Here is a 144179-nt window from a genome sequence, read left to right as displayed (position 1 = left end):
TCTACATATTCTTTAATCTTTATTGTTAGAAGTTCCTCTGTTCATTGTATGTCATTATTTAAGTTGCTATTTAATTTTTTTAATATTGTCTGTTTTAGCATTTGCATTTTATGTAAGTTCTGCACTTTTGCACAGTTCAAAAGAAATTAAAATAGTTAACTTGTTCAGTTAATTCATTGTCTGCTGGTTTATTTGAAGACTTTCCAGCACAGTAGTACGTCATGGCAATGGTATGGTAACGATGGGAGGTGGGTTGTGGGCGGGGGGGGGTGTCAAATTCTGCTTAGGACCCCATAAAGCAGCGGTCGGGAACCTATGGCTCGCGAGCCATATATGGCTCTTCCGGTGACGGCATATGGCTCCCAGACAATTTTGAGTTGAAAATTTTTTTTTTTCAAAAAAATCAGTTTGGAACTGATTTTAAAATACTTGTGATATTTCTTAATAATACTGTGTCATTTTAAAGTAAACAGAAATTAGTTTTGAAGATAAATTTCACGGGTCACGGGTCACCCGTGGGTCGGGTCGGGAACCAATGGCTCGCGAGCATGTCCGGGTCATTGTAAAGGTGAAGAAATCAATTTTATCAGATAGCCAACTAGTTTATCCGCTTCAACCCTTGTAACGGAAAAGATGGCGAAAAGAAAAAAAGACGATGATTACCGTGCATTCCAGGCTGCGTGGACAGAGGAATTTGCATTTGTGGAGAGAGCAGGATCTGCGGTATGTCTAATATGCAATGATAAAATTGCATCGATGAAACGGTCAAATATAAAGCGGCACTTCGATACGCACCATGCTTCATTTGCATCGAAATATCCAGCGGGGGACAGCAGGAAAAGGGCATGCGAGGAGCTACAGCGGAGAGTGCAGACGAGTCAGCAGCAACTACGTGTGTGGACCAAGCAAGGTGACGGGAATTCCGCTAGCTTTGCGGGGGCTTTGGCAATAGTAAGGAATGGAAAGTCATTCACAGATGGCGAGTATGCCAAAACATTCATGCTTGATGTGGCCAATGAACTGTTTGATGACTTCCCAAATAAAGACAAGATAATCAAACGAATAAAAGACATGCCCCTGTCAGCAAGAACTGTGCACGATCGTAGCATCATGATGGCAAATCAAGTCGAGGAAACACAAATTAAGGACATAAACGCCGGGACATACTTTTCTCTCGCGTTAGATGAGTCAACAGACGTTAGCCATCTATCTCAGTGCAGTATCATTGCCAGGTATGCTGCAGGTGACACACTGCGTGAGGAAAGCTTGGCTGTTTTGCCAATGAAAGGGACAACAAGAGGAGAGGATTTATTCATGTCTTTCATGGAGTTTGCTAAAGAAAAAAAACTACCGATGGATAAACTTATTTCTGTCTGTACTGATGGTGCACCCTGTATGTTGGGGAAGAACAAAGGATTTGTAGCGCTTCTCCGTGAACATGAAAAGAGAGCCATCCTAAGTTTTCATTGCATCCTGCACCAGGAGGCGCTTTGCGCTCAGACGTGTGGCCAGGAGCTTGGCGAGGTGATGTCTCTGGTCATTCGAGTGGTCAACTTTATTGTTGCCCGAGCTTTAAATGATCGCCAGTTTAAAGCTCTGTTAGAAGAAGTTGGGAATCATTATCCCGGTCTGCTTTTACACAGCAACGTGCGTTGGTTGTCAAGGGGGAAGGTGCTCAGCCGTTTTGCAGCTTGCCTGAGTGAAATCCGGACTTTTCTTGAAATGAAAGGCGTCAAGCATCCTGAGCTAGACAACACTGACTGGCTCCTGCAGTTTCACTATCTCGTGGACATAACTGGCCATCTGAACCAGCTCAATGTGAAAATGCAAGGTATTGGAAATACAATCTCATCCCTTCAACAAGCAGTGTTTGCATTTGAAAGCAAGCTGGAAGTCTTTCTCAGGGACATTGAAACAGGTCGTCTTCTGCACTTTGAAAGACTGCAACAATTTAGAGATGCATGCTTAGCAAGTGACTCCACTCAACATCTGGATCTCCAGCAGCTAGCTGGCTTTACGTTCAATCTCCTGCAGTCATTCAAAGCACGTTTTGGAGAATTTCGTGCGCGCACTGGTCTTTTCAAGTTCATCACTCATCCACATGAGTGTGCAGTGGACAAAATCGACCTGACATGCATCCCCGGGGTCTCTATCGGAGACTTTGAGCTGGAAGTTGCTGACCTGAAGGCATCAGACATGTGGATGAGTAAGTTCAAGTCACTTAATGGAGAGTTGGAAAGTCTTGCGCGACAGCGAGCAGAGCTGGCGAGGGAACACAAGTGGACAGAAATTAAAAATCTTCAACCTGAAGACCAGCTGATTCTTAAAACTTGGAACGAGCTTCCTGTGACATACCACACAATGCAGCGTGTGAGTATTACCGTATTGACCATGTTTGGCTCTACATATGCATGTGAACAGTCTTTCTCGCATATGAGGAACATTAAGACCAACCTACGCTCACGTTTAACTGATGGAAGCCTCAACGCCTGCATGAAGCTCAACCTCACCACGTATGAACCAGACTACAAGGCCATCAGCAAAACCATGCAGCAACAGAAGTCGCATTAAAAGTAAGACATATTTAATTTATTATACGTTAAAAATACTATATGGCTCTCAATGAAATATATTTAGAAATATTTGGCTTTTATGGCTCTCCCAGTCAAAAAGGTTCCCGACCCCTGCCATAAAGCCTTGGGCTGGCTCTGACTATCCTTGTTTTTTAAGTATTCAGTAATCCACTTAATTTTAAATGAATTATTAAGAGCTAAAATCTAGAACTTCCAGACCTCCACAGTCTTTGGTGTTACAAAGCACTTCTTTTTTTTAAATAATGAGACTTATTCCGCCAAATAAAATTGTAAAGCACCTTGTCCAAGTCCTTAATAACATTCTGTGCAACATCAGGTGACAAAGCAATATATACCGATCTGGATATTCCTTCTACTTTGAGTAATAGTACCCGACCATATAAAGACAAGTCTCTCACTAACCTGTGATTAAATTTATTCTTAATTTTTTTGACAATTGGTTTAAAATTCAAATTACTCTTTTGTTGTTCATCTTTTCATATTATTACTCCTAGTTATGTTACCATATCTTCGATTGGAATCCCATGTATATTTGTCATATCACATTCCTTACGTGAAAATAAGACAGATCTACTAATATTCATTTTTAAACCCGAGACCACACTAAATCTTCAATACATACCACTGCTTTTTGATCTCATTTTTATCTAAGAATAATGTACTGTCATCAGCGAGTTGACTTTATTTTAATTCTTCCCTAACACCGAAATGCCCAAAAATGTATTCTTCTTAATGCCATTACTTGTGTTACTAACAAAGGTGAGATCGGGCATCCTTGTCTAATACCTCGACCAATGTTAAATCTTTGAGAGGTTCCATGAGATAGCTTCACTGAGCTGTTACATCCAGTATATAAAGTCTGCATTAGGAAAAAGTTGCCGAAACAAAAAAAGCAAATAACTTCAAAAATAAAGGCATGTTCGACTGTATCGAAAGCTTTGTAGAAATCAACAAATAAAATGAAACTGTCATCAGGGGTAAGGGAACTATAATCAATCAAATCTAGCACTAATCTGACATTATTGCTGATATGTCTCCCCTGCATGAATCCAGATTGTTCTTCATCAATTGTCTTGTGTTGCCCGTTTTCAGTCTTTTTGTGAAGATTAATACAAACACTTGGGCATCATTATTTAATAAACTAATTGGTCTCCAGTTATCTAAATATAATTTATCTTTATTGGGTTTTGGAATAAGTGTAATTACTCCTTTTTTTAATGATGCTGGGAGTTCACCAATTTCAATTTATTCTTAAAACATAGCAAGCAGAAAAGGAGCTAGCTCTTTACTGAATGTTTTATAAAACTCACCCATGAACCCGTCATTGCCTGGTGATTTGTTATCTTTTAAGGTTTTTTTTTTTACACAATCCGTTATTTCAAATAAGCTTAACTTATCATCACATGTCTCCATGAATTCCTTGTCAACTTTCCTGACATTATGTTGTAATTTCTCTAAGAAATTATCTATATTGGGTTCTTTATTAGCTGATGAATATAGGTTTTGATAGAACTGGGCTACATAAGATAATTCTGATGGGTTGTCACTGGGAATATTGTTTATCATTAATTTACATACTGTTGATGTCTCGCTGTTTCGCTTTTCAAATTAAAGAAATACTTAGAATTTTTTCCCCTTCAATCCATTTACGTCTTGATCTAACAAATGCTACCCTGGCCTTTTCCTCATAAATGCTATCTAATTGATTTTGTAGAGCTGATAATCAAAGTAAATCCTGATTAGACAAACCTCAGTTTTCTTTTGTTGTCAGATTAATAATTTCCGTAATAACACTGGTTTCTTTTTCCTGTTTGATTTTGGGATTTAGTTTACCAATTTTAATTGCTACTTTCCTAATTTCAAATTTCATTAAATCCCAATAGTTTCTATATTTATTCATAATATATGGCTGAGTCCGGTACTTTCCAATTATTTGTCTAATTTCTGTTATAAGTGATTGATTTTCAAGTAATTTCTTATTCAGTTTCCAGTAGCCCCAAGACACTTTTCTGGAGCCAATTCCATTAATATTAACCTTTATATACATACCCTTATGGTCTATCAAGATAGACGGTTCAATCCTAATGGAATCAATTTTGTCTTGCATTTCCTCAGACAACAACCAAAAATCTATTCGTGAATGTAGAGATTTATCTTTATTGCTCCATGTATACGTGCATAAATCTGGGTTTTTATGTCTCCAAATGTCTAAGTTTCCCAATCATAAACACATTTTTTTAACTCACATTCTACAACCTTGTCTTTTGGAGGACATCTATCTATTATCTCATTTAAAGTTGTATTAAAATCACCCCCCCCCCCAAATAATTTTAGCAGAAGGATATTTAGATAAGAGCGTTGAAGTGCCACTTGAGATTGTCTTATCTAAATATCCTTCTGCGTCCAGAAACCATGCACGCATCACCTTGGAACGGTCATGGCATCACCAGTGAGGCTCAGTTTGCCCAGTTCACATGATGCGTGGACATCCACAAGCAGGTAAACGGGGAAAATCTTTTTTTTTTTTAATGATTAAATCATGGTATTAACAGTAGTATTTTCGTTATTTCAGTGTTTTGCATCACGTTACATGGGGTCATATGTCAAAAATCACAGCATATGCGTTCAAATTAATTTAGTGGAACAGTGGGCTGCTCAGTTAGTATAGCTAGCATAGCTAGAAACTGTTATGGTGTAGTACCATTAACATTAGCTAATGTGGTCATGTATCAAAATCACAGCATATGCGTTCAAATTAATTGTTATTGGAACAGTGGGTTTCTCAGTTAGCATAGCTAGTAACTGTTATGGCTTGGTACCATTAACATTAGCTAAAGCTAGCTTCTACTGTATCCAGTCCTGTTGCAGTTTAAAATAAATAAAACCGTTTTAAGCATGTTGTGACAGTATAAAAACCTATTTACTCGCTATAAATCATGCCTGCAAAAAAAGAATGTTAATGCATACATTTAACAATGTTATATGCAACTCTGTGGTTTACTGTGGGTGCGTACCCTTGACCCTCATATCTCTGATCTGGGTCCAAACTGTTACGGCTCGCTCACCCCGCGCCGTGGCCCGCCCACCCCGCGCCAGCAGCCAATCGGCTCGTCAGGGCCGGGCTTAGTCATCAGGGCTGGGCTTAAGTTTGGTGGCCTCCCACGTGCCCGTTGTCAGTTCGTGTTGTAACCTCCCCGCACCCGCAGTAGCTGCTACTCTCCTCCCACGGTCCTTTTCTCTACGAACTCATCCCAGCCCTTGGTTCATGTTTTTCCCTTGCAAAGTTTCCCCGTGGAAGTATCCTGCCGTGTTCCCGTTTGGATTACCCGCGAGTTTTTTTCCCCCTTGGACTTTCCGTTTTTTCCTTGTCCCTCATTGCCTTCCGATGTTTGACTATTTGTACGCGTAAGGAATAAAGTACACCAGTTTTCGGCTAACCCCATCTCTGTCTGGTGTCGTGCGCTTGGGGTCTTCCACAAACCCTAACACAAACTTTCCATTCAATTATATATGTCAGTAAGTTTGAGTTACAGGCAGATCTCAGATGTAACTGACACCTTTTATTTTTTTGTTTGACTACAATGTCAAGTGGAATAAGAACAAACTAGAAGCTGTTCTTCTGCTCAGGGATGCATTGAAGAGATACAGGCAAGTGTGTCTGACATTCTTGTGTTGGAAGTCGGGTTGTTGTGAAGTGTCTAGTGTGTTGGTGTAGTGTTCTGTGCCTGTCACATCTCACTCTCAGCCTTCACCGCTGTCTAGCAGAAATGTGAACAGGAGAGTCGGGCACGTTAAGTCTCCCTGCCAGTACATATGTAGCCTCTCCAACAGCAAGCCCTATGTAGTGCCTCCTCGTGGCAACACACGGTAACTGGGTACACCTTGGACCCTGGCTGAACTACAAGGGACTTGGAGGAGGTCTGACCCCTAGACGTGCGGTATGCAGGCCCACCAGTGTGTGGATATTCCCTGATGCCCACGAACCAGCCCCCAGCTATGGGTTAAATAGTGCCACTGCCTAGTGGATACCTCGGGAGAGGAATAGGCCACGGGAGTAAACCCCTACAGAAAATCCTCTACAGTGCTGTTGTTTTTTGTTTTTCTTGGCCTTTTGTATCTGTTTAAGTCGGAGAGTACTGCTGGCATCGTATGTAGCGGCCGCTTCTCCTTCTCGTAGCCCCCCCCTTTCCATCCACCCCTATATGTCTGTGTTATGTTTATCTGTTGTCTTGTTTCACCGCCGTTTATTGTAAAGCGACTTTTGAGTGTGAGAAAAGCACTATGTAAGTTTGGTTTATTATTATTGTTATTAAGTTTCATTCTCATTGTACTCAAAAGTGTATTTAATTTAACACCAGGTAGTTATGCCTATTTTTCACCCATCTACATTTCATTACATGACATATCCAAAAAGAAACATGACATGGAGTCACAAACGTAGAATTCTGAAGTCACAGGACGATCTCAAGTGACGTGGTGGAAGAGGGACTGTGATGGGCAGCGTGTGACCACCAGCAAACGGAGGAAAACGGGTTCATCTGCTGGTTAATCTACATCTCATGAAATGAATGTCAAGAACTATTAATGGCGAATGATGATGTGTGATTTGGAGTAGGTTCTGGTTTGATAGTGCTGTTGGTACTCAATATTTCAATATAGGCCTACTTGGAAATACAGTAGGGTCCAAAAGTCTGAGAAAACTGTAGCCATTATCAGGGGACTGAGGGCAAAAAACAATAAACTAATGTAATCATACAGACAACGACTTTTAATAGAGACATTTATTCAATCAATCAATCAATCAATCAATCAATCAATCAAGTGTCCACCAACAATAGAATAAATTAAAGGAAAATAATCAAGTAAGTAAATTAAATAACGACAGTTTATCACGTAGTTTTGTGATTGTATCAGAGGATTTGTGATTTTAAGAGAAAAAAACAAGGTGGGGCGCTATAAAAAAGGGATTAAAATCTTTCTAATGCTTAAAATAAAGATATCAGATTACTACCCGACTTCAACCCTTATCAAAGGCAGCAGATGTGATTCAAGCCTACTTTCGATGACGCGTCGAAGCCGCATTACTGCTGATGCTGCAACTATCCATCTGTCAATCTCCCATTTCATCCTACCCTCACTCGTGAACAAGACCCCGAGATACTTGAACTTCTTCACTTGAGGCAACAACTCATCCCCAACCCGGAGGAAGCAATCCACCATTTTATGGTAGAGAACCATATGAACAAAGAACTAACTCACATAAATGTACCATCCAAATTGACTGAGATATTAATTTAAGTTTTTAAGTTCATTCCTGCCATGTAACTATGCTGCCATTTAGTGACCATGAGTAGTTATGTCTTTCTGCTCAAACTATATTCTGTTAACTGTATTTTTTTTATTTTGTTTTGTTATTATTTTTTCATTTTATTTTATTGATATTCTGCAGTAAGCTCTTATATAATATTTTTATCATATATGGTTTGTGGGTTAACTTTTGTTCATCTACTAGTAGTATAGGAACTCATCTCACTAGTTAGTTAATTAGGAATATCATTTTGGATGAGTATTTAATATGATAGGATGATTACTGTTTAATAATATGTTCTTTTGGTGTTTTATGCAATACATTGTAATATACTTTCCAGGTCTAAAACCACTACTGATTGGCCATGGTTTTAGCCGGGCATATGGAATTTGCGCATATAGTCTAAATTAAATAATCATCTCTCCTAAAATCACAGAATGAAGAGGCGGATCTGGACCCCACCTTTGAAGTGCCCTGGTCAGATAGACAGAGGCAAGTCGGCCTTTGTTCTCAGGTTCACACGTTGTTCTTCTTCAAAGTTCATGCGCGTTCATACGTTTGTTCTTCAGTTAGAGTTCACACTGTTCAAATCTTTTGACTCTTTTGTTCATGGCTCTTACGACTCTTAAGACTCTTGACCTTTTCTTGCGCGTTTCTCAAGTCTTCTCCTTTCTAAACAGCCTTTTTTTTAATCTTAAGTCTTTTCTCTTTCAAGTATTTTCTTATTAACGTTTTCTAATTTTCTTTCTCTTATACCTAGTATTTTTGCATTTTTCCCTCACCAAGGTGCACGCATGTCAATTTTATTTTCGAAACAAATCTCAGTCTTGTATCTCTTTGCAGTTGAGTAAGCCAAGCTTTGATACATTTTCTATCACAAGGAAAGCCTCACGTGTGATGGTTTTTGGACGTTTTTATCATCCGGCCAACGAAATGATTTTCAGACTACTTCAATCAGTGTAGTAGATTACTATCCAACTGAGAATGGACTGGTGACCAGACAGACCAATGTAGCAAAGATCCAATCACCCACCAACATCTGACTGTTTGCTAAGAATCAAGGCAGTCTTGCCCAGGAATTTGCAGAGACTTCATTGACTTCCAGCATCCCACTTTTGCCAAGGATAGCCCAAGGCAGTTCCTGCCCAGGTAACACAACACGGAGCGAGATATCAACGAAGGACTGGCCGCAGATGAGGCCGTTTGCCTGGTAACCTTGACTCCCCTGTGGGTCAACTCTCACGTGGGAGTCGGAAGTAAGCCTTCACGGTCCATCACTCAGCCACTAGCTGAGCCGAACATTTCTGGTACCCAGACCGTTGTGGTGAAGAGAGAGCTGAGCCAGAAGGCAAAGCTCTCAATTTACCAGTCAATCTTCGCTCCAACCCTCACCTATGGTCATGAGCTTTGTGTAGTGACCGAAAGGGTGAGATCGCAGATGCAAGCGGCTGAAATAGGTTTCCTCCATAGGGTGTCTGGGCTCAACCTTAGAGATAGGGGTGAGGAGCTCGGACATCTACAGGGAGCTCGGAGTAGAGCTGCTGCTCCTTTGCGTCAAAAGGAGCCAGTTGAGGTGGTTCAGGCATTTGATCAGGATGCCTCCTGGGCGCCTTCGTTTGGAGGTTTTCCGGGCACGTCCAGCTGGGAGGAGACCACAGAGTAGACACAGAACTTGCTGGAGGGACTACATGTCCATTCTGGCCTGGGTACACCTTGGGATCCCCCAGGAGGAGCTGGAGGGCATTGCTGGGGAGAGGGACGTTCTACTTAGCTTGGTACCATTGCAACCCGACCCTAGAGAAACGGCTGATGGTGAGAGATATTGAGATGAGATGAGTTCTTTGTTCATGAAATAGTTTGCTGAGTAACATTGTCTGGATGGCTAAATGGTTAAATCACATTAATTCAGACATGCACTGAGAAGAGTTCCAGTTTATGAATGAGGATAAGTTATCAGCATTTGGCCCATTATAGCGAAGTGTGTATGTGTGTGTGTGAGAGAGAGATAATTTTTGAATTTTAAACAACTCTTTATTTTACATAAAACAAAAACTCAACAATGACATATCCATTTCACAACATCAACATAAGTAACTCATTTACATTAAAACATCCAAAAACGTCTTTTTTTTTAACAGTGGTTCAAGTCACATACTCCCAAAGGGTAAAAAAAAATGCAAAAATAGAATCAAATACCAATTGCCCCTCATTGACTGAGGAAATGACTTTAGTGATACACCACCACGAAATAAATTCATCTAAGTTTTCATCAAGGTAAGAAACTGAAATCCACTCGGACTCTCGCCTTCACCCTTGCAATGAACAAAATAAATAAATCTTCCTCTGAACCATTATTAATTCGACTTTTCCTACTTCTATAAATCGAAAACTTAGCTTGTTCCACTACAAAATTTAAAAGTTGCCACTTTTCCGCATCCTTTTTCTTGTACCCAGCACCAAAGATAAAAACAGTTTCATTCCATTTTTCACTACAGTGAGAGAATATGATTCTTAAAGCTTCAAAAAGCACCTTAAGTCTTTCACATTCCACGAAACAATGAAAAATTGTCTCTGGCGACTGACAGAAGGGACACTTAACAGAAACAGTTGGATTGATCTTAGAAATGAAACTATTAACTGCCAGGGCTCCCTGTAGGATCCTCCACTGCAAGTCACCTGACCTTTTGTTCAGTTGGGATTTATATAGCACCCTCCACACTGGCTTACAATCATTTGCCACTTTTAGCTTTGTTCTCCATACAGTGTCCTTTCTCTCATTCAGTATTTTCTTGTTCATGGCTACAACAGAACATTTGTACAAGACCTTTCCATCTAACATGTAAAGGTCCATTTTAGTAGCCAAATTTGGGACCAGCAAAGGTCCCGTTAGTCCAGTCTGGTCCATTTGGAGGCTCAATTCGGGGAAAGGATCTACATTATCAGGAGTCTCGGTCCCAATCGCATAGTCATGCAGCATGTCCAGTTCCTCCCTGCTGAGTCTTTTAAGCCATGCATTCAGACTATCTCTAGTATGTCTGCTTGACCTCAAGCCCAGCAGTGAAGCCATTGCCTCTGTGTCAAGAGGCTTCGTTCGGACCTGCAGCATCCACAATGTGTTTCAACTTAACAGCTCCAGCTGAGCATGGCCTCCGGTTAAGACCTGGTTTGCTGTCATCCTGAACGTCCAGCCTGGCCCCATGGATTAAAGGTTCTTCCAGAAGCCAAAACAGAGATGCTGTAGGCTCCAGTCTGCACAACTTAAATAGAGTCCAAGCTTAAAACAATCCTTGATAAAAAGGTGGCAGGTCATGCACACTCTTAAAAACACAGTCTGTTAAAAACAAAGAAGCTTGTAAACCCAAACCTTGTACCTTCTTTAAAATAATGCTCATGAGAGGTCTCCACAGCACATCATCAGTCCCTGTGAGGTAACACTGTATGACTTGTAGTCTAAAAGCTGCTACTCTGCTCTCTAGATGCACCAACCCCTGCCCTCCCACCTCTTTTGGTAGGTATAGTACATTCTGTGGTACCCAGTGCAGTTTATTCCAGAAAAAGTTCACAAGAATAGACTGTATTTTTTTTAGCAATCTGGCAGGGGGTTCCAAAAAGGTTAGCTTGTGCCAGAGGGTGGAGGCTGCCAAATTATTAACAATTAAAACCCTCCCTCTGTAAGACATTTGTGGTAACAGCCATCTCCACTTTTGTAATCCCCCCCCCCCACACTCATAGGTATTTGAAACCTCCCCTCTTCCAATTTAGCCCTCTTGGTAGCTGAGGGAGACCTGCAGACCACTTTCCAACCGATAAGGCTTCACTTTTTGCCCAGTTTACTTTAGTGGTTGAAAGATTCCCAAAACTTTTCACAATTTTCTCAATCAAATTACATCATCTTGACTTTTTATAATGGTAACTATATCGTCTGCATACACAGATAAAACAAAATCAGGCAAACACAGACCACCAATATAAAAGCGAAAATTGTGCAATAAGGGCTCAGTTGAAGGCGTATAAAGCGTGCCCGACATTGGGCAGTCTTGTCTTATACCTCTACATGCTTTGAAAGGTTTACACAAAACACCATTAATTTTTAGTACCCTCTCAGTATCTTTGTTCAAAACCTTAATCTTGGCAACAAGTCCAGGGCTGAGGCCAAACCTTTCTAACACTTTCCAAAGGTATTGGTGCTCAACTTGGTCAAAAGCCTTTTCCTGATCCAATGAAACCAGACCAGCATCAAATTAGTGACACATTGTCAGCAATGGACCTGCTGGGCACACAGTAGGTCTGGGTCTGATGGATGACCTGATCTATCACCTTCTTCAGTCTGTTGGACAGGACCCTGAAAAGCAGCTTGTAATCCGCACACAGAAGAAAGACTGGATGCCAGTTCTTTATATCTTGTAGGTCGCATTTTTCGGCAACAATGTCAGAACAAGCTCTCCGGCCTGCAGCTCTTAGGCAAAAACGAGTCATTAAAACATTCAGTGAAGACCTCAGTGATGTCGTCACACAGTTCAGTCCAAAAAGCTTTGTAGAACTCCAGTGGGAGTCCATCAATCCCAGCCCCCCCCCCCTCATGCTCTGCAGTGCTGTAGACAGCTCATCTGTAGTCAGAGGACCCTCCAAGTCCTTGTTAGTCTCCTCTGAGATTCTGGGCAGCCCACTGCAGAAGGAATCAAATTCCCCTTCATTCTCGGTGTACTCACTGCTGTACAGAAAAGAGTAAAAATCCCCAGCTCTCTTCTGGATTGCACTGGTTGTAATCATTTAGGTGTCCTGTTGTTGATTTTAGAGCATGGATGAACCTGCTTTGTCCATTCTTCATTTCTAGGCTGAAGAAAAACTTTGAAGGCGAGTCCATCAGGGCGACACTCTGAAAGTGAGACTGGACCAGTGCCTCCTGTGTCTTAATGCCCAGCAAGTCAGCCAGCAAGGCTTTTTTGGACTTGAGGTCTTCAACACAACCTCGGTTTCCTTTAGACCATGCAGAATTCTGCAGTGCCACTATTTCAATCTCTAGATCCCTCATAGATTTGGTAATGTCATGAGAGACATTGAGAGTGTACTGTTGACAAAGCTGCTTAATCTGCACTTTCCCATAATCCCACCACTGTTTCAATGACGTAAACTCCCTTTTCCTAGTTTTGAAAATATTCCAAAAAAAAAAAAGAATTTTCTTCAAAATGTGCATCTAGTAACAGAGCAGTGTTAAAATGCCAATAAGCAGACTTTTGTTTTACTTTTGCAATAAAAACATTGCATGTCACCATTGAGTGATCTGAAAAACCTACGGGCATAATCCTGCATTCTTTAAAAATACAAAAATTATGCCTAAAAGAATAAAAACGACCTAATTGTGCCATAGTAAAATATGTTTCTCTACTATGAACCCAGGTGTACTGCCTAACATCCTCATGCATCTCTCTTCACACATCAACCAAACTACGAGTTATGATCAACTGCTTGATTGCACGTCTGGAGGCAGCATTAGGTTCAATATGATTTCTGTCCATATTATCATTTTCTGTGCAGTTAAAATCCTCTCCCAGAAATAAAAACTCTTCAGATCCACACTGATTTAAAACCACACTGAGGTCAGTTAAAAACCGAACTCTGTCAGGCCCTGCATTTGGAGCATATACATTTACAAACACTGAAGTAAAAGATTCATATTTTGCTCTACCATCAATCTACCTCTCACTATTTCCTCTACCACATAAGATTGTGGTAAAATGTTTTTAGAAAAGAGGAGCGCCACTCCTCCACTAGATTTACTCAAATGACTTAAGACAACATCACCATCCCACTCCTTCTCCCAGTCAGTGTCGTTCATAATATCACTATGTGTTTCCTGGACAAACTTGATGTCAATGAGTTTTAGTTTTACAAATTCAAAAAGACTTGCTCTCTTTCTCACATCTCTTGCTCCATTTAGATTAAGTGTGGAGACTTTGGAGTTGGCCATCAAGACTGATGTGAGAAGAAACACATGATAAAAGAACAACATTAACCAGAACGGGAAATTATACTACACCTGACTCTTCATGCTGTAATTCTTGTTTGATGTTCAGAACCATTTTCCTTAACCTGTACATCTCTTGATCAGTGTAGCCCCTTTCTTCTTTTTTTTCGCATCTGAGATTTAACAGAGTACATAAACAATTTTTTGTCTGCAAAAAATTCCTCAATTTTGACATTTCTCAAATTTTTTGTCTGTTGCAAGAATTTCCTAATTTGGCATGCATCATAGCACTCTTGCTTTGTTGCCCCTGACAACTGGGAGGAAGTGTGAGTCTGGCTGTCTACACCACCATCCTCCTCCTTAAACTCATCTTCAGACATTTGTACCTCTTGCTGCTTTTTCCTAAATACAGGCACCTGGCTGTCTATACCATAGTCCCCTTCCTCCTCCTCTTCCTCCATACTCAATCAACCTCAGACAGTTTTTCCTCGTACTGCCTGCTTCTCTCCCTTGTTATTGCTCTTCTTTTTTTTTACTTGAGAGCCACTCATTTTAGCTGCCTGCTTTCTCTTTACCACAGGAACAGACTTTTTCTCCCTCCATCAAATCCTCATCGCTGCTCAACACTACGCCTTCTGCAGCTCTACCTATTTCATGCCACTGCCTGTTCACTTTGTGCCTCTTTTTCATCATTTATGTTTTTCTTTTTAGACTTTTCACTCTGTTTGGGGGATTCAGTTTTGTCAGTGTAATCTGAACTCTGTCCCTTTTCTGTTGTCTCTTCGCTGTTCTGCCTGGTTTTACTCTGTTTGTTTCCTCTCGCTTATTCACTCTGTGTTTTGTCATCAGAGAAGTGTTTCTCAGGACATGCCTGAACCAAATGACCCTCTGCCCCACAGCCAAAACACTTCAAGGTCCCAGAGTTTACAAAAAACACAATCAAAATCATCTACCTTCACCCTACAAGCTACATCCAAGTCTTTGTCTTTTTTATTCAAGATCATTTGAACCTGATGTCTGTGTGAAACAACATGTCGCACCAGCGGCAATTTGCAGCCAGACGACGGTTTCTTGATCGATGAAACTACTTTTCCATATCTCGACAGCTCTCTAGTCAAAAAAATCTTTGGAAATAAACAGTGGAATGTTTGAAATGGTGACTCTTGTCGACGGTGTGGTGAGCGGCGATACCGACACGAAACCTTCATTAATAACAACGCCTGCTTCAACCACTTTGTTTGCTTTGGCTTCAGTGTCGACAAAAATCACCACAGCGGCGTTCATTCTAGCAGCAGATTTAACGCTGCTGTGACACACAACCTCTCCGACTGCCAAAGCACAGTCCTCCACCCAACAAGGAAAACTAGGCGACACTTTAAAACCATGTTCTCTGGTGAGTTTGGTAAACTCCATACAGGCGTTTAGCACGCCGACCAGCAAATACTGGTCGACCGCAAACACGCACACACATAAAACCCCTTAAAACCTCATTATATACACACACCAAACCAGTAACCCTACAAAACACACTATGTACAATATTTACAAGAAAGAATAAAGAAAAAGACCGAAAACGCACACAACCGCTCTCATACGTCCGCTCAGAATGCTCACTCGCACTTCTGCTCAGAGAGAGAGAAAGAGAGAGAGAGAGAGAGAGAGAGAGAGAGAGAGAGAGAGAGAGAGAGAGAGAGAGGGAGGGAGAGCGGGGACAAAGAGACAAAAGGGAGAGGGTTTGAGATATAAATTGACCCACTCAATTCATTGTCCTGTCTCACCAGATGGTGATGGTGAGTTTCTCTCTTACTGTGGGTATGAGATTAAATCTTCCTGTTATCAACGGTGATGATAACCTAGAAAGGTTGTCAGGTGGTCCCAGGTCTTGCTGTGCATCTGGTACCCATATCAAAAGCAGGGTGGTTTCTGGTGAGTTTCCATTTGCGATAGCTCGGGAAGGTCATTCAGTAGTCTCTGTTTCCTGTGGTGGGCTGCTGATCATGACAAATACAGGGAGCCTTTGGTCTGGTTGATGTCCGTTTGGCACTCCAGTGTGAGAGAGCAAGAGAGCGAGAGAGAGATGGAGTCCTTGCTATGGGGGATAAAGACTACTTGACAAAACCATAGAATACCACCCTATTACTGAATGGAATTGGAGCTCTGATTCATCAGCGGTAATACACTAGGGTTCCATTTTAAGTGTGCTGTTGTCTAGATACTGTTTCCTGGGTGAATAACACAATTTCATATGCCCACCAATATCAATTTGGGACGCATATTAGAATTGCTTATCTTTGAAGTCAAATAAAATGGGAAAATATAGTATATATATATATATATGTATACACACACACACACACACACACACACACAAAAGTATTGGGATACACCTCTTAATCATTTAATTCAGGTGTTTCATTCAGACCCATTGCCACAGGTGTATAAAATCCAGCAGCTAGCCATGCAGTCTGCATTTACAAACATTTGTGAAAGAATGGGTTGTTCTGAAGAGCTCAGTAACTTCAAGCATGGTACTGTCATATTATGCCACCTTTGCAATAAATCAGTTCGTGAAATTTTTTCCCTGCTAGATATTCCACGTTCAACTGTAACTAAGTGGTATTTAGTGGTACTAAGTGGTATTTATTTATAGGAACAACAGCAACTCAGCCACGAAGTGGCAGACCATGTAAAGTCTCACAGCGGAGTCAAGGAGTGCTGAGGTGCATAGTGCGTAAAAGTCGCCAACGCTCTGTTGACTCAATAACTGCAGAGTTCCAAGCTTGCTCTGGCATTAACATCAGCACAAAAACTGTGCGCCGGTAGCTTCATGGAATGAGTTTCCATGGCCGAGCAGCTGCCTGCAAGCCTTACATCACTAAGCACAATGCCAAGCGTCGGATGGAGTGGTGTAAAACACGCTGCCACTGGACTCTGGAGCAGTGGAAGAGCGTTCTGTGGAGTGATGAATCATGCTTCTCTGTCTGGCAGTCTGATGGATGAGTCTGGGTTTGGCGGATGCCAGAGAACGTTACCTGCCTGACTGCATTGTGCCAACTGTAGAATTTGGTGGAAGAGGGATAATGGTATGGGGTTGTTTTTCAGGGGTTGGGCTAGGCCCCTTAGTTACAGTGAAGGGAAATCTTAATGCTTCAGTTTACCAAGACATTTTGGACAATTCTATGCTTCCAACTTTGTGGGAACAGTTTGGGGAGGGCCCTTTTTTGTTCCAGCATGGCTGTGCCCCAGTGCATAAAGCAAGGTCCATTAAGACATGGTTCGGGTGAGTCTGGTTGTGGAAGAACTTGACTGGCTTGCACAGAGCCCTTACCTCAACCCCACTGAACACCTTTGGGATGAACTAGAACGGAGATTGCGAGCCAGGTCTTCTCGTCCAACATCAGTGACTGACCTCACAAATGCTTTTCTGGATGAATAGGCAAACATTCCCACAAACAAACTCCGGAATCTTGTCGAAAGCCTTCCCAGAAGAGTGGAAGCTGTTATAGCTACAAAGGGGGGGGGGGGGCAACTCCATATTAATGCCCATGGATTTAGAATGGAATGTCATAAAAGCACCTGTAGGTGTAATGGCCAGGTGTCCTAATACTTTTGTGTGTATATACACTACCGTTCAAAAGTTTGGGATCACCCAAACAATTTTGTGTTTTCCATGAAAAGTCACACTTATTCACCACCATATGTTGTGAAATGAATAGAAAATAGAGTCAAGACATTGACAAGGTTAGAAATAATGATTTGTATTTGAAATAAGATTTTTTTTACATCAAACTTTGCTTTCGTCAAAGAATCCTCCATTTGCAGCAATTACAGCATTGCAGACCTTTGGCATTCTAGCTGTTAATTTGTTGAGGTAATCTGGAGAAATTGCACCCCACGCTTCCAGAAGCAGCTCCCACAAGTTGGATTGGTTGGATGGGCACTTCTTTGAGCAGATTGAGTTTCTGGAGCATCACATTTGTGGGGTCAATTAAACGCTCAAAATGGCCAGAAAAAGAGAACTTTCATCTGAAACTCGACAGTCTATTCTTGTTCTTAGAAATGAAGGCTATTCCATGCGAGAAATTGCTAAGAAATTGAAGATTTCCTACACCGGTGTGTACTACTCCCTTCAGAGGACAGCACAAACAGGCTCTAACAGGTACTATTTAATGAAGATGCCAGTTGGGGACCTGTGAGGCGTCTGTTTCTCAAACTAGAGACTCTAATGTACTTATCTTCTTGCTCAGTTGTGCAACGCGGCCTCCCACTTCTTTTTCTACTCTGGTTAGAGCCTGTTTGTGCTGTCCTCTGAAGGGAGTAGTACACACCGGTGTAGGAAATCTTCAATTTCTTAGCAATTTCTCGCATGGAATAGCCTTCATTTCTAAGAACAAGAATAGACTGTCGAGTTTCAGATGAAAGTTCTCTTTTTCTGGCCATTTTGAGCGTTTAATTGACCCCACAAATGTGATGCTCCAGAAACTCAATCTGCTCAAAGAAGTGCCCATCCAACCAATCCAACTTGTGGGAGCTGCTTCTGGAAGCGTGGGGTGCAATTTCTCCAGATTACCTCAACAAATTAACAGCTAGAATGCCAAAGGTCTGCAATGCTGTAATTGCTGCAAATGGAGGATTCTTTGACGAAAGCAAAGTTTGATGTAAAAAAAATCTTATTTCAAATACAAATCATTATTTCTAACCTTGTCAATGTCTTGACTCTATTTTCTATTCATTTCACAACATATGGTGGTGAATAAGTGTGACTTTTCATGGAAAACACAAAATTGTTTGGGTGATCCCAAACTTTTGAACGGTAGTGTATATATATATATATATATATATATATATATATATATATATATATAAGTGCGAGACGCATGAAACAGGCCTGTACTGCTATGCATTAAAACTTTTATTCCTGAATCTGTATTGATATTCCGCTCCTCATTAGTTGAGCACTTATAACGCCATTGACACACAATACCCCATAATTAGAAAGTGAAAAAGGTGTTGTAGAAATCTATTAAAAATAAAAAACTAAAATATTGCATGTACATAAGTATTCACACCCTTGCTAAGACACTCAAAATTGAGCTCAGGTTCATCCCGTTTCCACTGATCATCCTTGAGATGTTTCTACGTCTTGATTGGAGTCCACCTGTAGTAAATTCAATGGATTGGACAGGATTTGGAAAGGCACACACCTGTCTATATAAGGTCCCACTGTTGACAGTGCATGTCAGAGCAGAAACCAAGCCATGAAGTCAAAGGAATTGTCTGTGGACCTCCGAGACAGGATTGTATCGAGGCACAGATCTGGGGAAGGGTACAAAAAAATCTCTACAGCTTTGAAGGTCCCGAAGAGCACAGTGGTCTCCATCATTCGTAAATGGAAGAAGTTTGGATCCACCAGGACTCTTCCTAGAGCTGGCCGCCCAACCAAACTGAGCAATCGGGGGAGAAGGACCTTGGTCAGGCAGGTGACCAAGAACCCGATGGTCACTCTGACAGAGCTCCAGCGTTCCTCTGTGGAGATGGGAGAACCTTCCAGAAGGACAACCATCTCTGCAGCACTCCACCAATCAGGCCTTTATGGTAGAGTGGCCAGACAGAAGCTTCTGCTCAGTAAAAGGCACATGACAGCCCGCTTGGAGTTTGCCAGAAAGCACCTAAAGGACTCTTAGACCATGAGAAACAAGATTCTCTGGTCTGATGAAACCAAGATTGAACTCTTTGGCCTGAATGCCAAACGTCACGTCTGGAGGAAACCAGGCACCTCTCATCACCTTGCTAATACCATCTGTAGCATTAGACATTTCTCTGTCTTAATGTGGCTCATTCCCGGGAGAAAAATGACACACCAGCATCGTCTCTTTTGGTCTAGGAACTCACACCGACCGTTTTATTTTCTGCGCATGCTCACAAAAGCATCCTAACATGTACGCGCATAATAATGACATCACTGTACATAACATATGCTATTTAACATGACTTTGCTCCTGCACATATTATCAAATATGCTTAACACTCCCACTCAAAGGCATGTTCATAGCTCTCTACAGTGGTATACAAAAAAAATAATAATAATACAGAGCTCAAAATTTTTTTTGGCATGCTGGCAGTGTTAAGAACATTTACATCTGCCAATTCAATTTATTCTCCAAACAAATATCCTTTGAACCTCTCAAACTTGGTCTTTGTCACTGGCTTGGTAAGGACATCAGCTACCATGTCTGCAGTGGGACAATATTCTATAGATATTTTCCCTTCTGCGTATGCAGACCGTACAAAGTGATACTTTATATCAACATGTTTGCTTCTCTGTCTACACACCGAGTTCTTAGTCAAAGCTATCGCTCCGTGGTTGTCCTCATATATCTTCACTGGTACATGCTTGTTACCAATATCTATTCCCTTTAGAAACTGTACAAGGTACATACTCTCCTGAGTTGTGGCTGCTAGTGCCATATACTCAGCCTTGCAGGTCGATAGTGCCACGGTCGGCTGTTTTCTGCTCTTCCATGATATAGCTGGACCATTCTCAGTTAGGCTGAAGCAGTATCCAGTTGTGCTCCTCCTATCACTTTGGTCAGCTGCCTAATCAGCATCACTGTATCCCTCAAGCTGTGGGTTTTTCTCACATTTTTGGAAGTGTAGTTCTTGGTTTACAGTACCTTTTAAATACCTCAGTAGGTGTTTTGCTGCAGTCCAATGTTGTTGCTTTGGTTCTGCTAGGTACTGTGACAGTTTACTTACCACCCAGCTCAGGTCAGGTCTTGTACGTGTCAATGTATATCAGGCTACCTACTATTTCTCTGTATCCTGTTGAGTTAATAACTTCACCCTCACTGTCAAAATTTAACTTTTGCTCACATGGGGTGGATCTCGGTTTGCATTCAGACATTCCAAATTTCTCTAGCATCTTCTCTATTTGTCTCTTTTGGGTCATTTTGATCTCTCCTTCACTCCGTGTAAAATCGATACCCAGGAAGTGTTTAAGTGGACCCATATCTTTCATCTTAAACCTTCTCTTCAACATTTATTTTACATCACTAAGTGAGGCGGTGCTACTGGATGTTATAAGGTCATCTACCCAGACTAACAGAATCACTTTCTCGTTCTCAGATTCTCTGCTGTAGACACAGTGATCAGCATCATTTTGTACAAAACCATTCTCTGTAAGGTGATCATGCAGTAACATGTTCCAGTTACACCCGGACTGATTTAAACCATACAATGACTTGTTTAGTTTACACACTAAGTGTTCTCCTGTTTTTGACTTGACCTCGAAACCTTCCGGTTGCTCCATATATACCTCACAGTCCATCAGAGCATGGAGGTAAGCAGTGTTCACATCTATTTGATGTAGGGTAAGACCCTCCTGTACAGCCACCTGCATCAATGCTCTGACAGAGGTCATGTTAGCTGTCGGTGAAAAAGTTTCTTTATAGTCAATCCCTTCTACTTGAGCATAGCCCTTTGCAACATATCTGGCTTTACAAGTCTCAGATCCATTTGGGCTCTCTTTCACTGCGTATACCCAGTGACCTCCCACTGCTTGTTTGCCTCTTGGCAGTGTGGTAAGGGTGAAAGTCTCATTCTCAGTCAAAGAGTTCATCTCCTCCTTCATTGCGTCGGCCCACATTTTTGACTTCTTACGAGTCCATAGCTTCTGTGAATGTTTTAGGTACACCATAAGTCACTCTATAGAAATAATCTACATTTTCACTCTCATCATTGTTACACTCAGCTTTACACTGGTACTCTTTTAAGTAGTCTGGAGCTTTTCTTTCTCTAGTGGGATACCTCCGTTCTCTTTCTCCCTGTTCTCTTTGAGTATTATCTGTCTGGATCGGACTTGCCTCAGCAGTCTCCTCAACACTGGACTCTTTACCCTCCTTAGGCTGTCCCTGACCCTGGTTGACTATTTTAGTCTTTGGTGGTGTGTATATTCATAACTCTCACTGTCATCCACCATGTCACGATCTTTCTGAGTCTGGCTATCTGTGCTACCCTTGGTGATGAATTTCACTAGCCTATGTTTCAAGACTTTGCCTGTCTCAGGATAATACACATTATAGGCTGGACTATATTTATCATAGCCTACAAAGATCCCCTTTGTACACCTAGAATCCAATTTCTTTTTATCCTGCTTGTAGACGTAGCATTCAGAGCCAAATATTTTCATGATAGATAGGTTAGGAGTTTTGCCTGTGAAAACACAGTAAGGTGTCTGCTCTAGCCGCTTACTGTAACACCTGTTGCGGATCTGAGCCGCTGTCTGTACCGCATATGTCCATAATTGCTTTGGGAGGTTACTCTCTAACAGCATACATCTTGACATTTCAAATAAGGTTCTCCAACCTCTCTCGGCAGTTCCGTTCTGGTGAGGCGAGTAGGGTGCCCTTGTCTCGTGCCTTATCCCTTTACTCCTAAGTAAAGCCTGGAACTCCTGCCCGGTAAATTCAGTGCCGTTATCGGATCTTATACACTTTATCTTTCCATATGGAGCTACGTCTGCTATGAATTTCTCAGTAGCTTTTGTGATGTCACTCTTTGCTTTGATAAAGTATGAAAAAATCATCCCACTATGATCATCAGTAAATGCTATTGCATACTTATATCCATCTTTATCAGCTGGTTCTATTGGACTGCATAAGTCTGTATTTACTAGTTCTAGTACTGTCTTAGCTTTAGCATCTGTCTGTCTGTTTCTGCTCTGCGTAAACTTGCCCTGTGTGCATATTTCACAGTTTTGATTAGACTTGTCATGTTTTCCTTTTATCGACATTCCTTCAACCACCTTTTCTAACTTTGCCACATCATCAAAATTACAATGGCCAAGTATCCTATGCCACGTTTGGATGTCATGGCAACCTTTCACTTCATCAACATTTTCATCTTCTACTGCACTAAGGTAATACAGCCTACCATACACATCTATTTTGAACTTGGTACCATCCTTGTTGATCAGCCAGTCCTCACCGTCCCTGAAGTGGACCTCAGCTCCGTTGGCTGTGGCTGCTTTGACTGAGAAGATGTCTTGTGGAAACGATGGGATGTAGAGTGCTTGCTTGAGCCTCATTTTCACTTGTCATCGCTCGCTGTCCAGCAAGTAGACCTCAGCTTCACCTCTCATCTCTGCCATCCCGGTAACTTTGGTCCCGTCGGCAAGCTCGATCACGTGATCTCCCGGTCTGAAGCTCTTGTCAACTGTCTCAAACTTGGAGGAGTCATTGATCATGTGCGTTGTGGCACCGCAGTCAACCATAAGACCTTTCTTATTTCCTCTTTGTGTTGGACAGTCACTCATCTTGAAAAAGCAGAATGATGTAGGCTCTGCCTCCGTTTCTCCATCAGCTTTCTTTACCTGGTCGCGGCCGCTTCCTCGACCGCGCTCTTTCCTCGTTGTGGTATGTCCCACTTTCGTTCCTCTCTTCTCCGCTGGTATTCATCTGGACATGACCTAGCCATGTGTCCTTTCTTACCGCACGTATAACACTTGACATCAGCTAGGTCCATTTTCTTTCCTCTTCCTCGTCCGCACGCTCTCGTTGTCCCGCTGGTCTTCATCACGTTGTCTTCCTCTATATTCACATCACTCTTTCCATATTTTTCAGTGCTGTCATACCTGCGTAGTTTACTTTTAAACTCAATGAAAGTTAAAGTTATTGTATTTTTAAATCACTTCAGGACACAGCGCTGTCGCTTGACACAACCTCTCCGTGGCATTCTTTATTTAGACTGACACAGCATCAAAGGCAGACCCGATCAAACAACCCAGAGCCCGCAGGCATCACCAATCGATCCCAGCACAATAGAACAGCACCAAATCAAATGCAGCACTGTCGATGTGTGCAGACATAACATTCCCCCCCCCCCCCGGCAGGATTTCAAACATGAAAGGTTGACACAAAGTCCTCTAGGTGGCCAGGGCGTAAACGTGTGCGAACAGGTCGCGGGGCGGCCTGAGGCTGGGCAGGCCGAGGTGGGGAGGGAGAAGGCAGGGGAAGCTGAGGCCCAGAAATGTCTGGGGCCCGTGTAGGAGCTGCATGAAGCCCCGGGGCGTCTCGCCATGCTGAGGGAATGGCTATGGTTGTGTCACCAGCTGTGTGTGGCGGAGCTGACACCTTCCGTAGACGACTGGAGTGCCACCGAGTGCCATCGCTGAGGAGGTAAGTGGCTGGGCCCAGCTGACGGGTGACTTGGAGAGGAGAGGACCAGTATGAAGCCATTTTATTGTCCCTGTGGGGCCTGCGGACCCTGACCCAGTCTGACACATTGATGTCTGGCACCCTGGTTCGTTTTGACTGGTCAAACCGTTGCTTCATCCGCGTCTGCTGACGAGTGACTGAGGCTCTGACCCCAGAGGGAGGTGCCTGAGGTGTGGAGGGGCGGAGCCTGTCAAGGGGCATGCACAGTTCCCGGCCTAGCATGAGAGAGGCTGGGGAGACGCCTGTGGTCGAGTGCTGTGTGGCCCGATAGTGCAGCAGAGTGTGACGGATGGCCTGCGTGAAAGAGCACCCTTGGGCCATGTGTGCTCTGAGGCCGTTCTTCAGTGACTGGTGAAAACGTTCAACGCCGCCATTGGCCTCGGGGTGGTAGTACGCAGTGCATATATGACGGATGCCCTTGCTTTCGAGATAAGCAGTGAACTCAGCAGAGACCAGCTGAGGGCCGTTGTCGGTGGTGATGGTCTTTGGGAGGCCCCAGCGAGAGAAAAGAGAGTCCAGGAAGTCGATGATGATCTGGGAGGTCACAGTGCCGGAAGTGGTGAGTTCAGGCCATTTTGAGTGTAGATCGTAGGCGACCGCCATGAAGCGTTGGTGGTGGGGAACTCCATGGATCTCACCACAAATGTCCAACTGCAGGTGTTCCCAGGGCTGAGAGGGCCAGGCGAGAGGTTGCAGGGGTGGGGGAGCCTGGTGGCCAGTCTTGCCACTCACAAGGCAGGCAGAACAGTCCTTCACCAGAGCCTCAATATCTCTGTCTATCCCCGGCCACCACACCAGGTCTCGGCAGCGCTGTTTCAGTTTCACAATGCCCAGGTGGCCTTCATGCGCCGTATTCAAAACACGTGCACGGAGAACAGCTGGGACCACTGTGCAAAACCCACGTGCCACGCAGGTGTCGTTCCAGCAGGAGAGCTCCTGTCTGACTCAGGCGAACGCAGCCAGCTCCTCTGGGACTTTGTGAGGCCAGCCGTTCTGGATGTAGGTGCGGAGCTGGGAGAGGACAGGGTCCTGTTCGGAGGCTGCCCTCAGCTCCTGCAGAGAGACAGTGGCCTGGAGGGGTGTGTGTAGCATTTGGACAATGTCGTTTTCCACACAGTCAGTGTCCGTCTGTGGAGCTGGGGTGGAGACAGAGCGAGAGAGCAGGTCGGCGACAACATTGTCTCTGCCTGGGGTGAACTGCAGGCTGAAGTTGTACTGGCGGAGGCAGTCAGACCAGCGGTGCAGCCTCAGGGGTTTGTGGCCTGTCCCAGATGTGGACAGCAGCGCTGTCAGGGCCTGGTGATCTGTCCTGAGGGTGAAGGAGCGGCCATAGAGGTAGAGGTGCCACCTTTCACAAGCCCAGATACAGGCTAACGCCTCACGCTCACCCACGGAGTACCGCTGCTCGGTCAGGTTGAGGGCACGGGAGGCGAAGGCAATGGGCTTCTCCACACCGTTCTGGGTTTGAGACAGCACAGCCCCTATCGCTGTGGCTGATGCGTCACAGGTCACAAAGGTGGAGCTGGAGATGTCGAAGTGAGCCAACACTGGTGGTGAAGTCAGTTGAGTCTTGAGATCACGCACAGCGTCACTGCATGCCTTTGACCACACCCATGGCTCGTCCTTACGCAGCAGCTGGCGCAGGGGGGCTGTGGTCGCAGAGTACTGGGGAAGAAACCTCAGGTAGTAACTTGTCATACCCAGGAAGGAGGCGACCTGGGTGGCCGAGCTGGGCTCAGGGATGGCCTGAATGGCGTCCACGTTGGATTGTAGTTGAGTTACACCGCTCGCTGACAGCCGGAACCCCACGAAGTCGATGGCTGGCACAGAGAGGACACATTTCTCAGCATTGAGAGTTAGCTTGTGCTTGGACAGGGCTGCGAAGACCATGTTGAGGTGCTTGTCGTGGATTTCACTGGTGGGCCCGTGTACCACTATATCGTCCAGATAAATGGCCACGCCCAGTATGCCAGCCAGCACGGAGACCATGATTTTCTGGAAGCAGCTAGGGGCGGAGCTGAGACCGAAAGGCATCCTGGTGTAGTGAAACACTCCTGCATGTGTCACAAAGGCTGTGAGGTTTCGGCTGCTGGGGTGGAGGGGCACCTGTAAGTACCCCTGTCTGAGGTCGAGCTTGGAGAACACCTCAGAGCCATAGAACTGAGCAGTGAGTTCTTCTGAGGTGGGCAGTGGATACTTATCAGGGACCACTGCCTTATTTACTGCACGTAGATCGACGCAGACACGCAGGCCCCCCGACTTCTTCTTAGCCACCACGAGGTTTGAGACCCAAGGTGACGCGTCCACCGGTTCAATGATGCCAGCTTCCAGCAGTTGTTGCAGCTCGGCAGAGACCCCATCACGGAGAGCCAACGGGATGCGGCGCAGTGGTTGGATGACAGATTTCACAGCAGGGTTGAGGAGAGGTTGATGGGTGAAGGCGGAGAGGCAGCCCAGCCCCATAAACAGCGATGGCCACTTCTGCTGCCAAGGTGTGGCAACAGTCAGGATTGCTGCCCCCCTTGTGTCTAAGAGGGAGAACCCCAGAGCGGAGAACAGGTCCAGGCCCATCAGGTTGGCCCCACGGCGTGCCACATGAAAAACTGCATTGGGCACCAGCTTGGTTCCATAGCGGACAGTCACTTGGAGAGAGCCAACCAGATCGATTTTGGAGTCACCATACCCACAGAGGACAGCTGAGGGTGCGGACAGTGGCAGTGAACCGAAAAATTGACTGTAGGTATCAACATTCAGGAGAGACACACTTGCACCGGTGTCCAACAGCAGGGGGATGCACACATCATTAATGTTGACTATGCATGATTTGAATGACACTGGCCCAGAGCTCACCTTGTGAATGACGGCGGTTGAAGACTGGGGGGTGTGGCCCTCTGACCCAGCCGGGGAAGATCGACAGACGTTGGCAAAGTGATTGTGCTTACCGCAGCTACGGCATGTCTGGCCACGGGCAGGGCAGTTCTGAGCCCTTGAAACATGAGACCGAGACCCACAGTTACCACAGGACTGTTGAGGGCGGGACCGAGAACGCCGTCGTTGCAGTTGCAAGACGTCCCCAGTGGAGTCGGCGCCCGCCTCGCTCTGGTTGGGTTGCGTCCCGAGGGGCAGCCGTGAGTAGAGGGTGGAGTCGTTGGCAGCTTGACTGGAGGTGGCCACTTGCTGTGTATTTAGCATAGCAGCACACTCAGCTAATCCCTCAACCTGTAGTGCGATTGTAATTGCTCTGGACAGCAGCAGATCGTCTTTTTCCAGCAGGAGAGTCTCACGCACCTTTGCGTTGTTGGTGTGTTCGATTAGCTGGTCGCGAACCATCTCGTCCTGAAGCGCGCCAAACTTGCATGAGCTAGCTAGCCCTCGCAAATTAGCTACGTACTGCCGCACAGACTCACCAGGCAGTTGGTGTCGCTGACGGAATATAAATCGCCGAAGGAGGGCACTCTGTGGAGCAGCGAATGGGTGCTCATAAGTCCCACAGCGTCGTCAAAGCTTGTGACGTTCCCCAGAGTCCCGAGCACACGATGACCCTCTGCTCCCAAGCAGTGTAGCAACAGAGCCGTCTTCCTAGCCTGGCTCACGTCGTCGAGCCCTGAGGCGATGATGTAATTTTCAAAACTATGTAGCCAGCGAGTCCATGGTACCGGAGGCTCGCCAGGTAATGCCAGGAAGGGGGCAGGTGGTGGGAGAGAGATATCAGCCATCCTCGTCGCCAATATTGTATTTTTAAATCACTTCAGGACACAGCGCTGTCGCTCGACACAACCTCTCCGTGGCATTCTTTATTTAGACTGACACAGCATCAAAGGCAGACCCGATCAAACAACCCAGAGCCCGCAGGCATCACCAATCGATCCCAGCACAATAGAACAGCACCAAATCAAATGCAGCACTGTCGATGTGTGCAGACATAACAAAAGTGTCATTTGTCTGGGTGATATGCATGACGAACGGATTGAAAGAGTCCGGTAGCCCCTTTACTACCACGGCTATTTGGAGCCCATCACTGATATGTTCGTCTGCTCTTCTCAATGACGTGAATATAGTTTCTGCTCGAATAATGTAGTCGGTGACTGTTTCATTGCTAGCTTTGTGGAGCGAGGAAAGTTCACAGTACAAATTCACCACACGGGGTTTGTCCTTGCCTGCATAGTGCTTGCGCAAAATTTCAAGTGCTTTTCTTCCGTCTCGTTTAGCGTCCCTTATTACCAACGATAAACTTTTGTTGTCTAGACATTGCACTAACTCGGCATATGCTTCTCCATTCTTTGCTTCATCTTCTGCGAGCGCTGCTTCGTCTTCCTCATCTATATCTGGGACTCCCACAATCACTTCTCTGAGGCCGCGCAGCTCCATGTGCGCCAGAAACCGCATTTCCCAGAGTTCGTAATTTTTCTCATTACCGTCGAATAATAATCTGAACCACTTTTGGCCTGCATGACTCGGCCCCGTAACCTGTAGCATTAGACATTTCTCTGTCTTAATGTGGTTCATTCCCGGAAGAAAAATGACAAACCGGCATCGTCTCTTTTGGTCTGGGAACTCACGCCGACCGTTTTATTTTCTGTGCATGCTCACAAAAGCATCCTAACATGTACGCGCATAGTAATGACATCACTGTACATAACATAGGCTAATTAGTTTGCCATGAAACCAGTCGATTTTGTCAACAACAAAAACACTTTGACAAATTTGACTGATCAGCGTTTTGCAGAGTAGCTTGTTACCAACTTCTTGTTAAGATTCTGTAAGATTTGATGATTAGTAACATAGCTAGGATAGCTAGGCTAATGATAATGCTTTCTGTTTTACAGATAGTTAACCAGTTTTTACGGAAACCCTCAGTCCCAGTCCCTTGAAAAATAAAAACAACGGCTCTATTAAGAGCCAACCTCTCTCTCTCTTTTTCTCTCTCTCTCTCTAGCTGTGTGTGTGTGTGTGTGTGTGTGTGTGTGAGAGCGCGTGCGTGCGTGCGGGGGGGGGGCGTGTGTCTGTTGACTAGCTCCAGGGGTGTCAAACTCCAGGCCTCAAGGGCCGCAGTGTCTGCAGGTATTTGTTGCAACCATGCACTACACCACCTGATTTCACTAATTAGCTCACCTCCTGGATCAAGGAGGGAAAGGAACTAGTTTAATCAGGTGGTGTAGTGCATGGTTGCAACAAATACCTGCAGACACTGCGGTCCTCGAGGCCTGGAGTTTGACGCCCCTGAGCTAGGCAGTCATCCCAAAGTCATCCCTTGCTCAGACATCCTCTGGTAAGTATTAGTGTGCACTATGCATAACATGCTGAACATGTTCAAAAGTTATGTTAATGACCAGTATAGTTAATGTTCCAGCTGTAATGATGTGTTTGAGTGCATTATTGGAGGGCAGTTAGCCCATCTATTAACGCCCATATTTTCGGAATGTGTGTGTGTGTGGTGTTAGTGTGTGTGTGTGTTAGTTAGTGTAGATAGCGGGACCGAAAACTAAAGCATTTATGATCCTAATTCTTTTTGGAGGTGGTAGGTATTGTCTCAGAGAGTAAGGGAAAAATCCCAGAAAATTAAAATTATGCATAATAATGCATAAATATGCAAAATATGCATTTTTCTAAAAATGGCTAAAAACCATTTTTCTCGGCATTTCAGATGATTCTGAGCATCTTTGATTTTTTCACCTATATAAAAAAAATTTTCTGGTACTTAGAAATGTTTTGGCATTATGCAAAATATGCATTTTTGCAAAAATGCACTTATGATCCTAATTTTTTTGGAGGTGGTAGGTATTGTTCCAGAGAGGACCAGAAAAATAGCAGAAAATTAAAATAATTATGCATAATTATGCAAAATATTAATTTTTTAAAAAATGGCTAAAAACCGATTTTCTCGGCATTTCAGATGATTCTGAGCATTTGGGGGGAGGGAGTTGGAGTGGGGCGTTTAGGGGCAGGGGGAAGGCGGTTAGCTGACAGGATGAAGAGGAGGGAGATTTAGACGGGTGGATAACCAAACCGCTACATTGTAGCGGGGTTCTTCTAGTTCATTTCATAATCTGCTTTCCCGTGTCCCAGATTAATGTAATCACACTGGAAGCAAAGAATTATCTTCCAAAAATTGCATTTACTGGTATGTTTATAGGTGAAGTATTTAACAAGGGCCGGGTTGCTCACAAAAACTTTGTTTTTCACTCTCTGCATGTTCGCCTCTCTCTCCCTGTTGCCTTGACTGCTGGAGCACAGTTGCTGTGTTACAATAACAGTTTTTTGTCTCTTTTAATCTATTTTGAATCTGAAATTAGTCAGGTACACACTCATTAGCATATTGTTTCACTGTCATGATAAAAACTCAGGTAGCCTGGAAGGAGGAACACTAGAGAGGGAGCTACACGCACGCACGCACGTGCGCGCGCACACACACACACACACACACATGCGGCATGTACACTGTCTCACAAGGGGTTGACTGTTAAGAAATAAGATGAATTCTGAGACCAGAGAAGTTACCATTCTGAGAGTGAGTGATTTTATCCACTTAGTCATTTATGCCAGTGAAGTGATGAAGCAAGAGGACATGGTATTTTGTATACCCAACACATGATGCCGGGAAAGGTTAAGGTCAAGTAAAGATTTGTTCACGTATTGAAGGAACACAACATAATTTTCAACTTTACCTATGCCTTGGAACCTGACTCAGTCTCAATACAGAAACGTATTGTTCTCACCAAGATTACGCCATATATTATCAGTACAGAGCAAAGGACTGGCTAGGAAATATATATCATTCTACAGTGCATGGGACAAGAGAAAGGGAACTTTTGACTCTATACACCCTCATGGGCAAGTCACAAATACTAACCAATCACAGACTTAATCACTACATATCAACCTCCATAGTGGTAACCAATGAAGTGAAGCCACAAAGCAGAGAAAAATGAGTGTTTAGACTTCAAGAACTCTATTTATGTTACAGATTTTTCTGTAAGATTATTCCACAACAAACTTCAGTAGTCTTCAGGTTCTTCACTGTAGAGGGTGCTCTGGTGGGGCTTTAACATCTTTTATTTTTGTTGTTTAGGTACTATGGCAGCTTGATGAGATGTTCAGAAAAGCGAGAGACCTGGTCATGGATCTCAACCCAGCACTGGTAATGTAACAATTTTAATATCCTGCTCCATACATCGGATCAAACAATATGATGCATACCAACATACTGTTTACTATATCTAAGAAGACGCGCTAATAACTCTGAAATGTTGCATTCAATCTGTAATGTTATGACGACTAGAATAGTGTAATGTTAGCAAGCTTGGTCTGCCCTGTTTGCCACTCCTCCCGAGAAAATAAAAATGAAAACAGTGTAGTTCCTCATCATTAAGTATGTTTGACAACATTTTGCTGTGGTCAGTTGGTATTTTTTGTGATTTTAAAAAAGGTATTTGTGCAGGAAGTCTATAAGGTTTTACCCACAGTGCATGGATTATGTTGTGCTTCTTGGATGGAAAAAAAGAAGAAAAACTAAAGCATCAAATACGTGTCGTTGGGGACTACGGGATGGATTAAGTCCCCTTCTTCAAACTCACGTGGTTAGCTTTTGCATAGTCTACAAAGTATTTGCTGTTGCAGTAAGATCAGTAAATATTGACAGCTCATGAATGTTATGAAATGTTGCCCAACAAGCAAGGTAGGCCATTATTGAGCAAATCATGTTGTACTTGGGCTTGGTGTGAAATATTTCAGTGATCAGGGACCGTGCACAATAATGCATTGTACATTTCCCTTCAGCCATTCACAAGTGTGTTTTAAAGTACTGTACTATACTATCGGTCTCTGTGTCGTATTCTACATTTGACATCTTTTAACTGAAAACGCCATCTGGCCAAATTTGGTAGACCCAATGATATGTAGGTGTAATGGCTTGAATTACTTGGAACAAAAAACAATAAACATACAAGCCACGAGGAGGCTGAAACCGGCTAGAACTTACTAATTGACGCTTCCGTGTTGAAGTAGGCCAATTGTCAGATCAATGATTGAATTTCCACAAGGTCCGTTGCAATAATACTCCACAAGTGTATTTATTTACACCAAAAAATATCCGATGCACAATTGCATGAAAGATCTAAACGGTACTACCTTGACAAGTGCACAATAAACGACATGACGAGACGGTCAAAAACTTGTTTGCCCTCGCCGGTAACAAACACACCTGCATGTCATCAGGACCATCAACTCCCATATTTTCGTAATGTGTGTGTGTGTGGTGTTAGTGTGTGTGTGTGTCAGTTAGTTAGTTAGTGTAGATAGCGGGACCGAAAACTAAAGCACTTATGATCCTAATTCTTTTAGGAGGTGGTAGGTATTGTCCCAGAGAGTACGGGAAAAATCCCAGAAAATTAAAATTATGCATAATTATGCAAAATATGCATTTTTCTAAAAATGGCTAAAACCACTTTTCTCGGCATTTCAGGTGATTCTGAGCATCTTTGATTTTTTCACCTATATAAAAAAAATTTCTGGGACTTAGAAATGTTTTGGCATTATGCAAAATACGCATTTTTGCAAAAATGCACTTATGATCCTAATTTTTTTGGAGGTGGTAGGTATTGTTCCAGAGAGGACCAGAAAAATAGCAGAAAATTAAAATAATTATGCATAATTATGCAAAATATTAATTTTTTTAAAAATGGCTAAAAACCGATTTTCTCGGCATTTCAGATGATTCTGAGCATTTGGGGGAGGGAGTTGAGTGGGGGGGGGTTTAGGGGCAGGGGGAAGGCGGTTAGCTGGCAGGATGAAGAGGAGGGAGATTTAGACGGGTGGATACCCAAACTGCTACATTGTCGCGGGGTTCTTCTAGTACACATTATATAGACAGGTAACGCATTTCCGCTCTGACAGGTAGAGTCACCTACTGGGCAATAAAGGGAACTGCCATCAAGAACCCAGTTTCATACAGAGGCATAATGCATAGAATGATACATATTGCATAACAATAGAGAAATGCAAGCAAAATAAATGAAATATGAAATATGGCACAAACCAGCAAATTGACTCTAACAGTAGGGTTGGGTATCGAAAACGGTGCCCATATGGCACCGACCGAAATATCTCAGTCCTACCGAGTATCAAACTCTTTGGAAAAAAATGGTGCCAAATTTTGATACTTTACGGTAGACGACATGAACGCTATCGCAGCCAGCCAATCACTACCAGCGTTGTTGTACACGGGCGACTGACTGACAAATCAGCATGAAGCTATTTGGTGCGCGTGTGCATCTCGTGACTGCGTTGGAGTTGAAAACTGGCGGGCAAGATTCAGTGAGCTACTTTGTGTTCCAAAGCGTGGCTACACTTTGTAAAAATAGACAGAAAACCTGACACAGTGAAATGCAACCGCTGCAAAGCGATCATCAAATGCAAGTCTGGGTGTTAAGTGTTGTTATTTGATGGTGCCCTTACTCATTGTATTACGGTACCAGCGGTATTATTATTCTGTCTAAGGCTTTACGGTACATTCAAATGTGACGTCGCCACGTTGTCTGTGTGCGACAGCGTGTTGTAGGCTTGTTGTAAGAGTCGGTACTCGGTAGTAGAGAGCCAAGAGACCTGCTGTATTTGCCTAAATAAATATGCCTAACGTTAAAGGCTAAAGAGAAAACCGTGTCAAGCTTTGCTTATCCTCCATATACGCAAGAAGATTGCGCATTCCAGCTCAACTTGGAAAAAAAAGGTGCCAAATTTTGATACTTTACGGTAGATGACGTGAACGCTATCGCAGCCAGCCAATCTCAGTATGTGAGAAAAAATGACCATGTATGCTGTGTTCGCACAACCTTTGTCCCTGAGTCCTACGACAATTCAAAGACCCCCCTCCCCGAGTATTTTGCCATCTGACATAAGGAACAAATTTCAGCTACTGCACAAAGACTTTGATGAGGTGTTTGACCCACATTTCAAGGGGTACAATGGTGCCATTGGTCCGTTCCATGCAAAAGTGAATATGGGTCCTGTTCAACCACCACAGTGCAAGGCCAGAGTTCCCCAGTACTCAAGAGGCCAGTTGCAGGAGCTCCAGGCCCAGTTTGACACATTGGAAAAAATGGGCGTCTTTAAGCGGCCTGAGGATGCTGATGTATGTGTGGAGTATGTCAACCCATCGTTCCTTGTAAAAAAAAAAAGGAAAAAAAAGAAAACAAATGGGGGTGTTATAGAGCAACTGAGGTGTTGCACCACAGATAGCGTAATTTACGCACATATTACGAGACTAACTTGCCAGTTGAACACTCCGTCCATTTATTATTAGTGTCCATTAAACTCGAATGTATTTCCCAAGACAAACAAACAGTAATATCCAGAACCACAAGTAATGACTGCAGCAACAAGCTGCCTCAGCATGTGTCTCTGGGTGTGTGTGGTCAAAAACTGTTAACCTTCGGGACAGAACATCTAACCAGACAAAGATTGGTTCCTATTTATACAATTGAGCACTAATTGGCTCCTACAGGGGGTTTTCGCCTTGTCACTGCTTTTGCAGACGTGGGCAGGTATAGTAAGCCCCAGCTTTCTCTCATGCCGAACATCAACTCCACCCTTAGGATGATAGCCCAATGGAAATACATTGTTGCAACTGACCTCACCAAGGCGTTCTACCAGATACCATTATCCAAAGACTCAATGAAATACTGCAGGGTGGTAACACCTGGCTCAGAGACTGCCCTGGAGAAGCTAACATGCCAGGTCTTTGGTGAACTCCTGGAACAGGGTAAAGTGGCCAAGGTCGCAGATAATTTGTACTGCGGGGCAAATACGCTTGAAGATCTGCTTGTGTCTGGAAGGGAGTGTTGTCAGCACTGCGATATTGTGGACTCAACTTATCGGCTGCAAAGACAGTTGTTGCCCCTCAACAAACAAACATCCTGGGCTGGTTGTGGCGTCATGGGACCATCCAGGGCAGTCCCCACCATGTTGCTGCATTAGCTGCATGCTCCCCTCCTAAGAACATGGCTGGCCTTCAATCATTCATTGGTGCATACAAGCTCCTTTGCTTGCCCGTGTGATTAAGGGCTGTGCATCCATCCTGGCCCCACTGGATGATGTCATTACTGGCCGTGAGTCAAACGGTGTGATAACGTGGTGAGATGAACTTCTGTTTGCCTCCAACAATGCACGGAAAGCCCTTGCCACCAACCACTCAATCACATAGCCTCAACCAGAGGACCAGCTCTGGATCATCACTGATGGCGCAGTCAGGGAGCCTGGTCTAGGAGCCACAGTTTATATCACTCGTCAAGATTCAGTGAAAGTTGCAGGCTACTTTAGTGCTTAACTCTGCAAGAACCGGTCGATTTGGCTACCATGCGAGGTCGAGGCCCTTATCTATTGCTGCTGCACTGAAGCACTTTAGCCTGTACATAATCCAGTCCTCAAAGAAAGCCTGTGTGTTAACAGACAGCAAGCCTTGCGTACAAGCCTTTGAAAAGCTATGTAGAGGAGAGTTCTCAGCTAGCCCCTATGTAACTACCTTTCTGTCTACAGCCAGTAGGTTTCAAGTCTCCATTCTGCATGTGGCTGTTGCAGCGATACTGCCTTCTGATTTTGCCAGTCACAATGCTCCCGACTGTGACAATACCACCTGCCAGATCTGCACTTTTGTTCGCACCTCTGTAGAGTCTGTTGTACGCCAGGTTACGGCTGAGGGCATTTTTCAGGGGTCCCAAAACCCCTTTACCAATAGATCAGCATGGCTGGCCATACAGGCTGAGTGCTCTGACCTCCGAAGGCCATTTGCTCACCTCCGCCAAGTTACCCGCCCCACAAAGAAGCTAACTAAAATACTTGATGTTAAACGTTACCTGAATGTAGCCACATTATCCAATGATGGTCTTTTGGTGGTGTGTTGCGATACCCCCCTTACTTCCTCAGCTGACTATCATAATTCCAAGGTTGGTCCTGGATGGCCTCCTTATGTCTTTGCGAGTGTCCTCACCTTATACTGGCGCAACACCTCGGTGTTAGTCATGGTGTGTCTGAAACGGGGGCTGTACCCAGACATGTCGAAAATAATACCTGAAAAACAGAATGGAAAACACATATTGTTAATCTAACAAATGTAACAAGGCCTATAAAACATGAAATGTAAAAAAAGAACTGAATGTCGCAAAGGAACAACAATGAACAACACACATGACATGACACGCACAATGGCACACAAATTACGCGCAGTGATTTTGACCACTCATGGTCGTTTTAGGTAGATCTTATTGTAACCCCCTATCATATTACAATAATTCATTTACATTTATGGGTACTTATGCCTAATTCATTACTGTCACTTTAAGAGACCATGATTCTATATCAGACTTGCTGGGCAGTACTCTTCTGCATTACATTCTATGCGAGCTGGCAGATCACCAGTCGTTACCATGACTGCAAGCCTGAACATTTTTATTTCTTATATTAGGTAAGCATATGCAAACCTATCAGTACCATTGTGTAACATATTTCGTGTTGAATATCTTAAATACCCTGAAAAGTAAAAGTTTAAATGTCGTTGTTCATAAATATATTTGCAACGTTGATGTGACTAGCCTATGGTTACTAGCCTTCACCACACTACGTGTAGCTAGCATTAGCTACGAAATGTGAATGTAATTCTTCGCTATACTACTACTACTACTACTACTACTTTCGGCTGCTCCCGTTAATGGTCGCCACAGCGGATCATCCGTTTCCATTTCATCCTGTCTTCCTCTGTCACACCAGCCACCTGCCTGTCCTCCCTCACCACATCCATAAACCTCCTCTTTGGCCTTCCTCTTTTCCTCTTTCCTGGCAGCTCCATATTTAGCATCCTTCTCCCAATATACCCAGCATCTCTCCTCCACACATGTGCAAGCCATCTCAATCTTGCCTCTCTTGCTTTGTCCCCAAACCGTCCAACCAGAGCTGTCCCTCTAATATAATCATTCCTAATCCTGTCCTTCTTCGTCACTCCCAATGAAAATCTTAGCATCTTCAACTCTGCCACCTCCAGCTCCGCCTCCTGTCTTTTGTCAGTGCCACTGTCTCCAAACCATATAACATAGCTGGTCTCACAACCATCTTGTAAACCTTCCCTTTAACTCTTGCTGGTACCCTTCTGTCGCAAACTCCTGACACTCTTCTCCACCCACTCCACCCTGCCTGCACTCTCTTCTTCACCTCTCTACTGCACTCCCCGTTACTTTGGACAGTTGACCCCAAGTATTTAAACTCTTTGCTGTACTGTGGTTTTAATATCTTCTAGAGGTTGATGTATTTCGGAAATGTTTACAAATGTTCACATTAGGTTTGTTTTGTTTTGTTCTGTGAGTAGAAAATATTGTAGGTGGTAATTTCCTTAATGTTAATTACATCGTAGTATGTATTTTGCAATAGCATTTAAACTCGTACGCGCAGTGATTTTGACCGCTCATGGTGGTTTTAGGTAGATCTTATTGTAACCCCCTATCATATTACAATAATTCATTTACATTTATGGGTACTTATGCCTAATTCGGTACTGTCACTTTAAGAGACCATGATTCTACATCAGACTTGCTGGGCGGTACTCTTCTGCATTATATTCTATGCGAGCTGGCAGATCACCAGTCGTTACCATGACTGCAAGCCTGAACATTTTTATTTCTTATATTAGCGAACTGGTGTTTGGACACGGCCCACAGTCTAGCCATTAAGGTTGCGTCTTCCCGCCATTCTACTTTGGGACCGGATGTGTTCAGCAGATTCGTCCTTCCTAAATCGTCCATCATTGGCTGCGTAGCGCCTCCTGTTGGTGAACTTGATGAACTGTGGGCCAGGAAACACTTCACGGATTTATTCGAGTAAGACTGTTCCAGCAGCCATTCACTTCATGGATTTATTCAAGTAAAACTTCCAGTTAAGGGCCCCAAGGAGATATCTCCTTTTGTTTATTATTTTGATTATTTGGGTGTTGTGCACAACAGGGGTATTGCAACGCTGCAACTTATCAGTGTGTAATTCATACTTGTATTTTGCATATATATTGTATTTGCGAACCATCATATGAATATTGGTACATACTGTTATTGCCTATCTACATCTATCTAAAGTATGCAATTCTACTTACCTTGTGCCTCATCCAGATTATTCACACACGGTCAATCATACTATACCTGACCTTGGGGTAAAATTCTATCCTTATTAAAGAATGGTTACGTTATCATAACTTTTTTGTGTGCAATTGAGCTAAAACGAACTTTAATGCAAATATATGTAGTTTTAGGAGCATTCAGGGAGCGGCAGGTCTATTCCCCCCCCCCCCACAAAGTTATTAAACTTTGAAAATCCAAAACGGTCAACATGATCGCCATGGTCATTCTAGTAGTTTTTAAAGTTCTGGTCGTTGTTGGGGACTGTTTCAATGGTTATTTTCAGTTAATTTTTTACATTTCACATTTTATAGGCCTTGTTACGGTTGTTGGATTAGCAGTATGTGTTTTCTGTTTTGTTTTTCAGGTAGTATTTTCACTTTTTCAATTTTGCTATTCAAGTTCAACCATGTCTCTCTGAAGTTTAAATTGTTTAAAATAGTATTATAGTTGTTAAAATGTTCATTTTGGTGTCAGTAATTTCCCAACAGACATACTAACAAATGCAATGCATTAATATCGCAACTGGATATTTATCTTGACAGAATATAGAGTATAAAGACCAGTGGTCATTTTGATCGCCTATGGTCATTTTAGGTAGATCTTTTCGTAACTTTTTTTGTGCAATTGGTCTAAAACTCATTTTAATACAAATATATGCAATTTTAGGAGTATTCGGGGAGCGGCAGGTCTGTATCTTTTTTTTTACAAAGTTTGTAAACTTTGAGAGTTCAAAACGGTCATAATGACTGTCTTGGTTGTTCTAGTGTTTTAAATCTGATGTCACAGTTACCGCAGAGTTACAAGAACCTGCCAGTTCTGTAGCTGATGGTCCCTCTTGTTTTGCAAACACAGATGCAGAATGTCACATTGCTTCAGATGGAGATAGTGGTGCCAATACTGTTGAAAAATCTTTTGCACATTCCAGCTATTGATGAATTACTTCAGGAACTGCACTATTTATTAAGCTCAGCATCTGTTCCAGTGACCTGTAACAGTCTTTCTGACATTCTTAGAAATTAGAGCCTCGCGGCTTGGTCGGGCGTCCCTACAGACACAATTGTCTGTGTCTATGGGTGGTAAGCCGGATGTAAAGAGTAGGGTAATTGGCCAAGTACAATTGGGGAGAAAAAGGGAAAAAAGTAATAATTGCTGGTAAAAAAAAAAAGATAAATTAGAGCCTCCAAATTGATGAGTCAGTCATTAAAGAGCTTGCTGAAGTAGTTTGCAAGTCAAATCCCTTGGGCAAAGCCATAGGCAAAGATGGTCCCCTTGCTACAGCTTTTAAGCGTAAGCAGTACTACAAGGAACATTTCAGTGTGGTAGAACCCATTGAGTTCATTCTTGATCCTAAGACAAATAGGACCTTTCAATATATTCCTATTTTGCATTCTCTGCCGCATCTGTTTAATTGCAGCGACATTTTAGAGAGTGCTATTGATAATCACAAGACACAACAGTATACTCAAGGAGTAGGGAATGACCAGTATAGTTCAATTAGAGACAGTCTTTATTTCAAGGAAAGCAGTTTTTTCTCCGGAGAGGACTTGAAAGTAGCTCTGTCCTTGTACATTGACGATTTTGAGGTCTGCAACCCCATAGGCACTTAACGAAAGAAACACAAACTTTGTGGGGTCTACTTGATTTTGAATAACTTGCCACCTCGGTCTCATTCAGCACTTTCATCTGTCTATTTATCAGTATTATGCACAAATTATGATGTGAAGGCATATAGCTTTTAGCTTTTATAGGTTGAGGTTGTAACCATTGTGGAACAGCTGATGTTAAAACAGTTTGACTAATATTCTAGTCGTTGATTCCGGATTCCTTACAATACACACTTTCTGAACGCTGGCTCTTTATATATAAAAAACGTCACATGTGACGCACGCTGATCTTTCAACCAATCATGATGCCCTGTTTGTGTCAGTTGTTCTGCGCATGTTCGAGCAAACAAGAAAGGCTTTCGGTCCTGTAAAGCATAAAAAAAATCTCCTTTTAGAAAGGTAAGGTGTCTAAATCAAATTAACTGTCTCGTGTTTATAAAACGCCCCAAAGTCGCATTAATTAATCCTTTATTATGTGAAATAGATGTTACTGCTTGCTCTGTCCTATCCGATTTATTGTTGTGCTCACCGGTATAACAAGCTAGGCTAGCTGACCAAGCGTTGTCAAATAGGTAAGGTTAATTTGGCTTGGTGCTGACGTTAGCTCGACACTTTAAAGTGTGAGTAGTTGTGAACACTAAATCGCTGGACATTAAAGCGAACGATGTGGGGCACACGGAATCGAGGTGTTTTAAGATAACATTGAAATTCAAATACTACACACCAGACATAATTGAAAGCTGACCATCACCATAATCTAAGCGCGGGTGCGCGTAAAATATATTTATGTACCGGTCCCTAGTGAATATCCTTTAACCTAACCTGCGTTGCAAGGGCATGTTTACTTAGGATTACTCGGTACCAAAGTAAAACGGTCTGTCTTCTCAGCATTAAACGTAAATGGATTCTTCCCCGAGATAGGCTCCAGCATCCCCGCGACCCTGAGAAGGATAAGCGGTTTGGATTCTTCTCTGTCCTAATGACAAGATGAGGCGAAGTACCAACATAGACTGGTGTGTTGTTGATGACTTAATAGGTGGCTATTTTTAAGGGAACATGTTTGAACGAATCCCGCACCGATGACCACATCTATTATTTAAACTACCTGTGCTCTATCGGGCAGCACCTTAGTCTCGGTAACTTAGTTTTTTTCCCCGGGAGATGTTTATTAAAGTGCTAATTTGTGTAACCAGCCTGCTACTGCAACAGGAACCCAGCACTGGGACTCAACCGATGCTTGTTATATACTCCGGCCGTAAAGGTAAACACGCTAGCGCCATCACACTCTAGACTTCAACGTAATGCTAATAACTCGAGATTGTTAGTGTTTGGTCTTGAAAAGCTGAAAAAGTGAAGGCTTGTCAATCCCCCAAATCTCGGACTCTGCTACATGGCCCAGCACAGTGCACAGACAAGGAATTGCATTAATATTAAATGTGTAAATCTTAAGTTTTCAAACTAGAACTTCCATTAATATACCAATAACTCGCTGAACACATGCATCCTAACATTCTTCTTCCAACCTCTTTCTTGGAGCACCTGATTTTGGGATATACTATACGTTTAGGTGTTGCTTTTTTTTCTTTTTCTTTTTTTTTGCAGAAGGGAGGAAAACAAGTATTCAAGGAAATGTAAATAAACTCATAACGGGGATTCTTTCTATTACTCACTGGAAGTCAACGACCAGTAGAAAGCATTTTATTTAGAACAGTATGCTACCAAGATATCAGTTACAAAACTGACCCAATGCTTTGACAGAGACTGCGCTAACTGCAGTGAGGAAATGAATGAATTGCAGGCCAACAAATTATAATTGGAAATTTTATTGAAATGTGTAGTTTGCCCATAAACTATGTTAAGTTAGCCAGCCAAATTTGGGCATTATTTGATGTGAATTTCTATTTCATGCAGAGAAAGAGACTACTTGGCTTAAATTTCTTCTAACCATCTAATCTGTAGTCTCTGCCCCTGGTACCTACTGTCATCACTGTGTACAAGCTTAATTCCAGTTACTAATTTTATTTAGTAGAGAAACAAGTACCTGTTCACACTGTTTCTTGTGTTCTGTGCCCTAGCTCTTAGGAGCTCACCACCACCAGTAAAGCTGTATAAGCACCGGATTGACGGGTCCGACGGAAGCGGCGCATCGTACGGGGAGCTGCGCACTGACATCAACATGAGTTATAAACCCATAGCCCCCGCGCCATCGGGCTCCAATCACACCCCTCCAGGTTCTCTTACAAACTGCCTTAATATTGTTCCTCATATTCATGCAATTAGTTGTCTGGACATAATTTCTACACTTGCATCCTACCGGTTAATAGCTCATCATTCTCACATTATTGAATGTTTAGGAAGGTGACGCACATATGAAAGAGGCTTGGATTGTGTAACAAACATGCAGATACAACTGACTGCAGTTGTGCTTTGGTGTGTATCTGATCTATTCCTCTCCTCTGCCCAGGCTCCAGCGTGCCCTCTCCGTCATTGCCCTCCTCTTCCAACTTCAGGCCAGCTTTCAGTGACTTTGGCCCTCCTTCTATGGGCTTTGTGCAGGTATGCCAAGGAAATACTGATCCCTCTTTTCCTCTGGTTCTTCAGATACATTAGTTGGTGTTTTTTCCAGTGGACTAGTATTGTATGAACAGTAGCTTGTCACTCACAGAGTCAGCTTTTAAAACATCATAGCCCTTCAAGAAATTTGAAAGAAAGTGATCCCTAAATACAATTTTTAATCCTATTGGCCTTTGTCTACCACGTTTACAAAATTTGTCAGTTTTTCCTTTTTTTATTATTCCATTAGTGTCACATGCAAAATAAGTTTTTTATAATTGATATGCTTTTTGTTGTAACCAATGGTGTGCACACACAGCCGGTGAAAGTGTCTCAGGGGTCCACCTACAGTGAACTGCTCTCTGTTATTGAGGAGATGAGCCGTGAGATCCGACCCACATATGCCGGGAGCAAGAGTGCAATGGAGAGGCTAAAGAGAGGTACAATTCTGGCTGGCATAAGCTGCAAGCTTAAGTCATGTAAATGAATAAACTCTGTGGCTCATGTTTAAGCATTAACATTATCCTGTATATGTACTTAATACTATAATACACTGATCACATTAGTTTCCTCAAGATTGTTAAAATTTCACAATACAACACTGAATAGAATTTTTGGCAGTTTTATCCAATAATGGGAGAGTATATATATATATATATATATATATATATGTGTGTGTGTGTGTGTGTGTGTGTGTGTGTGTGTGTGTGTGTGTGGCACAGTGGCGCAGTGGTTAGCGCGGACGCCTCACAGCAAAAAGGTCCTGGGTTCGAGCCCTGGGGTAGTCCAACCTTGGTGGGTCGTCCCGGGTCCTCCTCTGTGTGAAGTTTGCATGTTCTCCCTGTGTCTGCATGGGTTTCCTCCGGGCGCTCCGGTTTCCTCCCACAGTCCAAAGACATGTAAGTCAGCTGAATAGGCCATACTGAATTGTCCCTAGGTATGAATACGTGTGTGTGTGTGTGTCGGGGTGGGCCCTGTGATGGCCTCGCGGCCTGTCCAGGGTGTCTCCCCGCCTGCCGCCCAGTGACTACTGGGATAGGCTCCAGCATCCCCACGACCCTGAGAGCAGGATAAGCGGTTCAGATAATGGATGGCGATATATATATATATATATATATATATATATAGCGGGTTTTTTTTCCGAAACCGTCAATGGTGTTGTTATAAGTGCTCAACTAATGAGGAGCAGAATATCAGTACAGATGCAGGAAAAAAACGTTTTAATACATTGCAGTACAGGCCTATTTCGCGTGTCGCACACTCGTCAGCTGCTAAAGAAAACACACAGTACTGTGTTTTTTACTGTGTTTTCTTTGTTGAATCACATTAGCAGCTGATGAGTGCGCAACGGAAACAAGCTTGTACTGCTATGTATTAAGGTTTGTTTTTTTCCCTACATATATATATATATATATATATATATACACACAGTGCATCCGTAAAGTATTCACACCCCTTCACTTTCCCCACATTTTGTTATGTTACAGCCTTATTCCAAAATGGATTAAATTCCTTTTTTTTCTCATCAATCTACATACAATACCCCATAATGACAAAGCGAAAAAGGTTTTGTAGAAATTTTTGCAAATTTATTAAAAATAAAAAACTGAAATATTGCATGTACATAAGTATTCACACCCTTTACTCAGTACTTGGTTGAGGCACCCTTGGCAGCGATTACAGCCTCAAGTCTTCTTGGGTATGAAGCTACAAGCTTGGCACACCTATATTTGGGGTATTTCTCCCATTCTTCTCTGCAGATCCTCTCGAGCTCTGTAAGGTTAGATGGGGAGCGTCGCTGCACAGCTATTTTCAGGTCTTTCCAGAGATGTTCAATGGGGTTCAAGTCTGAGCTCTGGCTGGGCCACTCAAGGACATTCACAGACTTGTCCCGAAGCCACTCCTTCGTTGTCCTGGCTGTGTGCTTAGGGTCGTTGTCATGTTGAAAGGTAAACCTTTGCCCCAGTCTGAGGTCCTGAGCGCTCTGGAGCAGGTTTACATCAAGGATCTCTCTGTACTTTGCTCCATTCATCTTTCCCTCGATCCTGACTAGTCTCCCAGTTCCTGCCGCTGAAAAACATCCCCACAGCATGATGCTGCCACCACCATGCTTCACTGTAGGGATGGTATTAGCAAAGTGATGAGAGGTGCCTGGTTTCCTCCAGACGTGACGTTTGGCATTCAGGCCAAAGAGTTCAATCTTGGTTTCATCAGACCAGAGAATCTTGTTTCTCAAGATCTGAGAGTCCTTTAGGTGCTTTCTGGCAAACTCCAAGAGGGCTGTCATGTGCCTTTTACTGAGCAGAGGCTTCCGTCTGGCCACTCTACCATGAAGGCCTGATTGGTGGAGTGCTGCAGAGATGGTTGTCCTTCTGGAAGGTTCTCCCATCTCCACAGAGGAACGCTGGAGCTCTGTCAGAGTGACCATCGGGTTCTTGGTCACCTCCCTGACCAAGGCCCTTCTCCCCCGATTGCTCAGTTTGGTTGGGCGGCCAGCTCTAGGAAGAGTCCTGGTGGATCCAAACTTCTTCCATTTACGAATGATGGAGACCACTGTGCTCTTCGGGACCTTCAAAGCTGTAGAGATTTTTTTGTACCCTTCCCCAGATCTGTGCCTCGATACAATCCTGTCTCGGAGGTCCACAGACAATTCCTTTGACTTCATGGCTTGGTTTCTGCTCTGACATGCACTGTCAACAGTGGGACCTTATATAGACAGGTGTGTGCCTTTCCAAATCATGTCCGATCAATTGAATTTTCTACAGGTGGACTCCAATCAAGATGTATAAACATCTCAAGGATGATCAGTGGAAACAGGATGAACCTGAGCTCAATTTTGAGTGTCATAGCAAAGGGTGTGAATACTTATGTACATGCAATATTTTAGTTTTTTATTTTTAATACATTTGCAAAAAATTCTACAAAACCTTTTTCACTTTGTAATTATGGGGTATTGTGTGTAGATTGATGAGAAAAAAAAGTAATTTAATCCATTTTGGAATAAGGCTGTAACATAAAGTGTGGGGAAAGTGAAGGGGTGTGAATACTTTCTGGATGCACTGTGTATGTATATATATATATATATATATATATATACACACACACACACACATTTTTTTTCCAATGTCTTTTTTCCCCTTCAGGCATCATTCATGCTCGTGCACTGGTCAGAGAGTGTTTGGCAGAGACTGAAAGAAGCGCCCGCACATAGCCTTGTGGAAAGAGTCCCTCATTCCTCAGCCTTTCATTTTGGAGGCCCATCACAGGAATCCCATCATGTGATTTTCAACCACTCTATCCTTCCCTTTATTTCTTATACACTTTTTAAGTTTGTCAGTTACATTTGATAGGCTGCATTGTGTCATCTTCTTTGCTCCCACTTCCCTGTAATTCTGCATTTGTGTACCTAAAGGGTATACACAATATTTGATGCAATTAATATATTTTAATGCAAACTCACGCCTAAAAAAGACTATGGAGCACCTTTTTTCTGGTTAAGTTATATTCCCAAGTTTGTTTAGCGGAATAGTTTACTCATGTTAGTTTGACTTTTGACATTTGCCTAGGAGTTATTTAATGAATGAGGTCATATACACCAAGTCTCAGGCTGCTATACTGAACAACCCTTTGCAACCAAGGGATCAGTTCAATATATTTCCAGATGTGCAAAATTAATTGATTATCTTGAATAATATACCCTATTAGCTACCATAGCTTCCTTCTTTGCTTCCATAGCATTTTGTTGCAACTTACACACACAATGTGGTGACAGTTTGTCTATCCCGAACTATGTACATCTCAAGTCATTTTGTTAGGACAATTTTGTAAACCAGATTTTTGCAGTTGTGTATTAATTAAATAAAAAAAATGTAAAACAGACGATTGAATTTATATGGGGTACGTAATTGCTATGCTTTGGGGACTATTGCACAACCGAAGTCTATTGAGAGGACAGGCATATACATTTAACATTAAAGTCTATAAGAAATGTTAGATTACATTTTATTAGTGTGCAAAGGAGAAAGGTTTGGATTGAGATGGTGCATTTAATGTTGGGTAACTTCTCAACATTGAAGTATTTATTTATATTTTACTGCCACAAGGGACCGCCATTAGGAAATGTACAAGTGAGGTTCTAATGCACTCTTGGTGGCAGACTATTGATCTCGTTTCTGGAGCCTTTATGGTAACCTCTTAAACCAGACCAGTCTTGCTAATTGATCAATGTGATCAATCCAAAAGATTAGTCTGGTTTACAAGGCAAGTTTTATTTGGACAAATGCATGATAAAAATCTCAATTTCACTTATCTACCTTTTCATTTCTGTTGGAAGTTCAGGAACTTTATGTGAAGCAAAGGTATTAACATATTTATTATCAGTTACAGTCAGTCACAATTCGTTTACACATCACCTCAATCAGTGTGGCCTTATAACTGCTTATGTAGGGTAATGAGCAAGTTTTCGGTCAAAAGGCCATGCTAAGTTTTCTCACTGAATAACTTTTTTAAAAATGCAATGGTATGGAGTTATATAATATAGGTTGTCAATGAATATTTCATATGTAAATCACATAGTATACAAGATATGTAAATCACATAGTATACAAGAAATAAGACAAAGATATTGAGAATAATAGATTACGCTACGATTGTCACAACATTTTCCCAGTCCCAACTGGAAAAGATATAGTCTCCTTCTCATGAAATTGCCTCTGCTGGGTGAACAAAGATGTAAAGTGGGCTAAACAGTACAACATAAAGGTGTGTGTATCTGTCTATGAGGCAATTTGTGGGTTAATGTAGATCGCACGTGATTATCCAGTGGAGTATGGCTCAGCAAGGGCACAAAAAAAGTCCCAGCTGCACATACTTTGATTATAAAGTAATAATACACTTATAAGCAGTTGCCACACGATTCATAACGTTTGCAGCATCACCATGCTACATTTAAGAGAATCAACAGCAGCAATTGTGAATTCTGATGTTTCCAGCTGTGAAACAAAATTGTATCTTGTTTTTTAGCCAATTAGATAATTAACACATTAACAAATGTAAAAATAACACGTTTTGAAGTTCCATTGTTTAACACCACAGCACACTGAAATATTCTACCGGCCCGTAAAGATTGGGGGGGCTCCAGACTCCAAAAGCCTCAGGTGCATTTAAAAATAAGGAAATGACCAAATTAGGTGTCTGGAAATCAGGTCCCCATCAGAGATAACGTTATATTCAAAGTAAGGGGTGATCAAAACCATGAGTTGGTAACTTCCTCACAAGCATTACTGTGGCAAATTGCACCCTGGCACCATCAGTGCAGGCTGGGGTTAGGTGTATGTCTTAAGTCATGACTGTGCAAATGTTTATGCATGTGGCATGGATAACAATGTGGCAAAGGGAAACGTGAATGCGGTGCATGGATAAAACGAAAGCAATGTCAGATGTTTCTCCATCTTGAAATTCACAGTCGAGCATCTCTTATTCCAACTCAAAGATTCAACCCTGTGAAAAGGAGCAATACTATTTTAAGAAAAAACAAAACAAAAACATTAAAAAGAAGTCAAATCCAAAAAAGACTGACCGTGGTGGCAGTGGCTGGTTGTGTGTTGCTTCTGAATATGCCTTTAAAGCGGTCTTTTTCCTCTAGTTTCTTAGCATGGATCTTCTCCTCCATCGACCGCAGCTCTTTGGCCACACTGGGCCCAAGCGTGGGGTCCAGCTGTACCACCTTTGCAAAGTCTGCTCGTGCCTCAGTTTCATTCCACACTGCTGCATGGGCTTTAGCGCGCTTGTAAAAGGCTTTCACATTGTCTGTAGGAAAAAGAACAAGAAGAAAAGGATACATAAAAGCTTTCACTTAATCCCCTTTATGAGGTATACAAAATGGTATACCTAATTTCATGTGATCCAGTATCAGATGCCAAAGACAGTTAAAAGCACCTTCTACAATATCCATCTCAAATGTTCAAATAAATTAAAATCACTAAACCGAGCCCTGGTTTAAAAAAAAGATAAGGTGTTTGACATTAAAGGCATGTACGAACCAGACAACTATTGTCACCACCCAGGCACTACTCTATACACACTAGATGATGTGGTCGTCTTGGATACAGGTCTCACTGTTGTCGCATAGTTCACACTACTTTTTTTGTGGGTCAAACACCCACACACAAAAAAGAAACAATTTTCTTTACAATGCAGTTGTGGTAGTCTGTGTCAAAAGACATTTGTTCTCCCTCCACAAATCCACAAGCCTTGCATTCAAATCCTGGGTCCAGTGATACACCTTTTTTTTTCTAAGTTGAAAAACTGCAAATCAACATCTGTGTTTGCAGCAAAACAAAGCTTGTTTGTATTTGCACTGCAAAACTTCTGCGGCCAGCGCTGTTTCCCCTTTCACGTTCCCTCCAGCTCTCATTGACTAGATGTGCTAGAACGGGTTGCTGGATTTCAAAAATGTTTGAAAACAATTGTGGGGCTTGGAACTCCAAATTTCTTGAGTCGCTGCCTGGATCCATGCTACTTTACTCACTCACAGGAGTGTGCAAAAATTCAACAGCAACTGAAAGCGTTTCATCAGCAACAAGGCACCAACTGCAATAGTCGCCTAGTCTGAACCTACCTTAAGACTGACAGTTTTACTCCAAGATGGACAAAACCATACCATCATATTTGAAGAGCAGGGAGGAACAGTGCTCGATGACTTCATAGTATTGACCCTGGAGTAACTGGCACTGGCAGTAGTTGAGGAGCAGGGGCGTGATCATTTGATCTAGCTTGATCCATTCATTATCACCAGGATGTTCCTTATGGCAAGGAAAGACGCAAAGGGTTAAAAGCCACATACAAGGAGTCTGTTCTGTGCAGTAGACTAGATTAAAAGGTGTGGTTCTATTAAGAGCTACAGTGCTTGCAGAAAAAGAAGTACAAATATTTCTTTTTGGTCTTTGGTTTATGAATTCTAATTAGAAGGAAAGGAAAAAGTGTTTACTCACCTTCATCTGTAGATTTTTGAGGCAGGCAATGCCGTTGTAGTACTTCTCTGCAGCCTGTTTAATCTGACCCTGTTTAAAGAGGGTGTTGCCCTCCTCATGGATCACAGGCACCACCTTAAGTTTTTCTGCATCTGACATAGCCCAGATGTCCAGCTGGAATGATCCCGGTTGCAGAACCTGAGAGAGTTTGTATTGGTAAAAGCAATTGAGAGCACAGAATTAAGAAAGTTGCCGTCTTTGCAATTGTCCTTTGCAGGCATTTCGCACTTATTGATTTATTTTACCTCCTTTAGCACTGGGGTATTCTGCAACAATGAATAAATGGTTTGTGAAACATTGATTCATGTAGTGTCATGTCTAATGTTAACTGATTTCATTCCCCTAGTGCTGACCTGCAGTAACTCAATGGTGAAGCTGAGAGGCTGCGGACTGGCCTGGAGGTGATCCAAGTCATTGTGTCCCAGAGAGTGGTGGGAGTGGATCTGGGCAATGCCACAACAGTGCCTCTGGCCCTCCAAGGGGTCCTTCCCTGCATTGATATTCCGCAGAGACTGGGACACCAGAGGGTACAGTGCTGTATGCTTAATGTTGAAAAGAGAGTTCCATAAATTAGGGGGATTGAGTTTTTACTGAAGAAACAGTGACGGAATTAAGTACAAAACCAGTACAATTTGAACTCTTTGAGCTTACTAACCTTTGTGTCACAGGTAAACTCTGCAACTTCCCCTTCCCTCATGGTGATGACTACCCTTTCCCAGACAGCAAGCTTGAATTTCTTCCCTAAAATGAGCTCCATGGGTTTGCAACGCCCCCCCATTGTTCTGGAGTCATCCAGAACTGTCCCATCGCACAGACAGGTGCGGTAATGAAATATCACCTAGTAAGGGAGTACATTGGAGACATTTATGTTTCAAGCCTTACAAATTTATAATGAAATTATTGGTTTTTAAGAGATAGCTTGTTAACCAGAGGAATTCGCCAGGAAAGCTCGGAGAGCCTTTTGACCAACCGCAACTACAAAAAGCATATTGACGGGACACGTAAGCCAATCATAGCTCATAAAAACGTTCCATCCTGTCCCACCGCCCTCTCTTGCGATCGGATGAAAAGTGGGGTAGCTAACTGCTAAATAAACAAACTAGCCATGTATAACATCACAAACACCGGTAGTTAGGACTACAAAAGCAGCAAGGTCGCTATGCTAGTAAGCCCTGGCCATGTATGAGCAAATAGGTTGAGTTTGCGTTTATCAACTCACTGAAAGCTACGAAGTAACGTTAGCCTGCTTATACGACGACAACATTAATGTTAGCTAGCTAACGCTACTTAGCTATGCTATTGAGCACAAATCGTTATCAGACCCTGTCTATTTTACTTTGACGATAGTATTTACCTTTGTTCCATCGGGGAATGTTGGTAACGCTCCTTTACCAGGACTAATCAGTTTTTTTCGTATCCCCTCTTCGAGTAGATTGCGTGCCTGCTCCTCCATAATTCTTTGCGTAAAACAGCGAGGATGCCGAGCCGATTGCTGAATGCTTATCGGACCACCGGAGTCTGACGGCCTCTGGATGTCGCTGCAATGCTTTTGCTTTTGTGTGTGGATACACGGATGAGCCGAAACATTACGACCACTCGCAGGCGCACCGAATTAACGTTGATCGTCTTCAAAAAAAAGGGTGCATGTCAAGGTCTGGGTTGATTAGATGACTAGCAAACAATCAGTTCTCGTAGTCAATGTGTTAGATGCAGGAGTAACGACCTGAGCGACTTTAACAAGGGTGAAATTGTTATGGCCAGGCGACTGGATCACTGCACCTCTGAAACGGCAAGGCTTGTGGGGTGCTCCTGGTCGCCCCGGTCAGCAGTTGAGCACCTACTGAGTGGTCCGAGGAGGGGCAAACCACAACCGGCGACAGGGTGTTGGGCGCCCAAGACTCATCGATGCGCGAGGGCAACAAAGGCTATCCCGTCTGGTCCGAACCGACAGAAGGTTTACTGTGGCACAAGTTACAGAAATGTTTAACGATAGATACGGGAGGAACGTCACAACCCACAATGCATCGCGTGGGTTTACGTAGCCGCAGACCGGTCAGAGTGCCCAGTAGCGGCTCCTGCAAAATCTCAGCGGTGGGGGGGGGGGCGCAATTGTTGCGATGATGACAAAGGTGACCCGTTCAATGGGTAAATCAACCTTATTCGGCTAGCTAACCTGACATTGTCACACTGCATTGTATTTTTTTTTCTGGTCCTCTCACGTAACAATACCACCAATAACCACTAGATGGCAACATAAAATAGGGATCGTTCCTACATACTACACAGTATTTGTGAACAGCTACACCCAGGAGTTAATTGTAAATGTCTTTAATAAATTATTTTGGCTCTACGATGAATGAACAATCCACCGTGGTCATCAACAGATAAAGTGTCATTTATCAGTTTGCCCTCCCAAATACCTTCTGAATGTGAGGAGAGAGACCTGCTTTGCCATTAATCGAATAAAATTGAGTATGGTCTTCAATCTCAATCTCACTCAGTCTTCAAGCAAGGCTAACTCGAACACGCCACAAAACTTCACACAGTCGATAAGATGGGCTAGAATGTGGAAGCTCTTCCTCACCTCATCATTGTGACAACGCACAGCTATCCTGTAGCTCTTGTACAAAATATGTGGCAATGTTGGCCTTTCCGAAAGCCAAAAGTTCAGGCAACTGTCCATATGCATCTTCAATGTTTCTCATGCTTTGCAAAATCTCAGCCTCGGAGTTTGTACATCTGTATGCATGCATGCATATATGTGTGTGTGTGTGTGTGTGTGTGTGTGTGTGTGTGTGTGTGTGTGTGTGTGTGTGTGTGTGTGTGTGTGAGGGGAATTTCTGAAACCTAACAGGTATTTTAAAAGTAATATACAAAAGGTTTATTATTTTTCACAGTCAATATTCACACATCACATTACAAACACAGGCAAAGTAACCCTCCCTCTCTTCCACACACAAACACAGAGGATCTTTGTAGTGGAAACATAATCAAGCAGTGAGTGTTTGAGTTAGTAGTGGTCATAATGACAGGATATAAACATTTAAAAACATCCATCTTTGGAAAATTCATTTAAAGTAACAAATTCATAATTAATGATATTGGTAGCAAAAAGACACGAGATATGTAGACATGATGTAGTGTAACATGAAATGTCATTTTTCAAAATAGGGAAGGTAGAAGAACTTGAAGCCTCTTCTCCCATGGACAGCACAACTGATGTATATCACATGGTATACTGGTGAAAATACAGTAGAGAACATTTATCATTGTGTTTACAATGACAAGTAGGCATTAAGTCGGCACTGCCCTGTGCTAAGTTGAAAATATTGTTATCAGTTAAAGCAAAATCGCAAGGTAGAAAAACAAAATGCTTCAAGTTACCTCCAGGAATGAAGAGGAGAAAACCAGGTACAAAGAAAATTGCACTCGAAACACCTGTGGGGACACGTAAATGCGTCATCAGCTGTGACCCACTGCATCTAAACAAGCACTAGCACCACATCAAATCTGTAGTAATGCAAGTTTATTGCTAATGTTGATACTTGTTCTTTGAAATCATGTATGGTTCTGACAGCCAAACTATATTATTGCCCTTTTAACCCCATGTGAACTCCAACACAGCTTTGGAGATACTCAGAAAAACAGTCAAGGTAAAAATCTCTTGCGTTTGATTCTCAAATACCTTCCCACACAGACTACTAACTGATTTAAACTAGCTTTCTAAAACACATTTTAATAAACAAGATTTTTGAACCCGTGCCATGGGCTGTTATTTTTGGTGCTGTTTGTCTTTCAATCAGTCATTCGACATCTCAACAGAAAAACCAACGAAGCAATTGACAGGAAATTTCAAGAAAGTTGAGCAGTGGTCCCTAGAAGACCTGATTAAATTTGTGGGCAAACGAGCAGTCTTACTACCATAACTAATACTACGCAATCCTTTCCTTTCAAATGGTGTCCCTTGGGTTTTGTCTATCTAGGTATTTTTATTACCTCATCATTTAATTAGATGTATAATTCCAATTTTGTTCCATTATTTAGTATAATAAGACAAAGAGCACTGGAATTTTGCTTCCTGTTTCTTGGTTAGGGCATAAAATGAATGTGCTACCCAAACTGCTTTATCTCATCCAAATGATTCCTATATTGTTTTCGAATAGGGCCCTAAAAGATGTGAATAGTTGGCTAAGCTGCTTTTCATATGGAGTAAATGTAGACCTGGACTGAACATGGCAGTATTGGGGTTACCAGGTTCTCAGGGACAGCTTAGATTTGCCAAATATGAAATGAAAGCCACATCACTTTACATTGTATTCTTACAATGAATTGTATTCCATCCCATCCATCCATTACCCAAGCCACTTATCCGAATTCGGGTCGCGGGGTGCTGGAGTCTATCCCAGCAGTCCCTGGGCGGGGAGACACCCTGGACAGGCTGCCAGTCCATCACAGGGCCCGCACGCACGCCCGCCCGCATGCACGCACACACGCACACACGCACACACACACACACACACACACACACTCCTGACCTACATGTCTTTGGACTGTGGGAGGAAACCCACACAGACACGGGGAGAACATGCAAACTCCACACAGAAGGGACTTGGGATGGCCTGGGGTTTGAACCCAGGCCCTTCTTCCTGCGAAGCAACAGTGCTAACCACAGGGCCACCGTGCTGCCCACTGTCAAAGTATACCAGCTATGTGCTCACTTGAGCTATATATCTGAATGGGTAAAGAACAACACTTCCTCTATTTGGCTGGGCACTGAATCATTATCGAAATGTAGATTACAAGATTTACTATTTTTTTAAGAATTTTAAGAACATAAGAGATAATTGTACCAATCCGATAACAATCAATACTCTCACGGCATGGAGATCAGTCCGTCTGGAGAGGAGGTTCAATTTAACTTCCACATTTACCCCAATAATTATCAATCCTAAATTTTTTGCAAGGAATGTTGGATACTGGGTTCCAGCAATGATATAGCCAAATCGGGAGACTTATTTTCAAATGATAGTTTGTCATTTGAACAACTGACACTATAATACCAGCTCCCAAAACAAGATTTTTTTTTTATTTCTTACAAATAAGGCACGATACATATTACTAGGAGTACAACCCTTATCGATCACCTGGAAATATCTGCTATTGAGAAAATGCTGTTTCAAAAATCAGGGAAGGTATCTCCAAGTTTGTCCTCTGATGTAATGTGTGTCATGTCTCCTACTAATTCACAGAGGGTTAAAGGTGTATGGGAGAAGAAACTGTCAGTGACTATTGATGAGGAGACATGGGAGACATGCCTATTGCCATGTCGTAAATTACACAAGTATTGGTCTGAAATATTGTGTGAATTGAAAATATATTTGACAAAGTTTTTTTTTTATTCCTCCCCCACCCCCTGATTGTACTTGGCCAATTACCCCACTCTTACAAGCTGATCCCCTCTGCCGATCTGGGGAGGGCAGCAGACTACCACATGCCTCCTCCGATACATGTGGAGTCGCCAGCCACTTCTTTTCACCTGACAGTGAGGAGTTTCACCAGGGGGACGTAGCGCATGGGAGGATCACACTATTCCCCCCCAGTCCCCCCCCCCCAACAGGCGCCCCGACGAACCAGAGGAGGTGCTAGTGCAGTGCAGCGACCAGGACACATACCTACATCCGGCTTCCCACCCGCAAACACGGCAAATTGTGTCTGTAGGTACGCCCGACCAAGCCGGAGGTAACACAGGGATTTGAACCGGTGATCCCTGTGTTGGTGGGCGACAGAATAGACTGCTACGCCACCAAGACACCGACAAAGATTTGGAAATGGATCCGATGTCATTGATTTTGGGCCTCCCAAGTGGAAATATTAACTACTGTAGCTAGCAAAAGGTTATATAACATTCTTACTTTTGCTGCTAGAAAAAATATATTATTGGTGGACTAATGATAAGAGCCCTTTAGTTAAGGGCTGGTGTAAAGTTGTAATTGAGCTGGTTCTTCTGGAATATTTCACAAATTTTCTACACACCAAAACAGATCAGCTCTACAAAGTCTGACAGCCCTATCTGAATTATCTTGGACCTGATTTTTCTTCCATTATTTTATAAGGGGTCTCCTGAACCTTAACTCTTGTAACCTGTGATGTACCTGCAATATAGGCAATTTCCTGTAACCTCCTGTACATGTTAGCTGATCTGAGCCGTTTCTGTTGTTTTATTGCATATATGTTGTCTTATTATTGTTGTTTTTGTGAAAAAATAAGAAATTCTAATGAATATATTGTTTAAAAAATTGGGGGGGAATGGGTAAAAGTCACAGATTAAGGTCAAAATTGCTTTGCAGCTGTAATTTTGTCACAAATGGTTTGATTTCCTCCAAATTGACATCAAATGGGGTTTCTTTTCCAAAGATGTAATCATATCCATTGCTTTGGTGAGAAATGGATTGTTTTGAAGACCAGCGGTGGTCAAAGTTCAGCGGAGGAGTTTGTTGTGCTTGGCATTGGTTGTTAATTTTGCAACTATTTGCTGTCTCCTTTGCTTTAATCCAACATAGGATTTCTTTCCTAACTATATCATTGCTTTTTAAATTGTTTTTTTAGTTTATTTTCAGCAAACTGTTTCACACTTTGTAATTTTGCTCTTGAACAGTACACTGGAAATGAATATATACATTGCCTGCTTGGATTATTACTTGAATGATGAAGCATCTTTTTCAGTTCCTTAACTTGCAAAATCCTTACCTGCATTTTGGTTCAACTGGATGATGATTCCAGTGAAAATAAGAGCTGAGGAAACCAAACGTAAAGAAAGTGAAATACAATAACCGCTACATAAATACTGTATAACAAATAACTACAGTTTGTAGGGGAAGAAAGGAAAACATGATAGACATCAAAACTGTTTCCCCTTAACTTTTCTCACTTCTGGCAAAAAGGTATCGGTAATAAGATGGATAAATATGGGGATGAAGTTCACAGTATAAAAAGCTTGTGGTATCACACTGAGCAAAACCAATTTGAAAGCATAAGAAACAAATTCGTGCAACTTTCAAATAATAATGCTATGGATATTGGAGACTGTTTTGTTTTAACACTAAAGCTAGCTGGTGTGGACCTGGGTTACCAAATGTATTTCCGGTTGCAAGCCAAGATATAGAACAAATGCTAAACATAGGTACTTTAAAAGTTGACATGATTCCAGTTTAGGGTACAAGGACAACTTTTCCCTTCCTCTATCTACAGTGTTTCCCCCTATATTTGTGCGCTGCTGCTGAAGTATGAGCACCATTGCTAAAATTTCACACAATCTTTAACATAAATGGGCTACTAATTATTTTCACGTGCATACTCTGCAAGCATGATAACACCCTAACGTTTTTGTTTAATCGTTTTGAGTCATTGACTAGTGCATCAAATCCCAGAATCCTCCTGCTCCTCATTCTTCAAAGGACATCTATGATCATCTACTGTTTTAAGAGTAGTGTAGCTCCTGTAAGGAATAGGGTAGTGTGTAACGTGTGTGTGTGTGTGGCGTGGGTGTAGTTGAGCGAGTGTGAGAGAGCGAGCGGCAGAAAAGTGACATTGAATGTGAGCAGAGCAGAGGAAAAGGTTAGCCAGGATTTTCCCTACCATTATAAGGCTTAGGTGCAGCACCCAAGCCATTTTGGGCAACACCTAAGCAATGTGGAAATCATCAAAACTAACTAAATTACTTTTCCCAGATCTAACGGTTGTAGTTGGTCCCCAGTGGACTTCTATTTTTGGACCCCCCCCCCCTTTTCTCTCCGATGGTATCTGCCCAGTTACCCTACTCTTCCGAGCCGTCCCGGTCATTGCTCCACCCCCTCTGCCAAGCCGGGGAGGGCTGCAGACTATCACATGCCTCCTCCGATACATGTAGATTTACCAGCCTCTTTTCACCTGAGGAGTGAGGAGTTTCACCAGGGGGACATAGTGCGTGGGAGGATCACGCTATCCCCCCAGTTCTCCCTGTCCCCCGAACAGGCACCCCGACCAACCAGAGTAGGCACTAGTGCAGCAACCAGGACACATACCCACATCTGGCTTCCCACCTGCAGACACAGCCAATTATGTCTGTAGGGATGCCCGACCAAGCCGGAGATAACATGGGGATTCGAATAGGCGATCCCCGTGTTGGTAGGCAACGGAACAGACCGCTATGCTACCCAGACACCATCTCAGTGGACTTCTTTAGCAAGTTTCTGTCTTTAAGCTTTTTGTGTATTGTTTATTTATTATCTGCTCTAGCTTTTCCAACTTGCTGTATACCAATATGTTAATAATAATGGTCAAATGATGTGAAATTGTATATTCTTTATTGAAAAATATAAACCCCCCCACCAAATACATCCACCTAAGTCTGCCACAAATGCTGAAATTTTAAGCCATTCCAACGGGCGTGAATACTGGCCGGCGCTGTATGCTTGTGGACACACGGCATGCACAATGGTGCCGCTGCAGAAAAAAATTCAAGGGGAAACACTGCTCTCTATCTCTGTAAATATAGATGCATTTACTTTTTCAGTCACTACTGACTTTGAAAATGTTCTTCGCCCACTTTCTAAGAGGCGTGTATATCATGATGCTTGAAAAGAAGAAAGGAGGTAAGCCAAAGTCATGCTTGAAAGTTCATGGATGTCAGTCTTATATGGTATACCTTATTTGGTTAATTAATTAATTAATTAATTGCATATATTGTATCAATGAATAAAAGAAATTTCCTTATAAGAAAACTTCTTGGCAAGACCTCTTTGTTGGACTAGACTTACCAACTCCAGTGATAAGGAGAAGAAATGAAGCAAGAACCACCCTTCTATTCTTCTTTACCAGGGGATGAGACATCCACCTAAGCAACATATGTATACATTTTTTTTCCATTTTAAAAAGCTTTGTTTGTTGTGTGTGTGTACTTACTTATTTGTGGGAGTGTTTGAGCATGTCTCAGCTTACCCGCAGCAGTGCGCAGACAGCTGTGTGACAGAACTCAATGTGCTGAAAGACCACTGTGAGCTGCAGTAAGACAGAGTTGCAGGATCGCTGTAAGAAAAAGCAAATGCAAAATGACTAACCTTCATCAAACAGAACCCATCAATCATCACACAGTAGTTTAATGTACAAAGAAAAAGAGGTGGGGTGGGTGGGGGTGCACGAACACCCTTAGGACACTGAACCTGATTTTGAAGAAGTTATTGAAGGACGAATTGCCACTGTTGCCCAGAATGTCTTCATTTTCCAGATTCTAAAGACGCACGAATAGCAGTTTGAGTAGAGGATTAGCCAATACCCAATGGTACACTCGAATCAATCGGTGTGTGTGTGTGTGTGTGTTTGTTTAGGATTTCAAATTACCTGATACTTAAGATTGCTATGGTCTGGGTTACCTCCTGCAGCAGGCAATGGATGACTCTGAGGTTTGGTGAAAGACAGAGGACCAAATGTGATCTCTCCTACTTCCCTGTCTTTATCTCTGCACTTCCATCTTTCTGTCTCTGCATCGGATACAGCTCCATCCTCCTCACCCTCTAGCGCAAAGGCATCATCGATACTAAACTGCGTTGCCATTATGATAGCTTCAGAGCCTGGACTCCTGTGGGTTGAAGTACACTGCGTTGGGAGAACAAAATATCACTCAGAGATAAGCTGGGATTTAATAACTTGATGACATGCACTGTGTTACGTCCCAATAGTATAATGTATTGTCTGCAGTACTCATTTCTTTGTGCGACACATGCACTACCCCCAACACCACCACCACATACATGCATTCACACACGCACTCGGAATTAATCAAGTCGGCAGATATCGTCCACCCGGCAAAACTAACAACCAAGAGGACAGACTCTCATCCCGCAACTGAGATTAAAGCAGATGGTTTCATCGATCAGACTCCTGTATATTTCCGAGCGAAGCCCCGTTTGCTCAGCTTTCTGCCATTGTTTGCCCGTCTTTCCGCTACCCGATCAGATGATCCTTAGTAAACTTACTGTCTCAGAGGACTGTTTTCAGCAAAGATACCCAACTTCCACGTCGAAATGTGGACGGTCACAAATCTGCTCGACCCATGGTGAGTTCATGAACACCCTCTACGACTGTTATCCTGTTTTACTCAAATGCTAATAAAAACAAAACAAAAAACTTTTTTCCCCTCAAAACTTTTGACCAGCCGCTTATCGTAACGCTCAGCACTCGATTGCACTTGGCTGATTACGCCCAGGGCCCAGCCTGCCTTTGAATCGAGCATCGAGATGTCGTTCGACCCTTGTGTCAGCGATCACTTACGTAAAGGATGACAAGTCTGTATTGCGTCCAAGTGCCCTGTTCTCAAATCAAATGATTAAAAACTGTTCCGATGAAAAACGTATACGTCTTTAGCAAATATCTTTCTTGTCAGAAATATCAACGATCATAAAACCACATTTCAGTTAAAGTTAAATGAAAACAAAAGCCTTTTGTCTTACCCAGTATCGATTATGTTTGCTCGTAATATGTACGCTGAGACTGACGTTGATCATAATTGAAAGGTTGAGATTTAATGTTGAGATAAAAAAAAGAGTTAAAAATAAATTCCACTGGTAGCCAGTAACTGCTGCCAACATGTGAAATCATGTGATTTCCAGCAAGTCGGACGACCTGCGAAGGGCAAGCAAACATTTCGAGACAAACAGTGATTGATTAGTTAATGCTGGTGGCAGTCAGGTAAAAGAAGTATCAGCAGTGGCTTGATGGTGGAACAGCTCTGAGACATTGAGACGTTACAGTTCATTGGTAGAAGTGCCTCTGAATTTGGATGCCTTTGAAATTCTAGCAGCTGTAGCGGTGGGTGTTTCTTTTTCTTTTATTATTTTCTCTCTCTCTGTGATATGACCTATTCCATGAAACATACACTATTTTGCTTGCCAATGGCAAAAACGTATGGCTTGGGTTGCTGAATATGACACATGAGCAGAAACAGAAGGGGTGAATTAGGTGTTAATATAATTATCCTGTGCCATTGTGTACTTTGAGGATTTTTCCCCCTCTAAAAATGTCAACTGCGTTACCTCTCCCCCCTTTTTCATGACGTCCTGCAGATGCATCACCTGGCTCTCCTTTGCCTCCTGCTCCAGCTCGGTTTCGAGGTAAACACATCTCATTTAAACAATAGAATCAGAATCATGTTTATTGGTCATGTAGGTTTGCACATACATGGCATTTGACTCCAGTTTCGTGGCTCTCTCAGTGTACTTAACAGAAGAACGACACTGCGGCAAAACAATCTTTAGCTCTATACAAAAGGATTGACTTATACAGACGAAATAAGAGGTGATAAAGTGCATTGGTACAAGTTTAAATACAAGTTTTGAGGGGGAAAGTACCTCTGGACGACCAGCGGGCAGAGACAATGCTTCTGTAATAGTTTATGTTGCAAAGAATTTGATTGTCAGATCTTTCTCACTGTTAAACAATCTCTTGGATTTTCTTTAACATAACATTTTCATAAAGCAAATTGTAGCTTGATACATCACATGAATGCTTGATTGGACGTGTCTACCCAAACATAAAAATTCAGCCTTAGTGATGTTACGGCTGAACTAAGTTACGGCCACGGGTGTGTCTGTATAGTTGTTTTGTGTTCCCTTCTGTATCTAACCCTCACTCTCATTCGACATTCAGGTTCTTATGGTACAGCTCTTGCAGCACTTTTTTGATCTTTTGGTCTTAGTTCAGCCGTAACATAATAACCTGAATGTAGGATGAGAGTGAGGGTTAGATACAGAAGGGATCACAAAACAACTATACGGACACACCCGTAGCCGTAACAGTGAAAATCTTTTGTCAGCAGACTTGCTACGATTCAGCTTTTTTTTTTTTTAAATATTCAGCTTTCCACATCATCGATTCTTCGGGTTGTACCTGGTTCCTCTTTGACGCTTCCTTGTTTCCCTTCTCAAACACACTTCATTGGCGGGGCTGTCACCTGGAATTACAATGGTCTTGTTGGATTTCAGTTGTTATTACAACCAATTCATATATCATTTGCTGTACATACACATTTCAAAAGAATTAACATGCAAGTAATGTAAGACATGCATGCCACTTAAAGTTACATTTTAATCCAGTGTAGATTTAAATAGAGATTTGATTTGTTGGTTTGAAATTTTCCTGTCAGGAGGAGACATAAGTGAATTTCCTGCTGAGCAGTCTGACCCCGGTGCAGTCATTATCAAAGATAAATCACTGAATATAATCCATGTAACTCCTGCTAACATGGGATTGTATGAGTGTGTTGTAAAGGAACACAATATTGAGTGGAAGAAGAAATACACCATTGAAGTTGATGGTGAGGAATATAAATTAATACATCTTTATGATACTAACACTTTGTATTTTGTCTACATGGTTGCAAATGATATGTTGGATTTTGATAGATAAACAAAAATGAGGTATCTATGACATGCAATAAGAAAGCTCAAAATTCGGGAAGACTTGCAAAATTGCTGAATAGTGCATTTGTTTCTCTCCTTGATCCAGTGTCAAGTGACTATATCATCAAAATGAACCAAGGCAGTATGGTTTACCTCCCCTGCCATCGCCCATCATTTAGCCAAGCAAACACCTATGCACACTGGTTCAAAGAAACTGGGGGAGGTGAGAGGAGGGAGTTGACTCCTGTAGAGGTTTCAAAGACTGGCGAGAGACTCGAATGGTTTTACTCAGATCCATCAAGCAATGATCAGACTATCACACTGAAAGAGCTAGGCGAGATGGATGCTGGAATATACTATTGTGAATCTGCCAAAGGGGAGAGGTTCAACACAATCACCCTTATTGTTGATGGTAGGTTTGACCATCTTCTCTGAAGGATCACTCCATAACTCAAACATGATCACTCATTACATGTTGAAACATTATTCATTTATATGCCAGACCAACAACATCCACATATGTATTCAAAAAAAGAAATATTCATGTGAATCCAAAAGCATAATATGGGCAATACTTGTACACAAAAAGAATGAATATCAGGATGGTTCTTAAATGTCTTTCAGTTGCCCCTACTGCTCCTCCTCATTCATGCAGTGGGTTCACCACGGCATGGGAACCCTGCCAGGAAGAAACCAGTAGCATATCGGCGTCCATTTTGAAGGAATCCATGACAGAGTTTTCCATGAAGCTTTACTCCCACATCAGCCAACTGAAGTCCTCTGCCAACCTACTCTTTTCACCAATCAGCATCAGTGGGATCTTCTCGAATCTGTTGCTAGGTAGGGAAATTAAAGCAAGTTCCTGCTGCACCTTCCCCTTGAAATTAATTGTGTAATGTACTGAAGAATTAGCAGACCAGCAAGATGCAAACTGGTCCCATATTTGAGCTGCTCTCACTGCGGTAACTGGGTAGCTTAACCAAATAGGCACCTGGCACATACCATGTTGGCACAGGCCTGATTACTTTGGCCTAGTTAGCGATGGTGGAATCCAGTTCAGGACCTTTGCTCTCTCTCTCTCTCTCTCTCTCTCTCTCTCTCTCTCTCTCTCTCTCTCTCTCTCTCTCTCTCTCTCTCTCTCTCTCTCTCTCTCTCTCTCTCTCTCTCTCTCTCTCTTTTATTCAAATATTTTCTCAATTTTTCATCCCAATGTGGCATGTCCAATACCCAGTTCTCCCAAGGCCCCACCATTGCACAACTCCTACGGTGGCAGGGTGGGGGGGTATAAACTTCCATGGATGTGCTCTGATATATAAAACATGCGAAATATGAAACATGTGGAGGCCCAAGCTATTTCCCTGAGAGCCATCTGCAGCTGTATGGGCACCCCAAAGCTTGTAGAAGTTACTAATTACAATGGTGGGAAACTTTATCCCCACCAGCTCCCCATGCAGGAGCTCAGCTGATTGTGCTGATTGTGAAGCGTAGAGTTGGGGTGTTATAGTATTAGTCTGCTGCCCCACTCAACTCTTTCTCTCGCTTATCTATCTTGCCTATTTCTACTCTCCTGAAAACATGCTGAAATTGGAAAAAATTATCTCTAAAAATTCGAATTTTAAGACTGTTTATACGGACATCCAGGTAAAGTAGCAGTCGATTCCGTTACCTACCAACACGGGGATCACCAGTTCGAATCCCTGTGTTAGCTCTGGGTTGGTCGGGCGTCCCTACAGACACAATTGGCCATGTCTGCGGGTGGGAAGCCGGATGTGGGTATGTGTCCTAGTTGCTGCACTAGCGCCTCCTCTGGTCGGTCGGGGCGCCTGTTCAGGGTGGAGGGGGAATTGGGGGGGTAGCGTGGATCTCCCACGCGCTACTTCCCCCTGGTGAAACTCCTCACTGTCAGGTAAAAAGAAGTGGCTGCAGACTACCACATGTACCGGAAGCGGCATGTGGTAGTCTGCAGCCCTCCCCAGATCGGCAGAGGGGGGGAAGCAGCGACCGGGACGGCTTGGAAGAGTGGGGTAATTGGCTGGATACAATTGGGGAGGAAAAGGGTGGGGGATAAAAAAAAAGATTGTTTATATGTAAAAACTGCTATCTCCAAATTAAATACATATTTGTGGTGTTTTTGTGCAATTTATACACAAGGAAAGTCAAATCTGCACGACTTTGAAATGTGCAAGTGAATTTTACTGTTTTGCTGTGTTTGATCTTAGCCCAACTAAGTGTCTGACACACGGAAACCTTCCTTTTAAATCATTCTGAATTTAATTCCCTCTCCCTCAGGTGCGCGGGGTGATACCAGAAGAGTCATTGAAGCAGCCCTCTGTTTGCCTCATGACTTCCACTGTGTTCACTCCCAGATGAAAAGGCTGAAAGAGAATCTGCTCGCCTCACTAAAGATCGCATCTCAGATATACTACAACCCATGTACGATTATCACTGAATGCCACATAATGGCTGCTCTATTAATGCAGCTACAGACAAAGATTTCAGTGCAGATAAAGGCAAAAAATGTTCAGTCTTGGCGAGAATCTCAAGACTTACTCTGTACTCTTTGCCATCGCAAAACATGTTACATTTTTTCCATCACATCTTCCCCTCAGACATGAATCTGAGTAAGTCCTTCACCAACCAGTCGGTGGAGTTTTATAATGCTGAGGCTGTCATGCTGCAGAACAGTAGTGAGGAGAATACAGAAATGATCAACAGCTGGGTGGCAAAGCACACCAACAATAAAATCACACATCTGGTTGATTCTGTACCGTCCGAAACTCAGCTGATCCTGCTGAATGCCGTCTACTTCAATGGTCAGTTGAACGTGTGTGTGTGTGTGTGTGTGTGTGTGTGTGTGTGTGTGTGTGTGTGTGTGTGTGTGTTTTATGGGTACCTTTTTAGAGCTTCTTGTATTTTTGTCTGTACGCAAGCATGTCAAGTTTTGGAAACTAATACACTACATGTTTGTGTGGGTTTCTGTGTTCCAGGTCAGTGGAAGACCAGATTTGATAGCCATGTCAAGCGCTCCCAGTTCACGAAACTAAATGGGGACCTACAAACGGTGCCTATCCTCTACAGCTCAAAATACTTGGTTTCTATGCAGTATGTCCCTGAACTTAAGGCACAGGTAAAAGAGAGACACACACACACACACAGAAACAGACACACACACACACACACACACACACAAACAACAACAACAATCTCTCAGTTTGTTTGGCAATTCAGTAAGCTATCTGAAAGCTAGCACACTCATATTCTACCCACTAATTATCCTGTATTCTCCACACTTTATTGACACATAACTACTTCCTGCATACTTTCACCCTAGAAACTTCATTCAAACGTAAAATTTTTCAACTTGTTTAGGAGAGGTGTGCAACATGCCTTCGAATTGATATCTCTTAAAATTCTTGTGAAATGTAATTTATTTCAGGTTTCCCCATAATTGAAATTAATGATGTAATGTCCATCTGTGGCGGAATTGAAATGTTTTCAAACACACACACACACACACACACACACACACACACACACACACACACACACACACACACACACATTATAAATCAGAATATTTGGCTGCTGGCTGTTTCTCACAATCTAAACATTTAATTAATGTGCTTTGTAGGTTTTGAGTTATGAGTGCTTGTGTCAAACACATGTTCCCACTGCCTTATCCGCCTTCAGCTGAACCTTTCAGCCAGTGAACTTCAGCTCATCTCATCATCAGCCGCTTCTCCAGGGTCGGGTTGCAGTGGCAACAAGCTAAGTAGGGTACTCCAGACGTCCCTCTCCCCAGCAACGCCCACCAGCTCCTCCTGGGGGATCCCAAGGCGTTCTCAGGCCATATTGGACATGTAATCCCTCCAGCGAGTTCTGGGTCTACCCCGGGGTCTCCTCCCAGTTGGAGGTGCCCGGAAAACCTCCAAAGGAAGGTGTCCAGGAGGCATCCTAATCAGATGCCTGAACCACCTCACCTGGCTCCTTTCGACGCGAACGAGCAGCGGCACTAATCTGAGCTCTCTCCGGATGTCCGAGCTTCTCACCCTATCTGTAAGGTTCAGCCCAGTCACCCTACGGAGGAGACTCATTTCAGCCACTTGTATCCACGATCTCACCCTTTCGGTCACTACCCAAAGCTGATGACCATAGGTGAGGGTTGGAGTGAAGATTGACTGGCAAATTAAGAGCTTTGCCATCCAGCTCAGCTTCCTCTTCACCACAACTGTCCGGTACAACATCCATATTACTGCTGATGCTGTACCAATCCGCCTATCAATCTACCGCTTCATCCTACCCTCACTCGTGAACAAGACCCCAAGATACTTGAACTCCTTCGGCTTGAGGCAACAACTCATCCCCAACCCAGAGGAAGCGATCCACTATTTTCTGGTAGTGAACCATGGCCTCAGATTTTGAGGTGCTGACTCTTATCCTGGCCATTTCACACTCCGCTGCAAACTGCTCCAGTGAGCGCTGGAGGTTGCGTTCTGATGAAGCCAACAAAATCACATCATCTGCGAAGAGAAGAGATTCACTTCTGAGATTCCCAAAATGGACATACTCCTCAACTTGGCTGCGCCTTGAGATCCTGTCCATGAATATCACAAACAGAATTGGAGACAAGGGACAACGTTGGTGGAGTCTGACACCCACAGAAAACGTGTTTGACTTTATGTCAAGAATATGGACACAGCTCTCACTTTGGCTATACAAGGACCGGATGGCTTGTAGCAACTGCCCCAGTACCCCATACTCCCGCAGTACCTCCCAAAGAGTGTCCTGGGGTACACGGCCGTAAGCCTTCTCCAAGTCTACAAAACACATGTAGACTGGCTGGTCAAACTCCCATGCTTCCCTGAGCACTTCTGCAAGGGTAAAGAGTTGGTCCATTGTTCCACGGCCAGGACGGAATCCGCATTGTTCCTCTTGGATCCGAGGTTTGACAGTCAGTTAGAGCCTCCTTTCCAGCACCCTAGAGTAGACTTTCCCAGGGAGGCTGAGCAGTGTGATGCCCCAATAATTGGGGCACACCCTCCGGTACCCTTTTTTAAATATGGGAACCATCACCCCAGTCTGCCACGCCACAGGTAATGTCCCCGACATCCATGCAACACTGAAGAGGCGTGTCAGCCAAGAGAGCCCAACAATGTCCAGAGCCTTCAGCATCTCAGGGTGAATCTCATCCAACCCGATGCCTTGCCACCGAGGAGCTTCTTAACTACCTCAGAGACCTCTGCCAGGGATATGGGTGGGGCTTCCCCCAAGTCGTCAGATTCTACCCACTCCACTGAGGATGTGTCAGCCAGGTTCAGGAGCTCCTCAAAGTGTTCTTTCCACTGACCGACAACATCCCCAGTCCTGGTCAGCAGTTCCCCTCCCCGGCTGAAAACAGCTTTAGTCAAGCCCTGCTTCCCCTTGCTGAGTCACCGGATAGTTTGCCAGAACTTCATTGAGGCCAATCGAAAGTCCTCCCTCATAGCCTCAATGAATTTCTCCCACACCTGAGTTTTTGCTTCCGTGACCACCGAAGCCACAGCCCTTCTGGCCTCCTGGTATCTGTCTGCTGCTTCAGGAGACCCCTGGGCCAACCAAGCCTGAAAGGACTCCTTCTTCAGCCTGAGAGCTTTCCTCACCACTGGTGTCCACCAGCGGGTTCTTAGGTTGCCACCTCGACAGACACCGATGACCATATGACCACAGCTTCTACTTGCCGCATCTGTAATAGAGGCTTTGAACATGGCCCCCTCAGACTCTATATCCCCAGCCTCCCTCAGGATACAGGATAACTTCTTCCTGAGGTGAAAGTTGAAGACCTCATAGACAGGGACCTCTGCCATACGTTCCCAGTTCACCTCACTACATGTTTGGGTTTGCCAGTTCTGTCCGGCAGCCTTCCCCGCCATCTGATCCAACTCATCACCAGGTGGTGATCAGTTGACAGCTCTGCTCCTCTCTTCACCCGAGTGTCCAAAACATACGGCCACAGATCTGATGATATGACCAAAAAGTCTATCATCGATCTTGGGCCTAAGGTGTTCTGGTACCAAGGACACTTATGAACTACCTTATGTTCGAACATGGTGTTTGTTATGGCCAATCCATGACTCGCACAGAAGTCCAATAACAAGGCACCGCTCGGGTTCTGATTGGGGAGGCCGTTCCTCCCCATCACGCCCCTCCAGTCCCCAGGCAGAACCCTATCCAGGGCACCACCCAGAGACTCCAAGAAGGCCGGATACTCCAAACTGCTATGTGGTGCAAAAGCACACACAACAGTCAGAGCCTTCCCCTCAATGACTGGCAGTCATATAGAGGTGACCCTCTCATTCCCCGGGGAGAACTCCAACACAGCGACACTCAATCGGAGACGTGTGAGTATCCCTACACCTGCCTGGCACCTGTCACCTTGGCCAACTCAAGAAAAGTAAAGAGTCCAGCCCCTCTCTGGGAATTTGGTACCAGAGCCCATGCTATGTGTGAGGTGAGTCCAACTATATCTAGTTGGCACCGCTCCACCTCCCGCACCAGCTCAGGCTCCTTCCCTGCCAGAGAGATGACATTCCACATCCCGAGGCCCAATCTGCGATGCCGGAAGTCAGCACGTCCCGGTCCCCACCTTTGCCTGCTGTGAGGCCTACATTGCACCCTACCCCAATGCTCATCCCCACAGGTGTTGGGTCCATGGGGTGGCCAATCAACTTTTGACATGCAAATTAGCAGCAGCGCTCCTCCCTGCTCTTACCTGCTGTTTCAGCTCCTGCAGCTTTAGCAGTCATGTTTTATACTACATGCATAGGTGGATTATGAGACAATCGGCCCCTGGTCACTTTTACAGCCCGGCAGGGCAGGTACACTGACTTACAGCCAGCAGTGCAATAACTAAATTCACCTGTACCTCAAAAGGATCTACAGCACAAATACACACAATGCCAACAACACATTAACTAAGACATGCATTCACCTGCAGTTTCCTTTGGTTTTTCAGTAGGACTATTGGGGTTCTGTTATTGACATGAATGACTAAGCCCTTTGACTGTGACAACAAATGCAAAGTTAATAACAATGACTTCACGCAGAGGCTCTAGATTAGGGGCCCCCTGAGCTGTTGGGCCCCTGAGCTGTTGGGCCTAGTTGATGTACATATTATCTGTACATAAAAATGTTTGATAGACATAACAATATAACTATCTAAGTGATGCCATTTATATACGTATGTGTTTTGAGTTGGTACCGTTTGTTTGAAACCAGTAGTTTTAGCAGTTATTCTATATGACTAAAGCAGCTTCACTGGCTTACACTGACTTTTCTCCTTTCTACATTTCCCACATGCTTTTCTCCTTTATACTCATTAATACTCCACACTCACGGCCGCTCTGATGACCGAGCAGAATAAACCGCCGTTCTTGCAATCCACTCGTCATGTGGCTGGGAGGTTCGTATCCCAGACTCGCCGTAACCGGTCACGGCCAGAGCGTCCACGGGGTAAGGCATTCATTAGGCCAGTGTTTCTCAACCCAGTCCTCAAGGAACCCCTATCCTGCAGATTTTCTTTGCAACCCTGAATAGGTACCTGTTTGTAGTAATTCAGCAGTGAATGTCAGAGTTTGCACACCTTGTATAATTAAGTGCTGTGAGATAATTGGTTGAGTAAGTACAAGCAGAGCTACCTATCCAGGGTTACAATGAAATCTGCAGGATAGGGGTTCCTTGAGGACTGGGTTGAGAAACACTGCATTAGGCCACCCTTACCCGGTGTAGTGTTCGGGGACTCGTCGTTCTTCAGCGACCCCTCTGGCCCATCCGGGCGCCTGCAGCCAAGCAACCGAAAGCATTCTCCCTACGTCTCCTTCGCGGCCTGAGGGTAATGCATTCCATGCGTGGCTTCAGCGTGTAAAATAGCGAGAGCAGCCGACACGAGTTTGAAGGAAACTGGTGTTACGAATATCTCCTTACTGTGGAAACGTGAGCCAGGGAGTTATTCGACAAGCATTCCAGCCATATGCCATTGGGTTAATAGGGTGGGATAAGGGGAAAAACTAGAAATACGTTTATAGAAAATTTAAAAAAGAAAAAATAAGAAATCAATGAATACTCCACTCACACTCTTTTATGCGGCCTTCGTGCTTTATACTGCTTTCATACTTCACACTTTCTTTCACACTTCTTTTTTTCTCAACATTTCACACTATTCTTCCCCTTCATACTCCATGCTGTTTTGAAAACTGTTGTACCAATTGACTTCATCCGAGCTTCATTATGTTTACTTGCTTTAACACTGTATCTCACTGGTCTGGTTGGCTTCACCTCCTGCAGCCTTTACAATCGCCCTGTCTATGTCTAGCTGCTTCACAGACTTAGGCTGGTTTTATTCTTTCAACATTTCACACTTTTCTCCTTTCTAGTCTTTTATAAATTATTATACTCGTTTCTTTTAACCTGCAATCAACTTCATCTAGATGTAATAATGGTGGATTACTTTAGCTGTTTATCTCCAGCAGCATTAGCAGCCATTCTATTCTCCTCCGCCCCGGTTATTTTCTCTCAACATGTCATACTATTTTTACTTCTTTGTCCTCCTTTATACCGTTTTAATTTGTCGACTTAACACCTCGCAATCAGGGTCCGAAATTAACACTCGCCACCCGCCAAAGACGAATAGATTTTCTCATTGGCGAGTAAATCTCAGAAGCCTACCCGCCAAATGGTGAATAACAAAAAAAGTGAAATCCAAACACTTAACCCCCCCATCTCTCTCGTTTTCTCTCCCTCTCTCTCTCCTTAGCAACAGCAATAGCATAGCAACAACAATAATAGAAATTAACCAACCAAAGTGCATTAGAACAATAACATAGTGTAACGTGCATGGATAAGTAGACACGTTGGTCCTTGACTAAGGGGTCGGACCCTTTAGTTGACTGGTTAACGTTGTCGCTTGCGGAGTGGGAGACACGGGTTCGCGTCCCGGCTGTGGCGACGGTTCCCGGGCTGCCCCCCCCCCCCACCCGAGCTCGCCGCAACAGCAATAACAGAAATTAACCAATCAAAGCGCATTAGAATGTTGCTAGACGCTACTGGCGGGTAACATTACGCGCACACACACGAGAGGAACAACGACAGCAGCACCCGTCAAATTCGGTACTAGCCTACTCTATTCTTTTAACTAACGTTAGCGAGCAACACCAGTTACGTGGCGATATTTAGAAGGCGCAAAACCATCATCAAAAAGACAACCATGCCCCGAAGAGGAGGAAGAAGCCACCATCACCACCAAACCGAAAAAAAAGAAAGTTTAGTGAAAAGTGGAGGTATGACGATAAAGGAGCTGCTAGAGGCTGGTGGAGTATAACGCACAGACCGTGATAATGAGTTGCTCCGTCTGTCGCCAGTATGCCAAAAACCGTAGCAGTTCATTTATCATCGGTAACAAGATAATGAAGGTAGAAAACAATCAAGGAACATGAGACCTGCAGATGTCCCATTACCTGTATGAATGCCTCTCGGGCTCAGTCGGAGCCTGTCCTGGCAACATCCTCCGTAAAGGCGCTAATAGCCATGTCCGAGCAGACCAGCATGAAAATCTCTCCGACTTCGAATGGATGTGCGAGTAAGTGAATTTAGTTGTCATCTCAAAATATCCTTATACAGCGTAAACAAAGTGCTGGCTGTAGCTAACGTTAGCCAGCTAGCACTAGTATTTGACACCTAGCTTGCACTAACGTTAGCTGTGTGCTAGCTTCAACACCATGAAACAGGTTAAAACTGACTGGCGGCCGAAGTGTCCGCGGTGGTGTAGCGGTCAAATCATCGGCTTTGTGTCGATGCAGTTGCCCACTGGGGACTCGGTCTCGTCAGATCCGACTATGGCCGGGCTCGATGAAGCAGCAATAATTGGCAACGCTGTCTTCGGCAGGGGGGCGAGGGGTTTGTGTTCGTCATATGAATGCGTCTCTGGGTGTGTCAGAAAAAGCAGTGGTTCGGCCTGGATTCGCCTTGTCACGAAAGTGGCGAGGTGTCTCCTTCGAGACCGCCGGCCGGAGAGATGCAGTTGGCGAACGCATGCAGTACGAGGGTGGATGTCTGAACTAAAATAGGGATCGATTGACCACTAAATTGGGAGGAAAAAAAGGGAAAAATCAGAAATAAAAATGATTAAAAAAAACCCAACTCAGTCACACTCTCGGATCTAATGATGGTGCAGCTGTCATCTCCCGAGATCAGGGAGTATGACCCAATCAGTGCTGTTGATCTGTGGCACCAAGACTGTCAGGAGCAGGAGGCCAGACTTCATGGACGGTGCGAAGAGAGTGGCTGCTGCAGAGTGAGAAGTAGCCTGGGACTAGGGACGGGCATGTGGAGCACTCGAGTAGTTACAATAATACTGCAAATAAAACATGAAATCATACTTGTAACATTTTATCATTTAACTATTGACTGATTTTACATAAAAATATTTTTGCTTCAAATCTGCACATTTTTAAAAGCTCTTATTCAACACCATACCTTAGTCTCTCATTGATATGTACTGACAACGTTTGTATGGCACAAAAAAGGCTACTAATTATTTTGGCCGATAAAAAATATGCTTGGCAGGTAGATTTTTTTTCATCTACCAGTCTCCTTGGCCGGTAAGCCAAAAAAGTTAATTTCGGACCCTGCTCGCAATACTTTCATCTTGAAACGTCGTTCTTACTTTGACGTGTTCTGCTGCTTTTGTTGTGGATCTCATTGGTCTGACTGGCGACTGCTGCTCTCTTGCAGTCCAGCACCTTAAATAAATTGCATTGGCTTTAGCTTCAGTCAACAGTTTGCACTATTTTACTCTCTAAGTTGTATTTAGGTAAAAAATAAATAAAAGAAGCAAGGGGCGTCCGGGTGGCGTAGCGGTCCATTCAGTTGCCTACCAACATGGAGATCGGTGGTTTGAATCCCCGTGTTACCTCCGGCTTGCCGTGTCTGCGGGTAGGAAGCCGGATGTGACTTTGTGTCCTGATTGCTACACTAGCGCCTCCTCTGATCGGTCGGGGCGCCTGTTGTGGGGGACGGGGGGATAGCGTGATCCTCCCACGCGCTACGTCCCCCTGGTGAAACTCCTCACTGCCAGGTGAAAAGAAGCGGCTGGCAACTCCACGTGTATCGGAGGAGGCATGTGGTAGTCTGCAGCCCTCCCCGGATCGGCAGAGGGGGTGGAGCAACGAGTAGGGTAATTGGTTGGTTACAATTGGGGAGAAAAGGGGGGTGGGCATTTAAACAGCATCTTTTCAGCTGCTTTCGGCCAGCCAGCCCACAGTTTCCTCAAAAACTGCACTTTTCTAGTTAATTGTGGTCTTTCCTTATGCTCTTTACTTTACAGCTGCAGCGTCACACTGACACCATTTTCTTTGTGCAAACAGGTGGCAAGGTTCCCCCTCACAGGTGAAACCAGCCTATATATTTTGCTGCCACGCACCCATTTACTGCCTGACTTACAAATGACAGAGATGCACATGACGGATGCAACCATTCTTCAAATGGTTAAACTCCTAAAAAGTGCATATACTCAGCGTGTTGAAGTCACCTTACCCCGCCTCAAACTGGACGTCCAGACAGACATGAAAACCCTTCTCAAGAAACTAGGTTTGACTCTTCTTTTTTGACACGCTATTCTGTCTGTCAAAATTCTGATTCTTATAAATGATGGCACGTATTGTCCTCTAGATAGACTTGAATATTGAATATTATGTTGTGACAATCATGTGTGTGTATATCGATGCTGCATCAGTCTGCCTCATGGACAGTCTCACTTCTCAGTCTTCAAAGCAGTTTCTTTGCAAAATACTCATTCTTTCCTCCCCCCCCCCCCCGCTCTTTCATCCCCTTTATTACTAACCTTTCTCTGTTTATCCTAATTCTTGTCGAACCAGACCTTTCATCACTCTTTGAAGATGCCAATCTTTGTGGACTCTACGCAGAAGACAAGGTAATTTTGAATGATGCCCGGCACAAAGCTTTCCTCAGATTGACCGAAGATGGAGTGGAGGCCAGCGCCGCCACCTCGATTTCTTTGTATCGCACCTTCAATTCCTTCTCTGCCCTGCGGCCTTTCGTCTTGCTGATCTGGAGCGACCAGGCCGATGTGCCTCTCTTCATGGGCAGAGTGACCGAACCGTGAGCGAGAGAGCGAGAGAAGAAAGGTGTTTGGGGAGACGGCGGGAGCAGCGTGCAAAATCATGCAAAGACCAGATTTATGTGAGTCTAACAATATAAAATGTAGTGGAAAAATATGGTAGAAAAAAATAAGATGCAAGCACTTTCACTTTGAAATTGTGCTAATTACGAAATTATATCTCACACCTTTTCAAGACTAAGTGTAGGGTTGATATATAATGCAATCGTTGTATAATGGCATCGGTATATAATAGCTAAGCTGCTGAGCATCAAATATTGTATTTTAGAGTGTGCTGAATGTAATAGCCTAACTTGCATACATGGTGGGTCAAAAGTTATTGACTTTGTGAATCCATGACGAGAATGATCTTTCAAAACATTAAAAAAGGTACACGTCTGCATGATGTGTATGTTGTCAGAGTTTTACATGTCTAAACAAAACTGCTGACAGACGACCGTTGAAACAACTTCAGTTTATTTCGTGAAGGTAGTTACACAAACCAACCACACAATGGCAGCCACACTGCATGATCCACGTTGACAGTGAATTATACACAGGGACGCAAATAATGAAGCCCCCTGTCTCATTCACCCCAGCCTCTCTTCCTCCACCCCGCCAAGTCTGACCAGAAAGACCACACAAGTCCTCAATATCAATCATAGTAAAGGTTTTTAAAACAATAGTTCACTTTGTAAAGCACATCAGCTGAGCAAAATTATCTTCAATCATATATATATATATATATATATATATATATATATATATATATATATATATACACACACATACAAACTGAGAAAATGTGCAGTAGCGATGGTGACAGGCTGAACGGGGGACATGAGCTGGGAACCAGTCAGCATTCAGGAGGACCTGCTGACGTCATGTTGCCCTCGACACATGATGGCGATTGCCCAGGTCTGCTGTAGATTGCAGGGGTGTCCTCATGTTTGAAGCGAGTTGAACAGACAAGGGTAAAATATTATGACAAATATTAACAAAACCAATAAATCCTTGTAAACTTCCAAGATAAGAGTAAACATCAATATAGCCGAGCTCCGTTTGAGCCCTGTCCATTGTGGTTAAATGTTATTGTACAGAAGCCCGAGTCTAGAACATAGAGAGCATTGCAAATCTCAAACGTGCACCTCTTAAGTATGGATCACGGGATAATGTTGTCTATATTGATTATCTCGGTGCTGACGCGTTGTGATGTGCATAGAGAGAGCAGAGACCCAATCTCCCATCTTCAAGTCAACCCAACCCTTTGTGAAAGTTGTTCAAAGTCTAACTTGAAGTTAGTTTGAACTACAAGATTTTTGTTGATAGAGTTCATGGCTCTTATGTTTTTTTTCTGAATCTAATCAAAGACTCTCCAGAATGTGTTTTTGCAATCAACAATGAAACATTCACAAGTTTTCAAAGTACAGCAAGAATATGAACAGACAAATCAATTTGACAGTTGAAAAAAAAATACCTGGAGGACCCCATTGATTGACGGTGGACGTGCTTTTGAAAGCTAGCATGGGGCCAGAAATATGGCCATCAACGAACACTAAGCACTACCGATCACCCTGCTGGAAACGAGGACAGCGTGCAGAGACACTGCACCCCATAGCCACTGTATGCATGTAAAACAGAGCATATACACAAATACACAACACACAATGGTGTGTGTACACACACACACACACACACACCATGTTGTGTATGTACGTCAATATTGTTTGATCCTGGTTTATGATTGTCCATAGTTCACAGCTCCCACATGGATTTACGCGTCACATCTAATCTATTTTTTCCTCTGGGGTTGTGCCATATTGAGGCTCTGCTTCAGTGTCCAATACCACATGACTGCTAACTGAGAGCACTACATTCTTCCCAAGGCAACCCACTAGCTAACAGAATGAGAAACACTAGTTTGACTGATCATTTGCTATGGCCAGTGCTTCAAATGTCCACTTCCTAGATTTTATATTTTGATTAGGAATACTTGGAGCCAGTGAGGAAATGACTCCTTCCGAATGGTCTAGACAGCAACCATATTACATCTACATCCCTTATTTCATTAGATTTTCCAAGATCGTGCCTATAGACACAGAGATAAGGATTTATGGAGCTCTTCTAGTTGTGGGCAGTCCTGTGCTGACAAATGAGATAATTAGACCAATCAAAACATTAGATTAGGAAATGACTCTTTACTGGTGTGATTCTGGCAGCATGGTGGTGCAGTGGTTAGCACGGTCGCCTCACAGTAAGAAGGTTCTGGGTTCGAGCTCGGGGTAGTCCAACCTTAGGGGTCGTCCCGGGTTGTCCTCTGTGTGGAGTTTGCATGTTCTCCCTGTGTCTGCGTGGGTTTCCTCCGGGTGCTCCGGTTTCCTCCCACAGTCCAAAGACATGTAAGTCAGGTGAATCGGCCGTACTAAATTGTCCCTAGGTATGAATGTGTGTGTGAGAGTGTTTGTGTTGCCCCTGTGATGGCCTGGTGTCCAGGGTGTCTCCCCACCTGCCGCCCAATGACTGCTGGAATAGGCTCCAGCATCCCCGCGACCCTGAGAGCAGGATAAGCGGTTCAGATAATGGATGGATGGATGGTGTGATTCTACCTTACTATGTTGAATTAACGGTGACTCTATAGGACCAGTACAGGAGCCACTGAGGTATATGTGCACTGGTATTGTTTCAGCCTGGTTCATACTGCTGCAGCGGCACAATGGCTTCAACATCTGACAGCAGAGGCCGAAAGGGAAAGGATGGAGTGGTCCAGCATGAAATGTGTTCTATGACTGTCAAAGGGCAAAAGGATAGACCATGGTTTGGCACATATGGATGACAGCTTTTCAGTGTCCTCCAGACAGGAACACTCACGCCCTCGAGATCTCGTGGAGATGTTCTCTTTTTCTTGTCCTCAATGTTGCATCACAGCTCTGCATCTGAGTTGGAGGACGCATGAAGACATCAAACGGGACATGATCGCAATACAGATAGTCACAATCCACAGATGGAGAAAATCTTCGTTCTCACATACATGCAAACCACACACACACACACACACACACACACACACACACACACACACACACACACACACACACGCAATGTACATACAGACACACCAAATTGCTGATATAAAGGTGTGTGCACAACCACTGCCACTGTCAGACAGAACAATTACACTGAGACAGTAAAGGTACAAATCCACCAAATGGATCTTCTTGTGCTTTTAAATACTGTGTGTTGTACTGTGTGTTGTTTTGCATTAGATCAGCAACCACAAGAATATAGACTCCTTAGATTAAGGATTACAGAACACTCTGGCATAACATCCTCGTAACTACATTAAAGTCAGTATAAGGTATCCTTTTAACTACAGTACAATCCCACTTAGTAAACCACTGGGTGAACACACTGCCATCCCATTTTAGTGGCAATAAGCCTTAGCGTAGTTAGGAATTCTACACTGCTTTAGGTATAGATTTGAATAACACAATGTGAGTGACTTCGACAGTACAAGGGCTAAAGCACAGTTTTGTGAGAAAAAAAAACATTTAACGGTTAATACTTTAATGAGGGACATTTTCACAAATTGGTTCACATTGAAAAAAAAAATCAGATTGCATGTTATTACCATAATTAACCACTAATTAATATGGATATTATTACTGGTAATATATAATTTCTTTAATTTTGAAACATTTCTATTATTGCATGTTCCCTCCTTTGCTCCTCTTACCGTTATACCTCGCCATCTTTGCTACCGGCCAACTTTTTAAGGAAGTGTGTCTGTGTGTTTAGTAAGTGTGTCTGTGCCTTTGTAAATGGCCGTGTGGCGGGGCATGTGTGTGAGCGGACGTGAGTGGACGTGTATGTGCTTGCACGTGTGTCTCTGTGTATGATTTAGTCTGGTTTGTCGCTGCTTGGAGCTCCTTGTTGTGTGAGCGTGTGCCAGTACTCGACTTTCTTCCCTTTATTTTTAAGACACTCAAACCAGTGTCTGAGTTTCTGCCCACTTGCATTAATGCCCAGCACCACTCCGCCTGAAACGGCAAACAGAGAGAGAGAGAGAGAGAGAGAGAGACAGGGAGAGAGAGAGAGAAAATGGGTGAAAAAAGAGAAACTGCTGTTTGCAATTTTAGGTTTGTTTTCTCTAAATGCTCATGTTCAGTCAACGGCTTCCTCATGCCGTTCCGCTCCTCCGGAGTCTTTGCTTCTCTTTCCACCTCAGTGCTCTGGCCTACCTATGAAGTCGTTGCTCATTCCCAAGTCGTAGTCCCACACGGAGATCTCCAGGGTTTTCTTTGCCAGCTGGTCCAGAGATACTTCATATGAGAACTCCTGCACAGGTGGCGCACATAGAAAAAAAAACATTCCTATCAGCATGTGATAAACAAGAGTGGAAAGAAGCTTGATTTAAAAGTCAGGGCATTCAGATAGGAGCTATCCTTATTAGTGATGCAGGGGTTGACACTTAAAAAGCAAGATGTGACTTTAGTTCGAAGATATACTGGGTACAGGATGAAACTTCACCGTCACTTATTTTACAGGTGAATAATTTGAAGAACATTAGGATCAGGTTTTTTTTTTTTTTGCATGGTAGAATAACCAGCCATTGGCCAGCTTGTTGTCAGTGCATGTGGTAATGTGGTGAGGAAGATGGTGGGATGTACCTCATTGAACTCCGGGTTAAGGGTCTTTTTCTTCACTGAAGTCTTGTACTTGGACTTTTTCCCCATATCAGGCTGTAGTACACTGTGAAACACGATGAAAGAGAGAAGCAGAGAGCTAGAATAAGCATGCATGAACAAAAGCAGAAAGATGGAAAGAAAGATAACAAGAGGGGATTCGATACAACAGAATAATACAGTAGTCTGATATAAAACAAAGCTTTGAAGTGATGTACTGTGGCTGCACCAGGTTATGCAACCTTATACAACAAATATATTCTACCCACCTATCGACAGAGCTTTCCTTACTTTGGAAAAAAACAAGGTGAATTATCCCCAGCTTTTTCTTTTATCCGAATGTAAAACTAAACCTAAACCATTCTTGAATGAGAAAATAAATAAAGACACAATGTTTCTACCATTATCCATCCATCCATCCATCCATCCATCCATCCATCCATTAACCAGGCTGCTTATCCTGCTCTCAGGGTCGTGGGGATGCTGGAGCCTATCCCAGCAGTCATTGGGCGGCAGGTGGGAAGATACCCTGGACAGGCCACCAGACCATCACAGGGCTAATTAGGGTGTGTAGGGTGTAAATGTGATCTGTAGTGTGGTGATCTGGTTACCATTATCCAGAGGCAAAATTAAAATTACTGTAAAAAGGGCAGGGGAGATCAGAGAGCATGCAATCAAGACAGAGAAAGAAGAGCAAGACAGAGACAGAGACAGACAGTGATGATAATTCAAGGTACGATCATAATCTTGTTGATGTGCAGGCAACATTCACTCCAGCACTGTGGCAACCGAAGGATTCCCAGAGGGAAATAAGAGTCACATAATCAGCATAAATTCCAAGTCAAGATGTTCAGACAGCGAGATTTCTCACTCCTACAGTCTCACCCCGCCAGTGACACATCCTGGTGATGCATGAGATGGGCTCTGTGCTGTCACACCCATACAAATGGATGGATGGAGGTGTGAAAGGCATGGGGGAAGAACTGATAGAGGGCTGGTTCAAACGGTCAGACACAGTCCCTTCACTCTCATCGACCAAAGTGCTCCGTTTTCCATTAAAGCTATGAGAAAATGTGAAGAAAAAAAAATCTCCTCAGTATGATCTTGGAGGTTTACAAGGAAAGAAGCACAGTTTTGAGGACCAGGACATAGCATGGATGGTTTGAAAGGGGTGTCAGACAGGGTCCATATGTTAAATTGGATCACCCCTATCTAAACAGGTGGGGAGGGTTACGGTATCATTTGTAAAAGCAGGTTGAATCAGTTCATCTGGATATGTTTATTGACAGATATGTTTCATCACTCATCTAAGTGACCTCTTCAGTCTAAACTGACTGCAAGTATCCCCACCCTTATAAACAATACAGTTGCACAATGACAGAAACCTACGATCAGCAAAACACTCAAATATAAAAAAATAGATTTTGTGAAACAGGATACTTCTTTGTCTGGACAACTGTAGGTGAGAAGGAATACAAGGTTTTGAATATCAAATCACGTTAGGCAGTCATCTATTTTGCAACATAAGAATGATGCGGTTGACAACAACATTAATGATATGCTGTCCAAGAGGAAAAATAAAAGACGGCGGTGTGCCTAATCAAAAAAAAAATCTGTTCATTCACTTTTTATAAAAATTTTCCTTCAAAATATCTTTTTTCTTGCTTTGTCTAGAGGGAATATTACCATTTGAATCGTATAGTTATGATGAGAACAGAGGAGAGGAACGGTGTCCCTCCTAATTTAGTTTTCCAAGTGCTAGCAGAATAATTAATCTGTCTTTTTAAATGGAAGGCAAAGTGGTATTGAGATAATTTGTTGAACTAGTTCTTAAAAAAAAAAAAAAGATCATGAGACAGAGAAAAGGGCCAATCAGAACAGCTCTCTGGACACACACACCCAAACACACACAAAAATCTCAGAATGGCTGGTACACTAAAAGCACACACAATCCTGGACATGAATGGAGGTGAACATGCACCTGCACAGATCCGTAACACACATACAGGCATACCCGCCAACACAGACTTACATGGACAGATATCCTGACACAAAAGAGCCCAAAGCACGACTCATGACATGTTGTAACAGCTCGCTCAAAAACTGGCCATTATTATAGAAATCACAGCTCTGACAATTTAGTAAACAAGGAAGCCAAGAAAGTGGATTCATCTTTTGGGAAATGGACTGTTATGGTTCAGTACGCCCCGAAAGTGTACGCCAGCCATCCCGGCACGACTGAAAACCTTTTGGTTTAAAAGCATCTCAAACGCTAACTCTTGAGAGTCTTTTGTGGAACTCTATAAAGCATGAATTACGCCAAAGCCCCAGACACTTTTCAGTTTGCCAAGAAAGCGCAAGAGATCGCAACCCATAGGTACCACCGAGCTGCGGTAAACATGACAGATGGCGATGAACAAGAAATAACATAGGGAAACGCAGAAAAAAACAACAACAAACACTGCCAAACAGAATCCTGCAGAAGTATGGGGCTATGGTCAGAATGGTTGCATGAAAAAAAGCACAGATACTGTAGGATAAGAAAAAAAGAGAGAAGGGGGGGGGGGAGCACACGCCACCAATGCATTAGGTACTGTTATAAGAGTGGAAAGAAAGGAACAGAGAAGGGACAGACAGAAGAGAAAAAGAAAAACAGGATTTGGATGGGGCACCAATAAACCAGTGAGCTTTGTCACGTTCTGCAACAAAGGGCTTGATAAAGCATATGGTGCCGTTTCCAGAGAACAAGCAGTGGCAAATCAATACCCGGGGGGGAAAAGGCAGGGAAAAGCAGTGTGTGAAAGAGAGCAAGAGAATGAAAAACAGGTTGCTATCTGTGAATGGTGCGCCCACCGGTTCTTCTCTGTGTTCTCTGCACCGCTTGAAACACAAAAGATCCTCAAAAGACCAAAATTGAGGAACATTTCAGGGAAGAACGTTTTTAACTTGTGCAGTCAACTGAACACATCATCTGAGAAATTCTCTGTACTTTGAGCATAAATTATCTGGCCCTATTTTGCAACAACACCCACTAAGCCTTGCTTACACAACACTACTAGCTACACAACCCCCACTGTACTTTGGTACCATTCCTTCGTGTAAATGTAGAAAATCAGAGTTTAATTGAACAGTTTGATTATCTGCCATGATCCCCTCCTCCAGAAATTGCTCTCAGTGCCCCTGAGGCTCTGGTGATGACCCCCCATGTCGAGTAGGTCCAGGCAATCAGAGTCGAGGTGAAAAACCAAAAGATGTTCAGAAATCAGGGGTGATTGCAAAATTGAATGAATAAAAAAATTGAGTGGATGCAAAATTATTTTTGAAATATCAGATATAACAACACTGCATTCCAGTCATGCTATGTCAGATGGCCGCCTAATACACAGGACGACAAAAAATATGGCGACGCTATTGTTTTTCAAAATTAATGTGATGATGAACAGATGAGATCGATAGATAGATAGATAGATAGATAGATAGATAGATAGATAGATAGATAGATAGATAGATAGATAGATAGATAGATAGATAGATAGATAGATAGATAGATAGATAGATAGATAGATAGACAAAGAAAAAAGGTAAATAGATGACAAATGAATGAATGGCTCATACCATGATGAGACCAAGCCAATATAGACATACACAACACTTGAGCTGGCCAGCCTTACATTGCTCCTTATTTAAACATATTGCTCTCTTTATAACCATCTGGTAGACAAATTCTCTAAATCTTCTCAGATGCTCCAGCCCAACTTGACGCTGGATTATCCCACATAACTCACATTTTGACAAAGGGGTCCGAGTAGCCATTGGAGTCCATGGCAGCCAGATGGGCACAGCGTATGATCCCAACAAGCAGGCAGGACTTCTCTGTGTTATAACACAGTGACACCAAGATTCGACCCCGCTGGGAAACACAGAGGACAATGTTTTCAGACACATCAGCCATCTATAAAACATGTGTTTTACACAGGCTTTGAAAATGCTGAGTACCCGAGGATCTGCCACACCACATTTGCTTCATTTGTATGACCTTAATTTGAGAACTCAACGTCAAGTTCCCATAGTGCTGTCCTGTAGTTATTACTGAAAGCTGCATATACCCAAAGAATTACTGTGGCTAGATTAGTAGTTTAACGGCAGAGCGGCGTTTTCTTTTTAATCTGTGTACCACATGATGAAAATAGCATCATTTAAATGACATGTCTTAGCCAAGACTGACAAATGACAGCACTAGCCTCTTCTTTGGTTCTGAGGATTGAAGCATAAACTGAATCTAATTAGGGAAGAAATGCAATTAACCTCTTGAATCATTATTGGAAAATGAGATAAAGCCTACCAGAGGATGAAAACAAGTCCATGCAAACACGAGTAAAATGTAAGAACTGCCTTTGGTTTGTCCCAGGATAAGTTTCCCTGATGTCAGTTTATTCATTTGCATGTCAGATATTAACATCAAGTGAGTATGATCAGACTGTGAACACACACACATTAGAGTGCGTTAGAAGAGCTGAAAACAGAGAAATGTCACCAGAACTTGGTGAGTAATACAAATCACGGGTCAAAGACAGTAGTAGAGGCTTTACATGTTTTACCTCCTCCTCCGCTGTGGGCACACCCGGCTCCAAAGCTTGATTGTTACTTTCCTTATTCTAACCGAGAAAGACAAACAGTGGAGAAGAGAGAGAAGTAAAAAAGAGTGACAGGAAGGAGAATGAGGAAAAGAAGAGGAGGAAAAAAGATGGGGAGACAGTGAAAGAGAGGGCGAGAAAGTGATTAAAACCATCACTGTTAGTACCTACAGAGTCCGTCTTGGTGTATGTCATTGTAATGCAGCAATATGAATTGGTGTACTGTCTCTTAAACACAAATGGAATACATATTGGATATAGCTGCATAAATATGCATGTACTGTGACACACACACACACTATTTACCTGTGCAATTCTCTCTAGGCCCATATTGTATCTTTTGTTCTCTCCCTCTTTCAGTTTCTTCAGAGCCACTCTGACTTCTCCGATGAACTCATTTCGGCCAAGTCTGTCCATGTCACACACACACAGCCTAGGTAAACAACACATGCACCCAGAAACACAACACACACACATACAACTTAAAACAAAAAATGTTACAACATAAACTGTGTAGAATGGGCTTAAACAGAGTTGTAGGGGTGTGCGGAAAAATATACTTAAATTGTTCAAATTATTTGTTGACGAGACTCCTCCTCTTCCTGGAAGCCTCGTGACGCAAACAACAGCAAGCGAAAAAGAATGTCGGATTTTTTTCTTAAGTAATGTTAATGTTTAAAAAAAGCGAATTTATCAATAGTAATGTTACTGATGACAAGGATGGAAGAAAAAAAAACACTACTGAAACCTATGCCACTCCAGCTGCTACCCTGGACTGGATGGGCAACCAGGCAGTTGCCCAGGGGCCCAGGACCTTTAAAGGGCCCAGGGCACAAGCCAAATATCTGGTTAGATCATGTTAACCTGTCTGCCTGATGCCGCTTTTTGTAGTCTACAACAACACAGTGAGACTGGGAGGACGAGCTGACAGAGCCTCCCCGCATTGGTCAGCGGGGAGGTCACGTGGCTTGACGCTACGGTCACGTGCCTTTGGTTTGTCCCAGGATAAGTTTGGTTTGTCCCAGGATAAATTGACGGGTTTGAGCCCATCCACAGCCACACAAGTGTTAGCTTAGCTGAAACTGTGATTAATATGATGCGAAACCTGGGGCTGGACTTGTCAAATTGTCATGGGCAAAGCTATGATAATGTGAGCAACATGTCTGGCAAATACAACAGACTCCAAGCACAGCTAAAAAAAGAAAACCCACTGATCCATTATACACCGTGTGCTGCCCACTCGTTGAATCTTGTGGGTGTCAATAGCATAGATAATTGCTGTGAGGAGGTCGACTCTTTTGAACTGCTACAGTCTCTGTATACATTTCCAGCGCCTCAACCCATCGCTGTACTCAAAAACAGCGACAGGGTACTGGGCAGGTTTAAAGCACAACATTCCATGCATATATGGACTCCCTAAGAGCCATAAAGATGGAACCCCCCTCAGCCCCATCGTCAGCAGCATAAACTCGGTCACGTACAACATTGCCAAACATATAGCCATCATCTTGACCCCTTTAGTGGGCGAAATACCTCACCATGTCCAAAACTCCATTGACTTCGTGGACAAGGTCCAAGGCATAAAACTGGAATTGGATGAAACCATGGCATCCTACGACGTGACCTCGTTATTCACCTGCATCCCAACCATGGAGGCTTTGGAAACTGTGAGGCAACGTTTGCTATGGGACGACACCCTCCACAATAGAACCAACCTCAGCCAGACCAGATTTGCCAACTACTGGACCTTTGCCTGAACACTACATATTTCCAATTCAGGGGCCAGTTTTACAGACAGAAGCACGGCTGTGCAATGGGATCAACAGTATCGCCCATTGTGGCCAACTTATATATGGAAGAGGTAGAACACAGAGCCTTGAACTCCTTCAGAAGAACACCTCCGAGCCACTGGTTCAGATATGTGGACGACACATGGGTCAAAATCCAAACACAAGAGGTGCAAGCGTTAACCAAACACATCAACTCAGTGGACAAGAACATTAAGTTCACAAGGGAAGACGTAAAGAAGAACAGTTTGCCCTTCTTGGACTGTGACGTCCACATTGGGGAAGACAGGAGCCTCCACATTGGGGATTACAGGAAACCTACACACACAGACCAATATCTACTTTTCGACTCACACCACCCTCTGGAACACAAACTGAGCATCATCAGAACTCTGCAACACAGAGCTGACAATGTGCCCAGCAGCACTCAGGCCCAACGAGAATAACACAAACACCTGAGGGGAGCTTTAAAAACCTGCGGCTACCCCAGTTGGACCTTTGTGAAAACTGCAACACGTTCCAAAAAGACCAACCAGGTGAGCGACAAGGAGAAAAGGAACAGAAGTAATAGCACAGTCATCCCTTATGTTTCTGGGGTCTCCGAGAAACACAGGAGAATTTTCAACAAACACCACATCCCGGTATACTTCAAACCCAGCAACACACCCCAACAAAGACTGGTTCATCCCAAAGACCGTGTACCACACACCCAAAAAAGCAATCTGGTGTATGCTGTACAATGCAATGAGGATTGCACTGACCTATACATGGGAGAAACCGAACAACCACTACACAAACGGCTGGCCCAACACAGAAGGCCAAACTCCTCAGGACAAGACTCAGCAGTTTATCTACACCTAAAGGAGAAGACACACTCCTTCGAGGACAGCAACGTACACATTTTGGACAGAGAAGATAGAAGGTTTGAAAGAGAGGTGAAGGAAGCCATCTATGTGAAACTGGAAAAACCATCCCTCAACAGAGGAGGAGGTCTGCGTCACCACCTATCTCCCACTTACAATGCCGTCCTTTCACCTCTACCCAGGAGACTCAAGAAGCCTAGCCTCCAAGAACAACAGTCGGTCACTAACGGCTCCAACGACTCATGACAACTGAATAATGAAGTCGAAACTAACACCCCCAACGACCGTCACTGCTAAACAAATGCAAATTAACAGCTCCGATAACGACGGGAGCGGCCAAACATCGGTACACAAAAGAGCCATTCATATATATGGCTCTGTTAGCGACGGGCGTTGATAAACATCGGAACACAAAGAGCCATGGACATCTATAGCTCTGACAACGACTCAAAAGAGGATACTTTCTGAGTCTCATCCCCAGCCAGTCAGACTAGCTTGGTCTAGTCAGAAAGGCACGAACTGAGGACGCCTCTTGGATGAGAGAAGAAACGTCTTCACGGATATATACCAAGTCCAGTTGCACTTGATTCAACACTGTTAGGGCTCGGTCTGTTGACCAACCTGGCAACCAGCAATGAGAGCGGGGGAAGGGCGCGTCTGAAACACCTGCAGCCTACCTACTCGTTAACCACTCTAGTATACGTTTGTTTGCTTTCCAGAACTCGTCGCGAGTTCGTCCTGAACAGTCCCGTGAGTAAATTCTTCGTCTCGAGTTTTGTGACATTTCTGTGTCTCCCGGTGGAGTACAGATTGTAGTATTCTCCGTGTTTTTGCTTGTTTGATTATTCCCTTGTGTCAGTTCTCCTTGAGAGCTTGTTCGGAGAAGAACTCTCTTTGTGTTTTCCCCATTGGATTTTCCCATCGTGATTTTCTAGTTGAGATCAAGTTTTTGATATTCTAATTTCTCCTCTCTCACTGTGGATCTTATTACTCGGTTGGACTTCTACCTTAAAGGAGCAGTTTGTGTTTTTTTCCCTTTCGGACTTTAAAGGAGCAGTTTGTGTTTTTTTCCCTTTCGGACTTTAAAGGATCAGTTTACGTTTTTTCCCTTTCGGACTTTAAAGGAGCAGTTTACGTTTTTTCCCTTTCGGACTTTAAGGGAGCAGTTTACGTTTTTTCCTTTTCGGATTAAGGGGGCAGTTTACGTTTTCCCATTTTTAAGAAGCTATTCTCAAGTTCCGCCTGAAGCGCCTCCCCCTTCTGTCCAGGCCCGGCCGGCTCTCCTCTACGAGTCCTGCCAGGTTGGTGCTTTACTTTGTCTTGTGTTGTCGCTATTGGGTTCGTTCTACAAACCTTAACAGTACGAACTCGCCCTCACTATGAACCCAGACAACCTAGACGCCAATCCTGTCCAGGCTGCTCTCTATAAGCAGATTCAGCTTACAGCCTCCCACGGCCAGCAACTACAAGAGGCCGCTGTTGCCATGCAGGGCCTCCGGGCTCAGGTGCAACCCCTCCAGGCTTCGGTGGATTCTCTTTCGGCCCAGCAAGCGGCGCTCGCGAGCCAACAAGAGGAGGTTCTTAAGCAGTTGCAAACTCTCACAGCGGCTATCACCATCCAGCCAGCTGTCCCACCAGTTCCGGCCGCCCCTCCTCCAGCAGTGCCCGCAGCCGTTGCCTTAGACAATCCTACCGTTTATGTTTCGGATTTCCGGGAGCCCAGTATCTCCAATCCCAAGCCTTTTGATGGCAACTTTGAGACCTGTGCCACGTTCATCATGCAGTGTGAGCTTGTCTTCGCCCACCATTCCAGGGGGTTCACCACAGATGCTGCAAGAGTTGTTTACGTGACTAACCTGCTGACTGGCCGCGCTGCTCAGTGGGCCAGTGCTTCCTGGTCCATGGGGGCCAGTTTCTGCTCTTCCTACGATGACTTTGTGGCTGAGCTTCGGAAGGTATTCCATCATCCAGTGTACGGTCAGGATCCGGGTGTCCGATTGAGCAGGATCCAGCAGGGCAGTGGCAGTGTCACTGACTACTCAGTCGAGTTCAGGCTGGCTGCGGCTGAGAGTGGCTGGAACGACCAGTCACTTCGGGTAACCTTCCGTAGGGGCCTCAGCGATGCCGTCAAGGATCAGCTAGCCACCCGGGAGGATCCTACCTCTCTCTCGACGACCTTATCAGCCTTGCCATCCGCATCGATGGACGTCTCCGCGAGAGAAGGCGCGAGCGAGGTCTACGGGGAACCGTTTCTACCTCTCAGCCATCCAGAGCTTCCGAAGGGGGCTCTTCTTCGTCGCACTCCACTTCCCCTGTGGCAAGCCTCTCCTCCTCCCAGACAGTGACAGAGGAGGAACCTATGCAGCTTGGGCGTACACGACTGACTCCCGCTGAACGTGAGGCCCGGTTCAAGGCAGGTCTCTGTCTTTACTGCGGTCTTAAGGGACACCGGATCAGCGAGTGTCCTACGCGGCCAAAAGATTAGGCTCACTGGGACCCCGGGAGATCCTAGTGAGCCGTCTTTCCTGTTCCCGCCATCCTGCTCCGGCTAACCATCTTGTGAGCGTTACCCTGGCTTGGGCAGACCAGCGGCTCACTGTAGGCGCACTCATCGATTCGGGAGCTGATGGGTGTTTCTTGGACTCTACGTTTGCTGCTCAAGCTAACATTCCATGTGAGGAATTGGAGAGGCCAATAGAGGCCTTTGCTCTGGATGAGCGCCGCCTGGCCAGTGTTACCCGACAGTCCTGTCCCGTGTCTCTCACTATTGCTGGAAACCATGTGGAGAGCCTTCAGTTCTTCGTCATCCAGTCTCCCTTAGTTCCTGTGATCTTGGGGCGCCCCTGGTTGGCTCAGCATGAGCCACACATTGCTTGGTCGTCTGGTAACATTTTGGAGTGGAGCTCCTCCTGTCACGCCCGGTGTCTTCAGGCCGCACCTGGTCCAGCAGTCCAGACTGTTCCGATTGCCCCTCCTCCCGATCTTTCCTCTGTTCCTCCCGAGTATCATGATCTCGGGGAGGTCTTCAGCAAGACGCGGGCTCAGTCTCTCCCTCCGCATCGGCCATATGATTGTGCTATCAACCTCCGTCCTGGGGCCTCTCTCCCTAGCAGTCGTCTTTACAGCCTTTCCATTCCCGAGAAGGCTGCTATGGACGATTACATTTCAGAATCGTTGGCGGCAGGGCTCATCCGACCCTCATCCTCCCAGGTGGCAGCTGGTTTCTTTTTCGTTAAGAAGAAGGATGGTGGTCTCCGACCCTGCATTGATTATCGCCAACTCAACGACATCACCATCAAGAATAAATACCCCCTGCCTCTGATGAGCTCCACCCTCGAACCCCTGACCCAGGCGACTGTCTTCACTAAGCTGGATCTCCGGAACGCCTACCATCTCGTTCGGATCCGGAAAGGGGACGAGTGGAAGACAGCCTTTAAGACTCCCCGTGGTCATTATGAGTACCTGGTAATGCCGTTCGGCCTCACCAACGCCCCGGCGGTGTTCCAGGCACTCATGAATGACATCCTTCGCGACATGCTCGACCAATTCGTTGTCGTCTACCTTGATGACATCCTCATCTTCTCCAGGTCCCTCGAGGAGCATGTCCAGCACGTGCGGCAGGTTCTCGAACGCCTCCTTCTTAACCGGCTGTTCGTCAAGGCTGAGAAATGCCTGTTCCATTCTGAGTCAGTGGACTACTTAGGTTTTATCGTGGAGGGAGGCAAGACTCGAGCTGATCCTCGCAAGATCAAAGCGGTGGTGGAATGGCCGGATCCTAAGTCACGTAAGGAACTGCAGAGCTTCCTCGGGTTCGCGAACTTTTACAGGAGGTTCGTCCGAAACTACAGCTCTGTAGCAGAACCCCTCACCCGTCTAACCTCCCCCTCTCAGCCGTTCGTCTGGTCCCCAGCTGCTCGCTCTGCATTTCTGTCGCTCAAGGAGAGGTTCACCAGTGCCCCCGTCCTACTCCATCCCGATCCCAAGAGGCAGTTCATAGTTGAGGTGGACGCTTCGGACACCGGATTGGGGGCTGTGCTCTCCCAACGATCAGAGACCGACCAGAAGGTTCATCCTTGCGCGTTCTTCTCCCGCCGGTTCCTTCCCGCCGAGGAGAACTACGATGTTGGTAATCGGGAGCTTCTCGCTGTAGTGGCTGCACTTGAGGAATGGCGCCATTGGCTGGAGGGGGCAGAGCATCCATTTACCATCTGGACTGATCATAAGAACCTGACGTTCATCCGGGCAACCAAACGTCTCAATGGTCGGCAGGCACGGTGGGCCAGTTTCCTCAGTCGGTTCGACTTCACACTGACTTATCGTCCTGGCTCCCGCAACACCAAGGCAGATGCTCTGTCTCGTCAACACCTTAAGGAACCTGTAACGGTGGAGCCAAGTCCCGTCCTCCCTGAGACCAAGGTCGTTGGCGTGGTGACCTGGGGCCTTGAAACGGTGGTCAAGCGCGCCTTGCGCTCCAGTCCAGCCCCGAGCAACGTGCCGCCTCGCCGACTGTTTGTTCCGGACTCAGTGAGGTCTCGGGTCCTCAAATGGGGCCACACCAGTCAGCTCGCTTGCCACCCTGGAGTCCACCGCACTTTCACTTTCATAGCTCGACGGTTCTGGTGGCCCACTATGAGGAGGGACGTCAAGGAGTTCGTCATGGCCTGCACCATCTGTGCCCGCAGCAAGGCCTCTCACCAGGCACCGGCTGGTCTGCTGCAGCCCCTTCCTATTCCCAGTCGGCCCTGGTCCCATGTGGCGTTGGATTTTGTCTCTGGACTTCCTCCGTCTCAGGGCAACACAGTGATCCTGACGGTGGTGGATCGCTTCAGCAAGGGTGTTCACCTGGTGGCTTTGCCTAAGCTTCCTTCTGCTTCAGAAACCGCTGACCTCCTGATGAGCCACGTCTTCCGTTTGCATGGACTTCCCAAGGACATTGTGTCAGACAGAGGGCCCCAGTTTGTTTCCCGTGTGTGGCGTGCTTTCTGCAAGGGGTTGGGCGCCTCGGTCAGCCTTTCGTCGGGATATCATCCGCAGACTAACGGACAGACTGAGAGGATGAACCAGAGTGTGGAATCTGCTCTCCGTTGCGTCGCTGCCAAGAAGCCAACTTCCTGGAGTCAGTTTCTCCCCTGGGTCGAGTATGCGGTCAACTCCCTGGTCAGCTCCGCCACCGGCCTCTCGCCCTTTGAGGCATCCCTGGGTTACCAGCCGCCCGTCTTCTCTGCACAGGAGTCCGAAGTGGAGGTTCCCTCCGTGCAGACTCATCTGGACCGCTGTCGTCGTGTCTGGGAGATCACCAGGGCTGCGCTGCTCCGTGCTACGGAACGTGCCAGACGAGGAGCTAACCGTCGCCGATCCACAGCACCAGCTTACCAACCCGGACAGAGAGTCTGGCTGTCCACCAAGGATCTCCCCCTTCAGTCCTCTGCCAAGAAGCTGAATCCCCAGTTCGTTGGACCCTTCGAGATCCAGGAAGTACCCAGTCCTGCAGTTGTGCGTCTTAAGCTCCCGGCCTCCATGAATATCCATCCGGTTTTTCATGTGTCCCGAGTAAAGCCTGTCTCCGAGAGCCCCCTTATGCCTCCGGCCCCAGCTCCGCCTCCCCCTGAGATTGCGGATGGGCATCCACAGTGGAAGGTCCGTCGGCTGATGGACGTCCGACGCAGGGGACGGGGGTTCCAGTATTTGGTTGACTGGGAGGGCTATGGGGTGGAGGAACGAAGCTGGGTATCCCGCCAGCTCATCATGGACCCTGGTCTGCTCGCTGAGTTCTATCGCCGTCACCCTGACAAGCCTGGCAGGTCGCCTGGTGGCTCCCGTAGAGGGGGGGGGTACTGTTAGGGCTCGGTCTGTTGACCAACCTGGCAACCAGCAATGAGAGCGGGGGAAGGGCGCGTCTGAAACACCTGCAGCCTACCTACTCGTTAACCACTCTAGTATACGTTTGTTTGCTTTCCAGAACTCGTCGCGAGTTCGTCCTGAACAGTCCCGTGAGTAAATTCTTCGTCTCGAGTTTTGTGACATTTCTGTGTCTCCCGGTGGAGTACAGATTGTAGTATTCTCCGTGTTTTTGCTTGTTTGATTATTCCCTTGTGTCAGTTCTCCTTGAGAGCTTGTTCGGAGAAGAACTCTCTTTGTGTTTTCCCCATTGGATTTTCCCATCGTGATTTTCTAGTTGAGATCAAGTTTTTGATATTCTAATTTCTCCTCTCTCACTGTGGATCTTATTACTCGGTTGGACTTCTACCTTAAAGGAGCAGTTTGTGTTTTTTTCCCTTTCGGACTTTAAAGGAGCAGTTTGTGTTTTTTTCCCTTTCGGACTTTAAAGGATCAGTTTACGTTTTTTCCCTTTCGGACTTTAAAGGAGCAGTTTACGTTTTTTCCCTTTCGGACTTTAAGGGAGCAGTTTACGTTTTTTCCTTTTCGGATTAAGGGGGCAGTTTACGTTTTCCCATTTTTAAGAAGCTATTCTCAAGTTCCGCCTGAAGCGCCTCCCCCTTCTGTCCAGGCCCGGCCGGCTCTCCTCTACGAGTCCTGCCAGGTTGGTGCTTTACTTTGTCTTGTGTTGTCGCTATTGGGTTCGTTCTACAAACCTTAACAAACTCCTTTGGAAAACCATGACCTGGATGAATGAGAACATTCACAGACACTTTAAAAGAAGTGATCAACTACAAAAAAAAGTGTCATGGATTTAGCAACTGCTGTTAGTCTTCTGCGATCATTGCTCTCCTATGTTGGCACTCTACGAGACCAGTTTGCAGAGCTGGAAGAATCAGCACGCTCTGTTAGTGCTACAAAAGACTACCAGTTTGACTTTCGACGTGTAAGAAAAAGAGATGTAGTGGGAAATGCCTGGGGATGTACTTGGAATGTTGCACTGGGCTCGTGCAGCTAGAGGACCAATCACAGGTTAGCTCGCGCTGTCACAGACGCAACTATATTAGACACCGCGGGAGAGACAAAGCGCCAGAACTGTTTAGTAACCATATCGTAGACTGTCACCTTAGCGTGGGATAGAGCAGGGAAACCTAGCATATCCTGGGCTAGACAGTAGATACGGTGGCTAGCAGTGGTAGTGTTAGCAGCAGACTGCCTCGGTACCTGTAGCTAGCTGACTACCCCCGAGAGCTTCCCCAGAGAGACTGAGAGAGACATTCACCCGGTCACACCGGAGCCAGAGTACAGAGAGAGAGAGAGACACGCACCCCGGAGAGCAGCCATCCATCTCCCGCCCTGCCTAGAGCTCAGCCGCCCGTTTCCATCACCAGCCCTGGTCCCAAGGTGAGCTTGCTAACCCATTAGCACACGGCTAACTAGCTAACTAGCAGGCTAGCCCTAGCATTGGCGCAGCTATCTAGCTAACGGTGGTGAAGCCCGGTTTGTCGCACCTAAAAGTCCCCGCCTCCATCCATAGTTACCCGGGCTATAGAAAAACCGCGACAAGTGGTGTCAGAAGTGGGATAAAAGATTGGGATTCGCCATAATCTCAACACCGGAGGATCCTGCCCCGGTCACATGGCGGCATAATTCAGCCTGCACACTGTGAGCTAACCCAGCTAGCAAGAAGCCATTTTGTACTTCTTCGTGAAGTAGAACCCCAACGAAAAAAGTGAATAAGAAACTTCTTTATGAAGTGGAACCCAAACGAAAAAGTGAATAAAAAGACTCATTAGTTTCTCAACGCCATTCACACTGTGAGGATATTGTTTTTCACCGAGTTTCACCCTGAAAGTGCACAAAAGGACGTCCAGTGGCGCTAGCTAATTAGCATTGACATTCTGCAGCATTTCAAAGCAGCATTTAGCAGCTTTTTGGCGGCATCGCTATAGCTAGCTAGCAACTGAGTGAGTCAGCCATTTTGTGAAGCACTGTAATTTCTTCAGTAGTCACGTAAATCAGTGGAAAAATAAAAATGTCACAGGACAAAGAAAATGTAAAAGAACAGTCTGAGTTGAGTCTGGATGGTGCTGGTGTGGGGACAGAAGACCCCGGAGAGCACGCCTGGATGAAGCTCCTCCTGGCGCAGATGGAAACCATGAACCAGACCCAGGTTCAGATGCAACGCCAGATGGAAAACATGGAACGCCAGACCCAGGTTAAGATGCAACGCCAGATAGAGATGCAGATGGAGGCCCTCACAGCGCGTATCGATGGACTAGCGGAAGCGGTGGCTAAGCGATCTCGTCCCCCCACACCTCCCATTCAGCGCACCGATTGGGCCCGTCATCGTTCAGATATCCAAGGTGAGCCTCCCGGTTTGTCGCCCATCGCTCAAGTAGTGAAGCAAGGGGTTTCTCCTAGTAGCCCTCAAAGCGATAGTGGTGTAGGGTCGGCAGGGGCCGTGCTCGGAGAACGAACTAGCAGAACGGTGCAAGACATGAGCCTACTCTCGCAGCTCACCCCGGCCCGGGAGAACCCAGGGGCCAGACAGCGAGACGGCGCTGATCACCTGTTGCCAGCAGCTATGGCCGCAGTGGCTAACTTGAGCGACCGGCGCAACGAGGAGACGCCAGCCAGGCCGAGCAGCAAAGCGGCCCCAGCAGCCCTGCGCTATACAGGAAATGGACCCAGTGAGCCCGCACCACTTACCAGCACTCCGATCGGTCATGGTGGAAAAAATGGAGCGACTGCAGTACCACCCCCCGACGGGATGCAGGGTGGCCAAATGTCCCTGGACAGCAACGGCGGCCGAAACCTGCTGGATGACAGCGTTGGAGGGCAGGCAGGTTCCTCTAGAGGTCAACAGAGCCAGACAGGAGACCTTCAAAGTCGGAGCGGCAACCGAAGCTCACAAGGTCCCGACCGAGGACACGAAAATGACATCAAGCTCCTCGCCACTTTTGATGGTAAGAACGTCTGGGGTGTGGTGGAAAGCCCCAAGGCAGGTATCTCCGCCGTCCTGGAGCCTGCTGGCCTCACCGAGGGAGTTTCATCTGGCAGTGTGTTGGTCAACGTTGCCCCACACGTCCCTGTGCGACTGTGTAACCTGATGCCGAAAGAAGTTAGGCTGAAGAAAGGAGCCTGCCTCGGCGTGCTAGTGGAGGCGGAAGAGGAGCTTCAGGCCCCACAAGAGGACGACATGAGCCGAAAAAATGAACCAGCCACAGTCCGACGGATGGAGTCGTCACCAACTATGGGTCTGCCCGACCATCTGTCGTCCCTGTATGAGTCCACCAGTGAAGGGTTGGATGAGGATCAGCGGAGGGCCCTGCAACAACTCCTGATTGAACACCAGGGCGTGTTCGCGGCCAGTGACGCGGACCTGGGGCGCTTCGATGCGGTCCAGCACCGAATCAACACTAGCGAAGGCCAACCTGTCCGACAACCGGCTCGGCGCACGCCCCTGGGCTTTCAACAAGAAGAGGGGCGGCACCTGAAGAGCATGCTAGAGGCCGGAGTGATTACACCATCCACTTCGGAATGGGCCTCTCCAGTGGTGTTAGTTAGAAAGAAGGACGGAGGTGTGCGGTGGTGCATAGATTATAGAAGACTCAACGACCTGACTCTCAAAGATGCATATCCACTGCCGCGGATCGAAGAGTGTCTGGACACCCTCGAGGGGGCCACTGTATTCTCGACTTTAGATATGCAAAGTGGATATTGGCAGGTTGGAGTGCACCCGGATGATCGTGGAAAGACAGCCTTTATAACACGCTATGGGCTGTTCGAGTACACCCGAATGCCCTTCGGGCTGTGCAATGCGCCCGGCACATTTCAACGTGCGATGGAGGTGGTGTTGAGAGGGTTACAGTGAAGACACCTGCTTGTATACCTCGACGACATCATTGTGCTGGGGCGTGGAGTCGAAGAGGGTCTGCAGAGCCTGGGGAAGGTCTTGGAGCGCATCCGGGCGTACGGTCTCAAACTCAAGCCATCTAAATGCCACCTGCTGCGGAGGGAGGTCCTGTTCTTGGGGCATGTCGTGAGCGGAGACGGAGTCAGCCCGAACCCGGAGCTTGTGAAGTCTGTGAACGACTGGAGGACCCCAAGAAGCCTCACTGAGCTCCAGGCTTTTCTCGGCTTGTGTAACTACTACAGACGGTTTGTGCGAGGATTTGCCCATCTGTGCAACCCCCTCTACGAACTTCAGAAAAAGGGGGAGGAGTTGAATTGGGGCGACACACAACAAGTAGCCTTCGAGGAGTTAAAGGCAAGACTCACCACGGCACCTCTTCTGGCATACCCCACTCGAGATGGACTGTTTCTGCTCGACACTGACGCGTCCAACACATGCGTCGGAGCTGTCCTGTCACAGATGCAAGCAGGAGAAGAAAAGGTCATAGCCTACGCCAGTGCACATCTGCAAAGCACACAGCAGCGATACTGCGTCACACGCCGAGAGCTTCTGGCTGTAGTCCGCTTCACACGGCAGTTTCGCCACTACCTGTTGGGCCGGTCGTTCATCATCCGGACGGACCATAACAGTTTGATTTGGCTGTTTCGGTTCAAGAGCCCAGAAGGCCAGCTGGCGAGGTGGATCGAGGAGCTGAGCCAGTACAACTTCAAAATCGAACACCGGCCAGGAGTCAAGCACAGCAACGCGGACGCGCTATCCAGGTCACCCAAACCCGCCTGTGACTGCTATCATGCTGGGGAGAGTCTGGACTCGCTGCCTTGTGGAGGTTGCTCCTACTGTCACCGTGAACACCACCACTGGGCAAGGTTCAGCGACGATGTGGATGATGTGGTCCCGCTAGCGATCCGTCGAACTGACTCGGAAGAGAACACCTCCGGAGCGGCTGAAGAGGGCGTTCCACCATCGGCTCCAGGAGGAGAGGCAGGAGGCCTAACGATGTCACAACCTGTCAATGAACATCAGAATGGTGCTGAAGAGAGTGAACCACCTGCTATCAACTGGTTAGCCCAGTATTCGACCAACGAGCTAGCGGAGCGCCAGAGGGGAGACGCCGTGCTAGCAAAGTTGCACCAGTGGAAGGATGAGGGGAAGCTGCCGTCACAGGAGGAGATGGCGCTGGAAGGACCTGCTGCACGGAAGTACTGGTTGGTCTGGACGCAAGTAGAAAGGCGAAATGGAGTCCTGTACTACCGCTGGGACGAAGGAGCTGACACGCCATCCATCCTCCGTCTCATTGTTCCAACAGCGCTCCAAGAAGAGGTCCTACGTTTGTGTCACTGCGCCCTGCTGTCCGGTCACTTGGGCCGTGAGAAGACCTACCATCGAGTTCGCAGAGAGTTCTACTGGGTTGGTCTGACTGACAGTGTGAACCAGTTCGTCCGACGCTGTCCGGAATGTCAGGCGTGTAAATCCTCTGGAAGAACAGGCAGAGCTGCCTTGCAGATGTACCAGGCCGGCGCTCCTATGGACAGGGTTCACATCGACGTGGTTGGACCGCTCCCAGTATCCAAGATGGGGAACCGATACATCCTTGTGATGGTGGACCAGTTCACGCGCTGGGTGGAGGTGGCCCCGATCCCCGAGCAAACTGCAGAGATCACCACTCAGAAGCTGCTACAGGAGTTCCTCTCCAGGTTTGGAGTACCCCTGGAGATCCACACAGACCAGGGACGCAACTTCGAGAGTGCCCTGTTTCGTGAGCTCTGTGAACTTCTCCAGGTGGCCAAGACCAGAACGACCCCCTACCATCCTGCGTCGAATGGTCAAGTCGAGAGGTTCAACCGAACTCTCCTGCAAATGATCCGCTGTTACGTGGGGAAACACCAGAGCGAGTGGGACCAACACCTCCACCTCCTCGCCGGGGCTTACCGCAGCTCACCCCATGCCTGTACGGGTTACACACCAAACCGGATGATGCTTGGGCGAGAAGTCAACCAGCCGCAAGGACTCACCCCGAGGGTGCAGGAAGCCAACGTTCATCGCACTTCCCCAGCCGAGTACGTTGCTGACCTGGAGGCGAACATGCGGGACACCCACGAAGTGGCGCGCCAGCATCTCCGTGCTGCCCAGCTCAGGAACAAGAAGGACCACGACCTACGTGCTCGACAACGCACATTTCACCCTGGAGATCTAGTGTATGTCCGGGACGACACCAGGAAGAAGGGTCAATCTCCAAAGTTGAAGCCACGGTGGAGAGGTCCCGGCCTCATCACAGAGAAGATGGGAGACGTCTTGTACAGAGTCCAGGAAGGTCGTAAGGAGAGAGTCCTCCATCACGATCGACTGCTACCCTACCTCTCAGACGACGTGCCGGTCTGGATTCAGCGGAGGCGCCATGCTCTGTTGTCTGCTCCAGCACCAGCCATAGGGCCGCAGGAAACACCTGAAGGAGGTCCTCCCGCTGCTGACATGGAGGAGCCGGGGGCGCAGAGAACAGAGGAGTACGAAGGAGTGACAGAGCAGGAGGAGATCGATGAAGACCTTGATCTCCGGCTGGAGGACCTGTTCCACGCAAACGACGATGGAGGACCCAGCACACCAGGCTCCCCGGCTCGGTTCCAGCCGCTCCAACACACTGCTGCCAGCTACTCTTCAGGCGAGTCGACAATCACCCAACGTCGTGGGACAGCAGCCTGTGCTCCGGGCGGGCAGTCCAACGCCCCTGACCCAGAAGGAGACGAAGCCGACGCCGCTGAGTCCCATCTCCCGTACACCACCAGACGGGGCCGGCCAGTCCGGAGGCCCGCCTGGCTCCTAGACTAACTTTGACGGACGTGACTAATTGACTTGGGGGTTACTAGGCTAGTCACAAGAGTCCAGTATGGATAGCGACCACCCACATTTGTTTGACGCCCTTTGTTCCGGGCCTAGTTCATTCCGCGGGTGTTCTGTCCCGTTTATCGTGTTAGATTAATCAGACTGATCTTTGTAGTCTGTTGTTCATTTATGTTGAAGGGACTCAACAGTGCTGGAGGGGGGCAGTGTAGTGGGAAATGCCTGGGGATGTACTTGGAATGTTGCACTGGGCTCGTGCAGCTAGAGGACCAATCACAGGTTAGCTCGCGCTGTCACAGACGCAACTATATTAGACACCGCGGGAGAGACAAAGCGCCAGAACTGTTTAGTAACCATATCGTAGACTGTCACCTTAGCGTGGGATAGAGCAGGGAAACCTAGCATATCCTGGGCTAGACAGTAGATACGGTGGCTAGCAGTGGTAGTGTTAGCAGCAGACTGCCTCGGTACCTGTAGCTAGCTGACTACCCCCGAGAGCTTCCCCAGAGAGACTGAGAGAGACATTCACCCGGTCACACCGGAGCCAGAGTACAGAGAGAGAGAGAGAGAGAGACACGCACCCCGGAGAGCAGCCATCCATCTCCCGCCCCGCCTAGAGCTCAGCCGCCCGGTTCCATCACCAGCCCTGGTCCCAAGGTGAGCTTGCTAACCCATTAGCACACGGCTAACTAGCCAACTAGCAGGCTAGCCCTAGCATTGGCGCAGCTATCTAGCTAACGGTGGTGAAGCCCGGTTTGTCGCACCTAAAAGTCCCCGCCTCCATCCATAGTTACCCGGGCTATAGAAAAACCGCGACAGAGATTTGCAGACGAGTCTGACGATGACGGCGAAGTCGCCTTTACTAATGGCAGTCTGAGATTTAAAGTTGCAACATATGTCATTATCGACAGACTCACTTCCTGCCTATCAAAACAGATCAATGCTTACGCAGATGTGTGTGAACTCTTTGGCGTTTTATTTGAGAGGGACTGTGATGAACGTGATGTGCGTGAAAGAGCTGCGAAGCTTAGCTCCACAGACCTGGATTCGTCCTTGGCGGACGAACTCTTACAGTTCACTCATTTTGTACAGGGTGAGTCTTCCGCTGCACAGTTGTTGCAAATTCTCGAGTAATGGTCTTCAGACAACATTTCCGAAGATGCATGTTTCACTAAGAATGTTTTTAACATTGCCCGTCTCAAATTGTGAGGGTGAGAGATCATTTTCCGTTTTGAAAAGAGTGAAAAATGAGCCGAGGACCACAATGTCACAGAGACGGCTTTCTTCACTTTCAATCCTGGCCATCGAACATGAACTTGTTAGAGGTCTTGATTTTGAGGATATTGTGCACCAGTTTGCATATTTAAAGTCAAGAAAGAAGGCCAGTATGTAAGGTCCATCTGCTAAATGAAACCGAGCCATAAAATGATTGTGCCTTAGCAGAAAATGTTGGCCTATTGGTTGAACATGCTCTTACGAGGGATGCACGATATCCTTTTTTTTATTACTCCAACCAATAATTACCTGCTTCTCATGGCGATAAGATAACCAATAATTTCACATTTTTGTATTTTAAAAATAATCTGTGGTTTGAAGTTTAGTCTCTCTCCTGTGACATCGTTTGTACGTTCAAGTATCTGCTTTATTTTGCTGTTGCAGTCAACTGATCTGCTAGATATTGAAGCATCAATTTACTGTGTGCTACTATACTCAGTTCTATAGAATCACTATGAATTAGTCATATTGAACATATGTTAATACTTTCTCTTGAATGCACATTGTAATGAATGAAAGGTCACGTGTTTAACTTGACCTACTCACGGGTGTACGTGCAGTGCGTGTGACGTATACAGGAAGTGAGACGCGCATGTTATGAAGGTTGTATGTCGGATGAACGCTAGTAAAAGCTACGCAGTTAAGAACCTACGAAGTCGGCTCGTTCTTGAATTATTCTTATGTCAGTAAGACAAGGCGTCTACGGACATTACATGGTGTCAGAATAGTCTGTGTATCGGAACACGAGCGGTCATGCCGAAGTTTAATCCGCCGAGTGAATTCAAGTTTGACTGCCCCGTTGAATGGCCGGAGTGGAAACAAGGGTTTTCGCGCTTCAAGCTCGCGACAAAGCTGGATAAAGACGACGGGGAGATTCAAGTGAGTTCGCTGATTTATGCAATGGGCAGCGAGGCTGAAAAGATATTCAGCTCGTTTGACTTCGCGGCGGAGGGTGATAAAGTGGACTATGATATCGTACTGAAAAAGTTCGACGGCTACTTTATTCCCCGCCGTAACATCATACATGAGAGGGCGTGCTTCTATCAACGTAGCCAGCAGCCAGGAGAGACAGCGGAGATGTACATCCGGACATTGTATGAGCTGTCTGAACACTGTGAGTTTGGGGACAAGAGGGATGAACATATCAGAGATCGTCTGGTAGTGGGCATAAAAGATAAGGTGCTCTCCCGTCAGTTCCAGCTCACAGCGGACCTTACTCTGGTGAAAGTCATTGAACAAGTGCGCCAGGCGGAGGCAATAACAAAGCAGCTCAGCCTCCAAGCTAACCAACCAGAGGCCCAGCTGGCTAACGTCAATGTTGTCCGACGGCGGGACGGACGCCAAAACAAAAAGGGCGGACAGCGTCATGGTGGCAGCAGACCTGCAACCAACAAAGTAGATGAATGCGGGAGGTGCGGCAAGACGCAGCACACCGATGAGCGGAAGTGTCCTGCAACGAACAGTAAGTGCAACAAGTGTCATAAAAAGGGACATTGGGAGCGTGTATGTCACTCTAAAGCGGTGAGAGAAGTCACTGAAGAGGTTAAACAGCTGTACTTTCTGGGCGAAGTTGGCAAAGAGAGCAGTCAGGAAGATTGGACTGTTAGTTTAACAATAAGTGATGTACCAATAACCTTTAAAATTGACACGGGGGCTGACGCTACTGTTATCAACCAAGGGACATTTAAAAAGCTGAAGCCAAACATAAAACTGGGACCTCCTGACACATGCTTCATAAGCCCAGGTGGAAACATCAGCTGCATAGGACAGTTTCAAGCCACAACCAACTACAAGGAGAAACAATACTCCTTTCCAGTGTATGTGATCAAGGGGAGAGGCAGCTGTCTGCTGAGTCGTCCAGAGGCAGTGGAGATGGGTCTAGTGAAGCGGATGAATGAGGTCAGTGGAGTTTTCGGTTCAAGTGGACTGCTGAAAACAGACCCAGTGAAAATAGCTCTGGTGGAGGGTGCCCAGCCATACGCGGTGCATACAGCCAGACGGATACCGCTGCCACTTGTACCACTGGTTAAGAAAGAACTGCAGCGCATGGAAAATGAGGGCATTATTGAAAAAGTGGCTCAGCCCACAGAATGGTGCGCCGCTATGGTGCCGGTGCTGAAACCGAACAAGAAAGAGGTTCGCTGCTGCGCTGACCTCAGGAGGCTGAATCGAGCGGTGAAACGTGAGAAATACGTGCTGCCCACTATGGAGGAAATAATGCCAAGGCTCGCAGGGTCAAAGTTCTTCACAACGTTGGATGCAGCAAGTGGGTTTTACCAGATCCCCTTGCATGAAGACAGCAGGGGGCTCACCACTTTCATCACCCCATTTGGGAGGTATGCTTTCTGCCGCCTTCCATTTGGTATAACGAGTGCTCCAGAGATTTTCCAGAGAAAGATGGCGGAAACTCTGACCGGGCTAGAGGGCACAGAGGTGTACATGGATGACATCCTTATACATGGAGAGACTGAGGAAATCCATGACCGGCGCCTAGCAGAGGCGCTGGGGGTCATTGAAACAGCAGGTCTCAAACTGAACCAAGCGAAATGCAAGTTCAAACAGAAACAAGTCCGCTTCCTTGGTCATATCATCAACGAGGCAGGCATCAGACCTGACCCGGACAAAGTGGCCGGAATAGAGAACTTTCCTCAGCCCCAGAACGTGACGGAACTCAAGAGGTTCCTCGGGATGGTGAACTATTTGGCAAAATACGTCCCAGAGCTGTCCACTGTAGGTCAGCCGCTTTATGGACTGCTTAAAGCAACGACAGAGTGGCTGTGGGGACCTGCACAGAACACAGCATTCCAAGACCTTAAAGCAGCACTCGCCACCGCCCCGGTACTCACCTTTTATGACGTCACTAAGGCTACGGTGGTGTCAGCAGATGCCAGCAGCTACGGGCTGGGAGGCGTTCTGCTCCAGCAGCATGGGGAACACTGGAAGCCCGTGGCCTACTGCTCCCGACGGCTGAGTGACGCAGAGACAAGGTACGCACAGATCGAGAAAGAGTGCTTAGCCAGCGTCTGGGCATGTGAAAGGTTCGATAAGTACTTGTTTGGGCTTGACAATTTCAGACTTGTCACCGATCATAAACCACTAGTGCCTCTCATGAACAGCAAAGACTTGGATAATGTGCCCATTAGGTGCCAGAGACTGTTAATGAGGCTGATGCGTTTCAATGCAGTGGCTGAATACGCACCAGGCAAAACTTTAGCTGTGGCTGATGCACTCTCCAGAGGCCCAGAGCAGCGCTACGGAGATGGTGCTTCTCATGATGATGTTGCAGCGCACATTGATGCCATCGTGTGCCAGGTGCCTGCCACACCTCAAAGGATGCAGGAGATAAAACAGAGCACGGATGGGGATCTGCAGCTCCAGACAGTGTTGGGCTTCATCAGACACGGCTGGCCTGAGTATGTCGATAAAGTGCCGGAGACAGTCAGAGACTTTTATCAGGTGAGAGGGGAGTTATCTGAGGTAGATGGTTTAGTCATCAGAGGCAGTCGTATCGTCATTCCCACAGAGATGAGGGAGGTGATCTTAGACAGAATACACGACGGGCACCAGGGGATAGCTAAGTGCAGAGAGAGAGCTAGCCAGTCAGTGTGGTGGCCCAAAATGACAGAGCACATTACAACAAAGATACAGCAATGTCAATTCTGCAGAGAACACAAGAACACACAGAGAAAAGAGCCTTTAATGTCAAGTGAGCTCCCATCCAGACCATGGCAGAAAGTTGGCATAGACCTGTGTGAGTACAAAAAGCAAAACTACTTGATAGTGTCTGACTATTATTCCAGGTTTTTGGAGATCCTAAATCTACCAACAACTACTAGCAGTCAGGTTGTAGCTAGGCTGAAGGCTACATTTGCACGTTTTGGTATCCCTGAAATTGTAGTTAGCGATAATGGGCCACAGTTAGTTTCAGAAGAGATGAGGAGGTTCAGTGAGGATTATGATTTCATCCATGTGACTTCAAGCCCACACTACCCCCAGAGTAATGGACAGGCAGAGAGGGCTGTTCAGATAGCCAAAAGCATATTAAGGCAGGAAGACCCTCTCCTCGCCCTGTTGACATACAGAGCTACACCCTCTTCTTCCACTGGAGCCAGTCCAGCGGAATTGCTCATGGGTAGGAGAATCAGAACCACCTTACCCACATTGCAGCATAACCTGAAACCGGCCTGGCCTAAAGAGGAACTGATCAAAACCGCTGACGCCGCAGCCAAATCGAGGCAGGCTTTCTACTACAACCGCAGGAATGGCGTGCGGACACTGCGCCCACTGAACTCGGGTGACGCAGTACTCACCAAACTTGGACAGAAAACATGGACAATGCCAGCAGTTGTTCACAGTCAGAGCTCCACTCCCAGATCCTACATAGTGGAGACAGCTCAAGGTGAACATTACAGAAGGAACAGGCGCCACCTGTTGGCCACACCTAAAACACTCACCTTTGTCAGCAGGAATCCTGACCATGTCACTCCAGGGGAGAGTGGAAACACGGATGAGTCCCGAGCAGCAGAAATGCCAACTTCCACACCATATGTTACTCGCTCTGGCAGGGTGAGCAAGCCTGCAATCCGGCTGGATTTGTGAGGCGTATGGACTTGTGTACTGTGGGGGATTTTTTATTTTTTGTGTGAAAAGGGGGGTGATATACAGGTTAGAAAATCATCTTAGAGGGGGAGATGTAATGAATGAAAGGTCACGTGTTTAACTTGACCTACTCACGGGTGTACGTGCAGTGCGTGTGACGTATACAGGAAGTGAGACGCGCATGTTATGAAGGTTGTATGTCGGATGAACGCTAGTAAAAGCTACGCAGTTAAGAACCTACGAAGTCGGCTCGTTCTTGAATTATTCTTATGTCAGTAAGACAAGGCGTCTACGGACATTACACACATGACTAAGATATTTTAGTATTAAAATGCACTTGATGGCTATAATGCGATCATTGGGGGGGGGCTTGAATGTTGTTGCCCAGGGGCACAGTGAAGTGTTAATCTGGCCCTGCTGCTACCACAGACCAGGTTTAAACTAGCGTTAGCAGCATCGCCAATCACTCCACCGCATTATGAACCCCGCGTTACTTCTAGGCAAAACACGCCCCGCGTAGCATTCAAGCTCTAAGATTGGCCAGTACTCGTTGCCTCCGTTTGTTGGGTTGGTTAGGGTTAGTCAGAGCCCTAGAAAGAGAGAGTTACGTCAATGAGGGATCAGAACGCAAGAGGGTCACGTGGTTCATGTAGCCGCCGAATAGTTCCAAACGAAGCTTGGCGGGTCATTTACATGAACTTGCTTAGCTGCGATTTCTGGTAACTACTAACCAATATTTTCAGATTTTTACATTTATATATAGATATATTCCAACGTAACACATTCTATGCGCATGTGTAGGAACATTAAAACTAATATTTTGTTTGAAATTGACGAGCTATCACGCTTTAAATTACATCGTTAATTTGATTCAAGCGTGCTTGTAAAATGGTCATCATTAAAATGTCAACTGTAGCTTCTTATCTGTAAATTAACCTTGGATTAATGCGAGAAACATACCTTCGCCATAGAAATCCTATTCGCCCGGGTCGCACTGTTTGGAACTATCCGGGGCTCCCATGATCCGCCATTGCTGTTAAATAATTGGCCCATTGACGTCTACGGAGTTGACGTAACTCTCGTTCTAGGGCTCTGAGGTTAGCTAGTCAGATGTAGAGTAGGGGCGGTTCTTCATAGAATCCTAGCGCCTGGGTTCTACACGGGGCCTGTCTTGTACTCCACCAAAGAGGACTCAAGAACCACAGTCCAGTAACGCTACCTCTGCCAGCATTGGGATGACCAGGGCCACCCGAGTCATGTGGACAGAGCCGTTTCAACCAAACAAAATTTACCCTAAGAAAATTTGGTACGGAGAATTTTGAGAGCTATTTAGAAATGAGTCATGCTTTGTTTGCAACTTATGGCGTTCAGGCTAGTGAGTGGTCACGATATGCTGCATCTTGAGGTCAGTTTCCCCCCTTCCCTGTGAAGCGCTTTGGGTGTCAAGATGAAGCGCTATATAAATGTAACCCATTATTACTACTACCAGCAAGCTCACAATGACGAAGGACCCACAAAGCAGACTGACAGCGGTAGTAAAAGTTCAATCAGGCAAAAGGGTCGGTACACGGGATTCAATCAGAGGTATCCGAAACGGCAGTCACACACACACACAAAAAAGGCAATGGTCAAAACATTCACTGGGAACACAAGAAAATAACGCTGGAACGTTCACACGTGGGTAAAGACAAACTGGAAACATGAGGGCGCAAACACATCCCTTAAATACACATGACCGGTAAACACACAGGAGGAAAGCTTGACAGGAAGAGACATCTAGGATCCGGAGCAGGTCATGACAGTACACCCCCCCTCTCTACAGCTGGCACCTGACAGCCCAGGATGCTGTCGGTGGAAATCCCTGAGGTGGTTGGGGTCCATGATGAACCTAGAGGGGACCCAACACCTCTCCTCCAGACCATAGCCCTCCCAGTCCACCAGGTACTGAAAACCACACCCTTGACAACACACAGCCAGGAGCTTCCTAACCGTGTACCACCATCCACGAGCTGGGGGGGGGGGTCTGGAGGCAGGGACCAAAGCACTACTTGACTGGCATGAACCTGGGTAACTTGAGCCTTACAGCAACAAGATTAACCACCTTGGACACAGGAAATGGGCCAATTACAGGACTCCGTGCGCAGAGGGAGGTCTCGGGTTGAGAGCCAGACCTTCTAGCCGCTCTGGTAGAACAGTGCGGTCAGCAGCCTTTTTATGCCACCGAGCTCTTGAGCAGGATCCGGAGAGCCCTGGTCCATGTCCGCCGGCAGTGATGCACCAGAGCCACTGCCGACCTTTTCCAGGGATGAAAACAGTGAAGGTTGGTAACCATAGGCAGGGGGACAGGCCAGAGGAGGAACAAGGTAACGCATTATGTGCATATTCAATTCAGATGAGATGGTTGCTCCACATCGAGGGGTTCTGCAAGGTCAAACATCATAGCCCGGTCTCCAACTCCTGATTTAACCTCTGTCAATCTGGGGATGGTGGCGCAGATGAGGTCACAGAATGCCCTCCAATATTGAGCCACAAACTGCACCCACGGTCAGACAGGATGTTTCTGGGGAAACCATGGAGATGGAAAACACGGTGCAACATGACCTCTTAGGCAGGGGAATAAAGTGAATTTGGAGAAGTGATCAACCACAGTGAGGATGGTGGTATTGCCTTCTGAGAGAGGCAGTCCAGTAACAAAGTCCACATATAATGTTTTGGTATTACCTTCTGAGAGGCCGTCCAGTAACAGTCCACAGATATGTTTGACCAGGGGCGGTGTGGCACATGAGACCCGTAGAGGGATGCTTGGAGGACTTGTTCCTGGAACAGGCAGCCACATACTCCTACATCCTTTCTCATGGCCGGCCACCAGAAGCATTGACAGATTTAGAGTGCATTTTAACTCCAGGATGAAAGGAAAGGAGAGGTATAGGCCCAGTGAAGGACCTGCAAACAAAGCACAGAAGGTACAAAACCGATTTGGGGGACCCCCCAGGCACAGTGCAGTCTTTTAAGTCCTCTTTAACCCCGTTTTCTATCAACCATGTGACTGCTCCCAAGAAAGATGGGGGACTTGGCCTTGGGTTCAGACTCCGGTGAAAATAGTCTAGAAAGAGCATTTGGCTTAACATTGTTAGACCCAGGGCGAAATTAAACCGGTTAAAGAATAGAGCCCAGCTTGTTGGGCGTTGAGTCTCTTGGCAGATTTCAGGTTACTCCTGAACCACACAAACCTTCTCCGGGTCCATTTTCACCTCCCCCTCAGACACAATGAACCCCAAAAATGACAGAGACATGAAATTCACTTCTTAGCTTTCATTTAAAGCTGCTTTTCCAGCGGGTACTGGAGCACCTGTATCAGGGGAGAAGATGAGGCCATGTCCAGATACACAAAACAGTTTAACGTGTTAAAATTGATAGGGGTTATAGCTGCTTTACCCCCCCCTCCTTTTCTTACCTACTGGTTTTCACTGAGAAATGATTGGAGGCGTGGTTAAGCAGCGTTTATAAGCGGACATCACTGTGGTGCATCCCCTGGAGTTGGTCAATGGCGGCAGTTTGCATAAATGCCTCAGGATACGCCACTTTAAAAACGCTGTTCAGGACACTACAGGTTTTCACACCATTCTAGCTCAAGGACTTTGAAGAAAACCAGCTCTTATTTTTGAGGATCCATCCACCATCAACCTAAACTCAACTAAAACACCAAGACAGTCTGCCGCTTACGGGAGCCCAGACCCACGCGGCCATGGCCTTGTCAGAGGGACATGCTAGTCGCTACCTCGGTAAGCTAGCCCACCTCCCGGCTATTTCTCTCGTCTTGGAAATAAGTCCTTCCAGTTTCCATCTTTTCTACACACTCCAGGTTAGGACTAGTATTGCGTGTTTAACTAGGGTGAACAGACGTCTCGAAGAAACCAGCCCCTGCTGGTGAGGAGGAGGGTCGGATAGTCCCAGTTGCCAGCGCCGAATCAATGTACTCTCTCATGGCCTCTGCCTCTGGGCCAGAGAGAGTACAGTCGTCCCTTGGGAGGGGCGGTGCCAGACAGAAGCTCTATGGCGCAGTCATAAGGTTGATGTGGAGGTAGAGAATTGACCTTAAGACTTGTTAAAGACCTCCTTTAAATCCCATTAGCATGAGGGAACGCCGGAAAGATCATGGAAATAAGTCTCTAGACATTTACTCCCAACCAGGAGGTGGAGCTGAACAGTGGCTGGGGAGAACAATACCTTTCTCAGGAATTTTCACAGGAGCAGTCTCTTCCTTCAGTAAGCAGCGATGAGAACAAATCACCTCCCAATTCAGTAATCTTACCAACAGACCAATTAATGCGAGGGTCGTGAAAGACCAGTCAGGAGTGCCCCAAAATCAGGGGATGGTGGGGAGCTTGATAGAGGTGAAAACTAACGGGTGATCCTGCACAATAATCTGCCGTCAATAGGATCAGATAGGAGACAGATTCAGTCTTTGGACGAGTTCAATGTTCATAAAGTTGGCATCAGCCCCGGAATCCACCAGGATTGGCTGACTAAGAGTGAGGGAGGGAGACATAAGTGAGCGAAAAAAAACTTGGAAGGTAGGGAGGTTTGACTCACCAGCTTGTTCGGTCTCGCTTGTGTGCCTCCTCTCCTTACTGGGCAGCTGACTAGAAAGTGTCCCTGTTGAGCACAATAGATGCAGCGTCCCTCATCCATCTGCCGCTCCTCAGCTGACAGCCTGGTTCCCCCGATCTGCATCGGCTCTTCCTTAACCAAAGAGGGAGGCTCAGAAACCTGGGTCTCAGAGGAACGCCACAAAGACGACGGTGAATGACCCTGGGAAAGGTGCTGAGGAGAAGATGCACTGGTGTTGACCCATAACTAACCTTGTCACGTTCAGACAGTCTTTTGTCGATCTTATTAGCAAGGGCAATGAGGGCATCAAGCTCAGCAGGCAGGTCCACGGGAGCCAGATGATCCTTCAGGAGTTCAGAAAGACCGTTAAGGAAAGCATCAGAGGGAGCAAATTGACTCCAGCCACTGTCAGCTGCAGAACTCTACGGCATAGTCTGTAACACGTGGCTTACCCTGCCTTAAGGCGACGAGAGACCTGGCAGCCTCCCGACCTGGCAATATAGCCTGAAATATGTGAGTAAAAGTCTTAATGAACAGTTAGAGAGTTTAAAACCGCTGAACCCCAGCTCCGCTCCGCTGTGGCCCCGGCCTCCGCTCTGCCCTTGAGATGATGTAAGCAATTTTGGCTCTTTCAGAGTGGAATGAAGGGGCTTGGAATTCAAAATGTAACTCACATTGTGTCAAAAAGGCTCTGCAGTCTCCGGAGAATTGTTCTGGTTTGGACAAGTGGATGGGAGCGGCCACATATGGTGCAGAAACAGGTGGTGGCACAGGAAGAGCAGGATCTGGACTCACCCCAACAGCGGCAGAACTGGAAGCAGGAAGTATGTGTATCTTGTCGACTTAAAAGTTCATCTGGGCACCAAATGCAGACAATAAACTTTCTTGTTGGTCCGTCATTTCATGTCGTAGCACACTTATCTGCGCCTCTTGGTCATGAATCCACCGTCATTGAGATTGCAGAGCAGTACCAACCGGGTCTGTGTCTGCAGAGTCGATATTGTGGCCAGTTCGTACTATCAAGCTCACAATGATGAAGGACCAACAAAACAGACCTGACACAGGTAGTGTGAGTTCCAAAAAGGTTTAAACAGGCAAAAGGGTCGGTACACGGGATTCAATCAGATTAGGCAAAAACGGCATGCAAAAGGCAGCGTCACACAAAAAACGGGCAATGGTCAAAACACTCACTAGGAAAACAAGAAAATAATGCTGGAACGCTCACATGGGGGTAAAGACGAACTGGCAACACGACGGAGCAAACGCATCGCTTAAATACACACATGGGAGAGACAATGAATCAGGTGGATCACATTAGGGCGGGGCCGGTAATCACACAAGAGGGAAACTTGACAGTAAAAGACATTTAGGATCTGGAGCGGGTTATGACAGTTCCCATCCAGCCCTGTATATTTTATTTGTGCTATGTTTATCTGTTGTCTTGTTTTACCGCCGTTTATTGTAAAGCGACTTTGAGTGTTAAAAAAGCGCTATATAAGTTTATTTTATTATTAATATTAATTTCGGCTGCTGCATTTAGGGGTCGCCACAGCGGATAATCCGTTTCCATCTCTTCCTTTCCTCTGTCATGCCAGCCACCTGCATGTCCTCCCTCACCACATGCATAAACCTCCTCTTTGGCCTTCCTCTTTTCCTCATGCCTGGCAGCTCCATATTCAGCATCCTTCTCCCAATATACCCAGCATCTCTCCTCTGCACATGTCCAAACCATCACAATCTTGCCTCTCTTGCTTTGTCCCCAAACCGTCCAACCAGAGCTGTCCCTCTAATATAATCATTCCTAATCCTGTCCTTCTTCGCCACTCCCAACAAAAATCTTAACATCTTCAACTCTTCCATCTCCAGCTCCGCCTCCTGTCTTTTGTCAGTGCCACTGTCTCCAAACCATACAACATAGCTGGTCTCACTACCATCTTGTAAACCTTCCCAATGCACTATACAGTAAAAAAAAAAAATAATAATAATAATAATACAATGACATCACTAATTTTACATTCAATTGATAGCTGCCCTACTTAATCTTCCCGTGCCTCTGCAGCCCTCCTCTTCCTCTTCCCATGTCTGTCCTTCTCTCTCGTAACTATTCTGTATACACACACACACACACACACACACACACACACACACACACACACACACACACACACACACCTCCTCTATCATGGTTCCTCTGACATTTGGACATGCTGACATGCTGGTTCCAGCCTTTTCGTCATATCTAATGCATCTCTAGCAGAGGGCCTTTCTTGGCTCTGACTTGTAAGCATGGCTTTGAGATGATGTTTGAACCTGACTCTAATATACATGCAGGGTTGTGAGATAGTTTGCTTTGAAATGTGACACCCGCTCTGAATGACAGTGATCAAAATAGACATGCAGCTCCTCAAGCAAGTAAAACAAACAAAACCAAAAAGAAAGCTAACGGATACCCAGAACATTTGCCGGCATCTGCCATTTTTTTAGTGCCTTCAGTAGATATCACCTTGGTGCAATTGCTGCGTAGTGCTCTGAATATAGAAATTTATGAAGTTGGGCTGTGTAAGTGTGGGCAATTTACTTTGTTTTAAATCGCTACCCTCCAGCAGCCCCTGCTGATATTTATGAGTCATTACTTTTCAGGAAAGCAAAATATTACACATTGCACCTTTAACAAATACAGTGGGCTGGCCTCATGCTAGGGGTGACAATAAATCTGAGTCACACACAGGCTGCATCAACACTGGGCATACCAAGTTGCTTCCTATTGATTACAAATGCGTCATTTCAATATGCCTCCAAAAACTTCCAACAATAGATAGATTGATGATATAAAAATGTGATATGAATATAGATGTCACCACAACACACACAAACAAAAGTTTTGGCTTGAACATTTTCAGGGCCTGATTGTAGATCTTCCTGCAGACAGTCACTAACCAATATCAGCCTCACCCTCCATTCAATACACTGTCAGCTGCTAGCTTTTCCTGCTAGATTGTGTGGGTCTATTAGGAAGGCCAAGATGGAGAGATAGCAGGAAGATCTTTAGAGACACCAGACCTGGCACTGACATAGCTCTGGTAATATTTCACCTCTACAGTGAAAAAAGTGCCATGTTGTCAGACATTTACGTCAACTTAAGCTGCAGGGGACAAGCTAAATGAAAAGCATCACTAGTCTCAAAAATTAAAGAATTTACAAAGAAATAATTCCACTTTGTAAACTCATATATGGATAAATATGAAAACATCTGTGAATATGAGGGCTCACATATATAACAATGGCTTAACACTTTGGATCAAGTCAAGTCAATTTTATTTATGTAGCCCAATATCACGAATTACAAATCCTATCATCATGTCATATTCATCATCATATGATACGATATGATATGATATGATATGATATGATATGATATGATGATCATTCATCCATCTATCCATTATCCAAACCGCTTATCCTGCTGTCAGGGTTGCGGGGATGCTGGAGCCTATCCTAGCAGTCATTGGGTGGCAGGCAGGGAGAAACCCTGTCAGCCATCACAGGGCTGACACACACACACACACACACACACACACACACACACACACACACACACACACACACACACACACACACACACACACACACACACACACACACACACTTAGGGACAATTTAGTACAGCCGAGTCACCTGACTTGCATGGCTTTGGACTGTGGGAGGAAACCGGAGCACCCAGAGGAAACCCACGCAGACACAGGGAGAACATGCAAACCCCACACAGAGGATGACCCGGGATGACCCCCAAGGTTGGACTACCCTGGGGCTCAAACCCAGGACCTTCTTGCTATGAGGCGACTGCACTAACCACTGTGCCACCATGCCGCCGATATGATGATTATATGATATTTGTTTGTGGACTGCCGAATAAGTGAAATATGTCACTCTCTTAAAGGTGCAGATTCTTCTCTCTTTCACTTTACAGCAGACTACACAAAGCACAGGTGTATTGCTGTCCTTCACTGATCAAACATCCATTTTGCACATCTCTATCATTTACAGGTTGAACCAATACGCAGAGGTAAACAAATGATTTTTTTTCATTTCTGTTTTTCTGTTTCAAAAGGTCCCCCACCAAGTAATGCTTTCAAACTGAAAACTTTTATCCAAGCTATGTCACTTCTACTCGATCTCCATTTTCAATATTAACTCTTAAATTAAATGATAACCAACTGAGGTCAGCCGACTCCCACAGTGACCTAGCTTCAACCTCGTCCTTTCCACCAAGCCCAGGCACACCTTTTGTCACTGTTAGATGCATTGCTAACAAACAAACAAAGAGAAAGACAACAACAAAGAAGATCTGCCTCATCTTTTCCTCTCCTGCCCTCTGTGGCAGTCTGTTTCCCTGTTGACTTCAATGGGGAGGAATATGCGACTAACGCTGGACCTCTGGACTCATGTGGTGTCAATCTACACGTGGGTCTGAAGGTGTTCCCTAATCAACACCACTGCCTGTATAACACATCAATATGCACCTTTGCTGTGTTTGTCTGTTTATTTCAATTAGGTTGACTTCTACTTCAGATCTGAGGACCTCAATCAACGCTGCTAATTAACCAGAACAAGCCCAACCAAGAGTACTGTCTTGAAAAGATACCCGCCGAAAAAAGTCCATTGAGGGTTGTATCTGTGATGTTTTGTGCTTCTCATAACATCAATAAATGGACAGACAACGACTGGAGTGAACGATGATTTTAGTGAAGTCTCACAGGATATAGTTACACATGGCAGGTGGCTTCCTGACTTAACATAGGTGCCTGACTACCTAGCTGACTACGATATCCTCCTATCAGCAGGGGGCACACATAGACTAGAACACGGTCACAAAGGTTGTAATGATCTGCTTGTGGACATTACATCACTCTTTTCTTTTATTTTCGTTTTTTTTAACACTAAATCAGTTTTAATTTCTGAAGTGCTACTGAAGTACTTTCCTTGTAAGCATTCTCAAATACCCATAACAAAAAACAAAAACCCATAATGGCTTTAATTTTGACTGCTATTCCTTATTTGCAATAAACAGATTTACTGTAGCTGTCCCTGAAACAACTGAAAAGTCAGTTTCTATAGTGCAACCAAAACAGTCCTTTAGTTTGTGTTGTAAGCTTGCTTGTATAGAACAGTGAGCTGGTGGAATGCTCTGGAGCTCAGTAGGGATTTTCTTGAAAAAGGTTGAGTTCCTTGTGATGAAGTGTCCATCCTTTGTTACTGTGACCATTGAGCCTTTCATCTTGGACACAGTGTATGGTTCACTGTTGTAGGGTATGGTGAGCTTGTTGTGCTTAGACTGGCGGTGGAGCACGGTGTCTCCTGGGCTGAGAGTACTTGGTGCTGTGTGACAACATGTGTCGGCATAAGCTTTCATCGTAACTTTGGCTTCTTGATCTTGTGCTCGGATTCCATGATCTGAGCTGTTGGATGGTTGACTATGGGAATCTTTGTGTAGATCTTCCGTTGGAACAGAAGCTCCACTGGTGAAGCATCTGTGGTACTGTGTGGTGTGGAACAATACTGTTGAAGGAAGATGTTGAGGTGCTGCTTCCATGGTATGCCTTATGTTCCTGCAACATGGATGGGCTTGCTTAGTATGTGCATAAAACGTTCTGCAGTGGCATTAGCCTGGGGCCACTGGGGTGTGATTTTGAGGTGGTGAAACCTAAGGTAGGTTGCAAACTGGGCAAACTGGTCACCATTAAACGGAGGGTCATTGTCTGTTTTGAGCACTCTGGGGATTCCAAACATTGAGAATAATTTGTCTATAACTGTAATGACTGTGTTAGCTGAAGTTGACTTAACAGCTTCAACTACTGGGTACCGTGCGTATTCATCCACAATGATAAGTAGATACTCTCCAGTGGAGAGAGGTCCATAGAAGTCTGCACTTGTGCTATGCCAGAGGGCTTCTGGTAACTCAGACATCTGCAATGGCTCTGAGTGTGTCACTGGTGTGTTCACCTGGCATGCTATACAGTTTTTGTCCACAGCTTCTGCTTGCTGGTCAAAGTCTGGAAACCAAACTTTTGTCCTGAGGAGTGTTTTTGTCTTAACAATGCCCTGCTGTCCCTCATAGGTGAGCTGTAGGACTCTGTTCTGTTGGGCTGTGGGGATGACGATTTTCGTGTTCCTTAATATGATATTGTCCATGGGTGATACTGTTAGTTCACTGCTAATTTGTTTGAACTGCTTCAGAATGGCAGTGTGTTGTGTGTCATATGTGACTTTGTACCACGTATTGTTTCTGATATGCGTGCTGACCTTTTGTATGATAGGGTCTTTCAGAGTCTCCTCTTTAATCTCTGTGAGAATCATTGCTTTGGGTGCAGCGTGATGTGTCATGAAGTTGACATATTCCTCTGCTACTTTTGCTGCCCATGTGCTGTCACCTGCTTGTGTGGGTATGGGATGATGGGACATGTAGTCGGCTGGGTTGTCAGCTCCTTTTCTATACTCCACTTTGTAGTTGTATGGCTGAAGCCTCAATCTTCATATCTCAATTCTGGCAGATGGTTTTGATCTGGGATTTTTCCAGATGATCTCAAAGGCCTTGTAGTCAGTCACTAGTGTGAATGGATGTCCATAGATGTATACGTGGAAATGCTCACAGCTCCAGACAACAGCCCGTGCTGCTTGCTCTGTCTGTGACTAGTGCTTTTCCACATCACTGAGAGCATGGCTTGCATATGCTATGGTGCGTCTTTCACCTTTTTCCTTTTGATAAAAGATGGCGCCGAGGCCTACAGGGCTCGTGTCGATGATCAGCTCTGTTTCTTTGTTTGGATCAAAGTATGACATGGTGGTATCACTGGTGAGACTGTCTTTGATGGTGCTTCTTGTTCAGGACCCCACTCCCATGGTGTTATCTTTCCTTGTGAGCTTGTGCAGTGGTGCAGAGATCGAGGCAAAACCTTTGCTGAAATGAGAAGAGCAATTAGCCATCCCAAGTAGACTCCTTATTTCACCTGGTTCCTTTGGGTTGCTGGCCTGCTGTACAGCTGCTACCTTTTTGGGGTCTGCTGAGATGCATCGGCAGAAAAGATGAATCCAAAGAATTCAAACCTGGACTTGTTGAATTCACATTTCTTTCAGTTGAGTGTGAGGCCACTCTCTTGAGCCTCTGGAACACTGCTCTGAGGTTGCTGTCGTGCTCAGACTGGGAGGTACCATAGACTATGACGTCGTCACTCAGATTTTTCATTCCTTTTAGGCCTTTGAGAGTCTGGCAGATGTTCTGAAACACCTCTGCAGCTGATGAGATGCCGGAGTTCAGGTGTTTATATCGCCTCAAACCAAGGTTTGTGGTGAACGTGGTTATATACTTGCTGTTAGGGTGGAGCTCTACCTGGTGGTGCCCTGCTGTCAGATCCAGTTTAGAAAACAGTGGCTCCATACAGTTCATGAATAACATCATCCAAGGTGGGTGTGGTGTGACGTTCACGTTCGATCGCAGTGTTTGCTTGACGCATTTCCCCTCAGATTCTCACTTTGTCTGGGTCTTTTGGTTTCAGGGGTGTGACAATGGGAGAGACCCATGGTGTGGGATCTGACACTGTCTCAATTACGTCATCCGCTTCCAGCTTTCGCAGTTCATCTTCCACTTTCTGTCTTATGTGGAATGGCACATGCCTGTGTGGTTGGCATGTGGGTTGGACATTGGGGTTGATATGGAGCTTAACCTGGAAGTCTTTCAGCCTTCCAATTCCATCAAACAGCTCTAGGTAGCTGTTGACAAGCTCTTCTGCACCTGTGTCCTGCTGGTTGGTGTGGATGACAGGGAGGTCACTATCTTGATCAGTCTTAGCTTCATAGATGTGTCATAGCTTAGTAAGAAGAAACTGTCCCCTTGAATCACATAGAACATTCCTTGAGACTGTTTGTTTCCTTTTTTACACATTTCCTTTGAACACACCAACAACAGGGAGAGGGATTTTGGAGCAATAGCGGTAGATTTTCATCACAGTTGGCCTGAGTTGTGGGCGTGGCTTTAGTTTGTTGATTGTTGCTTCACTGAGGATGTTCACTGTGGCCTCCGAGTCTATCAAGACTGGCACACTGAGGTTGTTTATCTTAATGTTGGTCTGTGGTAGTTTTGCAGTCTCTGTTTACTATGAACACATATTCATCATTGCTGCTACATGAACCTGGCTTGTTACTTTCACTAGGTGTAGTGCTGGTCACATGGTGTACTCTCTGATGTTCGTTCTGTTGTTTACTGTTGTCTTTATATTGTTTTGTGTCCTTACCTCTGAGTTTTGAGCGGCACTGTCTTGCAAAGTGGTTTTGTTTACCACATGCTCTGCATAGCTTGCCCTTAGCTGGGCAGTCCTCTTTGTTGTGACTTCTCTTATGTACACTATTGTAGTGTTACTATTCATGGGTTACTAACTTAATCAATAATATATATAAGTACACAGAGACGAGGATGCGGCACAAGTCTGATCTTTACTGACGGAGACATCACACACTACTAGGCTCCACCAGTGTATTACAGAACTCAGTAGTGGTGACAGTCCAACACAATCGAGCACCGAGTGCTCGATCCAATACACCACATCCCTCTTTTCCAACTGAGATGTGGCCTACTCATCAGTTACTTCAACAGTAGAGCCTTTACTGGACCATTAACGCTATGGCATTAACACTGAACAAGTCTTTTCTACTTGCATACTTCAATGATTAATAAAGCATGTTTTTTAAATGACAGATGACTCTCATTAAACAACATAAACCATTTCCTTTTCACATTCTGGTGGTTAGCATGTAAACATTTTGAACATTCAGCAATCTTGCAACATTTCAGGTTAAACACACCTTGTACTCTTTGTTTCACCTTCTTTTTTTTCTCTTTTTTTTTTCTTAATAAACACTTGAATGATCCCACAAAAGAACCCTGAGGTTAGTCATTGTATCTGGCAGGGCGCCTAACTGCTCTGCCGCACTTTGTGTAGCATGTGGGTGTACTGCCTGTAGTCACCGGAGGAGGGTCGTGTGGTGGCAGGTCATGTGGTGGCGAGTCGACTGGCACAGGCACTTGTGAGGGTGAGGGTTGTACCTCTGAGTCAAAATGTTCATCACTGTCCGTGTCTCTGAATAGGCTCGGATGTATCTTCCTCAGATGTCGCCTGTTCCTTCTTTGCATCCTCCTGGCCGGTGTCTACACAGTGTAGGACCGTGGTTCATCTCACTGTCGGATGACAACGGCAGGCCCCCAGCCGCGCCGTGTTTGCATGTGTACGGTGTCTCCTGGGGTCAACACTGGCAGGAGCTTTGCACACTGGTCGTAACGTTGTTTTTGACGGAACTGCAGGTTCTGGATCTTGCTGTGAATGTGCTGTGGGACTGATTGTGTCAGCACAGCACTGGAGCACGGAAGTGTGCTTCGTAGAACTCTCCCCATCAACATTTGTGCAGGTGATACGTCTAGTCCTGTCCCCGGTGTGTTCCTCAGTGACAGCAGCACCAGATGTGGGTCAGTGCCGGTCTGCATTGCCTTCTTCAGCGCATGTTTCACTGTCTTTATGGCTCTCTCCATTACTTTCTGCAGGATTTCATCATGTTCCCACTCTGATGACGCTGCGATGATCATGTCGTCTGCTATAATGTACACACCTGGGATATCGCCGAAGGTCTCACAGTTCTTTTGTTGAAACACTTCGCTGGCCGATTTGATGCCGAATGGGAGACTGAGGAAGCGGAACCAGCCCCATGGCGTGTTGAACGTGCATAGCTTAGACGACGGCTAATCTAGCTTGATCTGCCAGTATCCATCCTTTTCATCTAGGATGGAGAAGATGGATTTTCCTGTTAGCCTGCTGCGCACGTCTTCCGGTGTAGGAATGGAGTAGTGTTGACGCTTGACTGCCTCATTCAGGTTGCAAGGATCCAAATATACCCTTAGCGCACCATTTTTTTTCTTTGTGGCAACAAGACTGTTCACCCATTCTGTAGGTTCATTGACAGGAGTTATGACTTTCCTGTTCTGCAAGTCTGTGAGTGTCTCTCTTAGTGAGTCCATGATGGAGAGTGGTACGTTCCTGCCCACGCGTGAATCACAGGCGTGACGCTGGGGTCAATGTGTATGTGATGAACTCCAGGAAATTCGCCTAATCCTGTGAAGACCTCCGCATACCTCTGCAGCAGCTCCTCTTTGGTGGCCGGAGGTTTTGCTGGCTGTGGGGACTCCACTGTAAGCGCCTCGACTCTTCTCACCAGCTGCAGCTCTTCACACGCATCTCCACCCAGGATTGGCTTGTCAGCTCGGCTAGACACATGGAAGTCCAATATAGCCGTATGCTTAGACGTGCGGCAATCTAGAGATGCAACACCATCTGAGGGTAGTCGTGCACCACCAAAAGCAATCAGCACAGTCTTTGTGGGCCGTAACTGAACGGGACCTGGTAGCTGCCGGACTACGCGCATAGGAAGCACATTTGCATCGGCGCCTGTGTCCAACTTGAAGTTAATTGCTACGCCTCTGACCATGGCTGTTTCATGCCATACAGTGCCTTTAGCTTGGTGGGCTGCTTTGTTTTTGTATTTTCCAATCATGCCTATATATAAGGAATCAATTTCACTTTCTAGATTATGCACTGTCTTTGTCTTGTAATTGCCGCTTTTTTCAGTGCTTGATTTACACACCTTGGAAAAATGATTGTTCTTGCCACATTTGTGGCACACTGCACCATAAGCTGGGCATTGACGGGGCTCATGTTTATTTCCACACTTGTGGCAGAGAGTTGTTGCTACATGCCTCTTGCTGCTCGTTTTGTTCTTGTTCCAGCTGCCCGTGCGCGTTTGCCCTGTTGCTTTCTTCAATGCCTCCACTGAGGCGTCTTGGACAACATGTGACGTCTGCATCGCTTGTATTTGTGACTTAGCGAGCTCGGCTGATCTACATATCTCTACGGCCCTGCGCAAAGTAAGCTCATTATCACGTAAAAGTCCTTCTTTCAAACGGGCATCATTTATGCTGAACACTAATTTGTCCCTTATCATGTCATCTTCATGTCTGCCAAACTCACAGTCTTTGCTCTTCTGGCGCAGCTCTGTGGTGAATCTGTCCACCGATATTCCTGCTGACATCGTGTGCGACCAGAATTGATGGCGTTCGAACACGACGTTCTTACGAGGGCTGCAGTAGTCCTTGAAGGCTTTCAGAACGTCCTCCATCGATTCGTCGTCTCCTTCTGGGATGATGGTGAGTGTGTTATACACTTCTAGCGCCTCCTCGCCGATGGTGTGAAGCAGAATGGCTATTTTAACCGTCTCTTCCTTATCCAACGCACCTGAAGCGATCATGTACAGCTGGAAACGCTGTTCCCATCTTCTCAAGTTTTCTGCGACATTCCCGGTAAGTATCAGCGGTGGTGGCGGCTTGAACTGTTCCATATTTGTGCTCAGGCTAGCGCTTGTTAGCTAGCTGCCTCAGCTACCAGCGAACTCGTTGAAGTACCGCCCTCGAATTATACCGTAACTCCGTCTTCTGACACCATGTTGTGACTTCTCTTATGTACACTATTGTAGTGTTACTATTCATGGGTTACTAACTTAATCAACAATATATATAAGTACACGGAGACGAGGATGCGGCACAAGTCTGATCTTTACTGACGGAGACATCACACACTACTAGGCTCGACCAGTGTATTACAGAACTCAGTAGTGGTGACAGTCCAACACAATCGAGCACCGAGTTCTCGATCCAATACACCACACTCTTCATGTTGGTATTTGCCTTCACAATTCCTACACTGGTTGTTTGGTCTACCTCTCATTGGGCTTACGTTTCCAGCTGATGGCTTGATTTGAGCCTTCTGATGCACCGCATTCACTGTAGCAGCTGTACCCTGTTCTATGCCTGCAGCCTGCATTTCAGACAGTTCTAGAGTTCTCCCGTGGTCCAGAAGTCCATTTAGTGTTATGTCGGGCTCTCTCAGTGCCTTCCTGCGAAGCTTGGATGATGTGCAGCTCTGTACTAGTTGTGCTTTAATTTCAGAATCTATGTTTGTAAACTCACAGTTCTTTGCTAGCATGCATAGCCTGGTGTGGTAGCTATCCAAATTTTCTCCTGGTTGCTGCACTGCTTTTCTGAATATGTAGACTTGATACTGGACATTCTTTTTGGATGAAAACTATCATGTAAGCTTCTGTTTCGTATCTGCATACCTGTTTGCCTCGACTGCCATGGCATCATAGATATCGGATTCAGATTCAGACAACTTTATTTATCCCAGAGCGGCAATTCAGTTCCCACAGTCCACCCAGACATACATAAACTCACAGACAAGCGGCAGTCATCACCAGCATGCACTCGTTCTCCTGCTAAGTCCAACGGCAATGCTTTTAGCCTAGCATCGCCAGTAATGTTCATAGCTATGGAAGGTATAATTTTCAAACCTTCGTACCTATTTTGTCCATCGTGGTCCATTAGAACTGGGATCTCAAAGGGGAGGAGCGCGACGTTGCCTGCGAGCGACATGGTAACGTTATCTTGGGACTTAGCTTGTGTCCTCGTTAGCTTAGCTTAGCTTAGCAACTCACTCAGTGCTTTCTCTTCTTCCTTTTATTCTCTTGACGGAATTTTCCTTCGTCAGACAGGTTTGATCCTCGTCGCCAGTGTGATGTTTTGTGCTTCTCATAGCATCAATAAATTGACAGACAATGACTGGAGTGAACGATGTTTTTATTGAAGTCTCATGGGATATATTTACACATGGCAGGTGCTTCCTGACTTATTATAAGTGCCTGACTACCTAGCTGGCTCCTCCTATCGATTCCATGGCAAATGCTCACAAGACAAATGCTCACAACACTAAAAGAAAAAGAGACAAATGCTCACAAATTGTTTTATAATCTATATTTGCAGCGAAAAATGATAGTATACAGATATACAAATATGAAATATGTTTACATATCGATTTAATTATGAAAATATGTACAAATACTTTCAAAACCCAATGCACTAGTAAAATATGTTTCCCTGAATAAAGGTTAATAAAGATTATGTATTACCAAACAGTAATTGATAGTCTCATTATCATGATTATCTTTAAGATCACCATTTCATTTGTCAGGGAGATGTGATCCCTTTCACATGCTTAGGCCAATGTGATATGTCTTATGTGACATGCAACAGAATGTTCAGTTGACTTTTTGAAAAATAAAGATTGTAAAACAATTTGTGAGCGTTTGTCTCTTTTTCTATTAGTATTGTGAGCATTTGTCTTGTGAGCATTTGTCTTGTGAGCATTTGTCTGCACACCCCTCCGATTCGCAGAGAGCGTACATAGACTAGAACACAGTAACAAAGACTATAGCTTGTAATGCTCTGTTTGTGGACATTACGGTATCCACACATTGTGGATACTGAAAAAAAAATGTGAAGGAGTTATTTATTGATACAATTTCCATTGCATTGGAAAGCTAACGTATTTTTATCCCTGTCATGTAGCTAATTCCTATTTGATCCGGTTATGCTAATGTTCCCGTTTATTTCAAAGTGTTTTTTTTACATAATGCCTTTGTATAATCCTAATTAATTCAAGAAATGTCGGCAGACAAGACTATCATCCTCTCGTCCATTTCACATGCTATATTAATCTTCCTCCAACGTGTATCAGCCTTTCCTCCTTCTGACCAGTGCATTGGTTGTCTGGGCCTCCAGGCAGATCCATGCAGAGAATGAGTCCTGGTAGAGGCTTTAAACTCATAAATGCACCATGCATAGGGACCATGGTGTTTCCCCCCCTTCCCTGTCTCCTGCTGGGATTAGAGGAGGAAGATGCAGAGGGAGAGCGAGACAGTAAACAGCTCTCCAGGGATACCTCTCCATCTCTCTTCACCCCTTCTTCTCTCCACATCTTGCTGATAAAATGAAAACTCGAGTCGATTGGTTACCTAACTGCCATAGTGGAGTTTAAACAATGACGGCGAGATGATAATGAGTTTCAGAACAAACTCTGTCTTTCCTTCATTCTTTCTTTTTTTCCATCTTTCTTTGTCTGTCAGATTTAAATTCAAATTTTCTCTATTTTGGCTTGACTTTCTTACTGTCCTCGGTGTTTTGTTTTTGATTCATTTTTTTTAGGTCACCCCTCTTTCTCTGTAATTAGAGAGAAGCAATTTCCTCATTTATAAACTCACACATCTCTCCATCTTATCTCACTGTCTCTGTATTCTCTCCAGTTAAAATTTCTCTCTCGCATCCTCTGGTAACACGTTAGTATGGGGAACATAAAAAAACTTAATTACTAGTGAATTAGTAATGATCAAGATGTCACTTTAGTATGGGGGACATATTCTAAGTAACAAAAACTTAATTTACAGTAATTTAACACTATTAACACTTGTAGTTTTGTGTTTTGTTATGTAAGAACAGACCATATTCATTAAGTGTTAGTAAGGGAGAATAACTCTTCTTGTGGTACTACCACCTTATAAAGTCCATACTAAGCGAAGCATATTGAGATGGTACTACTAATAAGCAATAATTCTGAGGTTATAGAGGGAAAACTCATAGTTAATGGCTTATTGGTTGTATAATAAGGCCATGCAGAATAAGGCATTAATGAGTACGTAATAATTACCAATTAAGAGCCAATATGTTGCTAATTTGCATGCTAATAAGCACCTAATTAATGGTGACTACGTTCCCCATACTAAAGTGTTACCCATCCGCTCTCTGTCCAATAACCCTTCTTGTTTGGCATTTTCATTCAGTTGCCTTTTGCAGCTTTGGCCACCATACTTGGTCCTCTCTGTCACTTGGCATCATTCACACTTCCTCTTCTCTCCATCTATCATGGCACTACTGTGTTTCTCTCTCCTCCCCTCCTCTCCTCCCTCACTGGGCTCTCCAGAGTGCCAACGACAACACGTGTCTCTGGGTTGCCTCTGTTCTCCTTGGATAGAGGTCGGATGGGTTTCTTGAAGACTGAGGGGTCCCTCCTGGAACTGGGGTGTGTGTTTGTGTGTGTGTGCATAATCGCACACACGTGTGTGTGTGTGTGTGTGTGTGTGTGTGTGTGTGTGTGTGTGTGTGTGTGTGTGTGTGTGTGTGTGTATGTTTTCCTCTGCTTTGAGGAGGGGCCATGCATGTTCTCGCTTGCCAGTTATTGCCCTTGACACGCAAGCTAAAGGATAAGCATTCACCTGACGGCCAGCTTTTGTGTATGCAGGAACAGAACTGTTTGTGCGCATGCAAACATGTTTATGAGGGTGGGAGTGTACATCTGTGTGTGTGTGTGTGTGTGTGTGTGTGTGTGTGCGTGCGTGCATATATATTTGAATGGTTTTGTGTGTTTGTGCATGTGATTCCCCTGCGTGAATAACACTGTCAAATCCCACCACAATATTTATCAAAGCCTTTGAATAGCCCGGCACATGTAGACGTTTACAACCACACAAACCTCATCCTCACACAGAAAAGAGAGGTACCCACACCACTGAGACACGTACATCAGCAGTACATCAACAATTGGTATGCTTTTAGGCCAAGATGGCCACGCTTGACCTCAGTCTCTCGTTTGGAGAGCACTTCGGGAACAAGGGGGTGGCAACTCTATAGCACACCCAACTTGAGCAATTACTGCAACAACCACAAACGGAGCAGTTGGATGGTGTTTCCCAGCTGCAATAATGAAACATGAAATGACATGAAAATGCCCGCAGGGGTACATGGACAGTTGTTGGCAGAATGCTGGAGAACTCCAGCCGTGGATGTTTGTCCTGGCTGTGCTGGTGAGTTGGGTTGATTACCTGAGTGTTTTGGTGGTCATGTCAGCCGCTGTAATGCCGTGATATATCAGCGTCTCATTCCATACCGGGTTCAAGGTGTTCTTCAGGGTCTTTGTGCGAAGCTTGTTTGCCTGAGAGAAGAAATGAGAGCGATAAGAAAGAGACAGGAAGGACTCATAGAAAAACACTGACGGAAAGGGAAGGCACAAAGAGATCTGGGGCATAGACGATGAACGTGAAGGAGACTTCAGAGAGAGTTAGGGTTAAGGAGGGCAAGGATGATGGACGATAGGATGAGATGACTAAAAAGAGAAGGAGAGAAGGAGGGAGGGAGAGAGGGGTGATGTAAGGTGAAATGAAGGTTGGTGGTTCGTGGAGCAAACTAGAGAGATCAGAGTCACACAATCAGAGATCATGATCGGGAGCAAAAAGGATTGAAATTAAATGAGAAGGTGAGTGACAGAGAGGGAGAGAGAGAGCGCGCGAGAGAGCGCGAGAGAGAAACATCATTTATCTCCCTCCCTGTGGAAATTGCAGACATCTGTCACCTACTTTGCAGAGGAGAGTGAGAGGACGGGAGGCTTCCCTCTCCTCTGCCGTCCTTCTGTCCACCCCCTCTCATTGCAACCCCCACCTCACATGGTGGTGCACGAACATGAGCCAGGCCCGCAGAACCAAGCACAGCTTCACTAAAACAACAGACCATCCAATTAGACAGCGCTGACACGATAAGCATGAAATTTTAAAGCGTTCCAAGGAAATGAAGGCCCAGGAGCCCTTGTTAGTGGTGCCGTATATATGTGATGCCTTGCACACTCCCCTGTGAGAGTGTCAATGATGAGATAAAGTTTGCAGGTGTTTGCTGGCTCATTTCCATTTATCTGCCTTCAAGGGTGCAACCGCCTCAATTTTATATATTTACTTTATTTTGTTGTTTATGAAACTGTTGTGTTTTCTGCTTTGGCACTGTCTAATGAACTCTTGTGCCAGTACATTTTATAATTCCAAAGTGCATATTCACAAAGTTTTAATGGCCAATCATACAGACAGCATGAATAAAGGCATCATCGTTGGTTTTCTCTCCAAATGAGAAAAGGAAAGGTATAGACTATACTTGCACAAACACATTTATGAAATATATCAGTGCCGTACATCTTAAGCATAGGGAGTACCATCTGGACTCCAGTCTTTGCACCACAGTCTGCAGCTCCACTTACCACTCCCTTGATCAATCTTTCTCTCTCTCTCCCCCTCTCTCATTTCATGTCTTTTCTGCAAGAGTCATCCACTTGCTTGAGCCCCAGGGTGAAATTTCAACTTCTTCTTCCATCCTCTCTTAGTCTTTTAATAATGATGATAATAACAATAGTAATAATAATGATTATAATAATACATTTTATTTATAGAGCGCTTTTCATGGTACTGAAAGACACTTTGCATAAGTTAAAATGATCATAAAAGCAACACACCAAAAACATAACACACAACATTAATCACACACTAAGAGTAATTCTGAAAAGGTGAGTTTTGGATAATGATTTAAACATGGACACATCGGTGGGCAGCTATGGAGAAGGCTGTGTTGCCCCAGATCTGGTACTTGGTCCTGAGTGGTGGAGCCGAGGATCCAGGAAAGAGTATAGTAGTGGAGCAGGCCAGTGAGGTAGGAGTGGGCCTGGTTATGGAGGGCTTTGTGACTGAGGAGAAATACTTTGAATTGGATCCGTTATAGGACAGGGAGCCAGTGGATGTTCTGGAGGACAGGTGTGATGTGGTCACGGGGACAGGAGTGGGTGAGCAGGCGAGCAGCAGAGTTATGGATGTATTGGAATTTATTTAGAACTTTGGATAATGTGCCATAAAGAATGCTATTGCAGGGTGTCCAGGTGGTGCGGCGGTCTATTCTGTTGCCTACCAACATGGAGATCGCCAGTTCGAATCCTCTTGTTACCTCTGGCTTGGTTGGCCATCCCAACAGACACAATTGGCCGTGTCTGCTGGTAGGAAGGCGGATGTGGCTATGTGTCCTGGTCGCTGCACTAGCGCCTCCTCTGGTCGGTCAGGGTGCCTGTTCGGGGGGAGGGGGAACTGGGGGGAATAGCTTGATCCTCCCATGCGCTAAGTCCCCCTGGCGAAACTCCTCACTGCCAGGTGAAAAGAAGCAGCTGGCGACTCCACATGTATTGGAGGAGGCATGTGGTAGTCTGCAGCCCTCCCCGGATCGTTAGAGGGTGGAGTAGCGACCGGGACGGCTCGGAAGAGTGGGGTAATTGGCCAAGTACAATCGGGGGGGGGGGGGAATCCAAAAAAAAAAATGCTGTTGCAGTAGTCAATTATGGATGTGATGAAGGTATGAATCAAAGGTTTGGCAGCAGAGGAGAGTGATGGGCGGAGATAAGCTATGTTTCTTTAGGTGGAAAAGGGAAAACTGGTGGTTTGATTAACATGGTGTTCAAAGGACAGGTTGCTGTTGAAAATGATTTCGAGGTTGTGGATGTGTGGGGAGAGAGACTGAGTGGAGTTATCAGTGGTGATGCAGATGTTGTGCATGGTTTTGGTAAGGGATTTGGGACCAATGATGATCATGTCTGATTTATCACAATTTAGTTTGAGGAAGTTGGCTTGCGTCCATGATTTAATGTCAGTGATGCAGTTGGTCAGAGTGGAGCGAGTTGCAGTGGTGATGGATTTAGTGGCGATGGAGAGCAGGACATCATTGGCATAGCAGTGGAAGTAGAGACCATGACGACATATGATGTTACCAAGGGGGAGCGTGTAAAGGATGAACAGGAGAGGACCAAGCACTAAACCCTTGGAGATGCATTGGGACAGAGGAGTGGTGGAAGAGGTGCAGTTGTCGATGCTGATGAACTGTTGTCTGTTTGTGAGATATTACTTTAGCCTGAAGAGGGCAGTACCGGTGATGTTGAGGAAGGAATCAAGGCGAGAGAGAAAAATGGTGTAGTTGATGGTGTCAGGAGCTGCAGTGAGTTTGAGGAGGATGATAATCCTGAGGTGACCAGAGTCTGGGGGGGGGGGTCGTTGTTGACTTTAAGAATGGCTGGTTCTGTGCTGTGCTGTGAGTGAAAACTAGATTGGAATGGTTCTAACAGGTCATTGGAGATGAGGTAGGCTTTGAGTTGGGAGACGACAACATGTTCCAGTATTTTTGACAGAAAGGGGAGATTGGAGATGGGGCAGAAATTGCTCCTGATATCAGGGTTGAGTCCAGGTTGTTTGAGGATGGGGGTGACAGCAGCCATTTTCAGTGTTTGGGGGACTGAACCAGAGCTGAATAAGGAGTTAATGATTTCTGTGATGAGTGAGGAGATAGCTTGGAGACAGTCCTTGACAAGACTGGATGGGATGGGATCCAGAACACATTTGGAGCTTCACATTCCTACCATAAAGTTGGACAGCTCCATTTGGGACATAGGGGAGAACTTAGACAAGGGCTGAGTGATAAAGGGGTGGTGGTGGAGAAGACGGGGGTCAGCTTGCTATAGATGATATCAATTTTAGTTTGGAAACATGAAAGGAAAGAAACCCAGCCACTGAGGATGCACAAGCTAGTGCATTCTTAGTGCTGGTCCCAAACCCGGATAAATGGGGAAGGTTGCATCAGGAAGGGCATCCGGCATAAAATCTTTGCCAAATCAAATATGTGGATCATAAATAAGATTTCCATACCAGATCAGTCGAGGCACGGGTTACCAACAACCACCACCATTACTGTTGGCCAGCAAGGTGTCAGTGGAAACTGCTACTGTTGGGCGAAGGGGAAGGAGAGGGGGAAGGCATGTCCAGAGGCAGCGAGAAAGGAGGAAGGGTTAGAGTGTGGAGGTGAGAGTCAGAACTTTGAATGTTGGCACTATGACTGGTAAAGGGAGAGAGCTGGCTGATATGATGGAAAGAAGAAAGGTAGGTTTACTGTGTGTGCAAGAGACAAGGTGGAAGAGGAGTGAAGCCAGGAGCATCGGAGGTGGGTTCACACTCTTCTACCATGGTGCGAATGGGAGGAGGAATTGGGTAGGGGTAATTCTGAAGGAAGAGTATATCAATAATATGCTGGGGGTAAAGAGAGTGTCAGACAGAGTGGTGAGTATGAAGGTGGAAATCAAAGATGTGTTGATAAATGTTATCAGTGCATATGCCCCACAAGTTGGATGTGAGATGGAAAATAAAGAAGAATTCTGGAGTGAGTTGGATGAAGTGGTGGAGAGTGTGCCCAAGGAGGACAGATGGTGATTGGAGCAGACTTCAATGGACATGTTGGTGAATGGAACAGAGGTGATGAGGAAGTGATGGGCAGGTATGGTGTCAAGGAGAGAAATGTGGAAGGACAGATGGTGGTGGATTTTGTGAAAAGGATGGAAATGGCTGTGGTGAACACATATTTCAAGAAGAGGGAGGAACAGGGTGACATAAAAGATTAGAGGAAAGTGCACACAAGTGGACTATATCTTAAGTAGAAGGTGCGATCTGAAAGGGATTGGAGACTGCAAGGTGGTGACAGGGGAGAATGTAGCTAGGCAGCATCAGATGGTGGTCTGTAGGATGTATTTGGAGACCAAGAAGAAGAAGCAAGTGAAGGCAGAGCCAAAGATCAAATGGTGGAAGTTGAAGAAGGAAGACTGTTGTGTGGAGTTCAGGGAGGGGTTAAGACAGGCATTGGGCGATAGTAAAGAGTTGCCGGATGGCTGGACAACCACTGCAAAAATAGTGAGGGAGACAGCTGGGAAGGTAATTGGTGTGTCGTCTGGATAGAAGAAGGGAGACAAGGAGACTTGGTGGTGGAACGAGGAAGTACAGGAACATACATAGAGTAAGAGGTTGGCAAAGAAGAATTGGGATAGTCAGAGAGATGAAGAAAGTAAACAGGAGTATAAGAAGATGCAGCATAAAGTGAAGAGAGAGGTGGCAAAGGCAAAGGAAAAAGCGTATGGTAAGTTGTATGAGAGGTTAGAGATCAAGGAAGGAGAAAAGGACTAGTACCGATTGGCTAGACAGAGGGACCGAGCTGGGAAGGATGTGCAGCAGGTTAGGGCGATCAAGGATAGGAATGGAAATGTGCCGCCAAGCAAGGAGAGTGTGCTGAGAAGGTGGAAGGAGTACTTTGAGGGGCTGATGAATGAAGAAAATAAGAGAAAGAGAAGGTTTGATGATGTAGGGATAATGAATCAGGAAGTGCGGTGGATTAGCAAGGAGGAAGTGAGGGCAGCTATGAAGAGGATGAAGAGTGGAAAGGCAGTTGGTGCTGATGACATACCTGTGGAGGCCTGGGGATGTTTCGGAGAGATGGCAGTGGAGTTTTTAACTAGATTGTTTAACACAATCTTGGAAAGTAAGATAATGCCTGAGGAGTGGAGAAGAAGCATACTGGTACCGATTTTCAAGAACAACGGCAATGTGCAGAACTGTAGCAACTACAAAAGGTATAGAATTGATCAGCCACATCATGAAGATATGGGAAAGAGTAATAGACGCTAGGTTAAGAGGGGAGGTGATGATTAGCAAGCAGCAGTATGGTTTCATGCCATGAAAGAGCACTACAGGTGTGATGTTTGCTTTGAGAATGTTGATTGAGAATTATAGACAAGGCCAAAAGGAGTTACATTGTGTCTGTGGATTTATAGAAAGCATATGACAGGGTGCCGAGAGAGGAGGTGTGGTATTGTATAAGGAAGTCAGGAGTTGCAGAGAAGTATGTAGAAGTGGTGCAGGATATGTATGAGGGAAGTGTGACAATGGTGAGGTGTGCAGTTGGAAAGACAGATGGGTTCAAGGTGGAGGTGGGATTACATGAAGGATCGGCTCTGAGCCCTTTCTTATTTGCAATGGTGATGGACAGGTTGATGGATGAGATCAGGCAGGAGTCTCCATGGACTATGATGTTTGCGGATGACATTGTGATCTGCAGCAAGAGTAGGGTACAGGTTGAGGAGAGCCTGGAGTGGTGGAGGTATGCACTGGAGAGAAGAGGAATGAAAGTTAGTAGGAGCAAGACGGAATAAATATGCATGAATGAGAGGGAGGACAGTGGAATGGTGAGGATGCAAGGAGAAGGGGTGATGAAGGTGGATGAGTTTAAGTACTTGGGGTCAACTGTCCAAAGTAACGGGGAGTGCAGAAGAGAGGTGAAGAAGAGAGTCCGTGCAGGGTGGAGTGGGTGGAGAACAGTGTCAGGAGTGATTTGCAACAGAAGGGTACCATCAAGAGTTAAAGGGACGGTTTACAAGATGGTAGTGAGACCAGTTATGTTCTATGGTTTGGAGACAGTGGCAGTGGTGAAAAGACAGGAGGCAGAGCTGGAGGTGGCAGAGCTGAAGACGCTAAGATGTTCATTGGGAGTGATGAAGAAGGACAGGATTAGGAACGAGTATATTAGAGGGACAGCTCAGGTTGGACGCTTTGGAGACAAAGCAAGAGAGGCAAGATTGAGACTGCTTGGACATGTGTGGAGGAGAGATGCTGGGTATATTCAATTCAATTAATTTCAATTCAGAACTTTATTGCAGACTCAGGGTCCATAACAGACATGGACAAATAGGTAAAAGACAAACCCCAGACAATACAAAGAATAAAAACACAATAAATAACATAAATGGAACAAATCAGTGTCTTATAAGAAGGCAGCTATACCAGGGGTCCCACTGCCGGGATTGGTAGTGTATGGCACTGAATCTTATATTAGTTAAACTGCTGATGATTGCATTATCAGAGTCATTGAGCTGGCAAATAAATTTATACATGAGCTTTCTTAGAAGAGCCTGAAAGCTATTGACTCCTGCAGCCACAAACATTTCATATTAAGAGAAGGATGCTGAATATGGAGCTACCAGGGAAGAGGAAAAGAGGAAGGCCAAAGAGGAGGCTTATGATTGTGGTGAGGGAGGACATGCAGGTGGCTGTTGTGACAGAAGAAGATGCAGAGGACATAAAGAAATGGAAACAAATGATCCGCGGTGGCTATCCCTAATGGAAGCAGCCGAAAGTAGTAGCAGAAAAGATGAAAGATGCATTTGTTAACTGTGACGTATTTGGAGGTGTTGTCACTGGGTTTCAGAAGTTTGTATTATTGTGGAAAAGAGAGCCTTAGGATTGGTGGAGCCAGAGTGTATGAGGTGTGAGTAGTAGGTGGACCATGCTGTGATGAAAGCGTCTTTGTATTGTTGAAGGCAGTCTGCACAGGCTTGGAGATGCACTGTTAAACCAGTTTATTTGCAGTTTTTCAAGCTGATGCTTACAGGATTTCATTTGATGGAGTTCAGAAGTATACCAGGGCACTATGTGTGTGACGAAACTATTTTAGTTTTAATGTGAGCCAGCTGATCAAGACAGGAGAGTGTGTCATTATAATAGTTGACAAGATCATGGGATTACCAGACAGCAGGGGAGGGAAGGCAGACATTTTACTGGCAAGAGAGGCTGAAATGCTGCAAATTAGCAGCAAACATGCGACTACCGAGCATGTTCAGTAAAAGACCTTCTCTTCTATACACAGAGGAGCGCTCCCAGAACAAGTCAAAGCTGTGAATAAAACCAATGTTGTGTGCTGTACACATGGACTGGAGCCAGGTATGAAGGCTAAGAATTCTGCTAAAACACCCCACACCGTGACCCAATGTGAGAACTGGACCAGAAATGAAAGTGGGGTTTCCACAAAAGTTGAGGAGACTAAAAAGACAAATAAAATTGCTTTTTGTCAGCTCGGACTGCTGACGGGCAATGTCATTGGTGCTGACATGGACTATTACTTTCATAATTGTTGGAAATAAATCCAGGAGTACTGGGAGTTTCTCTAGGATTTCATGGGTAGTAGTTCCAGGAAAGCAGCACGTGACTGCATTTAGGAAAAACGGATGTTTCAGAGTATGGAGCCCCAACAATCAAAGTAGTGGGGGGGCGGGGAGTGGGTGACTGATTGACAGTTCCATCCGAAAAGGTGGGCATCTGTGTTGATTCAGCGCAGAGCACCTGATCATCTGAGGAGGAGATGGGATCCATTATATGTACCTAGCAGGCTAGCACCACAGAGCTGTTTCCCCGTTGAATAACTCCATCAGAACCCACGGTGGCAGTGGCAGCAGGAGGTGGGTCAGCCACCTCAGCAGCTATGGCAACATTGCAGCAGCAGTAGTACCAGCTGGAGAAGTGCACGGTTCCACATGGGAAGGAACAACATCGGCCATGGGAACAGCATCGGTCACGGGGACATCAACAGGGTGAAAAGTGACATCAGCTGGTAGCATGGCAAAGCGATTTTAGAGATTTATGGATGGAAGCCAGACAGCTTGGGGTCTTCCCTTCTTGCCACGTCTGAATACCACCTCCGACCAGGTAGCCTGTGAGCTGGGAGTGGAGCAGGAGGGCCGGCAACGAGATGATGGATCCCAGAGGATGGTATCGGAGGTGGCTGAGTTTTATGTCCCTGCATCCAATCAGTCTGGCTCCGCCCCCCCTTCTCTGTTTTCAGCCATTAAGTTTGGCCTTAGTTTAAAGGGACAGTTCACCCCAAAATCAAAAATAAATGTTTTTCCTTCATACATGTAGAGCTATTTATCCATCTAGATCGTTTTGGTGTGAGTTGCTGAGTTTTGGAGATATCAGCAGTAGAGCCGACTGCCTTCTCTCGAATACAATGGCCCTTTCCACAAATCATGACCCGGTTACTCAAGATTAATCAACAGATCTTGTTGTGAGCAGTTTCATGTAGGAACTATTTTCTTAGACTGAACTACACTTACATGAAACTGCTCACAACAAGGTCTGTGGCTTATCCTGAGTAACCCGGTGATGATTTCTGGAAAGAGACACCGCTGTTGAGGTTTTTTTTTTTCCCGGCGCTTTGAGCAACACAAGCCGAGTGCCATCCAGTTCCATTGTATTCGAGAGATGGCCGACATCTCTACGGCCGATATCGCCAAGACTTGGCAACTCAAACCAAAACGAGTTAGACGGATAATTAGTAGTGCTGCACGATCGCGATGTCAGCCTGTGCAATTATATAACCGCAAAAGGCTGCGATTTAATTAAATAATAAAATGTGCGTGTATGAACGTCTGTTTGTGTGCAGTCCGCATATCTACGCCCATAATTTAAGAGCTGACCAATCAGTCTCTGTTTAGGCAGTGAAGCGTGTGCAGTCTGCGGTCACATGACATACGGTGCGCTGTGTGCAGACTAGAAAGAAGGGAAAAAATGATAAGATGACAACGAGCATGTTGACGCTGATGAAATGGCGGCAAAAAAAAACAAAAACAAAAAAAACAAAAAAAAACGCGACCTCTGTTATATGGCGATTTTTGGATTCAAGCTCAGCGACAGAGCAGAAAGGGGTACTGTGTAAAACAGCAAAATGAAAGTCACTGCATGTCGAGGCAACACGACAAATTTGCATAATTTGTATATGTATAAATTTATTTTATTGCAATCGCAAATCGTAATACTGTCCACAATAATCGCAATATGACTTCTTCGCCAAATCGTGCAGCACTAATAAGTAGTACTGCAGGTAAAAGGAAAAACGTGTATTTTTGATTTTGAGATGACATTTCCCTTTAAAGAGTAGCGAGCTCCACAGAGCTTGTTTCGTAGTGTAGTGGTTATGGGGATACATAATTCCCCTTTTTGAGCTAGTAGGAACGTTGGTTTACAGCTGCTGTTTTCTCAGCTCGAGTTTGCAGTGATACACTTCCGCTGCGCGGGTTTTTGTTGTTGTTGTAATGGGGGAAGGAATAAATGGTGCACGTTGTGTAGCCGAAAGAGAAAGTTGTCACGACTCCTGCTTGAGCTCCTCTACAGTAGAACAAAACAAGTGTGTCGATTCCCGTCATTTGTTGGCTCCGCTGACGTCCAGGAGCAGCGGGACAAGCAGAGCCATGAGTCACAGCAATGGCTTGCTGCACAGCGGTGCACAGCTGTATGTGTGCCTGCAGGACACAGCCGTAGAATGAATGACTCTCTCTCAGAGGCAAATAACCATCACTCCACGTTGACTGGAAAGAGTGAAACCTGGTGAATCGTTTCCCCGAGCCCTTCCTAATGCCACAGGCTATAGTATCTCCACACATCTAAAACAGAACCGGGTTCTGCTCTGGCCGCTGTCGCCGTCACCCTCATCTTTACCAATGCCTTAACTTCAGTCTGGAAATTATACATTTCTTGCTTTCTGTTTGTGCAGCAATTCGTCTCATCTCTTGTCCTCTCTCTTCATCTGTCCTTGTGGATGGCATCATCCTTGTCACACTTCCTCTACCTCAGTCCAGTGTCCGCTCTTTTCAAGGTGTGTTTTATTCGAACGCCAAGCAAAAGTTACGAGCGGCGCGAACGCATGAGACGTCAATGGTAGGAGGCGGATGGGCGGAGTTAATCGCGACAAACTGGGAGCGTTGCGAAATGAGCAAAATGAGCATTCACTTGAGGGGAAACAAATGATCAACTCGAGCGGACATTTCCCCCGGTAAAACCCAATCACCTTCAAGTAGGGCTAGAAGCCACACCCCTTTTACAGAAAGCTCTTCAGTCAAAATAGAGAACAAGCCGATCATGTCTGCGATTGATACGATGCACCCAAAGCGTCGATGCCAGTTCCGGTGGAAATTCCAAGCACAGCCACGGCACTGGCTCTCTGTCGCTGATCGATGATCACGAGATAAGATCGCAAGAGAACTTATGATGAACCTATGGGCCATCTTATCCAGGAAGGGCCGGTGTGGGTGGCGCAGGTCTTTGTTCCAACCAAGCAGTTATACACCTGTGTCTCCTAATCAAGTTCCTCAGCAAAGACTCTAGGTGGATCAGGTGTGTAACTGCTTGGTTGGAACAAAGACCTGCACCCACACCGGCCCTTTGTGGATAAGATGGCCCACCCCTATGACTTACTTGATGCGTTAGTCTCGACACGAGTCGGCTCTTTTAAGTGAACGATGGGAGCCAGCTCCTGTCGAGCTGATTTCATCCATTCATTCATTCATTCATTCATTTATTCATTTATTTATTTTTGTAAATTAATACAGGACAGAATAATAGGATGATCCCATAACATATTTGTTAAATACGACCCAGAAATGTCTCAGTTTTGGTAATAATATTAAGAGCCAAACAACCGGTCGCAACATACAAAACACAGTTCAATATAAATAAAACGTTCAATACACGTGTAATAGTGTTTTTACATTATATATCTTACATAATTTGTCATACATCATTTGGCTGTTATTACTGAGCTGAGCCAATTGATCTGGCTCACTAAAAAGAGCCGGAATTCCCGTCACTATTTAGCTGTCTTCTGTTAGGTCTAGCAAACTTGCTACCAGCGTGGGTGTAATAAAAAAAAGCTTGCTGTGACGTGGCACTAAATTCACCAGTTCAATTTTCAGGTAAGCGATCAAACGGAAAGCAAAGCGAGAATTCACTAAGTGTTTGGTAAAACGCACAGTCAGGAGCTATGAAGGCACTGAGACGGGTCGTGGGTGAGTCACAAATCTCACCCTCCATATGCCTTCATTAGGAATGGACGGGTATGAACTGGGAGCAAATGAACATTCTGCACGCCAGCAACAAGACACCAGCAATCGTTGTGTGCGTGCGCGCGCGCGCGCGAGTGTGTACGGGACAGGGAAACGGAGAATGAGGAAAAAAGTTGCAGAGACATGCAACATACACTTCATGTGTTATTGATTCAAACCCACTGCCGCTCTCAGTCTGTCATCACTGAGAGATGCCGACTGCGCCAGGTGACGCGCGGAAAGTAGTAGTTTGTGATGTTCGATATTGCAAAACATTGCACTAGTTGGAATAAGCACGTGCAAAAATAGTGTTTATCCGTGATCAGATAGATTGAAAGTGAGATTAAAATGGCGGAAGAGGAAAGAGTTGAGCGACGTATCACCCTCTTTTTTGACATGTCCAAGTCCGTTCAGTATTCGGACAACTTCACTCGCAGTACACACTGAAATGTTTGACGGACAAAACATGCACATGTGACTTCAGTCCAGATAAAAATAAGACTGTATTTGCCTCTGTGTGTGTGTGTGTGTGTGTGTGTGTGTGTGTGTGTGTGTGTGTGTGTGTGTTTGTGAATGCATGCAAGTCCTCAAGCGCATGCAAGTGCTCAAGCGCATGCAAGCATGTCTGTATCTGTCATATTTACCTTTACAATGACATGCCCTCACTGTCAAGTGGGGGGCTTTGTGTGGTCAATATTTAACAAATGGGGGTTTGTGAGTACTTACCTCATTCACGCTTTCTCACCCCCCCACCCCCCCCGCACCACCACCATCACCACCAACACTCGCCTGTTGACGTGAGCCGTGTAACAATCCGCACTGTTTCCATGACAACCACCTGCTGCTGTCCGCCCCTCATCTGTCTCTCCTTCTCTCTCTCTCTCTCTCTCTCTCTCTCTCTCTCTCTCTCTCTCTCTCTCTCTCTCTCTCTCTCTCTCTCTCTCTCTCTCTCTCTCTCTCTCTCTCTCTCCCCCAGCTCTCCGTTTCTCTCCCACTTTCCTTCCTCTCAGCCCCTCTCCCATTCTCTCCCCACACACTGCTGGTGTATCAAGGTCAAATAAGGTCAGAGCGCGATAGAGAGATGGAGACAGAGATATGGGTGAAAGGTGGGAAGAGGGAGGGAGAGAGAGAGAGATAACAATGGGAGGGAACACAGACATAAGGCGGCTGGAGGGCACAAAATGCCCCAGATGTTTTATTTATATATATAAATATATTGTTAAGCACCTTAGACCTCAGACAGTTTGGGTCATTCAACCCATGAGGGGGCCCAGTGTTTCCCCAGCTTATCATAAACCTAATTTTGCGTCAACCTCTAGTCAAAACAGCCGACAACAGGTTGCCCCCGGCCAGAGCTGTTTTTGGTGGTGTTGTTGATGCTAGCCTTATCTTCCCCTGCTGCTTGAGTTGGAGAGATAACAAAAAAAAGAAAGACTAGAGCGGTGAAATAGACCGGAGCATCTTTGTGCTTGACAAAGCGAAGGATTTGCCAAACAACATTAAGCAGTAACCAACCAAAACACTTCCCGCTCAATGGGTTGAAACGACACACCAGATTAGACCGGCACCATGCATAGCTTCACAAGTGCTCCGGCAACATCCCGTTTGACCTGGATCTTTACATTATTCGAATATTCACAATACAGTGATTATTTCTCTTGAAAATCACACGAATAATGGAGCAGAATTTTGAAAATTGAAAGGAGATATTTTCAGTGTGATGAACTTTTTTTCGTGATCTATAAGATAAATAGTTTGGTGCCAATTGTTGCGAGGTATATCTATCTTCTCTCTGTGTAGAAGGGGGAATGCCATTCAACTTGCTGGCATGGGATGTTTGAGCCAACTAAGCTAAGGTGAGAGTAGTGACCTTGCTTGCCCCTGGCAGAAGATGGAGCTTGACGTATGGATCAGCCAGTCCATTGGAGTCCATGGCTTTTAGTCCCTGTGGGAAGGTAGACACACACACACACACACACACACACACACACACACACACACACACACACACACACACACACTCACACACATACACACACGCGCACACACACACACACACACACATACACACACGCACACATATGCATGCACATGCACATGAGCTTGCACTCACACACACACGAATGTATACATGCACGCACGCACGCACGCACACACACACACAAATGAACAACCACGAATGCACGCACATGCACACGAGCTTGCACTCACACACACACACACACACAAATGAACAACCACGAATGCACGCACATGCACACGAGCTTGCACTCACACACACACACACACACAAATGTATGGACGCATGCACACACACACAAACATGTATGCACGTACATGCACATGAGCTTGCACTCACACATACACACAAACGCACATACACGCACATGCACACGAGCTTGCACTCACACACACACACACACACGCATGGACAAATGTGCATGCACGCACATGCACACGAGCTTGCACCCACACACACACACAAACATGTATGCACGCATGCACACACGCATGCACGCACGCACACATACACACACACGGACAAATATGCATGCACACACATGCACACGAGCTTGGACTCACACACATACACACACACACACACACACACACACACACACACACACACACACACACACACACACACACTCATTGTATCAAAGGTAAATTTGTCTAACCTTCAAACAGTTCACATAACAGGACATGGAATTCTCATACATACATAATAGTGTATTCTTGGGTATTTCTGGGTATGCCTTACTATAGCACTATTTACCATTGTTCTCCACTGTGGGTTTGCTGTAAATTAGCTGTTCATTTAAGCGTCCAGGATTAATATTACTTGACTGCACACATATAGAGTACAAGGACTGTGCTTTCATGATTGCTATTCTCAATCTGTTTGCCAGCCTTGGGGAATGTTAATCCCAAACATTTTGCATTTGCGTTGGACAATTTTGTCACAGCTTTGCAACAATTGGGAAGCTTTCTTGTAAGGCTTGAGTCTGCGGTTGCCATGATACTTAATAAAAGTAGAAATTAAACTTTTAGTATTTCATGTCTCACGGTAAATGCAAATGACACTACAGAAAAAAAACATTCATTGGTCCCCAAAGGAGGATTATGTAACTGCACATCCAAAAGTGCATATTTTAATGTTTTATAACAGTGTGCACCTTGGCCTTGTGGATGGTACAATGAAGACAGTTGTTTTCTTGGTCAAAGTGCAGGCTGAACTCCAGGGTGCCCAGGTAGGCTGAATACAACACAATCAATGGAATACTGAAAATAGCTGCCAAGCAGTTGGACAGACAAATTCAGACACAAAGTCACATGCACACACACACACACACACACACACACACATGCACACGCATGCACGCACACACATACTCAAATACAGTTGCATATATTATGTCGGCAAACACAAGGTCTGTCTCATATTTGTAGCAGGTGGTCTCTGAAAAAACGTGGCATTGCTGAATGTGAATTGCTCAGTCATCTTTGATTAAATCAAGAAATATAAATGAATGAGCACAAACTTGCAGACTATTCCAACATCGTGCCATAGATTACCGGGGCCTCTGTTTCGCCAGACAGGAGAGTGACAATGACATGGGGGAGAAAATACTTGGCTCCACAATTACTCCTCATGAAAGAAAACTGGCCAGCATGGACATGGACGCACATGCACGATCACATAAACAGCTACAAACAAATACAAGGGCATGCGCACACACACACACACACACACACACACACACACACACACACACACAAAGGCTCCTGCAGTCAAAAGCAACCACCTGTCAACGTAAAAAAAAAATCTGAACCCAAGTATTAGTTTGGCCCCGGGCCCCCTCGTGAAACTCACTGTCGTCATCATCAGAGTCCGCTATCTCCCCCCTCTCTCCATCGTACTCCCCCCTCCTCTCCTTGTCCTTATCAACCCCACCCATCTCTCCATTGAAAGTCTCTTCCTTCAGGATCTTCTTCTCCCGCGGCGGCGGCGGCGTGCAGGGGTAGTCGTGGAAGCGGGGGAAGAAGTCGGAGATCTGCGGGATGGGCAGGATGGGACCCGGGCACACATTGATGGCAAAGTGCTCCTGCATAGAGATCTTGACTGGGGAGGGAGGGGGTGGGGCGGAGGTGTGCGGGGTCAGTAAGGGAGAGGTGGAGGAGGTTGTGGCGGAGGCGGAGGTGGACGAAGGGGGGAGGACCAGGTGGGATGAGGAGGGTGGGGGCGGGGGTTTGGAGACACTCATGTGGACTGCCGGATGGGACTGTGGGTTGATAGCGACACGGAGGTGGGAGGTTGAGAGGTACCATGGATGGAGCGAGAGGGAGAGAGAGAGAGAGAGAGAGAGAGAGAGAGAGAGAGACAGGTGAGAGCGAGTGGCGGCGTGAGGAGAGTAATGTGCCATGGCTTCGGCAAGACAACAAACAACATATTTAGAAAGCAACTGTAGTAGAAAATGGAGATGGGAGAAAGACAGAGGAAAATAAAATGGTGCAGTCCCACCCCACCCCCGCCCCCCCCCATCCCCCCATCTTTCCACCTTTGTGAGTTTGAGGTTTTTGTACAGCTGTAGTGGTGAAAGGCTCCTCTCTCCTCCAGATCACCAAACACATGTGCATGGTTTTAAATTCCCATTCGAGACGCACGTGAGAGGTCCTGAAAGAAACGAATGCCTGTTTTCATCCAATAATGTTTGGGGTGGAATTTGCCAGAACCCGCGGCTGTCACGACTAAATGGGCAAGAAAATAAAACCGGCTTCACGTAAACATTGATATTTCACCAGTGTATTTCAATTTCGTCTCAACCACGTGATGTCATTTGTGAATCTACGCTTCATCACAATCCCTCCCTTATCTCTATTTCACTCCTCTCCTCCTCTTGAGCCCCCTATGCAATATTTATATTGTCTGACGTCTTTTTCAGTCTCAACTGTATTTGTTAGTAGATACATTTTAAATGTTCAGTCATTGATGATCAAAGCGTTAGTTTCCGTTAAACCACAGTGTCTCCGAGGAAATGCTCTGAGGGTCCGCTTTGATCTCAGTCGTCACCAAGATTTCATTCAAACGGTAATGGGAGGTCACAACGTGTCTCCCACTTATTGAGGGTAACCCTAAATAGTGGCGATGTATCTGACTGATGTGCCGTTCAAATATGTTGACTCACAATGAGGATAAACAATAACAAGCACGAAAGTACAACAACAATGTTTTTTGATGAAGCCGACAAGGCCCTCACCTAGAGTAATGTATTTGTACACAAGTAGATGAGAACAAACAACTCAGCTAGCCACAAAAAAAAATCACAAAGTGTTCCTAAAATTACCATTGCTGATAAAAAAGTGACCCTCTTGTGGAGCCGTGCTCAAACATCCAAGTTGTTTTCTAGCAATACTGATACTGTCATGTGGTGCCTCTCACATGCATCATAAGACATATTTCCACACACACACACATGCATCACAAGGTTAAACACTGTGTATGAACACATAGTGGGTTATATCATCACTTATTAACCAGCAGCATGACCGATACGCCAACCACATCCAAACAACGTTGTCCAGTTTTGACTCAACCACTCTCAAGCCTTGATAGCCTATGCAGATATAAACAAATGTTCATTCCCTTATTTGTTACACACACACACACACTCACACACACGCACGTGTGCACACACACATGCACACACTCTTACTTCCCACAACGAAACATACAAAAATTCGATGCTTGTGGACACATGAATTATTACTCGCAGCATCTTTCCTGTGCACACTTCCATGCACACACAGACGGAAGCACACACATGCGTGCACACACGTCGAAGCCCCCCCCCCACACACACGCACACACACACACACACACACACACACACACACACACACAAGCATGGAGACACACAAACTATACAATATGCGCGCACATAAGCACGCACACATACCCAGGGGCAGTCTTCATCTGTGCCAGCGCTCCATGTTGTCTGCTCTCACGTCCTCTGTCTCTCACACACTGAGGAGCATGCAGACCTGCTTTGATTCAGTAAATCCTTCTCTACTCTCTCTCCCTCTCCCGCTCTCTTCATCGTTTGGTTAGGAGGTATCCTTTGCTCCTCTATCCCTCCCTCCCTTCCCTCCCCTTTAGTTATGACGTGTCTGGTTAAATTCCCAGTCACTTGCTCACAGAATGTGCATGTAGTAGTGTCACTCACTTTTCCAGCACAGGGGGAGATTCAAGAATACCCATGAAGAGGAGCCGGGGGATATAATGCGCGGTATATAATGTACAGCCTCAGGACATATGCACGAACAGACACATAGAAGGACAAAGATTAAAGAGATGGAAAGATAGTTGGAAATGAAGAGAGGAAATATGTGTGGGGGGGGGGTGGAAACGATAAAATGACAAGTTTAGACACAGTGTGATATAAGGGAAGATCCAAACATTGAAATGTGACGAGAGGAAATTCACTTCAGCTGGCTGTCTGAACCAAGTGTGTCTGGAATACATTAGCAGCCATAATGTCAGATTACTCTCTATTGACAAGGCTGTGTTACTCTAAACCAAACGTGTGTGTGTGTGTGTGTGTGTGTGTGTGTGTGTGTGTGTGTGTGTGTGTGTGTGTGTGTGTGTGTGTGTGTGTGTGTGTGTGTGTGTGTGTGTGCTTGAGATTCCTCTCAATGTATCCTGCTATGGCAGCCTTTCATAAGCATGGTGGCCGAGTGGTTGGCACTGTTTCCTCACAGCAAGAAGGTCCTGGGTTTGAACCCCACGCCGTCCCAGGTCCTTTCTGTGTGGAGTTTGCATGTTCTCCCTGTGTCTACATGGGTTTCCTCCAGGTGCTCCTGTTTCCTCCCACCATCAAAAAGACATGCATGTTAGGGTTAATACTCCTGCCTGTGCCCCTGAGCAAGGCAATGGAAAGAAGAACTGTAGTTGGTCCCCGGGTGCTGCAGCTGCCCCCTGCTCCTATACAATAGGATTGGTTAAATGCAGAGAACACATTCATTGTAAGAATACTATGACAAAATAAAGTGGCTTTCTTCTTTCTAATAAAGATGTAATCTTCACATCAATGAAATGTGTCAAACTGAACAATTAAACTTTTCCATATGTGTGTACGTGAGAAAAAAAGCAAAAAGTGAATAACTGTGAGAGTGTAAAGTGAAATACATGTTTCCCCAATACCTTCCCGCCCCGAACCTTAACCACTTGATTCTTAATTTATTAAAACAATTGAAATTCCTTGGGCTTGAAAACATATGGCTGAGAAGTTGCTTCAAGCCACTACTTACTTGGTCCCAAAACCATGTTAAGAAAGCAACAGCCAATTCAATTAAAATATGTATAAGGAACAAACTCCACTCAAGGTGAACCCAAACATCTCACCGTTCATTTATTTGTGGCATTTGTTTTGCCCATTTTGAATATCTCTCATGCATTTCATCACCAAAAGGGCAGCGACAAATTACAACTGATAGACTTGTCTCTGCCCAAGGCCTACCCGCTCATAACGTTTTTTGTGAGATTCAGTCAATCCACTGTTGAAATATTGCTGCCAGACTAACAAGCAAGGGGAAAAACATAACCTCCTTGGCAGGTATAAAAATAAAGTGATATGGTTATCATTTCATGCCGAGAGTGACTGAGATTCGTGTGTAAATCACGTGATGGGAAAAGGTCAGGGTCATGGCACTGGACATTTAAAACCGTATAGTCTCTGAGGTAGCAATTCTGTAACTCACTGTAGCAATCAAACTCAATCAAGCAATCAATCGCTGTTGCAATCAATTGAAAGCTCA

The 144179-nt window shown here is 45.2% G+C and overlaps 5 protein-coding genes across 8 annotated transcripts; 2 read left to right on the top strand and 3 right to left on the bottom strand.

Moving 5' to 3' along the window:
- The first annotated feature begins 40168 nt into the window (after positions 1–40168).
- Positions 40169–46260, top strand: cdk2ap2 (cyclin dependent kinase 2 associated protein 2). Its single transcript, XM_056280749.1, has 5 exons — positions 40169–40231; positions 41908–42063; positions 42297–42388; positions 42705–42825; positions 45529–46260. The coding sequence occupies exons 2-5, from the start codon at positions 42009–42011 to the stop codon at positions 45594–45596; spliced, it is 336 nt and encodes a 111-aa protein (XP_056136724.1). The 5' UTR covers positions 40169–40231; positions 41908–42008; the 3' UTR covers positions 45597–46260.
- A 457-nt stretch (positions 46261–46717) lies between these two features.
- On the bottom strand, positions 46718–51233 carry aip (aryl hydrocarbon receptor interacting protein). The gene is made up of 7 exons (XM_056280147.1): positions 50771–51233; positions 50072–50254; positions 49770–49958; positions 49378–49554; positions 49047–49188; positions 47964–48193; positions 46718–47884 (listed from the first exon to the last, which is right to left on the bottom strand). Exons 1-7 carry the CDS (start codon positions 50867–50869, stop codon positions 47879–47881), a joined length of 1026 nt encoding a protein of 341 aa, XP_056136122.1. The 5' UTR covers positions 50870–51233; the 3' UTR covers positions 46718–47878.
- A 1048-nt stretch (positions 51234–52281) lies between these two features.
- tmem134 (transmembrane protein 134) lies at positions 52282–59967 on the bottom strand. 3 transcript variants are annotated; one of them, XM_056280870.1, is made up of 8 exons: positions 59901–59967; positions 58792–59029; positions 58614–58681; positions 58393–58479; positions 58212–58288; positions 56164–56208; positions 52801–52854; positions 52282–52654 (listed from the first exon to the last, which is right to left on the bottom strand). In XM_056280870.1, exons 2-8 carry the CDS (start codon positions 59002–59004, stop codon positions 52572–52574), a joined length of 627 nt encoding a protein of 208 aa, XP_056136845.1. In that variant the 5' UTR covers positions 59005–59029; positions 59901–59967; the 3' UTR covers positions 52282–52571. The 3 variants fall into 3 exon arrangements, with proteins under 3 accessions (XP_056136845.1, XP_056136843.1, XP_056136844.1); XM_056280868.1 differs by lacking the exon at positions 59901–59967 and adding an exon at positions 59427–59614 and having other exon boundaries at positions 58792–59046; XM_056280869.1 differs by lacking the exon at positions 59901–59967 and adding an exon at positions 59427–59614.
- Positions 59968–60128: 161 nt separating this feature from the next.
- On the top strand, positions 60129–74401 carry serping1 (serpin peptidase inhibitor, clade G (C1 inhibitor), member 1). 2 transcript variants are annotated; one of them, XM_056280629.1, is made up of 11 exons: positions 60129–60258; positions 60513–60560; positions 61305–61413; positions 61592–61762; positions 61954–62259; positions 62472–62687; positions 64137–64280; positions 64457–64660; positions 64835–64974; positions 73244–73466; positions 73754–74401. In XM_056280629.1, exons 2-11 carry the CDS (start codon positions 60513–60515, stop codon positions 73999–74001), a joined length of 1809 nt encoding a protein of 602 aa, XP_056136604.1. In that variant the 5' UTR covers positions 60129–60258; the 3' UTR covers positions 74002–74401. The 2 variants fall into 2 exon arrangements, with proteins under 2 accessions (XP_056136604.1, XP_056136605.1); XM_056280630.1 differs by lacking the exons at positions 61305–61413; positions 61592–61762 and having other exon boundaries at positions 60182–60258.
- Positions 74402–77892: 3491 nt separating this feature from the next.
- On the bottom strand, positions 77893–140644 carry doc2d (double C2-like domains, delta). The gene is made up of 10 exons (XM_056280695.1): positions 140239–140644; positions 139541–139620; positions 138235–138309; positions 124876–124985; positions 83618–83744; positions 83276–83332; positions 82463–82587; positions 78663–78744; positions 78234–78330; positions 77893–78032 (listed from the first exon to the last, which is right to left on the bottom strand). The coding sequence occupies exons 1-10, from the start codon at positions 140627–140629 to the stop codon at positions 77893–77895; spliced, it is 1284 nt and encodes a 427-aa protein (XP_056136670.1). The 5' UTR covers positions 140630–140644.
- Between the last annotated feature and the right edge of the window lie 3535 nt (positions 140645–144179).

The sequence above is a fragment of the Lampris incognitus genome, chromosome 5 (assembly GCF_029633865.1).
Source record: "Lampris incognitus isolate fLamInc1 chromosome 5, fLamInc1.hap2, whole genome shotgun sequence".
In the NCBI taxonomy this organism is placed as follows: domain Eukaryota; kingdom Metazoa; phylum Chordata; class Actinopteri; order Lampriformes; family Lampridae; genus Lampris; species Lampris incognitus.
The sequence above is the reverse complement of the archived record's forward strand: the minus strand, read 5'-3'. Positions and strand labels throughout refer to the sequence as shown.

What these genes read in the sequence shown, in the direction of transcription:
- cdk2ap2 (XM_056280749.1), top strand. Translation starts at nt 42,009, where the DNA reads ATGAGTTATAAACCCATAGCCCCCGCGCCATCGGGCTCCAATCACACC. An exon ending in CTCCAATCACACCCCTCCAG is followed by an intron (nt 42,064 to 42,296) that starts GTTCTCTTACAA and finishes TCCTCTGCCCAG; the next exon opens with GCTCCAGCGTGCCCTCTCCG. An exon ending in CTTCTATGGGCTTTGTGCAG is followed by an intron (nt 42,389 to 42,704) that starts GTATGCCAAGGA and finishes GTGCACACACAG; the next exon opens with CCGGTGAAAGTGTCTCAGGG.
- aip (XM_056280147.1), bottom strand. Translation starts at nt 50,869, where the DNA reads ATGGAGGAGCAGGCACGCAATCTACTCGAAGAGGGGATACGAAAAAAA. An exon ending in TCACCATTGAGTTACTGCAG is followed by an intron (nt 49,555 to 49,769) that starts GTCAGCACTAGG and finishes AAACTCTCTCAG; the next exon opens with GTTCTGCAACCGGGATCATT. An exon ending in TCAAAAATCTACAGATGAAG is followed by an intron (nt 49,189 to 49,377) that starts GTGAGTAAACAC and finishes CCTTGCCATAAG; the next exon opens with GAACATCCTGGTGATAATGA.
- tmem134 (XM_056280870.1), bottom strand. Translation starts at nt 59,004, where the DNA reads ATGGCAACGCAGTTTAGTATCGATGATGCCTTTGCGCTAGAGGGTGAG. An exon ending in AATAACTTCTTCAAAATCAG is followed by an intron (nt 58,480 to 58,613) that starts GTTCAGTGTCCT and finishes TTTTTCTTACAG; the next exon opens with CGATCCTGCAACTCTGTCTT. An exon ending in TCTCCTCTTCATTCCTGGAG is followed by an intron (nt 52,655 to 52,800) that starts GTAACTTGAAGC and finishes TATTTTCACCAG; the next exon opens with TATACCATGTGATATACATC.
- serping1 (XM_056280629.1), top strand. Translation starts at nt 60,513, where the DNA reads ATGCATCACCTGGCTCTCCTTTGCCTCCTGCTCCAGCTCGGTTTCGAG. An exon ending in ATACACCATTGAAGTTGATG is followed by an intron (nt 61,763 to 61,953) that starts GTGAGGAATATA and finishes TCCTTGATCCAG; the next exon opens with TGTCAAGTGACTATATCATC. An exon ending in AATCACCCTTATTGTTGATG is followed by an intron (nt 62,260 to 62,471) that starts GTAGGTTTGACC and finishes AATGTCTTTCAG; the next exon opens with TTGCCCCTACTGCTCCTCCT.
- doc2d (XM_056280695.1), bottom strand. Translation starts at nt 140,629, where the DNA reads ATGAGTGTCTCCAAACCCCCGCCCCCACCCTCCTCATCCCACCTGGTC. An exon ending in ATGACCACCAAAACACTCAG is followed by an intron (nt 83,745 to 124,875) that starts GTAATCAACCCA and finishes TTGTTTACCTAG; the next exon opens with GCTGTGTGTGTGTGACATGG. An exon ending in GCCTAGAGAGAATTGCACAG is followed by an intron (nt 83,333 to 83,617) that starts GTAAATAGTGTG and finishes TTTCTCGGTTAG; the next exon opens with AATAAGGAAAGTAACAATCA.